Consider the following 143402-nt stretch of genomic DNA (forward strand, 5'->3'; position numbering starts at 1 on the left):
AACTTCTAAAATATTGTCTGTGAGAATAGATGATAGAAATAAAAATAGAACTTGAAGTGCCTCTATTGGTGATGTTTCTTGGGTAATTCCATGTGTGGAGGTGTGACAGCTGCAGTTGTGGCTAATTAGCATGAGAAACAACTGCAGTTTTGTGTTTTGTTCTTGTAGGTTCCCTGAAATGCTGAAACTCTTGTTGCACTCACTTTTCTCACCTCCCCACAAAGAAAAAGATGGCCTAATAATTTCCTGAAAGTAAACTTCATTTAAATCTTGGCTTCTGAAACCTGTCATGAGATGGTTTCAAGAAAGATGCAGGCTCAGAATAATTCAACCAACTTGTGTAGCTGTGGCTGTGGGGTTTGACTGGGAGGTCACAGAAAAACATCAGAAACTGATAATGTCTGTAGCTGTAGGAAATAGTTCTAGTAAATATCTGGGTGGTTGTTGCTGTTAGACCTGAGCAAAAAGCTGTGGAACCAGAGCCAGAGAAGGAAGTACATGCCAGAAATGTCATCAGAAATGGTAATTACAAAAGTTATGTGAGATTTGTTCCTTTTTAATGAATGCTTACACACACACACTAAAAACCAAAACCAAACCAATTTGGGATAAATTGGTCTGGGTAATATTGTTTAGTGCTTCCTTTAATCTGAAAAGATAGTCAGCTGCTAGGTTGCAGGGAGTTCTTCAGTTCTTATTTTTGTCCCTTTCCACCCCCTGACATGGTTATTGCATTTAAGAATAAGCCGTGAGATTTCAGAAAGTACTTCTTTCTCTCTTCCCTGCCTTTTCCAAATCCACATCACTTCTAGTTCCCTGGAGAACTAAACATAATGACTGGAGGTTTCTGTCACAGCTGACCAAGGATTTTCAAAACACTTGACACCAAAGCTCTAAGTTCTCAACTGAATGGAAAAACTGGCACAAAGATTATGTGTATGCTGATCATCCTGACTCTCCTGTCTTATCTCTATTCTTTCCAGATACTTTGCAAGAGAGGGGAATTCGTAATGTCTTCAGAACATGGAGCTATCAAGCGACATCATAACCCAGTAGACAGTATATGCAGAAAGATCAAATCTATCCAAATGATGGACCAGGTCTCTAACCCTACTTTGCAGATACCAAAACTTCAGTCCCGGAACTTCGACAGCCCACAGTGCAATACCAAAAAAAATCTAGAAGAAATACTGAAGAAAAGAACTGTTAGAAGTCATTACAGTACTGGTCCACACTTGACCAGTCCCAGCAATGACAGTGGTTCTTCTGCAGACTTGCAGTTGCTGTCACCTTGTCTCGGGTGTAACTCTGAGTCCTGTTCTGCAAATGCTACCTATACAACTGTTAAAAGTGAAGAGAGATCCAGCAACTCATGGATGCCAGTATGCCCCATGGAGACCTGTTCTTCATCCTACTTCAGAACTGGAGAGGCTACTACCCAGAACAAGCTGTGTGCTGTATCAAATATTGAATCTAAAGATGTACCTCGTGAACAGAATTATCTTACGTCAAGTCCAAATTTGTATTTCTTCACATCTGACAAAAAGTCAGGAAGTGCTGTGATCCAGTCTCCTGTGCTAAAGAGATTGCCTTTGAGTGAAAGAGGTAAAAATCCTGGAAGAAACCCTCCCAGTCTAAACTCCTAGACATCTGAACATTCAGCCTACACAGATGACACTTATCCACTACTTAAACTGGAAACGATAGATTTTAGAATCACTCAAATCTAATAAGACTGTAAGAAGAGCTGAATAAAATGTAAAGTCTTATTTTTTTTTTTCTAAAAAATATTAATGTGAGTGTAAAAAGTAAGGAAATAATGAGTCAAGTCAAACTTTCAAATTTGTTAGTTCCTTTTTACAATTAGGAGATTTGTCTATTCATTTAGTCTGCCTTTAATACAGAAAGATATTTAAGTTCGGGTGTGTGGGGTTTTTGTTGTTGTTGTTTTTTGTGAGGGGTGTGTGTGTGTGGTTTTTGTTTGGTTTTGGGTGGGGGTTTTGTTTTGGTGGGTTTTTGTGTGTGTGTGTGTTGTGGGGTTTGGTGGTGGTTTGTTTGTTTGGGGGTGGGGGGGATTGTTTTCTTAACTTAATCTGCCCATGATGATTACTCTACAATATGGGGGTGCAGAGGGGTGAGAAAAGAAACAGCTGGCCTCTTAAAATGTTGTTTTGTGTACTTACTTCATGCAAAAGAATAGCCAGAGTTGCCAAACATACATGGGTAGAAATAGATGCATAAACCAGTTCCCAACTCAAAGGCTCCAGCTCTAATAGTTCTTGCTGTTATTTGGTGGTAAAAGCTCTGCTTTTATTTGGGTGGGGGGAAGGGAGGTTTGGTTAGGTTTAAGTTTTTTAATCACCTTTAAAAAAATATATCAATCAAGCTGGGGTATGCTATGTGTGCTTGTGCTATTACAAACATACTATTGCAGTTAGCTGTGGTGCATGAAAGTTACTATGAGCAAATAAAGATGGGCAAAAACATTCTTCCTAGGGTGGAAGCAGTCACTGGGCTGCAAAGTTGGCAACATGTATGATGGGAGCTTGATCCATGAAGAAGACTTACTGACCTCCATCTTCTTTGCATGTGATTTGGAGCGCACAGGTTTGCCAGTGGCTTTTCATTGCTCTGCTTTGTTCTCCTCTCAACACATTTTCTAGGCTGAGGTTGTGTTATGATTCCTGAAACATAGCAATCTGTGATGATGTGTGGACTGAATGACTACATTAGCTAGGTGGCTCTGTGTGGCAGACGCAAATAAATGTCTGTGCCTCTTGCATGGTGCCTGTTTCTTACCTTCCACCAGCTGTATTAGTGCAGACAAAGTAGAGGAGAAACATGCTTCTAGCAATCAGCCTTACTGGAAATGCCTGTTTATTTCTTTTAGGATTTTTTTCCCTGTTTAGAAAAGAGAACTTTGGGAAACTTCAGAGGAAGAGAGAATTCCTCTGAGTTCCACCTCAAATATGACTAAAAGTGGTAGAGAAAGGAGTTGTGTAGCAGAGTAAGGTAATGTCAGACAGAGGGTTTGGCTGACTTGATAAGAGACATGAAAGTAGTAGCATAGCAAATGTGTCAAGCTTGTTCTTTCTTAAACTGAAGTCTATGAAACTAGTAAACCAGACTTTGATGCTTCTGTATTAGAAAAGCCAAGCGAAAGCTCTAAACCCTTTCTTTCCAGGTCACACTAGAACTCCAGGATCAGTTACTTGTCTACAGCTCTCAAGGCCAATTAAATACAAACTAGTACAGATCAGTAGCCTGCCCCTCCACAGCTTTTTACAACAGCCTACTGGACTTTGGAGTCTGGTGCATGGAAACCTTTTATCTCTTTTAGGAAAAGTTGCAGTTTCCCAGATAGTTGATTATTTGAGACATACAACTAGTCGGGGATCAGAAGACAGTGGTCTTGAAGAACTGTGCAACATGCTTGACCCAGATCACAAAGACATCTCCATTGACCTGGAAACATATCATGCCATCATGAAAGAGTGGATTGAAGACTGTAAGAGAAAATGGTAATAGATTTTTATCAACTGATCTAGTAAAAGCTTCTGTGAAAATAGGAGAGTAGAAACTTCTTCTGTGACTCGTGCCTCCCATACTCTGGAACAGAGATAGTATCAGGACACCGTGAACACAGTGTGGGTTTTGGCTGAAAGATTTTAAACATAACCAAGTTGATAAGCAACACAATGTCAAACTGATTTTGTGACTCTTGATATTTCCTTGTTTCAGGGAAGATGGTGCCACCGAGGAACCAACAGCAAGCATGGAAGACCTGGAATTTAAAGTGCATAAAAACACCTCAGAAGGTGCATACAATTTTATTTTATTTTGATTCAAGAAAACTCCACTTCCTTGCTCTATAACCAAAATTTCCCACCTCTTTCAGCAAAAAAGATGCATTTCCGGATGAATGTTACATCAGGAAGCTTGGAAGCTTTTGGAGGCGATGTGTCTAAGGGAGACATGTAAGTCCATTTAAGCAATTCTTTCTTGAAATTTAGTACTACTGCTTTGAGTTACTTGAGAGCAGTTCTCAGAACCACTGTTTCAGAAAACTAGCTTGGCAGAGTTTCTAAGGCTGACCTCAGTCTGCACCAGCTCTTGATGCTATCGTGTTCTTTCTCACAGCTGCTGCTTAGACTTAAACACACTAATAATTTTTCCTACTGATATCTTGGTCCTTCTGTGTCAATTTGCCTTGTTAACTCCCTGTGGTCAGTTTTACCATGTGTTTCTCTTCCTATTTAAACTGGTTCCTTCCTTTCCCCCAAGTTTTCAGGTGTATTATGATAGAACATTAATGTTATCTCCTGAAAAATCTGGTCCTTGTGTTTTTTGGGTGGTGTGTTTGTGGTTTTGTGGTGTGGTGTGTTTGGTTTTCTTGTAGTCATGAGTCTGGTTTGGATTCTGTTAATAGCAAAGCACTTAACAACGCCGGAAATTTCAAAGATAATGTTTGTATTTTATGTACAGTCAAAAATCTTAAGATCTTCCTTCTGACGCTGCCCTATTGTTTCTCAAAATCTCAAAAGGGTGATTCTTGTTCAAAGTTTCAGTTGAAGGCATAAGTGGGGGATGGCTTGGGGAAAAGAAAGCATCTAGAAATCGTGGGGTTAATGCTAAAGTATTACTGGTGGCCGAAGAGGTGATTAAAAAAGGCTTAAGATACATTCATGGTGACATAGTTTAATTGCAGGGAGCATTAAAAAAAACAGTGTTTAAAGACAAAGCAGTTCACGGTGTCCGCAGAATTAGAGAACTGATGTGAAGATGATCTGATATATTTGTGCAGAGCAAATGACTGTACGCTTCAGTGCCTCAAGTGCTCTTTGGACTCTCTTCTTTCACCTCTCTTACCAGTGCAGCACAGCATTGGGATTTTCAAAAAGTCTGAGTTAGATCAAATCACCTTTCTCAATCTTTCCCGCTTTTCTCACTGGAACAGGGAGACTTCTGACTTGATAACCTGTGTTGCGGATCTGCAGTACAACAACCAGAAGCTTCAGGAAGAGAACAATAAGCTGAAGCTCACACTGGAAGCTGTGGATGAGACTAACAATAAGCTATTGGCAGATAATGAGGATTTGCAGCAACAAATAAAAAGGTCAGAGACCATGATGGCACAAGGTCTACAGTGTAATGGCCATGGGCAGATGTGTCTTCCGAGTGGTCCAGATTTCTTTATGCTTTTAGCTTCACTGGTGCTTCTTGATGGCAACTTTCTTAATGTAGTGATATTTAACCCTCCTACCTGATTGCTCTGCTTTGTACCTTCTGCTTCTTATAAAAATCAGTCATCCGTCTCATAACCTGGCTTTTGCAGTGTGAGATGCTGAATGTGCACACAGCCAAAATCTTGGAGTAAAGCACAAACAAAACAAATTTTTAAAAATAATAATTTTAAGAAAACTTAATAATAACAGCAGAACAGCCAGGCCCTGGAAGTCTTCCAGTCCCAGACCACGCACTTGTTCCCAAGCAGGACAGAAAAGAGCACATTGGGTTATTTTGCTAGTTATTTTGAGGAGCTAAAGAGGGTTGTCTTGCCAGCTTAACAGTGCTGCAGCTGGGGGACCCATCAATGCCAAGAGTATAAACCTAGTGAGTTCACGATGCTCATCTGACCCAATTGACTCCAATGTGATACAGTTATGCCAACTGTCAAACCATTCCTCATATCTTCTGGGGAGATTAAGGCAGGAGCCCTGGAGCACAGCTGGCATGAGATGTGTGTCCTCAGCTTGGACCATGTGCCCTGCAGCCTAGAGCTAGCCAAGAAAAGGGCCTTGGCCTGTTGGTTAAATATATGTTATTTGTGGTATCATATCAGGATAAGAAAATGATACAGAGCTTACCCTTGAAATTGTTTCTGTAACTTCTAACAATGAAGTATTGTAAAGATGAGTTTATCTGCTTAGATAACCTGATATATTTGACGGTAACAAGCTAGATTGTTAGGTGGATGGAAACAAACGCATGCTGCCTTAGGTGCTATGTCTGCCTGGGGTTTCATCCCTTATTGTGAGAGCAGGAGGGGGTGATAAATAGAGCATAAGTCCATGAGCCTTTACTTACTGGACAAAAATGATGGGCTTAAACTTCATTGTGGCTCTTCTGTTAAGTATCTGTGCCAAAGAATAAGTGGCTTCTAAAAATCCTATTCCTGGTATTTCAAGCTTATCTAATGACCAGCAGTAACTCACTAAAGTTTCTCTGGATTTACTTCCTCCCATGCAGCATCCAGCATTCTGTTCTGAAAGCCAAAGCACTGGAAGAAGAACTAGAAGAAGCAAAAAACAACTTGAACCTGTTAGAAGAGGCGAGGCAGCAGATTCTCTGCCAGAATAAACAGCTAGTAGGTGTCTTATTTCTTAGCTTATATTGTACAGTATCTTATACCCTACTGTAACAATGATGTGACAGCTAAGCCTGTAAAAATCAGCAGTATGATCTTCTCTGAGCTACTGAGGCTCTTTAGATACTTTTGAAATGTAATTTCTTAGTGCTACAAAAACACTAAAACACTGAAGTTTTTTGCATGGAGGTTTCTTTAAGCTGTTGTCAGTTACAACGAAGAAAACAATATAAAGGGCTAGTGTTGCATATAATTACACTTAAAGACAACAGCTCTCATGCTTACATCATTGAGCCCTGCATGTTTTGAAGTTAGTGATGTTTTGCCAGAAATTCACACAGCTTTTCTAGAAGCAGTGGGGACAGTAGACTGTTCAGATATTGACATGAGTTGTTTTCTAAAACACCCCTGGGTCGCTGTCAATGTCCACGTGGGCTGGCAGATATGACAAGGGCCTCTCAGAAACCTGTCCATTCTGGACTTCATAAGATGGGAGTAAATGGCCTCAAGTTACAGCAGGGAAGGTTTAGATTGGATATTAGGAAACATTTATTTACAGAAAGGGTTGTGAAACACTGGAACAGGCTGCTAAGGGAAGTGGTGGAGTCACCATCCCTGGAGGTATTAGAAGGCATCTAGATGAGATGCTTAGGGCCACGGTTTAGTGCTAGATTTAAGTTATGGTTCAACTTGATGATCTAAATGGTGTCTTTACACCAAAATAATTCTATGACTGACAGTTGGAAGCCAAGCTGTACACTTTGGTGTGCCTCAGAGGGCATGAGGTCCCTACATGACAGCATCTGAATGGCACCCCAGGTGTGTGAGTAGCGAAGCCTGCATGGCTGTTGTAAGAGGTGTTCAGCAGCCTGGTAATGATGCTGATGTGCCTGCAGCTTTAGCAGGTGTTACCAGACACCAGAGCGTAGGCTCTCTGGAGAACATATGTTTGTGTTGTTGCCATGTGTGTTGTTCACACTACGGTGACATCTCTGTGTCTTGCTGTGTGGGCATAGCTGTGAATTGGTGCTCCATAGCTGTGTGTGCTGCTGATGGTGGGTATTTAGAAATCAAAAAAAGTCTACTATGCACTTTTTTTTTTTTTTTTGGTGCTGTCCTGCTGCAGTATGTGTATGTTTTTGTTCTGCTTTAAGTTGAGATTCCATGCATAATTCACCTTGTGAAAAGGAGGTAGGGTGGAAGAGAGAAATATTACTGGAAGTTTTGTAGCAGTGCTTGTTCCTTAATTGCTGTTGCCTGTGCAGTGGATGCATTGAGTGAGGTACTAAACCTTTGTTCATGTCTGATAAGAAAATAGTGCAGTATGGCACCTAGGCTTCCCAGATTTATCTTAAGTATGAGAACAACTAGACTTGCTCACTCTAGCCTTGAATACCTCCTTCCTATTATCTAGTGGTCTGAGTTTTACACTGATTTGAAATACCTGTCTCAAACCCTCAGTGAGGCCTCATGAGGCACTGTTTTCTGAAGCAAGGGAATGGACCACAGCTTCATATTGTGCTCTGGATGTGTTTGTGATCTGTTGCTTTTTGGCTTAGTTTGGCTTTGAATGTTGAACTTGACATGATAAAAACAATTATTTTGGCTTTTTTCTCTCCCCACACGCCTTTCTTTTTGTTTTTTAATCTGCTCAGGAAAAAGAAAACCAGTCTCTCATCGTCAAAATCACTTCTCTTCAGGAAGAGGTAAAATAAATCATGACTCTGCAAGTGCGTGTTCTTGTCTAGCTGAAAGCTCATGATTAAGAAACAAAATGCTTGTCAGAGTTTGAAGCCTGACTTGCTAATTGGGTTATCGAAATATCTTGTATTTTGCAAGGATGACTTATCATAAAACTTTATATCTTGAAGCTGTACTGTGCTTCAGACTTTGTTTGCTGGGTAAGTCAGTCTATGAGGTTGGGGAAGTAGGAGCGACAGGGACAAACAGCTTTTCCCCCTCTTTTTCAGAGCCTTAGAGACAAATTACAAGTATTTCTGGTTAATACAGCTATAAATATACTAACTCTAGGTTGAAACAATCTCTAACGCTTTTTATTTCATATTCACTTCTCTTTCCCTCCTTCAAGATCCAAAGGATGAGGCCTGTATAGATCTGTAACTCAAAAAAAAAAATGCAGTAGCAGGGAGTTCCACTCACAGAGGAATCCACTGACTGCTAATCAAGCCATATCTCTAGGCTCACTTTTCTTTCTGTTTAGTTCAGAGGAGAGCTACCCGTTCTTATTTTATTTCATTAAAATAAATATTTTATAAACAAGTTTTTATCGGGTGATAAAACATTTTACTACTTGCTTACAGCCTGTATTTTAGACTATTTAGGATTAAATGGAGAAACGGGTTAAATCATAATGAAAAGGAGCACTTAATGATTCAGGAATATATTCTCTATTGTAACAACATGGTAGTCATTGTTCTTTGCATGTTAATCTTTCCTCAAGATTAGTCTTTCCAAAGAGGTTGTAAGTGCAAATAGCTATTAAACTGCATCTTCCCAAAAATACTTCCCATGCTGCAGGTCTGAAAGCTTTTCTCTAGCTTTCTGTGTCTGGTAGTCCTTATAAAACATGTTCTGAGTTTTTTATCTTTTGAGAGTGCTCTGGAAAAATGGGGGAAATTTAGTGGAAATAGTCTCAGTGGGGCAAGAAAATACAATATATGTGCACAAATACTGGTGGTGCTTCAGAGTAGGCAGTAGCTTGGGGGTGGAAATGTCATTTTGCCTAGTTTCTTCAAGGAGAAGCTGTCAATACATTCAGCTCTGCCTAAACACTTTGTCTTGTTTAGAATATTAGGAGTAGTGTGGACACCGACGAACTTCGAAAGAAGATTTTGGAGCTGTCTAAAAATGCAGCAGAGCTTCAAGTAAGGATTTAAGCTCTAGGAGGAACAAAACAACAGCCTGTAGTTTGCTGAGATCTAGTGGGGGGAATTTCTGCCTCTGAACCTGCCTCTATTAAAGAGCTGTGTTGCAATCATAGCTTGGACAGTACAACAGCTTTGACTAAGGAAGCTGCTGTCTGGAGGCCAAAAATGGGACTAATAGAAACAATCCATGATTTTATTCTTTCATCTCAGTTAAACTTCTAGGAATCCTTTCCCCTCTTTCAGCAAAGTATGCCTTTCTAATGTATTTTATCAATGTTGCTGAAACTATTAGCCTGAACAGACAAGTGGAAACAAAGGTGACTACAAAAGCTGAGAATGCTTTTGTGTTTAATTGGGTGCAAGATTTGAGCTTTGAAATACATCATACAAGGTATTCAAAGAAGAATTTGATTTTTTTGTAAGCACGGAATTTTGATACCGTTTTCCCCTTACAAGTAGAAGATAGGAACAGAGTCATATTACAGTGCATACTGATGATTGGAATTATTTTTGATCTTTTCACTCTTTAGATCCAAGCACATATCTATGAGAGCACTGTGGTGAATAAAGAGGCAAGCTTGATCCAGGTTGGTTGCTTTTACTTCATTATGTCTTTGACTGAAAACGCTGACTCTGGGATGATTTGTAAAAAAGCAAGGCAATAATCTTAACTGTGGCACTTTCATTTCTACTGTTCCCACACTACAGAATCTGATCCTATAAATGGCTCCAAAGTAGGCGAGATCTGCTGTAGGACCTGATTATGAGTCAGCATAATTAAAGGTTTTGGGATTTTGCTTTTATTAAAAATCTCAACCTATTAAAACAAAACAAACTTCAGAAAAATGTACAGAAGCTTCTAAAGGCCACTTCCTTCAACAGCTGTTAAAAGAACGTACCTGCAGAAGATCCTTCCCTTCGTGTCATTTACATAATTTTTGTGTCAAACTAGAAATAGTGATTCAGAGCCCAATGGAAAAGCAAATTTGTCCTTTCTTGTTACAGAGATGTGATTGTCTTGGTTTGGCTGAAGAGTGAACGTTTCTGATGTTGTCTTTAAACTTGTATTTTGTGTTAGAAAAAAAAGGCATAAGACTACATAAGGGCATTGGCATTCTCTGGATTAAGGAATGATGCAGATAGACTTCTAGGCTAATGGAGTTTTGTTTAGCAGAACATGTTCTAAATAAGCTGATGAAATATTTGACTATTAGGTGATCTGCAAAAGTGAGTGCAGCTGAAGTCAAATAGTGACTAGAGAGAACCTAGCTTCAATGTGATCCAGCTGATAATTTTGTAGCTGAATTTTTTTTTAATAGCTTTTTGTTTTCTTTTTCAAGAAGCAGCTTAAGAACGCAAGTGAATTAACTTTATTTTTAAAAATAGTTTTCACTTCGTCCTCCTTGAATGACTCTAAGTTTTTTGTGGCCTCTGTAGTATCCCTTCATTTTTAAAAGGCTTTTTTAGTCCAATGACTAAATGAAAGTTTTGAAAGCAGACTGCTAGATTGCATGTTCTTGTAGACAAAGGTGACTGGTTTGCTTAAGCTTGAAGAAGCCGGTGTGGAAAACTGATGCTGCTTGTTGGTATTAGGATCTGTGGGATAAGGTTGTCACTGTAAACTAAAAACAAACAAACAAAACAAACAAACAAAAAAGCCTGTCATAGCTCTTTGTCCAAAGGTAGATTGGATAGGATTGACAGTTACTGAAAGTTACTATGGTAACCTTTCTTTTCCAGACCTGTTTCCAACCTGCGAAGGTTGAAAACACGTTATTTTTTCTTTAATATTTTTTTTAACCTTCAGGACCGCATATCAGTTGTCTCTGCCAAGAGACCTTGCTCTATAACCTTTTCCTGTTTAGCTTACTGTGTTTTTCATGTCTGTCAAAAACCTCAACTATTTTTAAAGAGGAAGATTAGGAAGAAATCATTAAAGGGGTGAGAGGACCAGAACTCCTACTGGAAGTTCATTTATCCTCTAAGAAATGCTCCGCTTGTCTGTGTGGTGTCTTCTGTTGTAATACCAGAACATGACTGAGGCCCATTGCTTGTTTGTGACACTAAGAAAGCTACTACTTCTGCTAACTCTTCAGTCATACCATGAGGGTTGATACATTCCCTATCAGCCCTTCCATTAGGTGGTGTTTAATGTACAGAGCCCTACGCTCCATGCATTTAATCATGAAAACCGATGAGAGTAAACGTTACAACTTGTTTTAAGGCTCAGTTGGGATGAAAACTCATACCAGGTATAATATAGGCCAGGTTTTCAGCTAAAACTAGAGTGCTTCTGTCTAGTTAATATGCTACTGCTGGTACAGAAACCATGTAAAGTAATAAATTAAAACACAGCATCTGGAAATAAGTTTTTCTGTCTCCTTAATTTCAGGAGTTACATAGAAAAGGTTTTCAGACTGCTTTCTGTTAGCCAATATGCAAGGTATTCTTCTAAATTTGCACCTATTTCTATGTTATATAATTAGGCTGCTGCTCAAACCTAAATTGTATAGCTTACTGCTGTTATGTAGAATTGAGTAAAGTGTCATTTTGGTTACAAGCCATCATAGCTATAAGTATTACAAATGCACTTCAATGTCCTAGTCGTCAGGCTGTGTGCTTTAAAGGGTCTTTTATCCACAATCTCTACAGAAGGAGCAGAACATCAAAGAACTGAAGTTAACCATTGTGGAGTATTCCTCAATAATAGAGGTATGGGACTGACTTTTAGTTTTTGACTGTGTCAGGGGAAAACATGCAGATCCTATGCTTATTCTGCACGACAAACTAACATTCTAACCAGGTCTCATGTATGTTTCTAGACTTTGCGGGCAGAAAAAAGTAAGTTACTGGAGGACATGCAACACATGCAGCAAGACCTCATCTCGTGAGTATTGTGAACTCCTCCCAGGAAACACAGTTCATCAGAAGTTAAAAAGGGCTGAGACCTATTTTTTTTTTTTTTCCGGCTTCTTCTAGAAATGGCTTGAGTTTCCCATTGCTGTGTAAATTTAACAGCGATATTCCTGAAGGGATGAATTCACTGCACTGTGAACTGGAGCTTGCTCAGTCTTCTGAGGTATGAATCAAATCTTTATTGTGTCTCATCGCAGTTGTCTTGCATCAATAAAGGAAGAACAAAGCTCATTCCCTGTAGATTGTTAGATAACCTTGGAATTTTAAGCCATTAATCTTAGGACACAAGCACAGAATGTGAAGCTTATAGTATTGTCCCAAGTACATTGGAGAAAGTACAAAGAAAATGCTTGACATTCTAAAAAAATAAGACCTACAAAGTAAATCTGGAAGAGCTAGGGTCATTCTTTTAGTTGGCAGAAGAACAGACTGTTAAGAGAAGATAGAGTTTTCAAACAAATAAAAGCTATTATGCTGAAGAAAGTAGGTCTGTTTCTTCTTGTACTGCCTACACTAGACACAATGATTTCCAGTTGCAGAAGGTGAGACTTCTTTTTCCTTGAAGTCTAACGTAGTGAAAAATAAAAGCATTAGAGTAAGCATCTTAAAAAGGCTGTAAAGTCTTAATGTAACTTATTCTATAGAAACTCTGATAAGCACATGTCTGTAGGTACCATTTCCTTGCCCCTCAGCAGGTAAGATGGCGACTGACCTTTAGAAGTCCTGTCTGGCTCTTTTTTCTGAGGCCTTTGGGCAGTGATTTGGGGAAGAACAGGACAGGCATCCTTCTTATGAGTCTGGAACAGGCTGACAAAATCTTAGTACTGCAGTTGAGCCTGTCTGTTTGAAGTTGTAGTGTCTTCTGTATAAGACCCAGCAGGTGGCTTGGTGATTTTTTTGGGAACTACTGTTTAGATCAGACACACTTCACAAATACTGGAAGTTTGGTCTCTAATTTACTGTTAAAATAGCTTTCCAGCACTCCAGTGAAGAACTACCTGGCAGGGTGATGGGAGGGTGGAATATGGTTTTCGTTCAGATTTTTGTCTAAGCCTATTTCCCTAAAGATATTCCATGGAGTCCCATCCTTCCTCACAGTGCCGTCTTCCCTTCAGGTGCTATCTGTGTGGCAGATCTGATAAATCACTGCAAATAGTATATGCCTGTTTTCTTGTAAGATTTTGCTGTGCTGCTACTCACTTTTGTATGTGGCGCATTTGCAAAGAGTTAGCACTTGCAACAGAAAGTCTGCTAGTGGACTAAACCTGTAGGCCCAGAAATGAGAGGGATACTTGGCTGGGCATCCCAGCTTCAAAAGTAATGTATTGTCCCCATTTGCAGCTCCCCATGGCCACAGTGAATCACTATGTTCACCTCTCAAATGCTGTAATGAGACACACTTCCACCAACTCACCTGTAAAGCAAGTAAGGGCCCTGCTTATTCATCACTTGGTGAAGCCTCTTTTGAATAAAAATAACTAATTGTTGACTTCCTCTTGTGCCTACTCCTGATGTGAATATTTACATTGGATCACTCAGAAGCTTGACTGGCCTGCTGCTTGCTTTTTTTTTTTTTTTTTTTTTTTTAAATCCCCATGACGTGATGGTTTTGAAAAGCTTTTACAGGCTTCAAGTTTCGGTAGCTCTGACCTTCTGATAAATACAATGCAGGGATACTTCAGAAAACTCTAAATGTCACTGATGCTGGTTTGTAATAAGGAGATGTCAAAATAAGCTAGCTGGCTCTTCCATCTCTTCAAAGATTACCAAGACTGAATGGACATGCCTGGATGAAACGCTGGACCGTGAAGTGCTGTTTTTACTTCAGGGACCTGAATATGTGGGAGAAAAATTTAAGACTGTCATGCAAAACCTGGTCAGTTGCAGAGCTTAATGTGAATAAGGATGTGGTCTTCTATCAGCCTTTTAATTAGGATTTCTCCAAACACTGACAATCAGTATTTACTCCTATTGAAAAAATAAAAATAGCTTCTTTGGGGGTGAAGGTGGGTTCATGCTTGCTCTAACAATATCACTTGGCACCTACTATAACTTATAACCTGGGTAATTCTGCACAGTATTGAGTCGGAGTAGTACTAAAAAGGCCAAGGTGTGGTTTTTCTGATTGTTTTGTGTTTGTGTGGGGGGTATTTTTGTTTGTGTTTGTTTGTTTTTTTTTTTTTTAATGTTTTGTTTGTTGTGTGTTTTGTTTGGGGTTGCTGTTGTTTTTTTCCCAGCAAGAGGAAGCCTCTGAAGCAGAGGAGCTTGTCATGAATTCTTTACAATGGGTAAATGATCCTGAAGAGAACGTGCAACAGTCTTGGGAAAGAAAACTTGTAGTAAGTAACTTTCTTAGAAGATATTTTATGAAATAGTGGGGCTGTGTGAAAACTTAAGGTAGGTATCTTATTCCTGCATACTATATATATTAATGACTTGAGATTATAGCAGCCCATTTGGGGGTCAGAGATGGCTGTATAGAGAGAAATATCTTTTGTAACTTTTTTTTTTTTTGAGGACGAGGGGATCATTGTTTTTCACTTAAATGCTGTGCTTTTCCTTATATGTCTTGTGCAAGGTCTCATTTGTTAAAGGAAAGGGTAGATGAAGCAACTCTATTTGAAGATGAAAATGAGGTCAGATGACAACTCTGTCTGAGCTATGAAGCTTTTCTGCCCACTGTACATTTGTGTGCACTGAGCACCCATTTTCCCCTGTGCTCTGAATCTGACTATGGTAATGGATGGTTTCACCATCAAGAGGAGGAGGAAGAGGTGGCTTTATAACCAGGTTTCCAAATAAAAACTTTCATAGGGTTTGCTTTCTTTTGAAAGGCAAAGTGTTGTTGTTTTGCTGGATACAGTCCACAGAAAAAGTTTTTAGAAAAACATATTTTACAACTTAATCTTGCATAATGTGTTTTTACTACTCTTTGTACCTCTTGTGAGGCCTGAAATTAAAGACTTTTGTGCAAGGTAACTGGCTAAAATAACTTCCCCATGTGGCAGCAGCAGTCTGTGGACACAGCTCAACTCTCTTGCTCTTGTTCCCTCTTCCTTTCCCATGTAACAGTACGGTTTCTAAAATTTTCATCTTGCTGAGTATAGCTTTTTTGCTAACCTGCTCCTTCCCGCTAATCTGTTGTTAGGAGCATTGCTGCAGAAAACTCCACTGAACTGAATGCTAATGCTGTCTTTCTGCTCCTTAATAGATGCAAAAACCTCAATTTGTCCCACTTGAGTAGTAGCAGGTGACACCACAGTGCATGGTGATTTAAGCTGTTTGTTTTTAAGCAGAAAGCTACTGTTCTCCTCTAGTGTTGCAAAATGTTGTATCTGGTCCTCTTCACCTTTCCTGGGAGGATTGAGGCAATCCTTGGAGCCAACTAGTTCTGCGGCCAGCAGAACTTTCTTTTTTTATGTAAATCCTGAAAACTTTCCCTTGGAGAAGGTGCAAGTGTCTCAGTGTCTTGACCCCAGTGTGACTCTGGGTAGACTCTAGGAAACTGCTGGCTCATGCATGGCTGTAACTTCTTGATCTTGCCCAAAAACTTCCTTCTTCAAAGCTGCCACAGCCGAGAAATGCTTGTTGACTTACTATTCTTGTTGGGATCGTATTCATGTGAAGCTAAAAGCTTTTGGTGTGGGTGTTGAAGTCGATTGTGGTAAATAAGTCCAATGCTGGCTGCTAGAGAACAATACATTTTGGAAACAAAACTAACAGAGAATCAAGCAAGAATGAGATTTTTAAAATATGAAAGGTCCTGTCCTTCTGGGACCCAGGGGTTCAGGAAGTGACTTCATTGTCAAACATATTGTCTTCACCTAGCTAGAATAAGACAGGTGTGTAGGGAAAAAAGATTCCGGGTAGCTTCCTCCACCCTTAGAGAAAGCTTTTGTAGAAAAATGAATTAAATCTTGGATTATACACGACCACTTGAAGCCTGAACACTTCCCCACCATTTCCCGTGAAATATATGATGGATGTGTTTTGCCAGGTTTTAATATTTTAAAGTATGTTTTGTAAATATATTATACATAAAGTCAATTGTAAGTGTGCCTATGTTTTTGTGTATATATGCATGTTTTTACTGTCACCATCTATATATGTTTAAATATTATTTTCACCCCTCTGCTTCAAGATAAGACTGTGGCACGTGTGCCATGATAAGCCTGTATCACTTGCGTCAAACCCATACTGTTTCCAAGAGGAAATGCTGCCTGTTCCTTGGCTAAAAAAACTGATCTTCAGGATGTGGGTATTTGCCTGTGGTCACATCCCATGTCATCCCAGTAACCCTGTCTAGCAAAACTGCTCAGGCTCCTTTTATTATTTTGTTTTTTTAGCGTGATACTTGATGTGCTACACTTTTTTTGTTTGAAGCTCATGAACATTAGACTCTTACAGTGGGTAACGTGGCCCATATTTGTAGGATTGATGTTTTCCCTTTAGAACTGCTGTAAAACCCCAGAAATACGAACCTCATTCTCACCTGACCTCTGTTTGATTCTCATTAAGCTTTTTTTAAAAGCTAAGGACTTTTTTTGTTATGTTCATTTGAAAAAGGTCAGAGAAAAAGGACTGGATTCTTCTTTCTCAGTGCTTTATACTGCAAGTCACTGTGCAGAGAAATACAGAGGATATAATGTTAACATGTAATTCTTCCCTCTTCCCCTTATTCTTCCTACAAATCTGAGGTAAAATGGAAAGCCTTTCTACAAGAGTCATCCCTTGGATGTGTGTATGACAAACTGAAATACAGACTTATTAGTCCAGCTTTTTTTTTACATTTCTGTAATAACAAACTCAACCTGGTGCCAATGGACTTGGTCATACTTTGGGGAAAGCATCACAGAAGTCTAAGTTATCAATTTTAGGGCTTTGTAAATACATGGGGGTTTGTTGCTCTGTCTGGGCATTTTGTGATGAAGGCTTTCTGGGGTAAATTGTAAAGACTCCCTCATGTACCATGTAATCTATTGCCACACCATAAATGCTTGCTAACGTTATATTTGTTTTACAAGGAATGAAGAGGAAGAGGACTACCTGTATACCCTAGATCTGCCCACAAATAAAGGCTGAGAGTGGCTTTTGACTTTGAAGTAACCTTTTGAAATAGCTGGAGCCATCTGTCAAATTGTATTAGCATATGAAAGGCTTATGTTTTCTTGTACAAACTTATGTGTTGCTTCATCTTAAAGTACTAACACTTAGCCAGAGTGCAGCCTGTCTGTCTCCACATACTGTCAGATTCAGGAGTTAGAGGCACAGGTCTGAAGTTTAGGTAGCTTTGTTAACCTGCTAGACAACACAAAACACTGTTTTGTAGAGAGAAAAAACCACCCATTTATCCTTTATGATCTCTTCCTTATTAATTTATTTTTTTTTCTCTCTCTCCCCCTTCTTTCCCAACTAGATGTTGTATAAGTACATTACAGAATATTGTCAATCATCCATCTTCTTTATTACCGATAGTGTTGCATGTAGGTGATGATTTCCCTGCTCTATCATTTAGTATCAGTTCTCATCATGTATAATAAATCTGGGGCTGTCATTTATCCTCTGGCTCTGCTCTTCATTGAACAACATGGCAACTCAGTTTCAATCTGCCACAGGTTCTCAAGCAAGAACTAGAAGAAAAAAGACACCTTTGGATCCAGAAACTTTGTCTCTTAGAAAAATACAAGGAATCCATCGATAATGATTTTATTCAAATGGCGAGCAACCTGAGAAGAACCAAGACAGAGCAACTTCACTTAAGGAGAGAGCTCTCTGTCAGGTACCCCTTCAAACCATGTGTGACACTTTTTTCTTTTGTGGGTGGTGTTGTTGTTTGTGGTGGTTTTGTTTTGGTGTTGTGTTTTTATTGTGCTGTTTTTGCTTTAGGTGTTTGGTTTTTGTTTGGGTTTTTTTGATTGCTTAGCTGTTTGGTAGGGGGGTTGTTTTGGGTTGTGTTTTTTGTCTTGTGGAACAAAGTTTACTGAATTCTGAAGGCTTTTTTCACAGAGGAATTTATCTGCTGTTTTGGAGAGTGGAACTGGTTTTAGCATAACATCACACTATGTGGGAGTTAAAGTTAATGTATGAAGTAACATATGATCCTGGAGATGTCTTTGAAAACACCAGGAAGACCACAGACTGAGCAGTTAAAGCAAGAGGGCACTGCCTATATAGCAGGTGCAGCCATTTAATAAACTGCTAGTTTTGAGTGAAGCAGGTGATCTGTAAAATATATGCCTGTGGGTATATTATTGCTTTGGAAGACAATTTCTAGCCCCACACAATACAATGTTTTAATGTGTCAAGCGTCAATGAGTTATCTCATTAAATATGAAAACATAATATTAAATTATTGTTTATTGGCATTTTTTTCTCCTCTGCTAGAACAATTAATCTGAATTTGTTGTCTTTGTGGAACCCAGGCTTACTCACAGTGTCAGCCTTCCGCTATCATATACTAAACATAAATTTTGCATGCATGTCTTTGCTCACATTTGGGATATAAGCTGCTTTGCATCTCTGAGAGCTAATGTGGAGCAGTCATATTGCACTTTTGCCTGACTTATCTTCCACTTAACATTGTTAATGTAGACCTCCCACATGCTCTCTCTTCACTTGGAAAAGAGCCGATTAAAATACTGGTGCCTTAGTTTCTTAAAGCTGCCTCTCTGTATCAAAATTGTTTGTGATGGCAGCAACAAGGAAAAAAATGTACAAAGGTGAGTTAGAGAAGAAATAAGCAAAGGGTTCCTGCAGTGGGAAATAAGGCATTCCTTGAAAGCCATCATCTTTAGCACTGGTTCTGACGGCATCTGCTTGCTGCCAAGTGAAATACCCTCTAAAACACTGGAAAATTAACCTGATGAAGCTATGTATCTGCAGCAGTAGCTCCAGGGTATCTTTACTAGAATGATTGACTCTGTATCTGGTTACCATTTCTCCCACACTATGAAACAATGTGTTGTATTTTGTTTTTTAATCAAAATGCAGAATTTTGCCCTGCTAAGCTCTTGATCTTTGAGTTCTCTGGATGTTCTACAAGCTTCCACCATGGTACCTGGCTGGCTAGGGCTGGCACAGCTCTTGCTCTGTTCAGCTGGGGAGAAACCAGGGTAAAACCTCCATTTCTTTTCTAATTCTGGGGCTGCTATAGAAAATCCTTGTCTGCCTGCAGGGCTGAATTTTCCTTAGCAAGAATGAAGTCCCTGGTGCTGGATCCTGGGGAACTGCAGAATGTAACAGCTGAATGTGGTTCTTGATGCACATCTCAACAACCAGAGCATGTCATCTCCCAGGCATGCCCATTCTGAAATGTCATAACGGATTGTGGTTTGTGCTCTCTCGCCCCACAGGCAACGTGAGATAGAAACTGTCAAACAGTCACAAGAAGAAATGGCTGGCCGGGCAGAAGCCCTTGGTTTAGAGCTGCAAAAAGCCACAAAGCAGCTTGAGGATGCCAGCAAACAGGTAAGGGACAGTCGTAGCTCCTCCTTCTGTGCAGAAAACAAGTGAGCAGATGCAAAAGGCTGCATATGATGCATTGCTGCTCTTGGGAAAGGAAATCGCATGTTCAGCGTGGAGCGTCTCCATTGCAAAAGTGGAACTAGCAGAGGAAGTAAAAGTTGAGGGGGTGGTGACAACAGTTTGCTGATGAAAGAGGCAGCATTGCATATTTGTGGTGGCTTTAAAAAGAAAAAAAGAAAAGAGAAAAAAAAAAAAAAAAACCCACAAAAATAGCTCCCAAACACAGTCCACCCCAATGTAAAAATGCAGAAGTTCAGAGGGAGCTTTATCACTTCCTGAGAAAGAACAGATGCAGTTTGGTTTCACTTACATGAACCATAGAGGCTCCTTGTGTTAGCCCGGCTGCTTTATTTTTTTTCTTTTCCTCCTTTTTTCTTCAATACTGTTTTCTGCTTAGGCAGAGGATAAAGTTGAAGCCTTTCACTCTGCTTGTGAGGAAGCTGCATCCTTGAAATGCAAGCTGGAGGAAGCCATTTCTGAGCAGCAAAAACTCAAGGATGTGAATGCAGCTTTAACAAGCACTTGCCAGTTGCTTCAGGAGAAGGTGGAAGACCAGAAAAGTGAGTAACTACTGGTACTGTGCCAGCATTCGCTCTTGCATGGGCAAATCCTTTATGGCAAGGGGGAATAGGACTGATGTGCAGGTGATCCAGTAAAATGCTCTGTGGGGGCTTTTTCTTTCTTTCTATTTTTCCTTGTCCTTTAAGAGATCTGCAAACATGACATCTGGGCTGAGGGTCAGGTGGGATCCTGATGAGTGGGTGTTGAGCTGGACCAAACCTGCAGAACCCCCTAAAAAAATCTGCAGTCCTAGAAGGAAGGGCTAGTAACTCCATGGTTGGCATGGGCGCTTCTTTACCAGAGGTGATGTTCCTGTATCTGGATAGCCCACCTTATATCTAAGAAAGCCATCCTGTACCAACGAGACCTGTTCTTTATATTCTGCGTTCTACTAGCTGCTTGTATTTGCTTTGTGGGTGTTTTGTTTGTTTATTTAATAGCTGTGTGGTACTAGGCTGTTCTCTTTAGTAGAAAGTGATCGTGTCATTGCATTGTACACATGCAACTTTTGCTACAGAGCCATGGAAACTTTGTGCTAGCTCTTGCTCACTTGCTAATATCAAGACCTAAAAGCTTGGGCAATTAAAGAGTGAATTAGTTTGATTCCAGCATTCCATCACATGTGGCTTTTTCTTTCCAAATTCTGGAGTGTGAATCACTCTTACAGGAAAAAAGTATAAATTAAATTACCTAAGCCCACTGAACATTTGGCTTTAAGCATGCACTTCCTGGGGCAATGTGAATGATGGTCAACATATATGTGTGTTTTAAACAACTCTATCTGAAATTACAATTTTTTTTTTATTTTTTTTTTGGTAGGAAAAATTACATGAGACCCTATGTCTTAACTGTTAGGCACAATTGTTATGCACTGATATGTCAGACTGGGCTTGCTGACTTCTGATCACTATTTTGGCATTGCTCATGCATGTGCGCTCGTGTTGCTTTCATGCTTGCTACTTCCTTCAAACTTTGATGTTAAATTTTTACCAAGAGATGTAACGATGGAAATAGTTTGTCATTTTCCAGCTCTGAATAGACAAACCTCTTCTGCAAAGTGAACTAGAGTAAATGAAAAGAGAGAGAACCCCAGATATGTATGATTCCAGGTAGTTTGCAGAAACCTCTTTCTCTCTGTGGATAAATAGAAGTAAATGTCTCTTTGTAGCAACTGTTAACATGCTAAGATGGGAACTGCTTCAAAGGCGATTCTGTGAATTGCTGTGTCAGGTATGATGCTTGTGTGGTGGGAGAAGGAAAGGTAGGCTTGCACAGGAGGTGTTCTGGTGGAAGGACACCTACAGCTGAGATGAACTTGCAAGTAACCTGGCAGCATCTGATTTTTTTGTTTGTTTGTTTTTTCTAATATGTACCTAACTGTGGAGGCACTCAACTCTGTGTACTGATCTGTAGGTTATTTTCCTTCTTCAGCCTGCTTGGAAAAAGTAGGCTAGAACTTACAGGTGTGGTGATGGTCTTCACTGCAAACAACTATTGGTGATCAGCCCTCTCTTCTGCAGACAGTCTTGAAAACAAATGTTTAAAATCTTGTAATAAAATATTTCTCAGCATGCAGGCACTGGAATAGGCAGTGAAATATGTGGAAATATGTTAGAAATTATATAATTCTGGAGTACTTTGCCTTGAATAAAAATACTTTCTTCAAGTTTGGAAAGGGGTGGAGGGGGAGACAATTGTGGGAGGACGTTTTTCCTCAAGCAGCTCTAGGAAAGAATGCTATAGCTCAGCATCTGAACGGCCTGGATTTAACATAGAATAACACAGTATTTATGAAGTCATACAGAAGATCCTAAAATGTATCCCAGGCTGTACAAGGGGCATCAGAGGTGCAGAATCAAAGCTCTGGACTAGCTGCATGTGAATAAAACTTGTGTTTGTGAAGAAAGGTCTGCAGAATGAAGGGCTGAAAGTAGCAAGGGGAAACAACTGCACAGTTTTCTTGATAGCTGAAAATAGTTCGATTAGAGTTCCATTTTGTTCATAATCAGTAGTAGTGTTCCATCTCTTTTTTTTTTTTTTTTTGACTTTTAAAAAAATTCTTCTATGTCTGTTTACCTGTTTACCTTAAACTATTTCTCTATTGTAACAGTGCTGTGCAGAGTTAGAATCTGACTACAGCCTGCTGCCCACATCAGCTGAGCTGGTAGAAGGGAAGGTAAGTGTGTTTGCTATGACCATTGCTGAGCCTGTTAGAATGTCATGCTACTTTTGTCCCTTTTTTTTTTTTTTTTTTTTTTTCCCTTCATGAACTGAAGAAAGTAAATAACTTTCCTTGTGAGAAACTTTGCCACAATAAACATTTGATAAAAATAATTTGAGGTATACGTTTATGTGTATTTGTACACATACAAAAGTATCTTCAGAACCTGATTGCAAAACCAGTCTCCTATTGCTTCTGAACTGTTACTGTTTTCGATAAATTGAATTTTGAGAAGGATAAGAGACTGAACGTGAGGCTATATCTTCCTATTTCTTTTCAATTTTTTTGTCCTTTAAGCAACGTTAAGTCAAATGCAGCTGCGTAAGTGTTGCTTCAGATGTTTCCCCTACCCATCTTCAAATGGAACCTCTTCAGCAGTAACAGCAAGAAGAGGTGGTGGGTTTTTTTGTGGTTTTGTGAACTGTGGACAGTTCTCCTGTCCGGCTCATCTTGCCTGGTTTGGTAGTATCTAGTTCCAGGCCTAGCTTGCATCAACATGTCTGTTGTAAATGTATAGCTGAATTATTCTACCTCTTCATAGATCTTTTCTGCCCATTAAGGATGAGAGCTTTTCTAGGCAAAAAAAAAAAAGCAACAGATACGATGTATTAGTATAACTGTTAGTACTAAATTATGCAGATGCAACTGTATATATGTGGGAGGAGTTGGTAGCATTAATAGGGCTATGAAGTTGGTGAAGGGTTTAGAGGTGAAGCTGTATGAGACAGCTGAAGTCACTTGGTTTATTTATCCTGGAGGAGACTGAGGGGAGACCTCATGGTGGCTTTGCTAAGGAGCACCGTGTTTCATACATCTCTCTCTTAACAGATGCTCTGACCTTGGAAACCTCATGCCTAAATAACTTTCCTGTGGCAGCTTCCTCACAAGGGGAGGAGGAGGGGCAGGCGCTGATCTCTTCTCTCTTCTCTCTGGTGACCAGTGACAGAACGGAGGGAATGGCAGGAAGATGTGCCAGGGGAGGTTTAGGTTGGACATTAGGAAAAGGTTCTTCACGCAAAGGGTGTTGGAGCACTGGAACAGGCTACCCAGGGAGGGGTCACGGCCCCAAACCTGACAGTGCTCAAGAAGAGACTGGACAAGGCCCTCAGACACATGGTGTGAACTGTGGGGTTGTCCTGTGCAGGGACAGGAGCTGGACTCGATGATCCTTATGAGTCCCTTCCAACTTGGGTCATTCTAATACACATTCTATGTATTCAGCATGACTGAACAACAACAGTGCTTTCTGTTTTTCAATTAGCGGTTCCATTGCTCTAAACGACTGTGGAGTGAAGGACTGACCTTGTGCACTGAACTTCCCAGGACTTTGCCCTCGGATATTTTGTACTGGAATAGCACACCTCTGCTGGGTAAGAGCTGGTTGTGTTGCCTGGTTTTCTGTCTCTTTCCTGAAATATGGGAAGAGTTGATTAATGGTATTAACCATATTAATCAACCATATTAATGGTGTTAAACGTGTTGGTAGAGTGTGGAGAATCTATTGTTGGCTTTAGCCTATTTCTGCATGTAATTTAAGAGGCTGAACTATGTTTGCAATGAAAGGCCTGAAAAGGGAGCTGTCAGCCTAACAGGACTCTCCAAAACTATTGGTATACATCATAATTCCAAGTATATTCCTGACAAGATGCTTGCCAGTCTGGATCAAGAGGGGCTTTAGTTACGTTCTTCCCATTTGTCCTATTAACTGGCACACACTGAGACAGCAGAACAATGTCCTGCTACTTTGCTACTTGAGCTGAGGTTAGTCCTGGTTTGAAAGCTCGAACAAGTAAGATAGCTACTGAAAATCAGATAATTTTATTTGTTGATTTCTCCTGCATTCATAAGATGTATGTACTTCCCTGCGACTCTTAAGCCTCACAAGCATTAAAAGCAGCTACTGACACATATACATTGCAGGGCCACAGAACTGCAGGATGCATTTGGGATTTTATAGACAAAGCATTTCTTCCAGCAGTAAGCTGGTACAAGGCAGAGTCTCTTATACAAACTACCGAATGTTCAAATCTAATTCTACATCATACTGGGGGAAATGGAAGAAGATATTGCTTGACTGCACAATACTCCTTATAAGAGCACTCTGCTGCTCTGAAAGGGCTGTTTCAACAGGCTAACTCAGTGTTCTTGCAACTTGCTGTAATATCAAGATCCAGTCAAAAATAAGGCAGGTATTCTCAGCTTGCACCAAACAAGTATTGAGACAAAAAAGATGATCTATTTCCCAGCCCTCACTGCCACACAAAACAATTCACTACAACAAAACTGACTTATGTGGAAGCTTCTATAACCTGGCTGATGAAAGATACCCATCCCCAGGCGCCGCAAACTCTCCATCTACAAAGTATGTTAAGGCCACGTAACCAAACTCTTTCATACCAGGATGGAAGCTGCATTATTATAAATCTGTATTTGGTTGGTCTGCTGCTTTGTTATTTTAGACTTAAGTAAAATATTGATGTGTGACTAAATCCAACTTTGCTAAGGAGCACCATGTTTCATACATCTCTCTCTTAACAGATGCTCTGACCTTGGAAACCTCATGCCTAAATAACTTTCCTGTGCACAGCTGTCACTGGCACAGTAGACAGAGCTCCAACAGCTGCACATTTGAAAGCTGCAATCTGGGACATGCATCTGCTTCAGATGTGACATCAGTGGGGTACAAGTAAGATGGCAAAATAACCTCTCAGGGGTGAAGGGTGGAAAACTCCATGGCATCTAGCAGGTTCCAAGGGAAATCTGTATCCCCAGCACACGCAGAGTTCAATAGCAGAGTAACTCTCATAGGAAATACTGGACACTCAGTAGATAGTTAATGTTTTTATGGGGTAACACTTTGTTCACAAAAGCAGTATTAAAGGTTTTTACTGAAACTGTTGGTTGACAGTGGTGATGTTTCCATTTTGTGCTGGAGAACTGAAGCATCATGTAGGTGTTCTTGTGTGTATTTTCAGTATTTAACTCAGAACTAACATCATTTTGTCTCTGAGGAGTCACTTTTTATTTTGCAGAGTTTAGTGCATGAGTTCTGAGGTCTTTGCTTATTAAGCTGCCTCCCTAGATCTTTAAAATAGAGATTGAACTGCCTAAGATTATGGAAGCTAGCTAACTGTTGTCAGTGAATATTTTACAAGATAAGGATGTTCCTGAAGATGCAGAGGCAGGCAGTCTGCAGAAAAAGACTCAGCCACTCTCAAAGCTTTTGCCACTGGTTTTCTGCAGAGCTGTGCAGTGTGGAGGAGGTTGGGAGAAGGACTGGTGGTGGTTCTTGCTGTTCGGGGGAGGAGGGAGGGATTTATGTTGGTGATGAATTTGTCTTTCTCTGAGAGACCAGCTGTCTGACTATACAGATAGTGGTGACTTCAGTTGTTATGTGCTTAAGGAAAATGGGCAATGTATCTCACTGTTGTTTGGGCAACATGCAAATAAAATGTGTATTGCCAGATGGAAAATATGCTCTGCTGGTAGCTATACTGATGCAGACCTTCCTGTTTCCATTACAATGATGGACTCTTCACTTACTGAGGTGAGTGCTGTTTCTGATGCCTGAGATGTGGTTTTGAATGGGCTCAAGCATTTAGTGCCTTACTTAAAGCCAGATACAGACTGAGCAGCTATAAATCAGTGCTGCTGCAAGGTGGACAGAGCTGGCACCAGTCAGCAGGGCGCTGTGACATCTTGTTCTGTGTGGGGTAGTCCCTTCAATTTGGCTACACTTCTGGAATGCTTTAGTTATAGACCCAAATGTCTTGATGTTCACGTGCATCTGAGTCATGCTTTTAGCTAGGGAGCATTTTTAAATGTGGTTTTGAGGCTTGAGACGGTGCTGTTTCTGCAGTAATACTCAGTTCTGCCAGTGAGGTCAGAGCGATTTGGCTCTTTTTATCCACCTGCAAGAAGCCACATGATGCTTTAGTAGTGAATGCTGCCTTTCTCTGTGCTTTCTCCCATGGCTACCATGTAACAGCTGCAAAATGACATCTTCACTGTATGGAAACTTGCCTTCAGCTGATGTGCTCAGATGTGCCTCACTGCTGTATTGAATCCTGCATGTACAGCTTGAGCTGTCAGTCACCTTTCTCATGGTAACAGCAAGACAAGCTGCACTTAGCACACCTGCCTGTGCTCCAATAGTCACTATGAAATCTAGACCTCAGCCCTACCACACAGGGCTTCTTATTAGTTTTACTAATTGGTGTTGGTGGTGATGATGAGTGAATATTGGTCAGCAGTTTCTGTGAACCTGAATATAACCTTTGCAAGACTAATAAGCAGGCAACCTCAGACGTGTCCTGGCTGGTGTGTGGTACCTGCAAGTGCAGCAGGGATCCGCTTGTAGCGGCAAATAGGGGCAGAAAGTGCAGTGAGGCTAAAGAAAAGTAAGAGTGATGGGCACTGCCTGTGGTTTCAGCACGCTGCTTGCGGTAGCGCAGGTGAGGAACTCCCTGCTTGTGCTGCTACTACTTAAGCCACCTTCAAGAGGACAATCTCAAGGGGTCTTGCTTTATCCAGTCCTTCTGAAAAGTCACAGCCCTGCAAAGTCTTTTGAAATGCCCATGCTTTGTTGCTCTGGAGCTCTCTGTAAGTATAGCTGGGCTCAGAAATGCCATTTTCCACTTTTGCCTTTATAGATAAACATTCTGTGTGAATATTCTAGAAGAGTGAAATTAAAATGTCAAAGCTTGCCCCAGAGAAAAAGCAAATGGGCTGTGTCCAGTTCTGAAAACTATGATGTGCAGCAAAATTTGAATATCCTTGTTTAACAGAAAAGGTCTCCCTAGATGTGTGGAGTTGTTATTATTATTATTTATTATTAATTATTACACTGTGGTTGCAGATGTGTTTGAGCAGATTGAGACCTTCAGCATATAACTCACTCAAGTTATTTTGTCAAATCATTGTCACTGGAGGAGTTGAGAGGCTATTTAATGAAGAAACTCTTGTGAGAGCTGGATGAAACTTGGGCGTTTTATACCTGTTTCGATTTATAAATGTGAAAGTCTTATCATAGTCTAAAAACCAGATGATAGGCCCTCCACATATTAGTGCTTGTTTGGGAATTTATACAAGACTGTGTCCAGAACTTGTCTGCTGTGACAGAAACTTGGATGATTATGCTAATCAAAGGGATGAAGGGGAGAAAAAGTATGATTAGAGTAGTGCTACAGGATCTTCTTTAACACAATCCTTTTATTAGGAAGAATGATTCTCTAATGCCCTGTACAAATACATTGTGTTAAGAAATCTAGAATGTGGGGGTTTCTTGTTGTTGCTTTTTTTTCTAAGTGTACCCTGTGCAATCCATTTGAACTCATAATCCGAATAGTCAGTATGTGGTTTAAAAAACTGAATTGAGGGGTTTCCTTCATTGCAAACAGAAACCATTGACCCTGTGATTACCTGGGGAGGGAGAGCACATGTAGAATAATGAAATGCTTTATTCAGTTCCAGGTGATGCAAAGGTGGGTTGGTTGGTTTGGGTGGGGGGGGTGTGTGTGTATTTGTTTTGAAAGCTCTTTCAATTTCTTTTTTTTCCCCTTAAACATGCTGCTCATTTTCACCTTCTCCATCCCAAATACTCCTGTAGACCTGTGCAGTGCTGTACTTCCTTCAGCTTAATAGAGAATTCAAATAAGAACAAAAATAGCCTGGATTTGCATTAGGGGAAACATCCAGCTGGCTGGGGCCAGGCTCTGTGAATGCAGTAATGCAGCTGTGGTGGATAGAGGATGGAGAGGACAGAGAGGCACTTGCTGATGGTGGGACCAGTCAGTTGCTGTCACAAGTGACCGGGGCACTTTGGTCACCTGTTTTTCACCTTCACTGGGTTTTCTGGATCCTCTGAGAATGTTTGAATGGGAAGGGGAGACACCAGAACATAGATAATCACTTGCTGATATGGTTTTTCTGTTGCATGTCACCACCACCAGCCCCACCCTGCCCCCAGCCCTGACTTCAGTAGTGCTCTTGGACACTTGATATGTAAGGAGCTGCCCAAAGCTGGCTGGCCTCGCATCTTTTCTGCTTGGGGAGAGTTTTGGGGTTGTGTGTGTTTGTTTTTCTCCCTGTTCAGCACTTCTCTTCAGCGGTGGTGAAGTTCATCACAAGTCATTACTGCCCTAACTCCTTAAACCCTTGTTTCACCCTGGATTTTCACTCATAAATAGAGACCTATCTATAAATTGGATACGCAAGCTGGAGTTTTCCAGGGTGAAAGGAGGAAGAGGGTCATTTCCCATTCAGTATCTCCCTTACCATACTAGAAGGGTTAAGAGGATGTTGTTTTTGTGTGTGATGTTGATAAGACTTGGGTCCAGAACCGCATTATAGTGGTTAAAGGAACATGAGCAAAACTACGTAGTAGCCCTTAACTGCTCAATTCCTCTCTGCTGTTTGCATACAAAGGAGGAGGCCTGAAGCTTTCTGAGGCAGCTAGGCAATTGTTACATGTAATATTGAAAACTGACATCATTCAAAGCCAGACACTACAATATGCAACACTACAAGTTTTTTGCATTCTGAATCATCTGCTCGGTTGAGCTGTTAATAGTAACGTTTTTATTTACCGAAACGACTCTACCATCTATAGCTGGGTGAAGCTCTGTGCACCTCACTTGTGGGGTCTGAGGTCAAGACCTTGAAAATGGATATATTTTGATGCACAGCACTAAGATAGAACAGTGGTGTGGTAACATGTATGTTGGTCATTTGAAAACATGAGTTAGAAGCAAAACATGAAGTTGGGAACCAAAATAAATCTCTAAGTATGATATTCCTGAGAAGATTTCTGTGGAAACATAGTTATTGCTCCTTATGGTGATAATATACTGTATGTGGCTTTAAACTAGCAGATCAATCTGCATACTTACCATCTAGTTCTTCACTGCTGAAATAATTTAGGTACAGTTGGGTGAATTATTAAACTTTTGACATACAAATTTACTACTTGCATGGCAACCCTTTCTCTGCCACTAACTCTTCTCTCTTTCCATTAAGACTGTCTGCGCAGAGACAACACTACCAGCCAGTCTGATCCCATCCAGGTCAGGTTTTGTACAAGCTTTTAAAAGCCCTTATCAAAATAGTGTACTATGGATGAACGAGTATCTGAAAGAACTGTTGTTTTGGCAGTGATCACTTAACTTCACCCCAAGAAGGCCTTCCATCCTCTTTGGAAAGCACTGCGCCACTAACGGGTAAGCCTTTAATTTGGGGCACAGACAGGTGAATCTTTTTTGTGCTGATAAGCCTTGGGAATAGGTATGCTCTAGTCAGTGCATTTACTGAACAGTAAGAGCTCTGTCTTTTGTTGCCTGACATTATAGGCTGCCTTGCTATGGAGGAAAAATCACCCAAGTGCCCACGTGAAAAAGAGGAAGATGTGGCGACTTCTGTAACAATGGAGAAAAACAATGATAAGGATCCAGCTGCTCCTGTGTCAGGTACAGTAACCGCTGCAGCGCTCTGGCACTCACGCAAGTGAGGAAACGGCTTGTTTCCAGCACAGCTTTGAAGTGAGGAAGCTGAGTAAGAAAAATAACTTGTGAATTTATGTTTTTGCAAATATTTTCACCTGCAAGTGCTCACAGCCCTCCCTGAAGCTGGGAGCAGGAATAAGGCTTTACCTACTTACAGGTGGCCAGTGACTTACAGCACTCCAAGAAGTAAACATGAAGTGACTTAGTGAAATCTTGACACTTGCTCAGCTGGCAGAACATCGTGTGGGCACTAAATCCCAGGCAATTGTGGGAGGAGAGAGAATGTTTTCATGTTTTTAAAAAGTTTGGTGACACATGGTTAGACTAAATAACGCTTGCTTGTCTTTCAAAACTGATGGCTGGTACACAAGATGCTGGAATGGGTCAAAAAGAGAGATGAGGATAGAGGCCTTTGTGCATGGTTCTGTCTTTCACTATGGTCATTAACATCCAGAAGAATTATTCTTACCGGATCTGATGGTGTACTTTTGCTTAAAAAACTAAAAGCAAAACAAAACTGGAGTACCTGTGCCCAGTGTATTTAAGCTATTAAAAAAAAGTTATCTGAATAAGCAGCACAGGATGTGGTGCTTCTTTGTAACTGTTTTTAACCTTTACCTAAACATAAGACTTTGTCGTCACTTCTTGATTGGTTTTGTTTCTTTCTTTAGCACGATCTTCCTGACACCTAATTCAGTCCCCTCGCTTAAATATATTTTCTTTCTACTAATTTGCCTCTGCAGTTAGTTTTCATATGTGGTCTAGGTGCCTTTGGCAAGGAGGAAACAGACATGCAAAACAGATATGCAAAACAGATGAAGTCCAAACAGCTTTAAAATCTGAGATCCTACTGCCTGTTGTACATCTCTGAATAGAAAGTGTTTCTAGTATTGGAATGGAGACATTAATGAGTCTCCACTTCTGGTCTTTGCTAGTATCACACAATGGCCTCCAAGGGTGCTTGGGAGTCAGGTTAGATATGCAGCACCCCTGCAAAAATCAGCAGGGATGAAAGGGAGAGCTAAGCAGAAGTTGTTGTTAATGTGAAGGATGAAGAGAGAAGGCGCTTCAGTTCTGAAGCTCATTTTTCCGTTTCTTTGGTTTGCCTCTTTGTGGGGGTGTGTGACTGTATAAACAGCCAAAAAAAAAAAAGGTACCAGTTCTGAAAAGGTATAAATAGCTGCCATAACCATTGCTACACAAGAAACTAGTACGAGGGACTTTCTTCAGTTTCTTAAATATTTTCCTTTCTAAATCTTTTTAATAGCTGTCTTTCTGGAGGTTATTTTTGTCAGCTTTAAAGCATTTCTAAATTGCAGCATTTGAAAGTTTGCATGGCATTTGAGCTGGCATCATCAGTTCCTGATCTTACCAGTTCATTATCACTTATATTCTGGCAAAGAGAGTTCTTTTGTTGGCTCTAGCACACCCTGGTAGTTTATTTCTTGGGTGCAAAGGACAGTCCAAGTGTCAGACTATGATTGAAGCTTGTGGATACCTGAAATACCACAACCGTGTGCATTCCCACAACCTGGTTATGTCAAGCTCTTCTGTAAGAGCAGTTGAAGTAGCATCTATTCCTTCATCTTGTATTCTGTAACATGAAAGAAGATAATTATTTAATGCTCACATCATTTCACCTCTTTATGCCTGTTAGGTTTTTGGTTGGGTCGTTTTGTTGTTGTTTTTGGTTTTGTTTGTATTTAACATATTCCTATGCTTATAGAATTCCAAATAAAAAATAATTATAAACTGTCTCCTTAAACAGCAAACAACCAACCCCATGGTGGTAGTAAAATAATGAAATTCATGTATTGAAGGGAATATTACTGCAACTCTTTCAGCTTTAACTAGAGCAACTACAATCACGAGTAATAATCTTGCTTGTTGACATGTAACACTTACTGGCTTTTTTTTTTTCAAGCCAAATGTAATCATCATACCACTTTTTACATGTTTGTAGTGTTGTTTGCTTCTGCCTCTCCTTCTTAGTGCCTTCTCCTGGCATTTATTGCAATTTCTTTTAACCCTGTTGGTCCATGGCTAATACGCTGGGTGTCGGAGGCTTGCTCTGTTTTTATACTTATGTTTGTTTTCTGGAATGTTTCTCCCCAGAGGCAGATCCAGCTGAGAAGAAAGTCTGCCCTGGGATGGAAGAACACAAAACTGCATTTCAAAATGTTTTAAAGCAAGACCCGGTAAGAGTCTTAGTGACAGGGGAACAGAGTTGGTTTGGCTGAGAAGCTACAAAGAAAAACTGCAGGAGAGAGGGGACGGGCCCTTCCAGTGGTGTTGTGGCTGCTCCTTTGCTATGACTACTCTCTGATATGCCTTTAGCAGGTGGGCCAGGAAAAGAAACATAACGAAGGGCAGAGTGAGGAAGCACCAGCTGTTGTTCCCAGTAGGAAAGGTAAGAGGTTTTTGCTGAACACGTACATGTAACTCACTGGAGCCTTGGTCATTTGTGTAAGAACTGTGTGAAGAGGTGCAGAGCTGCCTGCCCCACATCAAATTCTGAGGGTGTCTTGTTTTTAAGGAATAGTAGCTCCATTTACAGATCAAAACGGATTAGCACTGGAGAGAGGGAAGATGTTACCAGGCAAAACCTGCTTCTCTGCTTTCTATAGATACTGAACTAACCAGCTCCACCTTCCTCTAGACAGGAGGTAAAATTTCTTGGGAGTTGCAAAGGAGCTGGTATATTTGAAACAAGTTCTGGCATGCCTGCCCACTCCAAAGATTTCTGAAGCAGCATCCTCTATGCTCGGGGCTTTGGGTAAATGTGATATGGATAAGCAGGGTGATGTTTCTACTGAACTGTGCTGAGCCGCCTCCGCTCTTCTAATCACCTCACCTTTTGCCTTTGGAGTTCACTAAAAGTTAATGATGGGTAGTAAATCATGTAACATCCTGAACCTACAGGCTAGGAAGTTAAACCAAAAGCTATAATTAACCGTTGTTACATTAATTAAATGCCACTTGAAGCCAACTAAACAACTGAATTTTGGGGCTTTGTACAAGTGACAGTGCTCTGCTATCTCACCAACACTAATACTCTGAGGCATACAAATTGTTCTTATTGGCAAAAGCTTAACACTGGAAAGCTTTAATCGTGGCTTCTGTTGGTGCTTCAAAGACTTCCACAAGCTGTTTTTGGGAGGCTGTTTTTCATTTTTGTTTGAGAACATTTTTCTCGCTTCACAGGGAGTTCACCCACTGCAGGTGGCATTAAAGGAGATAAATCAAAGCCAAATGAGCCGTAAGTGTGTTGACTTTCAATGATCACCTGCAGGTATGAATTTAAATCTGCAGTCTGTTACATGGTTGCTTCTTCTTATCCTACAGTGACTCTCCAAATGAGAAAGAAGTGGAGGTAAGCATTGACTGCTTGTGGTATCCTTAAGTATCTCAGACAACAGAAAGATCTTGTAGATAAGCCCTGATTGTTATCTAGTCCTATATAAAAGAATGATGCTGGGTTGCTCAAACTGGGTATATTTCTATAAGTTGGCTTCTGAAATCTGTCTTTCCTATCCCAGTGGAAATTTTTGAATGGATGGGATGGGGAAAGTTGGCGGTCTGTAAAACCAAACAGAAGACTTATCATTACTAAAACACTTGTTTGCAAGCATGAAAGAGCATAGCTGTGACCTCCTCCCAGGCAGAATGTGCTGCTTTAAGATGGTCTTGTCAAAAGGCACAGATGGCACACTGTGTGCTTCCAAGATAACACCTATTCTGGTTACAGATTATTTTCCTCATCGCTACAGATGGGAAAATTGGCTTTGAGGAAGTGGGCTGTGTTTGCTTTCTCTTCTGTATCTCGCATGTAACTGTGTTCATGGAGTATAGTCCCAAATGTCATGTTAGCATCTAAATCTTTAAAAACTTCTGCATCACTTGGGTTATTCTGAAATCTTTTCCTCTTCCACAACAGGCTGAATTTCTGAGGTTGTCTTTAGGTTTTAAATGTGACTTGTTCACCTTGGACAAGAGAGTGAGGCTTGAAGAAAGGTCTCGAGACTTGGCTGAAGAAAATCTGAAAAAGGAGATCACAAATGCTCTGAAGATGTTAGAGGTTAGTGCTGGCCAAGGCTGGTAGGGTGGATGGGATGAGCTGTTGTGAAAGCATCTCTCTTAATATGGATTTTCTTGGGTTTTGTGTAAGAGAAATACATTTTAACTAAATCTGAACAAAATGCTTACTTGAGGGACTTGGTATTTGAGGGATAGCCTTCATCTGGGTGTGTTGTGTGCTCAGACAATGAGTAGTTTTTCTGTTGCACAGGTGTTGGGCAAGAAGCCTTGTGTCCAGCTGCCTCTATGCTCAGTAAGCTGCAATCTCTACCCACTAGAGGTCTGCACGAAGTTATGCTGATCTAGGATGTTGGATGCTGATCTTGTGACTGTGTGGGCCTGGACACAAACTGCTCAGGGTCATCAGATGGGTTCACTCCTCTTTTGCCACTAACAGCTCACACTGTTTTTTCTTACCAATATGCCTCTTAGGCTTTAGTTCCTTTGTGTGAAGAAGATAACCAAGCGCAGGAGATCATTAAGAAGCTGCAGAAAAGCTTGCAGTTCCTTGGCCAGTATGCAGCCCGAGTTGCCAGTAGAGCAGAGATGTTGGGAGCTATTAATCAGGTAACAGTTTCCATATAAATGTGTTTTGTACCAAGTTGAAAGCTTCTAAATTTAAAAGGGATGTCCATGTCTCTTTGCTGGCCTTCTGATTTCAGAATTAGATTTGGGAATCTTCTGTATGTAATGCAGACTGACCAGTACAGCCTAGTCCTGGCTTTCTCTTCTCTGTTTGTGGTGTTATAAGAGATCCCAGGCACTGTGAGAGTAGCTATATTGCCCTAACATTGCAGAAAAACACAGAACATATTAAAAAAAGGGGACCAAAATAAAAAAAATGCATCAGAGGGACGTGTACAGTAGAGACCACAAGGATGTAATATGGTAACAATAGTCTTGATGCTTTAATGGTAATTATGTGCCTTATGGAAAGTGCTGCTAATAAGCTAAATCTATGGAAATATAAAAATACCCACTTAAATGTTATGCGTCATTGTGTATAATGACAGCATGAAAATATGACCTGGCAATACGAGCAAATGCCTGGTGGCAGCTGAGACTGTAGAGCAGAGGAGATGAGGACTCTGAAATGAAGGCTGTTTGAAGATAACCATCGGAGAAACGAGACCTGTGTAACTTGGCATGTGTTGGGAGATGGGTTGCACTGAAACTCTGAAAGGGTGGAGAAAAATGAGAGGATGTTGCATCACAGTGACACAAGATGAGAGTAGATGGTTAAGTCTTAAACTCTAAATAAACATGATGGGATTCCTCAAAGAGCTGCTGCTTTTCTCTTATGCTGTTGCACTTGCCCTGTTAGGAGAGTCGTGTCAGCAAGGCTGTGGAAGTAATGATTCAGCATGTGGAAAACCTGAAGCGCATGTATGCAAAAGAACATGCAGAACTTGAGGAGCTGAAACAGGTCCTGCTCCAAAATGAGAGATCTTTTAGTTCTCTTGGAGATCGAGGTAAAACTGCTTTGTCTGTCTTCTTTTTAGCACCTGTCAGATAAACTCTTATCGAATTGAAGCTTAACATATTAGGTAGAGAGGTTATATGACTGTCTTATCTACTTTCCTAAAAAAGAGGGGAAAATACCAATTTACTAACAATATTAGAAACAACTCTCTGAAACTAAATTTGTATGTAAATTGTGATGAATCAACAGAGGCTTCCTGCTCTTTTCTAAATATGAATTATAGACTCCTGAAGTGCAGGTGCTCTGAATTTCCCCCTCTAAGCAGATGGTACAGAGGTCAGGTTTTCAGACGATGCTGTGTACTTGTGGCTTTGCCAGAAAAGGATTAAATTCTGCTGAAAAAAATAGCGTATTTTAAAAACAGAAGGGGCAGTCTTGCACACTAGTAAAACCCTCACAGGAGCCTTCTGAATCACAGGCAGTTCCTTCCTGGCTGTAAAAGATTGTCCTGTAAGAGGACACTGCCTTGATAATAGAAGAGCACGTTTAGTGATAGCAATAGAAATTGATGCTTGTAGAGGGTGTATAATGCACAAATATTATGAACTTATCTAATGAAACTGAAAGCTTTTTTCCTGAAATATCTTCTCCTGAGGATACTCTGATATGCTCTTTGCTTAAACAGGTAGTGCAAAAAGTCAAATCTTTAGTTGCAAATGAAGCTCACTGCATTCCTGTAAGCATTTCTGATGTTTGATCTCTTTACAGATGAATCTATGAATAAAAAGCTATCAAATTCTTTTAACTTCAAGGTAATGGCATTCACAGCTTAACATTAAATTTCAAGTGTGTGTGTGTGTGTCTATTTTCTTTGCCTTGTCATGCACTGATGACCTGCTACATGCTTGGCTTGACTTTGGTGGTTTTCTGTCTCAAAGATGGGCCGATGTCATCAAACACAAGGATATATATTTCCAGTCACCCCCACCAACCCAAGGGAACTGCATGTGGTCTCACTCAAAAGATGAAACGTTCACAGAAGCTAAAATATCTCTGCTGTCATGCTGTGGTTAAGAAATATTGTTCATGTATGGTTCTGTCGTTGAGGCTACAGAACAAGGGTTTAGCACAGAGAGATGATAAAAATAGATGGGAACAATTCACATTGACTGTAGGAATTCCTGTGAACACCACTAGAATTTAGATGTCTTTGATTTTTGTTGTTGTTTTTTTTTCTTCTGGAAGTTGTGTAGCCAGCCTCATTTTAGATGCTTGGGTGGGAGGGAAGCAGTTAATATGGAAAGCTGTTGCCTGTAAGGACATGGTTTGGGCTGTGCTTATGGCTTGACTCTTCTTTGTGTGTCACTTCAGGTGAAGTATCATTTATTTATACAGTTTGTATAAAAACAGGTGGTATTTTATGCAATCAGTGAGTAGTCCAGTCATTCCTTGGTAGAGTCAGTAATGCCTTTTATTTGCATAGCCATCATCATCCCTTCGAAGAGTTAGCATTGCAACGCTGCCCAGGAGCACTGGAAATGCAGGCACTGGGTTGCCACTGGTAAGTGGGGGTTCCCAGGTGGTGAGGGCTTCACCTTCTCAAAACTGGCCTGGGATGAAGTGAGGAAAATGCTGGTGCATTAAGCATGTCAAACCATTTCTCTAGGCCCAGCTCCATGAACCTGATGGTGATGAACGCAGTGATAAATTCAACAGGAGATCAAGCAGTTGGTAAAGTTACTTGGGCTTGTCTTTGAATAGGGTCAAATATTTGGCAGCTCTAACTGTGCCTGCATTAAGCAGGTTGTGGAGCATCTTGAGGTCTAATAACGTCTAGGAAAAACCTTTCATATTAGTTTTACATGCTCCAATAGATAAACAAGCCTTCATGACTACTACTGCTCTTTTTTTAATTAAAGATTGAATGTTTTTAAAAAATTACCTCTGTTTTCTTGCTTTAGAACTAAAAGATGAAATTCAGGCAGCTGCCATTGATGGATCTGTGTTTTGTTTATTTTCTTTTGTTTTTTTTTAATAATCCTAATTTCAGGCAACTGATTTTGAAACTTGTCTGAGGCCTACCCAAATGAGTAGCCTGCTGCTGAATTTCTAGTTTCCTGTTATAAATCTGATGGGGAAATTAAGGCATGTCTTTACAACATGACAGGGGGCGACTGGGAGCAAAGCAAAATGAGAAGCGTCCTTCACTACAGCGGTTCGTTAGCACGTATGCCTGGGCAGACTATGAAGATAAACATGCTGAAGCAAAGTAAGTTCAACAGCAACCTCAGAATTCTGAGGTGTGTGTGCAGGATTGACTGGTTTGTTTTTTTAATGAACTTTTAATTGGGCACCACCTGATCAGGGCTATTAAGTCAAGCTACTGTGAGCTCTGTCAAACTGATGGAAAAGCTTTGGAACTCTTGATGCTTGCTTACAGAAATGAGCAGTCAGAATCACCTGCTGAAGTACAAGAAGAACCATCAAGGAAGGAAAGTATCTCTGAAAAAGGAAAATATTCATCAAAATGGAACCTAAAGTCAGCGTACGTTTTCTCATGTTGTTGTGGGGTAAAGCAACATTTAGGGGGGTGAACATGGGAAAAGCAAAGCTGTAGCTTTGGTTTGGTAGTTAATGCTGACTTCTTACACAAAGCAATTGGGAATGGATAATCTTGGGGGCTGAAGACTCATCCCACCAGGAATTCATTACTAATACTAAAAAAGTTATGTATGATCCCACCTCTACTGGTTAACCTGTGACAGCTGTTACAGCTGGGCTACTAGGTCATGCCAACCTTTGCCCCTGTAAACATGATCAAGGATTTGAGGCCTGTGCAAAACTTAGCAGCAGCTTTGGCACATGCTGAGATGTGTAGTTGTTGAGAGTAACTCCAGAGTATTTGAGCTAATTTCTCTGGATAACTCAAGCCAAGGAAAAGCGAGTGCTGTCATTTCCAAACATGTATCCCTTGGAAAGCTCTGTTGTGTCTCTGTAGAGAAACTGCTCATTCCAAATGGGTCTCCTACACTAAGCCTCCACCGTGAGCATTCCTGATCAAGGGGGAGACAAGACAGTTAAGCGAGTGTGTAAAACTAGGAAGACTGCAAGGAATAAAAGTTTATCTCTATAGTTTGATAAAGGATAGAGGTACCCAATGACATGAGAGGTCTAGGATTTTGATAGTGTGTGATGGTAAGACTTTTTCCTAACCTCGAGGAAGGCACCAAAGCCTTAGAAAACAAGAAAAACAAGGTCAGTACCTCTCAGTGCTTTCAGAAACAAGGTGGGGTCATGGGTCAGGTCACTCACCTAAACAGCTTATATGAGAACTTGCTTACTGAAGCTTGCATTTTAAACCCAGAACATAACTTACCACTCTACAGAGCTCCCAGTGCAGTAACAACCTTGTCACTTTTGATGGCTGAGAATCTAAGTTTGTGGTGTCTAGTTTGCTTTAGGGGTTTCAGGAGTTGGGGAGTGGGGTGAGAGGAGGGCTTCCAAGTTTTGAAGAAAAACTGAACTGATCCCATAATTCCTCTGTGCAGGTGCAATTTGATGTCATCGTGGGCATCCCATTTCAAGGCTTCCTTTTCCAACGCTAACAAAACTCTCTGGGTTTCTGTTTCCATCCTGGTCCTGCTTGCTGCTCTGACAAGCTTCCTCACTGGGCTATCTCTTCAGAGACCAGCAGATGCTGCACCTGTAGGAACTGGGGACTCCTGGACTTCACTACAGCAGCTGTTGTGGCCATATACAGGACTTCAACACAATGGGCCACCCCCAGTATAACAAAGGTTCTGACTCCTGTAGTTGTACTTCTGAGTTCTGGATGACAGTATGAGAAGCTGAGATAGTATATATTTAAGGTTACATGTCCGGGTTTGTTTTGTTGGGTTGTGGGTGTTTTTTGGGGGAGATGACTTTTTTCAAGCATGACTTGAAATTTAAAAATATTTTGTGTGGTGGTTTGTTTTTGTTTGTTTGGGTTTTTTATTTTTTTCCCATTCTGAGAAAAGTAATCTTTAAGTACATAAAAGAGTCCCAGTTCCATTCAGGTTTAACAAGAAAAGAGCAATTTTGAACATAGCTAATAGTAAATGTAACTTAAATGGTTTAGTCATGAGAGAATAAAGAGCTTACTTTGCTTTAACAGAAATAAAATGTTTCCCTTTTAGTCATTGAAGCTGTTCCCATTCAGCACTCAAAATGTAACTTTATTGAATGCCTTTGATAATAAAGTTTTAAAGGAAAGCATGCAGTGTTTAAGAGTATGTTAAAACCCTTGTAGCAAGTAGTAGCTGATACACAACATCAATAAACAAGAAGTTAGCTGTTTCCACTTTATCAATTGCTTCTTGGCTGGCAAAGTCCTTAAGCATATGGAGGAGTGTGGAATGAAATTCTGAATCTTCTTCTAGCTCTTCTGAAAAAGCTTCACTGGTTTCAGTGATCTTGAGCTTTTGTGCTTTTTGACCATTAAACAGGTAAAGAGACCAGTCATTGTCACTGACAGAATCTGCTTTAAGGTGCTCACTTACCTGTTGCAGAAAAAAATGGTGCTGTAAGATAAAGCTCATGATATTGACAGTGGATAAATTCTTAGTATGAAATTCTAAATTCTATGATAATCAGAAACAAAATGAAGGTCCTGTTTTGAACTCCCAACACAGCATTGGCTCTCTGTGCCTAAGAGACTGTGTACCAGGTACTGTACCAACATTAAAACCTTCCTTCTTCTTTGCCTCTGTAAAATGCAAGGTTTGACCACTCTAACTCTCTTGCTGCTCCTGATTCACAGGGAGAGAGTAGCTAACTGCAACAGGCATAATTTGTCCTGGGAATAAGTATGTCATGTGCAATTAACTCAAAAGGGTGGGAGAGCATCTCAAGACTTAAACATGTTCTGTATCTACAACCCTAACTTGGGAGTGTTTTTCTCTCCGTCTGGGAGCAGCTTTAGCCCTACGTGCTTTGGTTCACAGACAGAACCAAATCAATGCTGAAGTTGCTTGTTCCCTCCTTCATAGTAGGGAACAAATGAAATGACATATAGACAAGAAGAAATTCCCAATATTAATTCTGAAACTTGCAGGTCAGATTGCTAGTCAGAGGACCCCTACAGTAGGATACTTAAATAAAATTGGCATAATCCCAGCTTTGGCTAAAGGCTCAATAGCTGACCTGTCAGTTACCCATCCTTGCACATTAGTGTCCCATCACAGACCTCACAAATGCATGAGCAAAGAAGCTGGCTCTGAACTCTTACTGACACACACCAAACAATAAGTAGTCAACCCTAAATCTTAAAACTGCTGCGCTAAAAGCATAGGCAGGGGTTGAACACAATGTTCGAGATGACCCCAACTTATAGAAGTTAATTGTTTCTGTGTATTAACTGTGCCAGAACTGTGTTCGTGTAGAAGTTTAGTCTAAATCCACAAACCTTGAAGACTACTTGCTCTTGACCCGCTTCTAGATTCCATTTGCTCCAGGCAAAAGCAAAAGCAGATGCAACCAGTGCCATCTGTTGATAGGCCCTAACTTCTGCTAGGGGAGCCTGTAATGCAAATGTGCATGTTAAAAAAAAAAAAATAACATATATATATATATAAAAAATTCAGTCTAATTCCTTGTAATATACAAATGTAAGACAAAGTTTGCTTTAACCAACATCCTCTGGTTAAGTTGGCAGCACACTTGTATACATGCCACCTGATTCTGCACAACAGGTCTTCATACAAGAAAATTATACCCAAGTGAAAAACAGGTGGAGGAAGAAAAAAAACCAAACAAACCCACACACACAACAGGAAAAACATCCACTCACCTTCTGGCTCACAGAGACATACTTGTGAGAATACTCTCCTGGGAAAATATTCACACCAGCTTTTTTCAAAACTGCTCTTAGGTCAACTGGACTTATCCATTTTCCTGTGATGTGGGAAAGCACATTCTTCTTTTCCACCACTACTGAAGACAACATACACTGATTACCCTGTTGTACAAACCAGTGACAGCAACTTACTAGTCACGAAAGCTGTTTTCTGTTTTAGGCATCAAATATTAATATCTTTGCTCCTCTGGATATTGCATACATTATCCACAATGCTGGGCTGTAAACTTCCATTCACATATCCTTGAGCAAGACACTTTTCTGTAGGTTTTCAGAAATGACACTGCTCTACTGGCCCATGCTTATGCTTATACAAACTCTTCTAAAATCATGTCTGTTACTGATTTATCCAGCAATGACCACATGGATAACCATGTGTAATTTGAACCTTTAGAAGGAACAAGTAGCAGTAGTTGTAGGCTGCTTGAAATGCTTTTATTTCTCTTGGTATAGCTGGGAGGAGAGAGGAACAATTTGTGAGTCTCTAGCTGGTGCAAGTCTTGAATTCAGCATGGTAGTGTCAATATCAAAGCACTTACTGGAATTTGCATAACAATTATACAGATACTTTCTTCTGACCAGATCACAGAAAATAACTCTAATTAAATCACTAGTACTGTTCCCTACAATGTCTGGAAAGGAAGAGATCCTCCTTCATTTTCACTGGTGAAGAGTGAGACTCAAATTGCTCTTGTGGAAGCATCACAAGCTCTTAATAAAGGATACGGTAAAATTCTCTCTATATAATTATTTTCTTAAATCTGCAAATGTTGTTTTATTAAAAAAACAAAACAAAACAAAACAATATTTACAGTACCTTAATGTGTATCCGAATTGTCGCAAAGACTGCAGCAACTACAAGTATTGCTTCATCCACACCAGTAGGTCGCAGTTCCCATGCCTGATAGGGCATGTTGAGATGAGCATCCTGGAGAAGTGCTACTGTATAAAAGGCACTCATCGCAAAGGTGACGCTCCTTTCTTGGGTTTCATACGTTATATTGCTAATGCCATCAGTTCTCCACTGTTGGCCTTTACAAAAGGGATGCAAAAATACTACGATGTATATGTAAAGCTTCTGCTTGTGATATATGCTGGGGAAGAATTAGTTAGTGAAGACATCCTAGGTTAACCAATATTCACAGTTAAGATAAAATATTAGGCACAAAATAAAGATAATTCATTAAAAGCAAAAATTTTCTTCATTTTAATTAAGTACAAGATTGGGTTAATTTTGACAGAAAAGCTTCTCAATCTCAAAAAAAATATAAATACTAATGTAACTCATGTCTTACTTGCTACATAGCAGTCCACAAGCTCATTTTCAAGAGCAACTTCAAATATCGAACTGTTTTAACAGGTTCTATGCTCTTTGACGAAAGTAAAGTCAGAGGTATCTTGTAATTATCTAATTATAATATCCCATTTGGTTTCTAAGATTTAATTTTCATATTTTAACTTAATACTACTACATGCAGGTAGGCACTAATTTGGTTCAAAATGGACTTCACATGGCTTCACCCTAGCAAAATTTGATTTGTGTGATACAGGTGTACCTATTCAATGGCATGTATTGTTTTTCCATTCACAATAAAAAGCTACAGTAAAAAGCCTAAACAAGCAATTATCTACTCTTAGATATGATGCAGAAGCAAAATAGGAAAAAAAAAACAAAACAAAACCACAAAAACAACTAAACCAAACTGCTAAATCCTAAATCAGTTAACAATGAAGCCCCCAAATTATTTCTGGGCTCTGAATTGTGTCTTATCTTTACAGCTTGATTCTGGAAACAGTCAAACTCGGGTATAAATTCCATTATTCAAACTTAAAATAAATTTCTGTCCTAAATTCATACCTGCAGGATCCCACCGGGCTATCACAGGATCTTCGAAATACATCACACTGTCAGAAAGCCCAAGGGTTATCTTTATCAGTGGCTGTGCAGCATCTTCAGCCTCTTCTGGGGGATATGGGTATGCCTCTAATCCAACATCAAGTAACTTTGGCAAGATGGGACAAGTACAGATAACAGTTTTATTAGAAAATGTAGTAGCCTACTTTTTTTTTGTTGTTTTCAAGTCCTGTTTTCAATCACCTGCGGAGTTTGCTGACACTCTGTTTAAAATGTATTAGTGTTAATGGTTTGCTAGTACTACACATTTCCTTGAAGACAGCAGAAGGGTGGCTACCAACAGGCCTCTGAACCTTGCACGTGCTGTGGATGGCACCCTGAAGGCAGCACCACACAGCAGGCAGAGGCATTTTTTAATAGATCCACTTGTCTCCAAAACAACCAAGTGTACCTGAGAGCAAAAGCACTTTGTCCACACAGTGTCAAAGGGAGCGAAAGAAGTCACACACAACTGGTAACACAGGTTTTGGCTGGGAATGAAGATCCCATGCCTCTTGATTTGCCCACAGTCCCACTTCCGTTGTATGGGAATTCCACTTATTAAAGGTTTTCAGCTTCACAGCAAAAACTTTGATATAGGTTAGTGCTGCAGCGGTCTCCACTAGTGGTAAAACTAGAACTCATTGGCTATAGTCCTCAAATACCCTGCAGAGCCTGGAACTGAATTGGCGGTAATTCTGCTACCATCCTTCTTAAGTGTTCCTTTCACACATGAAAAACTAAGAACATCTCTCTTTGCTTTTCCTTTGACCAAGAGCATTTTCCAGCACAAAAATCTGTGCCAGCCACACCGAGGAGCACTGACGGAGCACACACCTCTCTACCTGCAGGCTGATCTCTTCCCTCTAGCTGCTCCAAAAGCTGGCCAGGCATAACTAAAGAACGATTAGAAAATTTGGTTTTCTAGTTTGCTGCTCAAGAAATCATGTCCACAGCTTCTGTACAGTGGTAACACACATCTCAGGAACAGCTCTTTAAGGATGAGAGGGAAGAGGACTACACGGGGTGGAAGCTGCTGCCTCACTTACCTCCACCATGCTCCAGTCATTGATTTGTTTGACCTGAGGTGGAAGCCGCAGCACATCAATGTGGTACACACCACCCACCGGTACGAACTGTTGCAAATCAACAATGTTTTCATCGGTTATTGTCTCTTCTTTTCCATTAGTCTCTTCTTTTTCATTCATCTCTTCTTTTTCATTCGTCTCTTCCTGTAGCAGTGGATCCTGAACTAAAAAAATATAAGCAAACAACCTGAGTTAACTTGGTGCTTAAATTAAGACACTGAGATTTCCCACTCTTGTTATTTTTCACTTTTGCACAAAAAGCCCATGTGCTTGAAGTGCTTCACACTCTGCAGCATTTCAGCACCATCTACTGGTGTTCTCCAAAAGTTTTAACAATCAATTGAAATGTGGGGAAAAAAGAGAGCTGCACAATGAAAAGCACTTCTTGTTTTGGTACTGAACTTTTTAACAGATTAATCTCTGCTCTAACTTTGTAGTCAATTCAAAATGCTTTATACAGGAAAAAGGTTTTACTGACAATATGAGTCACTTCACCAATCACAGAACAATTTCACAAGTACAAAATAGAGTAGATTCTTGACAGATTTAATAAGATTGTATTGGTATGAAAAGAAATGAGGCAAATAAAAAGATACGATGTTCTACAGGTCATGTGCTGAAGGTGAAAGACAGAAGATACTTACGAAGAGCAAGAGGGATTTAACATGAAACAATTTTCGGATAACAAAGATAATTCCTATTTTTCCACACATAGTTATGTATATATTGCATATATGTGTGCATTTAAGTTTTAATTAATTGGAAAATATTATTAGAAGGCACCAATAGCACAGACAAAAATGCCTAGAAATATTTTCTTAAAAAAAACCCAAAAAAACCAAAACACCACAAGACCACACAAAACATTGCACTGGATATTACAGAAGGAGAACAGAAGTTACCACTGGTGGAGATCAAGAAAAAGTGTTCAATACTGTTTAAACAGCCACCTTGTTATGATATTTGCTTTTAGAGAGTGAGATAATCTCAAAAAATGACAAATATCTATAAATTGTCTTCAATTTTTTTAAAAACAAGTGGAAAGAGTGTTAATTTTATAACGTCAGATTTAATTGCATTGTGCAGAAGTTTTATTCTACTGTATTCACACAACAACAACATGTCCTTTTGCAGTTATTCCAATCAGTACATTTACAGGAAGTAAATCTATTTTACTAACAGCCACAGTGGTATGTTGCACTTTAATTGGCTTTTTAAATATAATACAAAAATACTTAAGTATCTTCTAAGCCAAACTATCCATTCTCCCAAGCTAAATTAACTTCTTAAGGCTGGTACAATGAGGTTAAATTTAGAGAACTGCAGTAGTTCTTGCTCTTTTCCCTGTTGTTGCGTTCCTGATTTTTTCCTCTCGTTCACCTGGCTGCCTGTTTTTACTGCATTTGTGGTAACTGAGTATCCTTTCAAATTCTACTCTGAAGAGTGGTTGAATGGCTTTGCAAATCATTAGCATGCCCGCAAAAGTGTAGTTCCGTAAGCCTTCTCTCCTTATTAAAGCAGATAAGCTTGAAGACATTCAGGTATAATTAGTACACTTCTGTGAACACACATTTCACCTAATAATATGGCAGGGATTTTCAAAGTCTTACTGAAATAAAATAGCAAATTCCTCCAAATGAAGCCTAAGTTCTTTATATTCTCTTGAAAATCACCTTGTCTGGGCTGTCTTCAGGGTCTAGTCTGACAACTGCTTGCTTGGACTGTGCTCAGCAGACACTGTTGTGGGGTGGAGATTTTTGGGTTTAGTGGGTTGGGGTTTTGTTTGTTTGTTCATTTTTTGGTTTGTTTTTAGAACAAGGAAAAGGCTGTCCAGCTTAGCTAAACTATGTTGAATAGGGTGCAGTTGTTCTATTTAAGACAGTGCTACAAGAAAACTCACTCATTAAACCAAAGGGCACAAAAACAGAGAAGAAATTTGTAACTTATGTGGTACAGATGAGCAGTTTTCGTTCCTAGAATTAGGCCCTTTCTTAGCAAAGTGTATCTGCATGTATCTCATTTAAAGCACACGTTTAAGTAATACTCAGCAATATCTACACTACCCGAGTGCCTACTGTTACATGCATTTGAATCATTTTTACCTGGGGAAGTCAAGTCTCACCATACAGCCTGGAGGATTCATAAAGATTCTGTGTCTCACCCATAAACATACATAAACATATGCATAAAAATACACAAGTGTACATAAATGTAATAAACACCTACATTAATATAAACATAAATAACAAATTAATTGAAATAAGTGTGGGGACAAAATCTGTTTTCCTACCTGTCCTTTTTTTCTACCTGCATTTAACAATCATTGAAAGTAATGTCAACAAAACTCAAGTGTTATCAAAACATTAATATTTTTATAAACTTTGTTCCGTTCACAGAGATCTGTATCACAATGTTTCCATATTTAAAACAAAATATTTAGAAGAAGTACTTTTGTAATGCTGCACATAAAAACTAACCAAATACCTTGTGATGGTATGTCCAAGGTTTCTGATTTCCTCCTAATTTCCTCCTCTGTTGTCTCATTTACACCAGCTGGCCTATCGCCGTTTTCTTTGAATGAGATAGCAGACTATATAAAAAGCAAAAGACATTTTTCCATTAGTCAGAGACAGACACAGTAAAGAAGAGGGTAGCACCTCGAGAAGGAGTACAGTCCCATTCCTCCAACAACATCTGCACTGATCCTGCTAGAGAGTCAAGGTTTTAGGAAAAATCATTTCTACCTAGCTAGCAAACAGAGTTTTGGTTAAAGACACATAGAGATAAACATAAAATAATTACTTCTTTTCCACAGCAAATTCCATCTCAAGCTCTGCAAGTACCACACAAGCACTTCACTGTCTTAGCAGTGTATGCACTCAAAAATTATGTTTATGCTGACTTTACAGCTAGAAGTGTGACACAAAGAAAATATAAGCCGACGCTGAATCCAAAGCTGTACTGAAACTCTGCCAGAACCCCCACTTGCAGTGATAGCCTGTGCCTTGCCCATGGTATTTGTTCCCTTTCTCATAATCTTCTCTATTTCCAAAACACTACCCTTGATTTCCAGACAAATTTCCAACCCAGATACTAATTCCTCCAGGTCCCAGCAGACTGCACAGCACAGACAAACCGCAGCTCAGTGTATGAGTCATCCATGTGGAGACATCTCCTGTGCCCTGTGCTGTGCCTGCCAGTGCACAGGAAGAACATTTATCTCCTGAAACAGGACAGAAGGTGAAGCGAACAAAGTGTTTATGCACATAAATGTGGGAGAACTCAAGGCAGAGCCAAACAGGAGGAGAGAATGCAGCAGATGAAAGACGTGGACTCTTCAGAGGGAACAGGAAAATTCACAAAACTGGAGAGTAAGACCTAGGAAAGAAAAAAAGAAGGAATGAAGTGAGGAGCTTGAGGAAAGCCTGAAAAATGGAGGTGAAAACTGCCAAAAGATGAGATTTGTCATACACAAAAGGAAAAATGAAAAAAAAGGGGGGTGGAGGATTTCGGGCACTGATTCACTACAAAGGTGTCGGGGACTGAAAAGGAAAAAGGCAAAGATTTTTGCTTCAAATGTATTAAGAAGGCATAAAAATATGGTGTTTTACACAGGAATTGCAGATAGAGAACCTGAGCCCTTTATCTGCAGGTCACAGATGTTACCAGACTCTGAATCTGATTCTGCACACTGCTCATCTTCCTCATATCGGATTCCTGCAGTGATTCTACGGGGCTGCCAATTTCTCAGGAGCAGAATCCATTCGTCTGGACATCTGTCACAGATTTATGGGAATATCTTACAACAGCATCTGACATTCGTCATGGCTTGTTCCTTCTCTTAAACTGCCAATCAAATGCCAACTCATGCATGCCAGCTGCACAGCAATTATCATACCCTGGCCAAACTTCCCTTTCTACTTTCTGTACCACAATCTGTGGTCATCCATCTTTCCGTTCCCTTGAGAAGATCTATGACACGCTATTAACACAAGTTGCCTTCTTGTATAAAACATTTAAGAACTTGGCTCTCTCAGGACACGTTTAGAAGCTGTTACACTGCGAGTGAGCCCTGAGTAACAACAGCAATGTGGAACATCCTTTGGTGAGGTTTCTTAGCTACCTTTCTCCTATCAGAACACGTTTCTCCTTCAGCAGGCAGGTTGAGCTCTTCTTTGGCTTTCTTTTCCTCTTCTTCTGGTTCTTCGACATTGTCTTTTGAATGCTGAGTTAACTCTTGGCTATCTAAGACTTCCAATTTGGGCACACTCTGACACTGCAGCCAAAGTGGAGATACATGATCATAGTGAGTATGCAATATACGAACAGCAACACTGTTCACAGCCAGTGACTTTGAAAGATCAAATCCATGCTTTGCATCATAAAACATGTGATTTTTGAACCTGTAAACAACAGTTGAAAAAATAACATTCCTTAGTAAGACTTGCAGCACTTATTTTATATTTCTTCACAAGCATTCAAATCAAAAAGTCACCTAAATTCTCTTTTGTTGCATGGCACAGACTAGGAAACAGAGTGGGATATCAAAATATGCCTCCTGTCCTGTACTGACAGCTGTCTGTAAGCTCCTCCAGAAAAGCTGTAACTGCATTAAGGGGATCGGGAGTTACAAAAATAACAGTCCTGATAGGATGACAATGAGGCAGAACCAGACAGCAGCTCTTCTACACAGTACATTCCTGATAAACCAGACTAATTTAATGGGCAAATCCTACATATGTGAAGTCACCGGCTGCCTGTGTTACATCAGTCTCAGCATCTTCCACACGAAACCCAAAGTGATACACAGATGTGAAGGTAATTTTGATAAACAACGGTATTACACAGCCACTGATCCTTGTGACAGTGCAGGAAACAGGCTAAGAGCAGCACACCAACACGCATCAAATCAGGTATCTAACTTGTGAACTTGCATTCTCTTATCAGATACAGAAGTTTCTCGATCATTGCAATTCCTGCTCAGCCCAAACCAGAACAATTCATATAATACTTATTTCTGGATAAGATCAGCTGGCCACAAGTTCTAAAAATCTTCTAGGAAAACAGAATTTATTTTTTTTAATCTTGGTTGAAAACTTTAAGTGCATCTCTAAGCTGACCAAAAGGCTTTAACACTAACCCAAATGGCTCTTCCTGCAGGTCAGTCTGACACTGCTCAGGACCCAGCCTTCTACTGATCTTTGCAAAGCCCACAGCAACAGGTCCTTAGACAAGGCAAAGTCCTTTTACCTATTTATTCCTCATATTCATAAAACAGGAGAAGGAAGTCTGCTCATAAATCTTGTTTTGAAAATCAGTTAAATGGTAATCTAATTAAAAAACCCTTAGATTCAGAACCAACACTGGAGGATATTTCCATCTCAGGCTCTAGATTCTTCTCTGTAACAAAGAACTGAGCCCAAAGCATCATTCACCACTTTGCAAGCAACTCTAACAGCTTAGAAACTATTTAATGTGTATCAGCAAGAAATATTGCTTTCCTTTAAAAATTGCTCTCACAGTAACAGAGTTCTATAGTAGCATTTTAAGAAACAAATTATATATATATATTTATATGTATATACATATGTAAACCACTTCCATTTCTTTAACAAAACTCTGATGTAACTAGTACCTTCCTTAGAAACAGGGTGGTATGGTATGGTATCCATCACTTGGGAGTCTGTAGAACAAATGCTATTCAACATGAAAGAGATTACAAGAAACTGGTCCTTGGTGTTTACTTGACTTGGGTAGACAAGGCCAGGCCTCATGCCAAATTAAGAATTTCAGTATGCTGTACCTTACTTTCTTCTTCAGATTGGCCCAAATACATAAAGTAACATTTTTATCCTTTATGACTGCCTGCATATTTCCGGAGTCAGCATCTTCGTGCATATTACCTGACTACAAAGGAAAAAGCATAGATTATAGATTCAATCATGTTTTCTTGTTATTGATATAACTTTGATTTACTTACATTTACGCTTGAATAAATTAAAAAAATAGACATATGGGAATAAAAATGCAAGCTCAGATATGTAGTATTTATATACTAAAACATTACAGTCATAAACTCTAATCTCTTTGTTAAAATTTGAACTATGCTCTTTTTCTTCCTCTGACTTCATCAATTCTGTCAGTCAAATACTGACAGATATGGAACCTTACATTATCCCCTTCAGTGGTACTGCCTGTATCTCCTTTCATCATTGCCTTCAAAAATACTTCTCAGGACAAGCAAGAAAAAAAGAAAAGAAAAGAAAAGAAAAGAAAAGAAAAGAAAAGAAAAGAAAAGAAAAGAAAAGAAAAGAAAAGAAAAGAAAAGAAAAGAAAAGAAAAGAAAAGAAAAGAAAAGAGAAGAGAAGAGAAAAGAAGAGAAGAGAAGAGAAGAGAAGAGAAAGAGAAGAGAAGAGAAGAGAAAGAGAAGAGAAGAGAAGAGAAGAGAAGAGAAGAGAAGAGAAGAGAAGAGAAGAGAAGAGAAGAGAAGAGAAGAGAAGAGAAGAGAAGAGAAGAGAAGAGAAGAGAAGAGAAGAGAAGAGAAGAGAAGAGAAGAGAAGAGAAGAGAAGAGAAGAGAAGAGAAGAGAAGAGAAGAGAGAAGAGAAGAGAAGAGAAGAGAAGAGAAGAGAAGAGAAGAGAAGAGAAGAGAAGAGAAGAGAAGAGAAGAGAAGAGAGAGAGAAGAGAAGAGAAGAGAAGAGAAGAGAAGAGAAGAGAAGAGAAGAGAAGAGAAAGAAAAGAAAAGAAAAGAAAAGAAAAGAAAAGAAAAGAAAAGAAAAGAAAAGAAAAGAAAAGAAAAGAAAAGAAAAGATAAAAGAAACATTTAATAAGCAACAATGCACTCCTATCCCACAGTCACTGCACAAATTGTTTTATATTTTTGTCAATATAAAACTTGTGAAATTATAATTACATTAGGAGAGTTTAATCCTAAACTCAGTAAAGACAATAAAGAATTTAACTTTTCTTAATTTGCAGAGGGTTTTGATTATGAACATAAAACCAGTTCACAACCTGGACAGGCTGGAGGACTGGGCGGAGAAGAACCTAATGAAGTTCAACAAGGGCAAGTGTAGGGTCCTGTACCTGGGGAGGAATAACCCCAGGTACCAGTACATGTTAGGGGCTGACCTGCTGGAAAGCAGCTCTGCAGAGAAGAACCTGGGAGTCCTGGTGGACAACAGATTGACCATGAGCCAGCAATGTGCCCTTGTGGCCAAGAAAGCCAATGGTGTTCTGAGATGCATTAGGAAGAGTGTGACCAGCAGGTCAAGGGAGGTCATCGTCCCCCTCTACTCTGCCCTGGTGAGGCCCCATGTGAAGTACTGGGTCCAGTTCTGGGCTCCCCAGTTTAGGAAGGACAAGGAATTACTGAAGGGAGTCAGCGGCAGGCTATGAAGATGATTAGGGGTCTGGATCATCTTTCTTATGAGGAAAGCCTGAGAGAGGTGGGTCTGTTCAGTCTGGAGAAGAGAAGGCTGAGAGGAGACCTTACAAATATCTCAAGGGCAGATGTCAAGAGGATGGGACCAGACTCCTTTCAGGGGTGCCCAATGACAGGATGAGGGGCAATGGGCACAGACTGACGCACAGGAGGTTCTATCTGAATATGAGGAAAAACTTCTCTACTTTGAGGGTGCCAGAGCACTGGAACAGGCTGCCCAGAGAGGTTGTGGAGTCTCCTTCTCTGGAGACATTCAAAACCCACCTGGACACATTCCTGTGCCATCTGTTCTATGTGAACCTGCTTCAGCAGGTGGGTTGGACTGGATGACCTCCAGAGATCCCTTCCAACCCCAACCATTCTGTGATTTCCTTTACTCTTTTCCTTTTTTTTTCTCCTTCTTCTAGCAATATTGTTTTGGTACACATACTTCCTATATGATTAATATACCTAAAATAGCAAACAAGATCACTACCTATACATGCACCCCAGAAAATGGATTCCCAAGCACATTTTCATTTTTGTTTTTAAATACTTTTTACTCTTCCAAGATCTTAGTTTGAAAAATATTTTAGCCATTTGAACTTATATTAAAAAATGTGTACAAGCTAACCTTATTACCTGCTTTTCACATTTGCAACCTTTTGTACAGTCAAATAGCTTTAATTTAAATCACTAAGACAAAATAGGAAACAAATTTCATCCAGCGCCCCTTGTATTCAACATGTCCAAATCTCACAAAGTTTCACAATAATTTAATCTTAAATGACTTAATGATAGGAATTTCCACTGTAAAGCTAAGATTTTCAAGGACTTTGAAGAATTACAAGTCTGGTATCTATTATGCACATTATGTGGAAACTCAAATGCTAAATCTGGAAGCTCCAATACTAAACTGTGACAATTTAACAACAAACAAAAACAACCACCACAACAAGAAACTTGTAGTTAAGCTTATGTGCATTGTGCATATTACCATTTCAAAGCAGTAAATCTTACTTTAAGCAGGTGGTCTGTAGCTCCATTGTACTTCTGATGCAGCAGATTCTGCAATTCCAGAATAGATTCCTGGTACTGGAGTGTTTCTTTCTCTGTTATCTCATTTGGTGGTGTGTCCAATAAAAGAAACTGCAACTTCTCTATTAACTAGAAGACATTATATGTGGGAAAAGTATATCTGTTTTAATACCAGTCTTAATATGCTGTGTGTTCTATTATAAAAAATTAGGCCAACTTGCTTCCTTTGTACCTAAACATATCTTAGTTGTGAAAACAATATTTTTCATTATATCTGTAGAAATTGTGCTAAGATGGCATTATCAGATAAACAGTCAACCATGCAAAGTGCTGGAAATGCCAGGGCCAAGTCTGCCTTCCTTCATTCCTCTAGTCCAACTCCTTCATTCCGTAACTTGTGGGTTGTGAAATCTTAGCTTACAGAATACATAATTTATTGAACCAGACTGGTCATATGAGGAAACTTTTTGGTCAAAAATTAGTTTTAATGAAAAGTTTCGAGTTTCTTTTTGGAACCATATTTTCTATAGCAATAAACTCAACTATAAAACCTTTAAAAAAATAGAAAGACATACAGCAATTACATTTTAATTCTCAGAACAAACCTCAGCATGACGTTTGGAACTCTGTCATAACATTGTTGTCTTCCACTACCTGCTAATATCTTAACATCTAAATGCTTGTATAGAACTAAAAAAATTCCTAGCTGGCCAAAGTGACCTGTAACACTGAAACGAAGGGAGGATCAGATTATATTTATGCCTCCCTTCCAGACTTGCCAGACCCTTCTTCCTCTTAATCTTTTGGAATTGCAGTGCTACTGCTCATTAAAGATGCAGCAAAGCCACAGCAGAACCATCACTACGACTGTCTTATTTATGTTGCACCTTGAACACGGCCTGCCTTGACAGTCAACTCCAAACTGCTGAGCTACATGATCTCACCGTTCAGAGTGTTTCACAGTTTCCTCTAAAAACGTGTAGAACAGGAAAGAAACGTTCAAGTGTTTTAGTCCCAGAGAAGACAGACAATCTGTTTGGCATTACCTCGCATTTCCAGTAGGGGGGAAACAAAAATGCTTCTCTTCTAGTATTATGTAATACCCTTCTGAGAGTACAGTGCAAAGCAGTAGAAGTTTACAGGACCTGCAGGAGCTGTAACTGCATCAGCGTTGGATGGGAAACACAGCGGGGTGGAGGAAAAGATGTGACAGCGGGGAGAAGGGTGGCGAGAAGGAGCAGAAGTGGGCAACTGCCGGGCTTTTTGCTTGGGTCACAGCACAGAAGATCAAGGGAGGAGATATCTGTTAAAACTCTTGGTAAGGGCCAGCATGGCTCAGAAAAAGGCAGCTTGCAGAAAGGGAAAATTGCAGCACCCAGCAAGCGTTGCGAGATAGGAAATGTAACACTCAGAACCAAAGCAGCCCAATGACGTTTGTATTACACGTGTGACTTTCTCCCCCAGTTTCTGAAAGACCCCACTTAGCTTTCTGAAAAACACTATAAAGTTAGCATAAGTGAAAATAAAATTCTAAATTTACAGAGCAGCCACAAATTGCTTAAAATTGCTTAAAAAGCCATCAATAATTGGTAGATTGCATTTTGGGAACTCCTGCTCTTATATGACCCTTTACTGGCTGCAAGTGTTCCACCATAAGGCTGTTGTCCACTGGAGCATCTATATGTGACAAGAGCTCGTATGTTCTGGCTCAAGACTCTTTAAAATGTACGTATCAGGGACGATGGATGTTGGAATACTATTAATAGAGCTCAGTGTAGAATCATTACACATAAATCCCTTAAATGCACTGGATATTTAAAGTCAATAGTCATCTTCTTTAGAGTTAAAAATAAATCCCTAATTAAAAAAAAAAAAAAAAGTAAAAACTTAAGAAAAAACTTCTGTGTTTTCAAGGTTATGGACAATTTCAGTCACTTGGCCACAAAAAAAAAGGGGGGGTTGGGGGTCATTAAGGATACATTCTGGTAAGCTTAAATTGAAAAATACCATTTTAACACTTACATTTAGTACCTGTTCCCCCTTCTTCATCACAAGTTGAATGTCCTCATTTTGATCGTCACGCCATAAACTCATGAAAGTATTTATTTCCTGCAGTACAGTTGGGTCAGGATTTCCATCACAACTGAGGTAATGCTCCCACTACAGAAAATGTCCAAAGAAAAGCAGATACAGGTATATGGCACAAATGACCATCATTATTACAAGAAAAATGTGGATTTGGAAAGACAAATACATTGATACATTCACACCTACATCTAAACAGGACTGTAACACCACCTGGCTTATCATTATGCCTGAAAAAAAATGGTTTACTTTGATATTAATGTGTTAAGATACTTCTGCTCACCTAACACTTGCTGTTTATACGTATTCATTTATCAGAGGTTTCTGTTCTGCAAGGTAGAGCTTACATGTCTACAAAAGCAATGAATTCAGTACCTGCCACAAATGTAGAGCTGAAGGAGTAAATGACTGAGACCATAAATGAGGAAACAGTGCAGGTGGAAGAGGCAGATGGTTTTCAAACCAGATACTGCCAACAAAACTGAAAATTCCTACACTGGCAATAAAGCCGCCTAAGAGCCTTCTACTCCAACATGTTTATTTCTCCTTTCTCTGCCTCTGAAGGAGATTTCCTTCTCCTCACTGGCACAAATTCAACTGTTACAGGAACCTCTGGTGGGAATGTGAAATCTTATATATCTTTTTATTTAATAATTTCATTTTCATATAGGTTATTGGTCATTCCTATAGGTGGGGAAAGAAAAAAAATCACCAACAGGCTAAACACACTTAACTCTGCACTTGAGTCTAGCACTGGTTTATGGGATCAATTTATCATATAAAATGTTATTTTTTTCATCCCTCTAGTAGGATATCAAGGAAACGTTGCCTCCCTGTTTACTGTGAAGATTAATAACACAATGTTACTAAGGATTGCATTACAATGTAAACCAGATCTTTTAAAGCAAAAAAGCAAAAGTGCTTGTATAATTGCATTCCCAACCACTTCCATAACCATCTCCACTGATTTCAAAAAACGCAATAATAGGTGAGTGCTCAGGTCACTGGAAATTCCTGTATAAAAGATTGATCAATCTTCAATAGCTAACACATCTGTTTTCCTTTTTTAACATCTTTGCACTTAAAAGAGAGCTTCAGTTTCACCTTTCTTAAAAACAACAGCACCCGTTCTTTGAGAAAAAGGATCAATTTCAGGATAATTGGTAAATGTATATGTTAATCTGAACTGAATTTGTTCAGAAATGAACATGGAAACTCAGCATTTGGTATCATATATTTCTTTTGCCCTAAATCTTCCTAACAACAGACTAATACATGGTATTTCCCATAATGGTATGGGAATGGTATTTCCCATAATCTACCTGTATTTTATTTGAAAATTTATTTTAAAAATAATAGTTCTATTTTGCCATTAGTCTTGAAAACAAAAAAATATTCTGTTCCTCCTTCCAAGAAATACTCTTCTGAAACATCCATAAACAACAACTGTCCCCTTTCGAAATGAGCAAGAGATTCTCTTGTTCACACGATAATATAATAAAATCAGAGTTTGTCATCAACTGAAAAGGTAATAAATATCACCCAAGGGTGTCAAGATGCGACTGTGAAATAACCATGCTGCACCCTTGTGACAAGGGAGGCTAAGGGCACACTGGGCTGCATCAGGGAGACAGTGACCTGCCAGCCCAGGGCTGCTCCCTCTGTGGGGCTCCTGAGGCCACGTCTGAAGCACAGCACCTGGTTTTGTGCCCCTCAGCACAAGAGTGATGCATTGGAGGGTCCAGAGGCGGGATGTTAATATGGTTAGAATCACAGAATAATAGAATCATTTTGGTTGGAAGAGTCCAACCATAACCTAATCTAACTCTAGCACTAAACCATGTCCCCAAGAACCTCATCTAAACGTTTTTTAAACACCTCCAGGGATGGTGACTATACCACTTCCCTGGGCAGCCTGTTCCAGTGCTTCACAACCCTTTCCGTGAATAAATGTTTCCTAATATCCAATCTGAACCTCCCCTGGCACAACTTGAGGCCGTTTCCTCTCATCCTATCACTTGCTACTTGGGAGAAGAGACCAACACCCTCCATGCTACAACCTCCTTTCAGGGAGTTGTAGACAGTGATAAGGTCTCCCCTCAGCCTCCTGTTCTCCAGGGTACTGGGGAAAATGACACATGAGAAAAGGCTGAGCTTTGTTAGTCTGGAGAGGACTAACAAATGCAATCTACCAGTACTTAGAGAGGAGTTATAGAGAAAAAAAGAGGCAAATGTTCCTCAGAGGTGCACAAAGATGGTGTGTCATGGCAGTTAGGCAATGATCACAAGCTGTAACAAGGGAAATGCCAACTGCTTTTAAAGAAAAAATGTTAAAATGAGAGCAGTAAAGCACTCAAAAAGGTTGCTTGGAGATACTGTGGTATCCTCACCCTCAGAAATTTTCAAAACCCAACTGAGCACTTTGATCTAACTTCAGAGCTTGCCCTGCTTTGTGCACGAGGTTAAAGTACATAAATTTCAGAAGTCCCTTCCAATGTGATTTATCCTATGATTGTAAATTTGCTCTGCAGAGGCTTTATAAATGCTGAAGCAAGATAAACAAGATAAAGATAAACTCCTTGTGTCCTCAAGTCTCTTTCACCTTACCTGGAACCAAACTGACCCAATCTCATATCAGACTGTTGCTGAATGTTTCTGCAAGATGGATTCACGAGAGTGAAATGTTCTACTAGTGGACTTCCATACCTTACTATTTAAAATTTAACTTTACAGGTACATAGTACTATTGGGTGATGATTCAGCCACCATGTAGGTCACTTTGAACTGCATTTTTTATTTCTTGGTTGCATTTTCATACATCTCCAATCCCGGTATCTGACCTAGATTTGTGCCATGTCCTTCAAAGTTTTGGCCAGCATCTCTACAAATGATGACCTGTGATACCCAGGAACCACTGGAACAAATGTTGTCAATTGTCTCCAATTCTACAGAAATATTTTTAAGCCCTGGCAGAGCTTTTTTGTGGAATGTTAAGAAGTAGAATGAACAAAACAGGCTCTTCTTTGCCCATGTTTCTTTTCTGAGTACGCCAAAGTATAGAAGACAGAAGAGAGCGAGCATGGCCAGTCACTACCTTGAGATGGAACTTGAAATGCAGTCATAGCACACACCGAAATTCAACAAATGGAAACTTCTGGATCCTGTAATGGAGACATAGCCTAAACTCTGTCCATTGTCAAACCTCTATGACAGTGGGCAGATTTTTGAAAGAAAGCTTACCTTTGCGTATGCTCTGTAATCTCTTTTCCACTGCTGTGCAGACAAAAACTTCTGTTCCAGTGAATGCAGTTCTGCTAGTTCAGACTCCCTTCGTTCCTGATCCTATTAAAATTTATATATCAAACAGATGAGTTAAATATTTGGTGTACTTCTTACAATTATATTACATGAAAGAAAAAAAAAAAAGAATTGGGATATTTGAACAAGTTGTCGTTTAAACAAATCCAAACACTGATAATGTTGGGTTTTTATGAAACATTTAATTCAGAAGACTGCAGTAGTTTGCAGTATGCTATTGTCATCACATTAGCTGCTGAGTCATATGATAAACTTAACATGTCATATGATTGTTACCTCTCACTTGAACAGTTTCCATATCATAATCCTGGAATTAGCTCTAATGAGAGCTGCTAAAAAATGTAAGCATATGTTGGGAAAATGTTCGCAAGATTATTATTTTTTTTCCTTATAATTTCCGTATTTTAAATTCCTCTCCTCTCCTTGGGGTGGGGGAGGAGGGGGGGAAGGAGGAGAATACTCTGGGAAGAACAAGAGGCACAGGCAAGATTGATTTTTTGTGAAAACATCCAACCAAATTTTTTTTTGGTAGTAAATCTCCTTCTTTTTTTTTTCTTTTTCTTTTTTTTTTTTTTTGAAAACACACAAAAAATTAGATATTACCAATCAGTTTTTGTTCTGAATTCCAGTCTTCTCAGAAAAATAAATATATATATATTCTAATACACACACATATACACGCACACACACAAATCAATGTATCTGCCCTAACATGTAACCACTTAACAGAATCCATACCAAAATTTTCTTGCCACAGCTGTACCAAATGGAATTATGAGGGACACAAAAAATACGTCCAATCAAAAGTGTAGTAGAAATGGAAGAGGCATTTATTCAAACCAGAGTATGACATATTGCAAAAGTTAATGTATCTAACTGCAGCATCTTTATGTATCAAAACTATGCAAGACTATCTCATCTCAGGGAATTTTTCTGAATCAAAGCAACACTACACCAAACATTTGCTTAGTGAAATAATACTAAAGAAAAAGAAATCTGGACCATTTCCCTTGGCTTTACATGCATTATGCTTTATTATTAATCCAGCTCATGACCTTCTCAATTTGTGGGATCTTATATGAGTATCTTTCAGTAGCTTGGCTAGATTTTTCATTATTAATTTTAATCTAGTGATGACAGAAAATTTCCTCTACATTGTTCCCAACACCAAGGACACAAGTGAATTAATTTCTATTCTCACACTAAATTATTAACATTTTGCAGACCTTGTGACAAGTTTAGAAATACGATTAGATTTTTTCAGTGAGTACAAACTAACTTTTGCCTCAAGCTTTTTCATCAGCTCTTGTTCAATTCTCTCCTTTTCAAGTCTTGCTGCTTCTTCTTGTTGTGCTTGAATTTGGGCTTCCTCTGAAGATTGGGAAATATATCAAGAGCACAGTTATATTTTGCTTAATAAAACCAGACAAACCTTTTGTTTATTAGATGCAATGACAAAACAACCACAATAATGAACAACATGGATGTGTGTATTATATTGTGCAGAAATCTTCCCAATGAGCTGAATTAATTTGAATCATAGTACTAAAACACACTGCCTGTGGTGCTACCACATCAGTCTCTGACAACACAAGTGGAGACGAGGAGCAGAAAGCCCTCTTTTTCCCCTCAGAAATGGCAGCAGGAACACACTCTTATCTACAGCTTCAATGGACCCAGTTTCTTAATCCGGACTCAAGGGTAAAACTGTCTGAATGGTTCAGCTCAAAGTGACTCTTTTCCTTTCCTACAGCCTTTGGTTCCATACAACTTCAATCTTACAGCTATTTGTTGAAATCCTCTTCAGGATCAGTGACTTCTGATCCCAGTTTTAGTTTTTCTTTGCTGCCATAGGGACTAGAAAATTAGAGAGGGTGTGAAAACGAAAATAGATTCCAACCTCTAAGCCTAAACTAGTACAGCCTATGTATCAATCCTGATGTTCTCAAATAGTGGTGTGAATGTCACTGCCTATGTGCAAATCACTTCAAATTTATCTGTGTTGCATAGAGGCAGGAGCAACGGCAGCTCCCAAATCTGCCTGTACTCACCTGAGCCACGACTCCCCACCACTGAGATTACTAGTGACCAGCAGTTGCTTACTATAACTAGCAGTCATAGCAAACCCAAGCCCCCACCAGGCTGGATTAAGGGTAGAAAGGGAAGCAGGAGGGATGGATCTGTTGTTCAGACAGGGGTATGGATTGTGACACTAAAACTCCAAAGCAGACACGTTCAGATGGGGCGGACAGGTCAAATCACGCAACTGGGATTTCACTTTAAGGGCTACAGGGATCCACAATAGAAAGACCTTGAAGAAGTGAGTGGAGAATCAGTCAGTCAGTAGAGGCAGAAGACGTCATCCTCCTTCCCAAGTTACTAATCACAGTAGAAATAACCGGAGAAAAGAGTATGGTTCCGATAGGAAAGTGACTTCCAGTAACAAGTAACACAGGATTTGGCCCACACAAGAAAAGAAGGAGAAATCACCTGTGTTTGTGAGATAGAGATAGATATTGATCCACATACAGTTTAGGAAATTACTTTCTGTCCATTTAATTAAAATAAGTGATTTGTGCCATCGTAATCTCTATAAATGAAGTGCACAGTACCTTCCTCTTTCAGCCTCCTTTCTTCTTCTTCTTTCTGTAATCTCAGTTGTTCAGCTTTACTAACTTTATTTTTGCCACCGGACTTTATGTTTGCAATAAAAAGAAAATGAGTGTCAATATTATTTGAATACATTTTGGGAGGTATTTGTCCTCTATAACTTTGCCCTTCTAACGTGATCCCTGAATTAAAATGTTAGACACTGAAGCCTCCAGAACAGCAACCCACATCCTGGACTCAATTTTTTTTTTCTCATTTTCATGATGCAATATAGGCTCTCACAATTAATACATTATTCTGTGCTAGACATTCCTGAACACTGCCACAATAGGACAATATTAAAATGTCTTGTTTTAATGTAGAAATTGAATAAAAGGTGGACCTGATAAGTAAGTAGACGTTAGAACTTCAAACATTTTAGTAAATACTGGGAAATGTATTTTGGGATATAGGCAAGTCTGGCATTTAGAAGCACCTAATACGCAAGACAACTAACAGAGAGTTCTCTTTTTTGTTGTAAAATCCTAACTGCAACTCAAGACAATTAACTGTTCAACCTCTAGGCTAATTCTAGAATAACTGTATTTTAAATTTAGGTTTCTCAGAAATTATCTTCATTTTCAGTTCTCTGCCATCTGGATATATATTTAAAAAAAAAAAATAAATTAAAAATGAGGCCATTAAAATACAAAATCTACTGTCATATAACAGATCAACCAAAATAGAACACTGTATTTTGTCCTGTAACTCATAGCATTCATAGATTCCTCACTGATGAAACACATAGATATTTTATAATTGGATCTGTACACGAGGCCACATTGTTTTCAAGAGACTTGAACAGCATAATTCCTGTTGGATTTGATGATGTTTGCTAATGACCCCCTCACTTCTTTCCTCACCAGCAAAAAGAAAGTCTCTTGGATGGGTTTTTAGTTTTTATTACCATTTTGTTTGATTTTGTGTTTGTTTGCTTTCTGCATGGATCAGGGATGGTTTAATCAAATGTGTAGGATCAGCGCTATCACTACAAAATGGCATTTAAAATAAAGATGGAAAATCTGCTTGTTTCAATTACTTACAGTCACTTTTCAGTCAACTTGTTTTCACGTGCTTATGACTTAACATAGAAATGACAAAGCTGAGATGCACAGTTCTCCAAGGAATACATTTGAACGTGTTCTTTTCTGGGGGAGGGGTGGATAATTTCATTCTCACTGTATTAATAATAATCCATGGGCATAAATTTATGCAAGCCAGTTTCCTGTGGTCTTCTGCCTGTTGTGCTCCCTGCCCACCACGTTCTGTGCGCAGCCTGCAGCCCAAAGCCAAGGCACTGGCTCTGCGCCTGGGCACCCCCTGCCAAGCAAAACTCACAGCGGCTGCACCTGCCGCCTTCTCTTTGGCTGCTCCGCAGAAACACGACTCAACCTCCTTGCAAAAGGGACACAAGCTCAGTGTCCTGGAGACGCCTGTTCCTCTTTCAAATTTGATTCAGCCTGACCAGCTGGCTCAGAAGAGACAGAGATTAAAAAACAAAAAAAAATAAAACCCCTCCAACTTTTTCCTTTTAAAAAACACATTTGCATGCAATTATGGTGTCACAGCACCTTTGTTATGACAGAACCTCTTAAAAATAATGTTTTGTAGACATTAAGTCCAGAAGTAATTGATGCTTACTTTAATTTCAGTATGAAGTGCTTTGTAATTTTACTCATTTAATTTCCAAAATAACAGAATTGTGCTGGCACACTATATAAACGAACACTGCAAGGGCCAAAATGCTGTATGTGAACTAGAGCGTATTTCTGTCTACCTACCTTTTTTTTCTTTTTTGGACCCTAGAAGATCAGGGCAGGGAAAAAGAAGAAAGTGAGCATCAGAGAACAAGGTATTGAGCATTAAGGAATAATTAGAAAATATAACTACTCGGCAAAATTAGATGAGATTAACTGTTGAAAAAATAAGAATGACAATCACTTCAATACTGGAGAAAATTAGCCACTAACACATGACTCCAGACCATCATAATCTAACAGGTTAGACTACGCTTATGGTTATAGAAGTGGATCTACTTATTCCCACTAATAAAAACTTAATGTACAATAAATATATAATTTAGTCCAATATAAAGTTTACTCAAAAAACATTTTCTGAACTGATCAACTGATGCTGTGTGCTACTCCTGTTAACACTAAATTACATCACACGATGACCTAGGACGGCACAGAAACACCACCAGAGTCTTGTCTTATTTACGGGGAGGCTGCACACAAAGTGAAAAAGTGTAATTAGGGGAATTCTCCAAACAACTACAGGAAATAAAAACTGGTTCTAGGAAGCCAAACACCTACCAGTGAATCGGTTATTTGATTTACCAAACCATTTCCTTTTCTGTGCAATATCTAAATAGCGCCATGTGAGTTTAGAGAGCGTAACTGATGAGAGCATCCCTGCAGGGTGGGGAGGGAGAGAGGAGCAGACGGGCTGCGCCAGGGAACGCGGAGCCCTTTGTTACTGTGGGGCGATTCTGACAGCAGAGTTTTAGTTCCCTCAGAGCAGCTACAGCAACAAACCGCAGCACGAGAAACGAGACTGGGGGATTTCAGAAAAGCCAACGTGCCCTTCAGCCGCGAAGATGATGAAGGGAGTGGAGCATCTCCCTACTGAGGAAAGGCTGAGGGAGCTGGGGCTCTTTAGCTTGGAGGAGACTGAGGGGTGACCTCAATGTTTATAAATATATAAAGGATGAGTGTCACGAGGATGGAGCCAGGCTCTTCTCGGTGACAACCAATGATAGGACAAGGGGTAATGGGTTCCAGCTGGAACACAAGAGGTTCCATTTAAATATGAGAAGAAACTTCTTCTCAGTGAGGGTGCCAGAGCACTGGGACAGGCTGCCCAGGGAGGTTGTGGAGTCTCCTACTCTGGAGACATTCAAAACCCGCCTGGACACATTCCTGTGTAACCTCACCTAGGTGTTCCTGCTCCAGCAGGGGGATTGGACTGGATGATCTTTCGAGGTCCCCTCCAATCCCTAACATTCTGTGATTCTGTGATTTTTCGAAGCCTTAAATCCCCTTTTCCAAACACCAGTCCTTCAGCAGCCTGCGGGGAACACTTCAGCCCAGCCCTTACCACTGCCCCACTGAACCAGCGCCTCAAGGCGCCCGTTACCGCCACTCTTGCCGTCCTTTCTTCCCCGCAGCAGCTCAAAGCCCCGCGGCTACAGCGGCGCCAGGAACCCGCCCGGGCACAGCCCGCCGCCGCCGCCGTCGCCCGCCCGCAGCTGCTGAGGGCGCAGGGGCAACCCGCGGCCTGGCCCCAGCAGGCCACACCCGGAGCCCCGGCCCGCCGTGGTGCGGGCCCCGGGAACAAAGCGCCGTACAGAGGGGAGACCCCGACCCACTCCGGCCGCCCCCGGCCCGCTCTCACCATGGCGCCGCCGCGTTGCCTAGGCGACCAGCCCCTCCTCCCACGTGCACGCCGCTGGCCAATGGCGTACGTCCGTCGTTCCCCCGCCCCAGGCCGGGCGAGAGGAGGGCGGTGTCTCCTGTTACGGCTTTGCCGTAAAGCGGCGCCGGCGCGTAGCTGGTGAGCTATTGACCTTCTCCCTCTGCCCCGCCGGGGAGGGTTGGGCCGGGGGTTTGGGGGTCGTGTGCGGGTGAGCCCCCTGGGGACAGGGCAGGGCGGCAGGCACCGGTCCCCGCACGCAGAGCAGGGGGAGGCGGCAGCCCGGGGGGGACGGGCCGCGGCCCCGCCGGGCCTGTAGGAGGGCGGCCCGGCCCCCGGTGGTGCCGTCTGGGGAGGGCGGGCTGCAGCCCGGTGCCTTGTGTTTACGAAAATAAAAGTGGGTTGACGTCGGTACTAACGCGTGATATATTTTTCACGTTACGTTTTGCCAGTACTGGCAAATACTGCCAGCACTGGACTCAATTCGTAATGCACTTAAACAACTTAAAAATAAAAACCCAAACAAAATTTATGAACGCAAAAATTGCAGGAATACCTACAGTCTTGTTTTTTCGGGGCTTGGTTTATTTTTTTGTTGATTTTTCTTTGTTTTTGGGGGTTTTGTTTGTTTCGTAGTTGGTTTGTATATGTATATATTTATACACATATATATGTGTATATATATGTGTATATATATATAAAAATATATATAAATATATATATACCTTGTTTCCCCAAAAATAAGACTTATGCTGAAAATAAGCCCTAGCATGATTTTTCAGGATTTTTGAGGATGCTTGAAATATTATCCCTACTCCAAAAATGAGCCCTCTATACAGTACATTTAAAAAGCCAATTTAAATGGTGTCCAGGCAGCTATTAAGAGTAAGCATGTATGGAGCAAAAATTGTATAAGACCCTGTCTTATTTCTGGAGAAACAGGGTGTGTTACCACTGTAGATATATAGGTACACACATACGTATATAGATATAAGTGTTTGTGTAGCAGAGCACAGTGAGAAGCTGCCGGGCCAGCAGCTGGGGTGAAAGCAGCTGATGAACAGCACAGAGATAAAGGGGTGTTATGGTAGTTCAGGGGTTTTGGAGGTTTCTTGTGTTGAGGACAGGTGGAAGGGTAGACAAGAAACTAGACGATCAAAAATGAAAGAAGCCAAAAGCAGACGAGACACCGGGTAGAATGATAAAGTAACAGAGTTGGAGAGAACAGCGCTCGGTAGGATAAAGGAGTCTGGTTAGAAACTGTGCGGTTCCTGTGGAGGATGAGGCTGGGGTTTACTGACTCCCATGGAAGGCTAACGTCAAACTGATTGTTCTTCAGGTAAAAAAACAATAATAGCAGACAAGAATAAAAGAGTTCACTGCAATGTGAGAATGGCCAGTTCTTTAAGACGGGAAGTGTTGAATCTATACAAAAATGTAAGTGTCTGAAATGCCACGAGCACTTTCCTCAACCAGACAAAACCCTTTTACTGTACACTGGATCTATTAAAACAAAACAAAACAAAACTCTTTTTTTTTTTTCTTCAAGCTGCTGTACCTTGGAAGGGAATATCCCAAAGGAGCAGACTACTTTAGAAGCCGTTTGAAAGCAGCTTTTCTAAAAAACAAAGATGTGAAAGATCCCGAAAAAATTAAGCAACTAATTGCACGAGGAGAGTTTGTTATAAAAGAGTTGGAAGCTCTGTACTTTCTCAGAAAATACAGAGCTATGAAACAGCGCTACTACAGTGACGACAATCAATAACTGGTATTAGTGACCTGGCATGTAATGATATAAATCCATAAAAACAAACAATAAAAGAGCTGCAACCTGAGAAGAAATGAAATGTAAATCCTTCCAACCCATCTAAAGTATAAATTAAGACTTTGCGTCCCCTTATGTAGTCACTTGAAGGATTTCTATTATATGAGTATTAGGTTTTTCCTCAACTACTTTTGACCTCCTTGAACTAAAATTCTATGTATGAAAACGATTTTGCAGGAAGTAGTGGCAACATGACTTGTTTCCCCAAAAATAAGACTTAGGCTGAAACTCCAGACTCCGTTCTGTTTCACTTCGATATCGATGTTGAACAGCTGTGCTTTTGTTAGCTGATAGCTGCGTGTTTGAGTACTGATTCAAGGTGCTACACTTCTCCTGTAACTTAAGAGATTCCTCTGATTTTGAAAGTCTTCCACATTTAATGATTCATTTCCACTGTAAATGAGCACCTTCCAAAAAGTAAAGTAAATTATTAAAGACTTTAACTACATCTGCTTACTGTGCAAGAGCCACATTGGCAGGCTAGCAGGACTGCTGTCTTACTCTGTCAGAAAGAAGACTACGGTGTCAGGAAAGGTGAATATGAACAATATTGGTCTAAGCACCAAAGACAATTCCTGCTGCTGCTGATTTCTGATGTTGTGTAATCACCGTAGCAGGAAAACAGAACTTGACCCTTTTCTCCTGGAATAAAAGTTTTACTGTGGCTGTTTGCTCCATGGCAAAGTCTGTGGACAAGACAAACTTGTGCCAGAACTGATACTCTGCACATACTATGGTTTGGGGATTTTCTTTTTCCCCCCACATAACTGATACTGGAGATAGGACAAGAATAATCTTTGAAATATATAGAGGTACTCACTGCAGAAGAACTGTTGGCAATAGCAACCGTCTTTACACATGTAAATTCCAGAACAGAATAAAAAAAAGTGGTGGCAAATTAAGACAGCGTGCTACCTTGTGGTGAATTGTATGTGCTTCAGTTTCTAGCACATTTATGTGAAAAATGGTCTTTCCACTTCAGCTTAACTCCTCTACAATATGTTGCACTGAAACCTATTCTGAACTAATACTTCTATATACAAAATTTAACCTACCCTCCTCAGATAAAAGATTATCCAGACATGGTAACAAAGGGTCAAAGCGTAGACATGGTAACAAAGGGTCAAAGTTTATAGAACAGTAACAGTTTCATGTTTCCCCCCCGCGTTGGACGCCATCATTACTAAAAAATGCCTTTCGTATTTTCTGTAAGTCTATGGAAGGCATTTGATAGAAGAAAACAAACGTGCACCTGGGAATTATGACGGAATAGCAATTCAGAGTCTTTTAAACTTGTGGACTAATTTACATCAAGTCTGCTGTGAGACTGATGAGAACGAGGTCTCTTGGGCACGGCTGGAGATGGTGCAGCCAAGCAGTGAGCACCAGTGAGTGAGGCTCTGCCCGGCGCAGAACACTAAACCCGCACGGACCAGAGGGGATGGATCAGGACAATAAAGTGTTTTGTCAAAGCGCGGCAGCCCCCCTCTCACGGGAAGGGAACACCAGTGGGCAAAGACAACCGCTTTGTGACAGGCAACGAGAAGTACAAGAAATAAACGGAGAATAACTGCCAAACTCGTGCAATTCACAGGATATTCCATTACAGAGATGAGACGCTGAAATTCTTGGAGACAAAGCAAACTGGGAGAGAAACTCACAATAGCTATTTTTTATTACATTACAATAAATAGGAGCAGTACAGTTTGACAAAAAAAATTTCAAATTCCAGATCACCTCACAGCACATACTCCTAAAAACATTAAAAACTTTAAAACAAACAGTGGTCTTTTTTTTTTTTTTCTTTTTTTAACTTAATGTCTGGTATGACCAACATTCCTAGGTCACGCAACCAAATGATGGAAAAAAACTGGATCACACTGCATATATGTTCCACATCAAATAAAGCACACTGTACAAAATGTGCATGTTTCAGTTTACACTATACAAAAATAGTTAAAATACATTCCAGGTAAACATATTACATTAAGAAGTCATTCTAGTAAGAAGTTGGCACTCAAGAGGAAAAAGCAGAAGTATTTTCAACATGAAAACACAAGACAGTGGAATAAAGAAATGTTAGGAAAGATTTACCATCTATGTAGCTTTATGTAAACTTCAGACAAAGGGATTTCTTTACAGTTTGACGGTCTTTGAACGTAATAATTGTATTGCTTCATAGTACAGACAAGAGCAGAAGACTGTGTCAGTATTTACCCATTACAGAGATCCTGCTACTGTAACAAAATCTATACAGTGAAACTTTATGTTCGCAAAAATTCCAGGGCAGTGAGACTTGTCAAAAGAGTTAAATTTCAGTTTTGCAAAAACCAATTATGAAGTTGTTTACCAGAGTTACATAAAGCTACTGTAAGAAGGTGTTACTCCCTGACACATGGCAATTTAATGTATTAATGTGGTAAGAGATTCACATGTTCATTTAGTAGTTGCTATCAGAACAGACAGCATCCAGGGATGTTCTTTGAAAGCATTTCAAATAGGGAAAGACAGAATAATTACAAGATCAACTTGTGCAAGCTGCAATCCAACATGCTTCACCAAATCTCAACAAATATTAAGACAAAACGGCACAACAGTGACAAGGATGTGTATTTAAAAAAAAAAAAAGGTAAATAAGGGCTAATCTAAATGAACTTTATACTCAATTAGATTGGTAGCTACAGATCACATTGACCAAAAAAAAACAACCCAAATTTATATATAGCTTTATATTGGAGCTATAGAAATCCGCATTTCATGATTAAAACATTTCAGCTAAAATTTCTCCTAACACTTTTTAGTTAAATTAACATCAGAATTTTAGACCAGCCCTAATTTTACATGCAGTGTGACTCAGTTACCAAAAATCTTCAGGTAATCTTAGGATTACTTCCATTTGCTCAAGGTATACTCGCCACTTTTGCTACATTCTTCATATATAATCAAGACTGTCTACGATGTGCAAATAAGTGTCTCCAACATGTTTTAACCTTGGAAGCTATAAAATGTTTTGCAACATTAAGAAATCTGTTCTTATTCCTTATTGGTCCTTACGAGATAATGTTAGGTTCCCCTATTACTGTTTTTCAGAATATTTCATCATCTAAAGTATATTTCACATCGAAGCTGAAAGGAGGGCAGGGCATTATTTCTCGCAGCCACATTGAAATTAAAGACCACCCAGCAATGCAGACAGTATCGGGCCCTTGCCAGCTTTGCACCTCTCCACCTATGAGAGTCACTGTGGGGTTTTTTTGTAAAAGCAAAAGAATGCTTTTCTCATGCAGTTGCACCTTTGACATCATATAAATGGTCCAGGTTGGGTATGGAAAATTTCTACATCCTCGTTTAGGTATACCTTAGGTTAGAGCAAAGCTGCTAATCCCTGTCCCAAACTTTCCAGTGTCCTGAACTATCCTACTTCAATGTCTAGTGTTTTATTTTTTCAGGTACACCAGAGTCACATTTTCAAGTTTTACTCTGCAGCCAAGTTCGGTACTATGAAGAAGTGTACCTTCAGGGACCCAGGCCCTAACGAAAATCAAACAACGCAACATTTACAGTAAGACAACAGGAACTGGCAACACTGGAGTTACTGGCTCTTACTTTAGTGCAGAATAGCTAGACTACTGCAGTACCAAAAATGAAAGCTTCTGCAAAAATTCTGCATTAATGCCAATCAGAAAAGGAGCGGGGGAGGAAAAAAAATAATCGCAAGAGAACTTAATCACAAAGAAAGACAACATTAAAATCTTGGTCTAGTTTCATGACAGTCTAGACACTAGATTGCCACTCACCATCCATTTAGTTTGTGCAACAAAACTAGCACTTCACGAACATCACACAAAAAACACTGACTCTGGAAACCATGTTATATGCTGATGGTTTGTGCAAATTCCACACTACTTTTGTGGCACGGTCGATTTCCAAATTATTTGCATGAAGCAGCTAAATTCAACTCATTCATTCACTCATTTGATGTCCCTAGAATTTAAAATTCCTCCCCTATTTTGCACAAAACGGGCATCTAGAAATATTTAATGCCACTCTTGGGGAAAAGAGAATGGTTTTACTTCACTATGTAGTAGTTTAGGATTCATTCCAATTTAATTCTTATGGTAAATTCTGGTTCCATGTATGAATTAACCTAAGAACTTGAATCAACTTATCTGTTAAGGCTTTCTAGCATTTCCTAGAGACACTGAGGGCAAAATCCTGTACCTACCGAACAAGGCTACTGAAAGATTTGCCACTGGGGGTCAGGAGAGCTAGGATTTCACCTTGGTCTTCAGATACAAAACGTTAGTGAAAGTCTTAAAGCAATGCATTAACAATAGCAAATTAACCTAATTAGAGCTCTTACTTTTCCCATTGCCAGATGTGCATTATTGTCTTTTTTTAATTTTTCTTTTTTTATAGAAAAAATAGAATATTTAAAGAGTGACCGAGACAAATTGCAGCGAAAAATTTTTTGTGAAAGCTTAATCTTTACATTCATTAAAGTTGATCTGAAATGCTACAAGACTAGATGCCTAGAAGCAAAATCAACAGGAAGACTATAAAGGCTTCTGGTCTCTCTGTATTGCAGTCAGTCTAAAAAGAAAAGAAAGGCTGAAATGAAAGTCTCTTTTGCTAACTAGTCCTTTTTCCCAACCAGATTTAAAAACTGAAAGACTGAAGGGCATGTTAGAATCTATAGAACATCATTTCATTGTTTGCATTGCACACAGAACAATCAGTAAGAAAAACAGGAAGTTAGCAACTGTGCATGCACCAAAGAGTCCTAAGACAGCTCTCAGGTTTTTGTGTGTGTGTGTTGGGTTTTTTTAATTTTTTTTCTTTTTTCTTCTCTCACAGGCATTGCTAGTTCAAGAACCAACAGTCAAAGAATACTGGCACTTTAAGAGGAATGAAGTTTCCACTGTCATTTAAAACAAGCATTCAGGTAAAGCTAACAGGATCATGAAGCAGAAAGTAAAGTAATGCTAAAACAAATGCTAATAATTTAGTGTAATGTACAAAAATTACTTAAGTACTTCTTAAGAATAAGGATAGATTGTATTTACATAATTATACACTTTGTCTTTGTCTTCTTTTTCTTCTTTTTACCATCTTTGCTCATCTTCTCTTTGTGTTTTCTGATTTCTCGAACTAATGTATAGAAGGCATCATCAACACCCTGAAAAGAGACATACATGCACACATTTAGATCACACTAAAAGACTTACACGCTAGCTTAGGTACAGCCGGTTTTCATCTGCCCTTGTTCTCAGCTGCTCCCCAGCCTGGGTTTCCAGCAGCCTGCAAGTGACGGCTCAGGGGTTCACCACAGGCACCCCACAGATCCAATTCCATCACTAATGTACTAAGGAAAGTTAATGTAGTGTGCTGCCCTCTTCTCCAACAGGGCACGTTGTCCCATCTCGAGCTGGAAAAGTACAGGTACCACACACTTAGATTCTAAATATGTATAAAGTTCTGAAGCATTAATTTTGTTTATGCCTTAATCTATATGTAGCTTTAAAAAGTAAATACAAATATTTGTAGCAAAAATTTTATATCAAAGAGATAGTTATGATTATTCCATATCTTCAGGTCATTTCTCAGGCACACTGATGCAGTAATCACACCACAGTTTTATAATTATTTACAAATGCAGATCAATAAATCCCATATTCCAATGATAAATTATTATCTGATAAATCATTTTATTTGAATTACATAGTTAAAGACGCGTGGAACACATTATCTCTGATGCTGTATCATGACCAGTAATTTACAATTCCCACAGCTCCAACAGGAACAGACACAAAAGCTAATGTTTCTTCACATGGAGTAGTTTTTAATTTTGGGAGGGTAATTATAGCTGACAAAAATTAACTCTGGTAAAGAGAATAGCATATCTAAAAGCCTGATACGAAGACTATCAAGTACAAAGTTATACAGTATGCTTTGTAACAACCTGTTTATGCGAAACAGTTTATTCTATTGCCTGGCTTTCGGGTGTCTCCAAATTCTAATCAAGTACCCATGTTCTCAGTCAGCCTTTACATTTAACAGTTTGAGTACTGGCAGTTATAAAATCATTAAGACGAAAAATGATCTTGATTCTTCACTGCCTTACTCTGTATATGTTATCTTTTAGATAATCACAAATACTTGTATAATATTAATGTATCACAGCAGCCAACTGTGCCACTACAGAACTAGGTCTAGAAATTTAGCCCTGTGACTAGCAGGTAGCTTCCTACCTCTTGGCAGCTCCTGAGTTTGCCTTCAAGCTGCCAATAAAAATTAACCATCTGTTTACTCCTGGATGCCTATTTCAGTAAAACAATTGAACCTGAACTCTGAAAAACGCACGAGAACAAAAAGCCAAAAATCATCTAATTCATTACTGTTTCAGTCAAACAACAAATGGTGATGAAACTTAATATGGCAAGCCCAAGCAATACCGAGGTGTTAAATACCTTCACTTCTATGCTCCCAGTATAACCTAAATTTATTTAAAACCTTCACGTTCAAGTTAATAAAACGTTTACAAACAACTGATTTTCGATCAAAGCCTGCCTCCCAATACTAATAGCACACTTTTGCAAGGTCATGTAACAAAATACACTTGCAAATAACTTATTAACATTCTAAAATATTATTGATCAACAAAATGGATGTAGCATGCCTAAGGGAAGAGTAGCCTTGGTTCTGGAAAAGGTCATGTCCCCCATGAATCTTCTGAGAATTAGAAATGCTTGGTATTTTATAGGAAGCTAATGTATTTTCATTGTAACTTCAGTATTAATGTACAAAGTGAACATTTAGCAACATTCATGTAGGGTAACAACCTAGAAGCAGTGATGTGTCAAAGTGTATCTACTGCAGTTCTCACCTCAGACACCCAGCTGGGAGGAAGGGATGAAGAATCAATCACAAGAGAGAGAGGAATGGTTTCATTCTTAGAACACAGGAATGGTACAAGAAAAACCTCTGCACAATATTCTTCTACAAGCAGCCCTCCCTCATTAAACTGCTTTTAAAGTAAATACAGAGAAAATACCTTGTATAAAGTAATATCCAAAGGCTATTATGGGCCTTTAAACACATGACTTCACAATAAAAGTTGATATCTTTATTCTACCTAGGAAGTTGATGATCTTTTAAATATAGTGCATGTTGCAAAATACTACAGAATTGACTTAGCTTTTGTCCTTGAATTTACACCTTTGTAGATCAAGCCTTCAAAATTACTATTTATGTAGTAGGTCATGCCACAATTCCTCTTGACTTCAGGTAGTGAATGCAATATAACATACAAAACTACAGTTGCAATATTTGTGAATTAGAACTACAGAACTTAAGATAAACTGAGGTCTTCTGCTTTTCAGTGGATTAAATTTTAAATGCAAGTAGTGGATACTCTGTTTACAGGAAAGTCCCTAAAGGCATCAGCGCTGTAAGATCAAAGGCGATCAACCTTTCTCGTTACTTCTCTCAGTGAGAAGGGCCTGCACACAGCTGACCTTCCTCCAACAACGGAGTTATTGTGTGCGGGCTTTTTGGAAAGCGTCAGATGTACTGAATGAGTGCTTTAAACCCAGTCTCAGGATTCAAAACTCCAAATTCACTGTGCATGCACAGAACTACACCACACTGCCTCAAGAAAGGTGCACTGACAGAGCTCGCTCCTGGCACCTGATTTTCTAAAGGGCAACTATGAAAGGCAAAGGGAATGGAAAAGTCAGAATTGTTCCCCCAGAGGGAACCTGCTCCTTCACTGTAACTTTTATTTGGAGCACCACCCACAACCATACACAAGTCTGGCGACATGGTTACAAGCATGCACAAGACTGAGCAACTAACCTGCCTATCAATAAGAAGCCTTAAATTAATCAGAAACTGGGAATTCCTTATTTCCCCAGCCCCAAAAATAGACCCTTAAACAAGTTTTAAATTATAGAAAAAAGTCTTTTTATATTTTTTAAAATACATAATATATATATGCATACACACATGTATCAGTTATGAGGAAGATAAACTATTTGTACACCTATGTACTACTATGTAAAAATCATTAAATTCGTTTTAATCTGGAATCTAGAATTCCTAAAATTCAAATCTAGAACATTTTACTATTAACCTCACTCAATCTGAACTGCATTATCTAGATGTCTAATTTATGCCCCAGAGAAACCTTCTGTTATAGTATGCTTTTTATGTAAAAACTTTAATGCTTTCCAGAAAGAGATCTTTTGAAGATTTCACACGGAGTTTTACAAATTCCTTCTTGCTAGTTGGAAACCACAGACAAAGCATAAGATGTTATGTACTTTATGCCTTACTGCATAACAGCCAAAGGAATGAACCTCTTGGAAAGCATCAGCAGTTAATGGTGATCTGGGTAGTCAAAGTTGCCAGTTACCTTGTAGATGATTAATGTAACTAAGAAGGCATTCCGCAAGCAGCAAGAAGATATGCTGAATATTCCAAGAGGTAGCAAACCACACTGAACTATCACATTCGATTATCCACAGACAAAACCCAGAAAATAAATACTGCCTATCTGTGTAAACTGTGTTATCATAAATATTCTTGAAGTCTCAAATCACAGCTGAAAGACTCACATCATTCGGTGGTGCTCTCCTTAGCTGTCTACTATGCATCAGACTGAAATAATATGTATCTTCTTGCTCAATGGAAAGCAATAAAAGCAAGACTGCTTTAAATGCCAGATTTCTTATTCTACTAGAATCACAATAATTTTGGAATACTCTTTCTCCAGCTTAGCCTCCTAAATTAAAGGTTTTGAAATGACTATCAATACTATGTAGAATTTCCTGAAGTACAAAGACAAATGTTTCCTTCCCTGAGCAGATATTCTTGAAGTTCTGGAGGTTTCTATCCAAGACTGTTTGCTAAGTAGGGAATAAAAATAAAATAAAATACAAAACACACAAAAGACAGAAAGAAAATAGGAAGCTGGTAGAAAGGAAGCATATGTTTGGTGAGCTATAAAAAGAACCTTAAAATCTGAAAAGATGCTTCCATTGAAAAAATAATGAGAACCACAATTCCCAACGCCATGTTCTCCTTCTCCCAAGGAAGTCCATGGAAAGGAGAAGAAGACAGAATTCAGGATCTTTGAAGTCCCAGTATACAAAAAAGAACTACTTTGAGCTATGGCAGCAAGAAACAGCAATGTTGGTTTTCAGAAGGCTAAAGGAAGGAGGCTTAAGCAATTTTGCTGTCATCAAAAGTACTCTTGCTGAGCTGCTGTTTGTTAGTTTTGATAACTAGGAAAGAAGAAAACAAGGTGTCTTGATGGTATCAATTTTATTAAGATCTTTGGATGCAAGACTGGGGAGCTTCATAACTGATGTTTCTGGTTTCCTGCAAGGAAACCTTTGATACCAATGGTATTTTTTTTAAGCAAACATCTGAAGAATTGTCTCAGAGCACTCATTCATTGCTTAAAAGCTGAGAATATAGTAAGCCTAAGCAGGTCTAGTTAAAACTGATATGAAAGAAATTTCCTCCTCCCTCCCCCTGGCAAAAGGAATAAAACTCCCTTATTGAAGGGAATATTCCTACAGTTGTGACAGTCTCTTTAGGATTCAAGTCAAATTCCACTACCTCTCCGCAAGATGTTCTCAAGCGTGAAAAAAGCTCTTTGAAAAGCAAACAGTTTTTCTTTTACACAAACGGGCAATTCCAGGTCATCCTCCTGTTGAGCAAGCATTTAAGGAGTAACAGCCCACTCTCTGCAATGGTGCAGTAAGTGGTAAAGAATTAATGGAATAACACTATACGCAAGGAGCTATTCTGATAGCTCATTCAAAAAGCTAGTTTAGACTAGCACTTTTCTGTATCACAGGTGCTTCTTCCCTTTCCTCCTGCCTTTTTTTCCTTAAAGTGGAGTATGTGGATAAAAAATTACTTTATGAGAATTTGGGTATTGGGTTTTTGGTGTGGGTTTTTTTTTTTTTTTGATCATGGTTTTTGGGTTTTATCCACCATCCTCCTCCAGTTTTACTTCACTGTTGCTTCCCCACCCCTGACACTTGTCAAGGCTCTCAAAAAAGTGAAACACTTCTATTTTGTCCAAATCTGGATCGCTCACTAGTGTGTTTCTAGAAAGAATTTTTTAAGCTGAGGGAGAACAAGAAGAAAATGGCACGGCGTAAGGACGGGCCTGCGAATTAAGAAATTCTGTGCATCAGCCACTAGCCAGCTATTGTTTTGCTCGATTAGGAACCTCCCGTTTCTGCATCTGAGAAGGACTCTAAGTATTATGATCCCCTCCCCTCGGTTCATCAGCTTGAAGATCCAATCAATATTCACTTCAACAGTATCTGCAATATATCTGTAATAAAACTTTTTCCTCTTGACTTCTTCGCACGCAAAACCAGGTCTCCGTTTCACAGATAGAGAACTTGATATGCAGTGAAGACTCATTGTTAATCTATTTATCAAAAACCCCGAAACAAAGCAAATCCATAATACTTGAGTGTTTGCTAGGAATATTATTCAGAACTACTATACTGAAATCTGATTGGTTTTCCATATTAAATTATGTCATCAATTAACCATAAAATGTCTGATTTGCAAGACACTGTCAATCATTTTCATTTGGCAAGTGATTTGTAGAACTTACCCTGTTATATTACAAAACTTACCCTGTTACATTACAAGGCATTTTTTTATTTTCACGCACCCTGGAGTCTTTTCTTCTTTGCTGATTTTTTTCTCTCTGTACTGTCGAATCTCTCGCACCAATGTATAAAAAGCATCCTCCACTCTCTGCATTGTAAAACACAACTCCTTAAGAAACTGCTTTATTAATAATTGTGACATATTGGGACACCCATGGCAGGGGGAAAAGAAAACCAACCAAACAAAAAAACCCCACAACAAAACCACTGAAATTATGAGCTTTACTTGAGAGAAGTATATGGATCTCTGCTTATATATTTAAAATGCTGGGCTTGCACATTTGCTGCTTGATAAATAGTTTTTAATACAAACAAGAGATGCTCAATTTATTGATTAACAATTATTGTGGATATTCTATACTTCGAGCTCTCCTTTTTTATTATGCAAGATAACACTTGGACAAAAAAGAATAAGGATGGTTTTCTTCCGTTGCATACTGTGTTGAAAATAATACCAGTTGCGTTATTGAAACTTTTCATACATTTTTGTGGGCATGGATGTATTTAGCAGGCACAAAACCTTATTAGATTCTTAACTGGGGGTTACTTATAGACAGATACAGTTAACCACCTATTTTTACTTCTTAACCAAAGTTAGAAACTGTAACTGTTTGGGCAGAAAAAGAAAAGTAAGCTCATTTATGTTATTTATGTGGAACACACTAACAAAGTATAGATGAAGTCTAAACTGGTAATTTCCTAAGGGGTTAGAAAGCAAAAAAATCTCCCAAAAATACTAAATTTGGGGCAATATTTTAAAGCTACTCACTTTACAGAGCAAGCTACTAGATTTAGGAAAAGGAATATTTCAGTCACAGCAAAGTACTTCTACGAAGCACCCTCACTGTATTTATTATATTTCAGAGTAACTTTCAAAAGTGCAAATACAAGATAAGGAGGTGCAGCACCAGCTTTAAGTTGTATCTGTTATTTTAAACTGATTATAGTTGTGTATAAACTTAAAAATGTAGATAAATCTGTGAGGATGTTCTTGTTATAACAAGATGCAAAATGTTTTGCTGCACCTTTTAAAGGGGAGAGCATGTATCTCCTTTGCCTTACTGTCAATCTCATTACTTGTCTACTTGGTCAGATCAACAGGGTTAATTTAATAAAAATTAATTATTTGAAAATAAAACCAGAACAGACTGACAATCATGGAAAAGAGAACAACCATTTAAGCCCCGAAATTTTATTACTACCTAAACGCACAATCTGGACTTTTACTTGGCAGGTTTTCCATAAATTGTCTCTCCAATCCGTCTTCATATTATGCACCTAATAATAAAATACCTAACATTTACTGCCACAGTTACTGGCTCATTTTGCAAGAACTGTTCCATAGGTTATCACATTTAAGACTCATTCTTAAAACACTGCTGCTTATCTGAGGGTTCCTCTGAACTACAGCCACTTGCATTTAAAGATTAAACAAACTTTCTTTCTTTCTTGGATTGTATTTCTCTGGTACATACAATATGTCCTGTTAGCATACAGTGAAGTATTGGCGAGGTGTCAAGTCTCACTCTCCAGGTCAGAGTTTGCAAAATGTAAAGGAAGCCATTAGAACCCAGCAAAAACCAAGTAAAGCTCATATTTTCATGTTTTCCTGGAAGGAATAGAAGTTTATTCCTGAAGAGGAAGCAGTAAACATTGATCAGCTGATATGTGCCAAAGCACAGGCTGTACAGGAATCAACATTTTTGCAAATCTACTGTTTTGCAGTAGAAATACAGAATTTGATTATGGAGCTTTCACATGAATAATTAGATAACAAATTCTTCAGTCAACATTTATTGCCAACTTTCCCATCACCAACAGGAGCTGTAATTTGCTTTAGCAATGCAGAGAGAGGGAGAGACACAGACAGAGTGAAAAAAGAAATTACTACTACTACCATCACCAAGAACAGTCTAATGAATCCTGTTGAAAGAAATTATTCTGAAAGAAAATATGCACAGAGACATTTGCTAATTTCATTAGCACAAGGTGACATTTTAAAGAGCCAGGTGCCAGCCCTATCAGCTTACAAAGTCTTTTTAATACCAATTTCTTTTTAAGATTCTTCAGTATTTTTTCCTTAAATGAAGACGGACCATATATCTAAAATACGATTAACCAGTTTTTTTAGCTGTCAGAACAGAAAGCAAAAATATCCTTTGGTAGATATTAAAATCTTTGAAGTCTAAACTGCTATTTAGTCCAAAGAAGCCATGACTCTGAGGCAATGTTTTCAAGATGCTTTTGACTCCTCGGAGACAGACAAACATTCAATTTAAAATACAACTATGTGAAAAGAAAAACTATTTCAAATACAGATCAAAGTACAAATCGAAATTTTCACAGGTTCTGCATCAACAGCACTTAAAGGGAACTAATGACAATTAGCCTTGACCTCTCAAAAATGTCCTGCGTCCACCCTTATACATTTTATCAGAGTTGATCTCCTAAAACCAACTGTTAGACAAATAAAGTCAAAACTATTCATGAGGACACCAGCAAAAAGAATGCTACTCACTTGCATAAAAGCACTTTCAACATAAAACTTTGTAGCAGTAAGGTCAGTTGAGTCAATACTGGAAAACACACAAACCTGCAAAATATCTACTAGTTTGTGTAACATTTAACGTAGAGGTTAAGGCTAATTTTTTGCTGTCTCTCAGACATAATACTTCAAAAGACTGCTTGGAAACAGTTACTACAACTCAGCCACATGCAGAACCTCCACTAGTTTAGGGACAGAAGGGCTGTTAAGCTCATCACATTATATTATGATGGTTAAATACCACACACACATCAGTAAATACTGCACAAGATCACAACTAAAGCCACAAAGTTAATCACTCCAAAGTTATGAAGTGCCAGAATTACAGCTCTCCGTCCCACCTGAATTTCACCCATTATGCACATCCTTCTTTTTTTATTTCTGCTCCTATTTATCTTTATATTAGGTACATAACAAACCTGTTCCTCAGCATCCTGGCATCATTCAGCACACAAGCTGGATGCTAAAATACATTTCAAAATCATCAAACTTTTTTTTTCCTCTTGGAACCTTATTCTTGGGAAGGGCTAAACTTTTTTGGCAAAGTTTTACCTTACAACAAACAAGTGACATGAAAAACTCAGCCCACATTGTGAAGTCTGAAAAGTTACAAGTGATTGAAAAACAAGTTTTAAAATTAAACGTGTACACGTGAACTACATTAAAAATGGTGTGGAGTGAAACACATACAATAATGTTAAATAGTTATGACAAAGCCCTAAAAGAATGGCAGGTTGATTAAAACAAATTGTCTAAATTATCAGTTATTCATTAATCTTAATTGAGATGAAGGAATGAAGTTCTGTAAATACTGTATAAACTACTTCATTGGACCAGGCACCGGTTCTCAACATATTTTCTTCACAAGTTCAGGACCTAAACCTGTTGTACATCAGACAGCTAAAATAACTATAGCACCTTTTTAACAGCATCCTTGTGATTTAGGTCCCCTTCTTCATTAAACACTTCAGAAGTGTGTTTAAGTACATATTCTCAAAGATAAGACCTGACGCTTTGGTGAATCCTCTACTATTCTTACAATAATGCTCATACAGCAGCTTTTCCGTTGAATTCAACACTAGCAGGACTGCTGAAATGCTCCAAGGAAAACAAAATCCTACAGTAAAACCATATTTGGGATACAGCCTGACAACTTTTCCTTGTGTAACTCACAGGCAAATGGAATCTCAGTAAAGAACACAGGATGCAGCCTTGGTGGGGATAAGTCAAGTTTGCTTCTCATCAATACTATTGATAATACTGGGTGCTATACACTCATGCGGGTGGATAGGGAAAAATTTGAATTTAAAGCTTATGTCAGACAGAAAAAAGCAGAAACAGCTACCAAAATAAAGCTAAGAAATTTACACCCTTCTGCATAAGGATTGTGAAAGGATGAGTAAAAGTGATGCAACCTGCCTTATGCAACTGACAGTATTTTCACATGTTTACATTTAAAAATAGGATTATTTTCATAAATTATATTATATTCATTTCAGTCAGCAGTCTGATTAAAAAAAAACAAACAAACAAACCTGTAGCCTTATACCCAAGTTGTAGGGCCCAATAACCTAATGTTTCATGATGAACTCAAGGATTTGTTTGAAAATCCACACCCACATTTGGCTTAAAACACAACCTTTTTTGAAGTTACAGTTTACATCTTTATTGCCCGTCAGAACCAAATGAACCCAAATGTACTAACTTTTAGAACCACTTACTTCTGCACTTTATTTCAGCATTTTCTCTCTTTCCTCTTTTTGACCTTTTCTATTAATTTTAGAAAAATCTCAAAAATTTGGACCTGAGGTATCATTTTGCATGAGCACGCAATGCCATCATTTAAAAAGAGTGCCTTGGCAATCAAAACAGACTGCATGGCCAAGCCCCTTCCACTGCCATCTCCCCTGCTGCCTTTCCCAGGGATCCTTCTGACTCCCTGAGCTCCAGCAGAAGCGGGACATGGGGAAGGAAGCAGGACGATGGGGAGAGCCCCTTCCACAGGGCCTTAGTGCTGACATTTCTGTGTGGTGGTGGGGCACATAAGGGGAAGGGGAAGGTTCTTGCTTCTAAATATTCATGTCAGACTTTCTACAGACTCCAGAAGTTACCAGAGCACCAGCTACATCTGTTGATACTTGGGCATGTAACCATGGAGGACCAGATTTTTTTATTTATTTCTTTTTAGCCGAGGAATGAATTCTGCCCAATAAAAGTACAGTCGATGGGCCACATGCAGCTTGGAAAATGGTTTGGATCCCCCAATTCAAAAAGTTACTTTGAAAGAACGTGTGTGTATATATATATACATATATTTTCTATATATGAAAGTGACTGAAAAATCGTAATAATGTATAAGTATACATACATATACATACACAAATGTTTAAATGATCTTGCTGTAATCAAATATCAGGTTCTTCCTCCAGTTCCCTTTCGTCTTCTCAAAAATATTTTATTAATACAGCAACTTATGAAGCAGTTTCATAACACAACACATTAGGAACAGCACTGTGAAAGAACCACCAACGGCACCTAGAGGTTCCAACTTTTAGAAGCCAGTATATTGGGTATCTGTATTTTAAAGTTCACGAGACACCTTTAGGGACTCCTTATCTGTAGAGGGTGTAAAGCTCAGCTTTGAAAAACAACAGCCAACAGTCAGATCCCTTCTGTAACATTTCAGTTGGCACCTTCAGAAATAAAAGTCATAGATAAAAGCAGTCAAATTATAGAATGACAGTTCATATATGACTGATCTATTGTTCTCTGAAACAAGTACAAACCTCTGGCAGACTTCTTAGAAGTCTGAAAGATAAAAAAAGCAGATACTACTTTGTGTAAACAAGGATTATAAAACTGAACAGGAGTGGTGATTTTTGTGCATGTATTGGCTAGGCATGGTGGGGCTGCTTGTAGGAGTAAACTGCAGGTGGGAATGGAGAAGAAATCTTTGAAAATACATCATTGTATCCACATACTTTTATTAAAAGTAGCTACGTAAAATAAGTATTTCCTCAAAGCCTGATGCTCTATAAAAACGGCTAAACAACGTAAAATGTAGATGTTATTGAAGAACAGCTATTATTCTAAACTTCAAATGTATTTTCAGAGTTCTTCCTTTTTTATCCTAACATCTCAATGACAGCCACTGATACAGGACCTTCCAAACAGGAACACTTAATTTTCCAGTTCATTTGTGTGCCACATTCTTCAGAACACTTTTCTGGCCTAATTTATTCTCAGCCATTAAAGTTGTGCAGTTCTGTTTTTTTTATCCTACCTAACAGAGACTTTGTCTATTGCCAAAAGTTAACAGTCCTTTGATTCCTGTGTAAAGTTTCACTAATTAGTCCAGGTTTCAACTTGTCAGAAACATAGGTGGGTGTAACAAATTTGCACTTATAAAATATTTATTTCTTCTATCCAAAAATAACTTATGTACTGTCTATGAGGAAATTCTGCCAACTGATGCAGCTGAATCTATTTAGCAGTTAAATTGAGCAGTTACTCAAGTTGCAGTACTCTGCTCTTATTTGCCCCCGTCTGCTACACCTCACTCCCAATTCATAAGTTGCATGTGATTATGCAGAGAGTATGAGTTACTTGGCCACTCGGGCCTGATCTAATTTGTACTGATAGTAAGTATTTACTCTAAAAAGAAAGACCACAAATCAGCATTTTTCAAAAGGAATGTTTTCTTCAAGTACAGACGCAGTTTTGTCTGTATCTGCATAGCTTATCTTCTGAATAGGCAGTTGTAGGACTACGTGCACCTTTATCCTTGGAAACCCTGAGAGAAGCACTAAAAAGACACCAGTGGCTGCCTCTTTCACGTGTACCAGTGGGGTACAATAAAACAACAGTGAGCTCTAAAGTCTTAGAGGAGTATCAGTTTACACAAGGAATTAATCCGGTAATTTCAAAAAAGAGTTATGGTCAATTGCTTAGCTATAAAAAGGTCTATCAAGCATGTCCCACTAACTCTGAATCAATGCTTCAAAGAAAATTGTTATTAATGAAAATACAGAATGAGCTAATTAGCTGTTTGTCTGCTTCATCCTGTTGCTGAGGATAAAAGCATTTTCTAAGTAAAAGTGCTTTTTATTTTATTAAAACCTATCGCAACCTTCAGAAGGCTAAAATTGTCTGCAGTGGAGAGTACTAACAGGCCAGGTCTCATTGTTTTGAGTTTGTGCAACTGAAGCAAATCACTCATTAATAAACAATTACCAGTTGTCGGTGAGTTGACAGAGACACTGCTAGACTTTCTACTCTGGAGAAACCTATCTATTGATATGACCAAGCAGCTGCCAATGCCTTGAATAACTAACATTATGAGAATTCACATAAGAGTTCTACAATTATACCTGTAAGTTTTGAGCTTTACCTGTCTTGTTTTTGCTGATGTTTCTATGAAAGGAATTCCATAACTTCTTGCTAAATCCTGAGCTTGTTTTGTATCTACTGTTCTGGAAGGCAAATCACATTTGTTTCCTACTAGCACCATTGGGACATCTTCAGAGTCCTTAACTCTCTTTATTTGTTCCCTAAAAAGACAAAAAAAAAAAAAAAAGCATTTTATTTAACAGGTATTGATAGTTTATACAGTAAATTTTAAAACAATGAAAGAAAATTAAATTATCAGATTCCAACATCATTCTTTATGTTAATTTACTACACATACACTATTAAAAGCCATGAAAAATAAATGGACTAATCCTGTCACCATCAGGTTTCTCACCTTATTTAAAGAAAAAAAAGTTGTATTTTCCCAATTACTATAGATTCTGATGTCATTACAGAATGTTTACAGAACAAGCCTAAGAAGCTCTGATATAAATCTTACTACTTATCTCTCATACTCAGCACTCGTAATACTCAATTAATTTGCTAAGATAAAATACTGTCTTGATTTTGGTTTGGTGGGGTTGGGATTTTTTTTTTTTTTTTAATTAAAAACAGCATTATAGACCCTGCATTTAGACAGGGGTTTTTAAACTTTGAAGACCACTGGTCTGGTTCTCTACAAAGATAAATTTGTTAAAGGAGTCCTTTGAAACACTAATTAGAAAGCATCTTAAAATACTAGTTAGATGTACTAGTCAAGAATCCCAAGTAACAATCATTAATTTCACTACTTTTGCCTTCCCCAATAATCCAGCAGTATGTTCCTTAGTTAATATAGTCGCTGTTTTCAGTTATTTATCTATGAGCCTTCAGCTTCAGTCTGCAAGGCCATTCACAGGTGTGTGAATGCACAGTAAAAACTCCAGCACTCAACTCACAACATTCTTTGCCAAACTGAGAAGGCCTTCCTCTGCAACTCTCTCTTTAAAAACACAGATTCCACATAAAAACTGCCGTGGTCCTTCTTCCCCTTACACTGACATTTATCTTACCTTTGTCCCCTTTTCCTCTACAACCAGAGGAAACCCATTCATAATGATCTGGTTAGATAATGAAGAGAAGTTCAAGTTTTTCTTGGCCCCCAATTTGCAGCAGTACTCCTCTGACCCCATAGCTGCTGCAGGGAGATATATCATAAGCAGGAAACTATTTCTGTAGTGAGGCATCTACCCGTTTAGCTACTCACACAAGCACACAACACAATTAAATGAAAAATGAAAAAAACGAAACTCTGTGATCAGGGCGGTTGCACCTCCTGACTTCAACTACATTGAACTGCCACAGTTTCCCACCTTAAATGAAGAACTGTAACTTGCTGTTCACAACAAAAATGATGCAACTTCAGCTTATAAGTGCATGTTGGGTTTGTGGGTAATACTGATACCAAAACACTCCTCCGCCCTACAGCAACAGTGATATGACAGCATTATAAATGCCTAAGTATGAAGAGCTTAACATTATGTGTTTGGAACTAATCTTTAACTGATGCTGCTACATTCAGTGATCTTTGGTGGGATTTGCATTGCTTTCTAACAGAATACCCCAGGAGAATTCAGTATAAAAATAAGCTAAGTTAGAAATGATTTGGTATGGTAATCACCAGAGACTGCTTCTATTTCTGTATTTGTGTAGCTGACAAAGAAAGTAAGTTGAAACTTTTAACTAATTATTTTAAAAGAGAGAATAGGAAGAAACTAAGATGTTGGTTTTTAGCAGTCATCTGGAGCTCCGATTTTGTCTGTCTGCCCTTCTTAGGTGTCAGGATTCACACATGCTACACTTCCAGTAACACTTCACAGGTATTTCCACCCCTAGAACAAAAACTAATAACGGACATTATTGTCTCTACAATTTCAATTGCATAAGTTTTTCCGTCTTAGCGCAAAATTTTATCTATGGAACGGGAAGAGGTGACCTTTAGATAAGTCTTTTCTATGAATAGGCAGAAATACTAAGTGACATTAGTTTATACCAGAAGAGCTTTCAGATATTTTGTCTGCCTAATGTGTGAACAAGGCAGATTTTCAGATTACCCAAAATTCAAGACCTACAGGTGCACAAATAAGTTGTAATATTGCTAATTTGCAAATTTCCCCTTAGATGGTATTTCAGAAGAAAACATTTTATTACCTAGTGGAAGAGCAAGCAATCTATCCACCTAATAAAAGAGTTAGTCAATTTTCTTTCAAGGTACAAACCTATAATGGTGAATATCTTCAAAAGACTTTGTATTGTTTATAGCAAATACACACAGGAAGCCTTCCCCTGTTCTCATATATTGGTCCCTCATTGCACTGTACTCTTCTTGACCTGCTGTATCAAGAATATCCAAGAGACAGGTTTCTCCATCAATTACTACTTGCTTCCTGTAGGAATCCTAAGAAAAGGAAAAAAAACACCAAATCTTGGTTAAACACAAACAAGTAAGATTTCAAGTACCTATAACTCAGGAGATAACGTTTTTTTACTAGCAATCGAGCATGACTGAAAAAACTTAAGAGTTAAAATCCAGCTTTACAGATTGACAAATGACAGTAGGGAAAGTGTCCTGTATTACGTGTATACAGCAATCCAGAATTGGAAAGAGCACTGAAAGGACAGGTTATTATCCGTATTCTGAATCTTCAGTGAGTAACAGTACCTGTGCACACACACAGCCAGAAAAAGACTGTTCTTATTTTGCACAAGAGGACAAAAAGTACAAATTTGATTCAGATCAAAACCATCTCCCCTTTGTATCTGTTAACAGAAGAACTAAACAAACTTGTAATCCTCGTTTTAGAAGGTTTGACGTTTTTTAAGATCACTCAATTTACCTTCTTTTTTTAAGTAAGATTTGACCTTCATTCTATGGATGTTTACAAAAGTGTTGTGCCACAACAATATACAAAATAATGACACAGAAAGAGTTCACAAGTATGACAACTCCAAAAAAAAAAATCTAAGCCACTGAAAAGGAAATTAAGTAAAACAAATCTTCAGTGTTTGGGACATAAAAATCTATTTTGTATGCCTAAGCAGGTGCAGATGATATTTGTTATCGAAATTGAGTTATTTGAAGTTTGAGCTTTTTAGCCACAACAGACCAACAAAAAGTCACATAAAAGCCGTGACAAGTTGGTTCATAGAGTTGTTGGAACAAATTATTTCAACACTATCAATTCAAAGTTTACAGGTCACTGATTCAAGTGGCTAAAATCTGTACAAAGTCCCAAGCAACAAGATATTAATGTTTCTTTACAACTCTTTTTGGTGCTAGGCTTTTATGAGTATACAGTTTTAGTGGTAAGAACATATGCATTACTTTCCCAATAACTATTTTCTATAAACATCTGTATATTCAAAATAAAACCGTATCAATAAGCTTTAAAAATAGGTCATTGAGCAGTGCCATGAAGCTATCCTCAGTAAACAGTACTTGTAACGAAAAAAAAGTATAAACACAAACCCCTGGTATTACCTTTCAGATCCTTTAGCTAGAGATTAACACAATATTGCTATTGTTCTTTTTTAACACTATACAGAAGTGAACCTAAGGTCCTAGGAAGGGAATTAAAGAATTAAAGTTGCAATTCTATCCAACTTCAAGATTAATTCAGAATGACCTTCGTTCCTTTGTACCCATTTTAAGGCACAGTATACCTACTCCTGTGCACTCTCTATCTCTTCCTACTTTTACAAAAGGCTCGCTTCTTTCCCGTTGCTCAAGCTAAAAAACAAGAAGTAGATAGCTGTATGGAATCAGTATCTTAAACTAACCAAACCCTGCAATCTCACATTTATCTTGAACATGGATGAATTTAACAGTATTAGGTAAAACAATATTGACTGTTTACATTAAAGATAAAAGTTTACTTCCAACATGATTTTGGAAATATTCATTTCACAGAAGTGCCAATTCCATGTTCAAATAAGAAGTGGGTGACTTCATAAATATATAAGCCATGTTTAAATATTGATACAGCTGAGACAAATACACAAGCTCCAGTGTGTTTTAAAATAATGTTAATATTCCATTTCATTGCTTAAGAAAAAAAAAAAAACAAAAAAAAACAACGCACACCCCCCCCTCCAAATCTTCATTCCAATTCATTTCAATTCAATAGCAGGACCCCCATGTCCTATGATACCTTTATCACAGTTCACAGTGAAGTACTAGTAGAACTTCTAGCATTATACTAGGCATATTTACAAGCTTTCATTTTTTTTCTTCTTGCAATTTGACTCCTACTATAAAAATATAAAAAACAGTTCTTGAAAAGCCTGTGTTATTCCTTTACAACTTAGCACTTCAAAGGAAAAGAAATTCCCCTCTACTGAGCTCTGAACAAAAGCTTTAAGTAATTTTCATTAAAGAAAATAATTTTTAAGAGGCAAAAACCCCATCACTTTCAAGAACTGCTGGCTTTAGCATGCCTACCATATTAGCAGTAGTAGCAAAGATGCAACAGCGTAAAGCACAGCACAGGTACAAGAAGGAATGCTTTGAGATATCTGTTTTGCCCACTTCTAGAAAGAAGTAACCAGAAAGGAGATTTGAAGCAGAAGGAAAAGAAAGAGGTAGAAAAGAAAATACAAGATTATGATTTCCTTCCAAGCTACTGAAATAATAAACACTTTGCTTTTATGCCTCCCCCTGCCCCAAAAATATCAAACCTGCAATCACATTTGTCACTGTAGGAAAGAAAACTGAAGAACCACGTTAAAAGCTCAGGCTCCTGGGACCCTCCTGCCATCATGGTAAAACGCAGTGTAAACATACCCAAGATAATACTTCCTTATTTACGTGTTACCATACTGCAAAAATTATCAAGTCCTGCAAAACAGAATGTAGGATCTACCAAAAATAAAAGTTATGCCGCTATTGTACTTGGGGCACTTCTGCTTCAAAATACAGTTGCAGAACCCAAATAGCCAGGGTCCCCTTCAACAAGGAAAAATAACAACCTTCTAATCTATAAATGTAATAATTTATAAAAATCCACTAGCTTTACTGCACATTGGAAGATTTGCAGTAATTAACGCAATGAAGAAACAATGAAGAAATTTCCAGTGTAACACTATTAAGTACAAACCAAATGCAAACTAGAATTCAATTTGGAAGTAGTACCCAACTCCAAATATGAATTTGCAATTTTTCCCCAGTATACAGACTCAGCATATCCATATAAATTTTTTTTTTTATTTCATTAATCACTTAACCTGCTTTTATGGCCTTTCACAGGCCATAAAAATCAGCATTATGCTAAAGCAGTAATAATTCCATCTGTTCACAAGCACTGATAAGAAAATGTGGTAGGAAATCTGAGCTATACACTATATATGAAATTTATCTTAAAAAAAAAAAAAAACAACAAAACCACTGCTTAATAAATCCTAACTAAGCAAGTAAGTATTATTTTGTAATAATCCAGTATACCAGTGATTTAATAAAAAAATATCACAGCTACTAGGACTATGCTATTGCTAAATAGTGCTGGAAGTTTCACAGGTGTGTAGGCCATTTCAGAACACAGACTTAAATATCAGTATTCCTAAATCAGTCAAGGGATTTTGCTAATCCAATTAAAAAACCTCTGACGGGCAACAAAGGTGGCTGCTCTTTCTCTAAGACATTTAAAAGATGACATATATTTAGCACTAGGGCATGCTGAAGCTTAAAATATAAAATAAAATTTAAAAAATAGGTTCTCACACAAGGTATTGTAAATAAAGACTTAACAAACCTCGACCAGTAGAGGGCACTAGTCCAACTGTTCTGTGTATTGGGCCAGATTTACAAGGGTTACTGTACATACAGTTAAAACACAAAACTTAAAAATGCTTGGCTATAAATCTATGCTTGGACATCTACTTCAAATAAGATACGAAATCGTGAAACACATAGGAAATATGCATATTTGAATAACAGCAGCCGCCCAAACATGCACTCATTTTAATTCCTCCCATCGCCCCTTGTCATCTGCTGTGCTCAGATATAAGTAAATAAAATACTCAAGCAGGCCATGAAATCTGACATTTTCCAAACAAGTTATCTGTTGAACCATTAAGTCTATTCCACTGAAAAGTGCAACAAGATTAACGTTGTAAATGTATCTGTGATTTTTTCCCCCTCTTCAACTGCATCATGTCCTCGCAACAGGAGAATTTTAGAAGTGTTGAGTTTAATTTTGTTAATCACAGGAAAGATATAAAACTATTCAATAATGGTGTAGTTATGGAATCCACTACAGAAAACAAACACTGAACTCTTTTCCCTGTCTACCACAAAATATTTAGCCTGATTATTTATCTGCAAAGGAAAATTAGTATTTTGGCAACAGCCATATGGCAACCAAAGAAACAGTAGTAAGTGAGAAACAATAGCAGTGACACTACTGAACCACCATTATTTACCAGTCAAAGCAACTTTATCCTTATTTGCTCATACTGCACAAAAACCACTCTGCAGCTATTGTTCTTTGATCAGCCCCCACCACCACAACTGCATCTCTCAGGAAGCACAGTCTAGCAACCCCTCTCAACCCAATGGGATTTCGCCCAGGCAAAGACTGAAGCATTTAAAACCAGTTTCAAGCCCATTCGCTGGAATGTTTGCCACCCCAAATCGCAGACCATCCCTATTATAACTGAATTATTTCTTCCCTACAAGCTTACCTACACAATTATTCCACAGCACGGTGTGCACACAAGGTGATTCACCACACAGTAGGAAGGTACAGTCTCCATCCTCAAGGTCTCAGAATTTACAAGACAAAAAATGGTAACTAGTGCTCAGACAAGAACTTGTAGGAGTTGCAGAAGATTAAATTTGTTATATGCAACAAGTTGTTGATGCTGGTAAAGCCCACTAGGTTAAAGGCTTCTTTCTTTTGGGAAAGCATTGATTCTGGACCACACCACAATGCCACAGTAACCCTGCACATTACCAAGTAAAAGCCAGAGTTCTGGGATTTTAGGTTCTTCTATAAGGGGCTGTATTTTCAATTTATTATTTTACATTAAAATATATTTAGTATTCCTCAAAATGCACGGGTTGTTGATCAGCAAAATGCCCCAAGTGATTTAGGAATACAGGCATTCATGTTTTTGTGTTCCTAAATTGCTTACACAGTTCTGGCTTTGTATGACAACTTTAACACAGAAACTCCACAGCACTTTTTGTAACACATAAACATAACTCTAATCTAAGAGAAACACAAATGATTATGAACAAGCGCTACAAAGGCCAACACCCCCCTAGGTTCCTTTTGCAGGAAAAATTAAGATCCCATGTTGCTTGTCCCCCTCAACCAGTCCTGTGCATTTCCTGTTTTTTAAGCATGTTTTGGGTTGCTGTTGTTTTAAGATTTCACGTTGTAATAGACCTGCTCTCCTAGTGCAAATCAAAACACTCTTCCTTTCTCCATAGGTCCATTCACAAAATCTCCTACAAGCATACATGAGGGTACTTAGCCAAGCAATGGAGAGACAGGGGACACCACAGGCGAAGGAAGGTGAACTGAAGCCGACCCATCTCTCTCTGGGGCACGGTAACTCAGGCCCGAGCTTCAATGAAGTGAGGCACCTTCCTACCACCTCAGAGCGCGCTGGCTTGTGCCCCTTTGGTCTACCTAAAAATGACTACACAGCTCTTTTCCAAGTCAACATTTTAAGCCTAAACACTTGTGATTCCTTCAAGTAAGCTTGGAATATAAACATATAAATGAAATCAGAAGATACAGAGGTTCAATGCTGGGAACGTAAAAATCTTGGGTAAACTATAGTGTCAGTTCTCTTTTTATACAGTCTGAGGTTATTAAATCCAAAGATGCACATGAGACTTCAGACAACACTGGTATTTTTCTTGTATTTTAAAAGTAGAGCTTGCTTGCTCATTAAAAACCTTTAAAATATCACAACTTTTATAGCTTAAATACAATTTCAAATTTTGAGGAACTGTGCCTTGTGTTTCAAAGAATCCACTACAGCAGCTCTCTCATAACATTTTTTTTTCTAGATACAGAAACAGGCACTGGCCTATTTAAAAAGAAATAAAAATAAATCAGGCTCCAAATTTTTGCATTCTGCACCATAACATTCCAGAACACATTTCTCACCATGTGAAACAGATCCAAATGATAGGAGCTGAGAAAGCTTGACACGTACATTTCAGAACTACAAATTTCCCTTCTTGATATCAAAAGGGAAAGTCGCATTTAAGAGATTGCATGCAAAGCCATGGAGGGCTGTGCCAAACATTCTGAAGTGAGTTTGGCAAATACTTTGTCACCAAGATCCCAAAAACATGCATCCAAAACGTCCAATGAAACACGGCAAATAACACTACACTTCAACTGATCAAAATTGTTAATTTTTTACAGTAACTGTTGTTCCACAGCCAGATGAAGACGCACAGCAATTTTCTCTCCAATGCTGACCATTACCTTTACATTCTTTTTAATATGAAGCATTGTTCTACGTTTTTTGTGATAACTGTCCAGAAGCAAACAACTACTATTTTTACTGATCATCTCTAATCACAAGAAGTATAAGATGAAATTGTTTACCTCTATTGTAGGGTCATATTCATCCACAAAGTGATTCTGAATTAACTGTATTGTCAAGGCGCTCTTGCCTACACCACCAGCTCCAACGACAACAAGTTTATATTCTGTCATTTTTTAGCAGACCTGATGACAAAGAAACCAACATTAAGCAGAAAGAGTCAGGTTCCAACTAACGAGGATGCTGCTGGTGCATTTTCACTCAGTATCACGTTCCTTTACTATTACCGGAAAGGAACTCCCTCCCTGAAAGACAAGACAAAAATGCTATGAGGGAATGCTATTTCTCTAATAAAATTATACATAGGGAATGTAGCTTGGGCACTAAGCTGAAAGGTTCCCATTACAAAGAGATAAAAAAGCAACTATACGTTAAATTCTGGAAAAGGTCAAAGAGTATTTCTTGCAGAGCGAAGATTTTCCTCTCCGCTGCTTTTTGGCTCCGGGAGACAGCCCGGATTACTCTCTGGGAAACCGGCACCGAACCGAGCGCCCCCCGGCTTCCAACACACACGCGTCTGCTGCAAACGCCCGCGACGGGACAGGCGCGGCTGCGCCCGCCGCTTCACCCGACGGGTTCGCCGACACAATTTATAATTGGTTTTAGTTTTTTTTTTTTGTTTTGTTTTGTTGGGTTTTTTTGCCAGGCAGGGCGAGCTCAACGCGACCGCCCCCCAGACCCCTCACCCACCTCCCCCGAGGCGCCGCTGCCCGCCCCCCCCGCCCCGGCTCCCCTCAGCCTAGAGGCAGCGGCGCGGCCGGGCCGCCCAAACTTTCCAGCCCCGCGCACGACGGTTGTAACCGTTTTGGAAGAAAAAAAAAATACATTAAAAATATACATATATTAAGAAAAAAAAGGGGGGGGGGCGCGTGTGATTCGGCAGACGCTGCCGGGCTCCCGGAGGGCGTTGGCCACCTGTCCCACCGCCCCCTCCCGAGGCCGCCGAGCCACCGCCCGCGCCGCGGGGAAGGACGGCGGCGGGGCCGGCGGAGGCTGCTCCGGGGGATGCCGGCGCAGGGCGCAGCCCCGCGGGCGGCAGCGGGACACAGACCGGGGCGGCCCACCCTTCCCGCCCAACCGCCGGTGTTTCTTCCACCCTCCGCGGTGGAGGAGGAACGGGGGTGCCCGGCTCCGCTTTACCCCTGCCCCACCTCGAAGGGAAAGGCAGGGAGGGAAGAAAGCAAGCGCGGCGGTTCGCTCCGGTTGAGCGGGGGTAGGGAGAGGCGGGTACCTGCCAGGCGCTGCAGCGGGCCGCGGGAGCACGCCGGCGCCTCCCTTGCCCGCCCCGCCGCGGCGGCCGCTCCGCGTCCCTTTCCGTCCCGGTCTGAAATGGCGGGGGACGGGAAGGGCTGGAGCTGCCGAGGGAGCCGAGCGCCGAGAGGGCGGATGGATGGATGGACGGACGGACGGCGGTGATCGATGCGCTCCGCGCTCCCCTTTGCGGCAGCCCCGGCCCCGCCCTTCTCCGCCTCCTCCCCCTCCTCCCGCCGCGACGCCTCAACCGCCCGCGGCCGCGGGCGGTTGAGGCGTCGCGGCGGGAGGAGGGGGAGGGCCGCCCGTTGCGGGCACCGGGGGCTCGGTGGCGGCGTGAGGGGACGCCTGGCCGAGGAGCGGCGTGCCCGAGGGGTGGCGAAGGGAAACAAGCGTAATTCCAGCGCTTCATCGCCATTCCCCCCTCCCCGTAGCCGCCGCGGCTCCGCGGAGCGGGGTGTGAGGGAAACGCGCTGAGCGGCCGCCGTGGGGGACGCGTTACGTGCTAAACGTAAAAAAACATTAAGAAAAACAACAAAACCCCCAAACAAAAACAAAACAACGCGAAATAAACATAAAACCCCAACGTTTTTATCTGTAGCTGGTCACAAAGGTGTCAGCAGAGGCCTTGTGGAATTGCTGGGAAACTTCGGGCGCGCCTTAAAGTTTCGCTCGTTTCAAAATGAAGCGCAAGGTTTTGTTGTTATTATAACTACTGGGATGCTCTGTTAATAAACAAGGGTGTTGGTTTTTTTTAGGAAGCAAGTTAACAATTGCATAGCAAAGCCTTTTTCCTTACTAAAAGGTCAAAAACGTAATTCCCTGTAAACAAAAGACTCCAATGTGTCAATGAATGTATGATAATGTCGTGTGCCTGTGTTACATCCCGAGCAGTCTCTTTGAAACACGTCGCCAGGTCTCGGCCAAAGGGAGTGAACCTTATTCCTAATGAAGATTATTCCCAGGGTAACTCCAGTGGTGTCGAGCGGCCCATGCGAGGGATTAATTTGGCCAGCTTTGTTTTCCCTCTTTCAATTGGACGGTCAGAAATAAATATGTCGTGTCTATGCATCTGGTGTGCAAGAATCTTAATTTAAAGAGGCTGGAGCTTTGTTCTATGCAACTGCCTGTGACAACTTCCAGCTCCTTGCCTTTCAGTGCGCATCTAAGGGGCTCTGTTTTTGGGCGGTACTCAGCAGATCATCGAAAGCATTAACCCTCCGGGACTACGCTGTCTCATTTAGGAAGTGTGTTCCCGTGTTTAATTCACATAAATAAGCCCAAGCCGCTGTGGTGGTGTTCAGCGCTACACCCTTGTGATAACGTGTTAAGACTTGGGTGGGCAACAAACACCTCTTAGAGCTGTTGTGTGAAAAATGTTGCATGTTCAGGCAGAGACTGCAAAAGATCAGAATTCTTGTATTCTTGAAATTAGTAGTTTCTGTCACTGAAATCAGTGACAAAAGTCCCGTGGACTCCTGTGGGTGCTTCTGTAAGGATACTTATATACAGTGGGAGGGTATATACCACCATAAACTACAGAGAAAATTAAATCAGGAAACTCTTTGTGACCCCCACTTCTCCCAGGGATTTAGTTGTTACTAACCTGGTCATTTTTGTGAAAGATGTTATTAGGTTATTTCCCAACAGCCTCAATAAAAAGAGACTCACAAAAATACGTGTGATGGTGTAACATGAAATCATCTCGCAAATTAGAGTTAAAACTGAGTGATTCAGTTTGCTTATCAAGTAAGCTGCCTCACATGAGCAGATGTAAAAACCAAAAGAAAGACCTGCTTTCAAAGAACAAGTAGCCTGGTGGTAAAACCACAAGCCTGGGATGTGGGAAACCCACATTCCCATCTGTGGTGTGAAAGAGGCAAAGAAAGGATTTGAATGCAGATGTTCGGTAACTGAGGTAAACGCCCTGATCAGCAATTTTAGGATAGCTGGATCTCACTTTTGTGTTTTGCTCCCCCTAGGAAAACTATTTGAGTGTTGTGGTTCTTCCTAATGCAGTGGGAAAATGCCTGCGTAACAGGAAAATTTGCCCAGTTCTGCACATAGTGCTGGTGTCCCACAAACAGCTTGGATGGTTTGTTCTCATCTGCAGGGCTTTATATGGGGAGAAGCTGTTCATCTTTAAACCCACACAGTCACAGCTGGGATCAGAAGAATATCCGGAGAGCTGCTGCCTTGGGTAGAACCTTCTCCGAAAACTTCAGGTCCTGATGACAGCTTGAATCGTCCCATCTCCATATGATCTCAATGAAATATGCAAACCACCATTTTGCATATCGCTGGGAGGGAAAATGAATTGTTAGGATTCTGGAAAAAGCAGAATGCAAAACTTGATTTTTTGTTTTTATTTTTTGTGTGAAGAGATTTGTTTATAAATGTCTATTTTGGAATTGTTGTTTCCTTTAATTAGACTGTGTTTAGAAATGCCTTTTCAGGTTCATGTGTGAAATGGTTTGAAAATAAGCTGAAATAAATGAGTTGATCAAAAATATTAAGTGCCAGCCCATACACTGCATTGATATGAAAGCTGTTGAAAAGTTGGGACAAGCAATGCAAAACCTCCTAGATTTTGTGGAAATGGTGGTCTATGAGTTATTGACTTAATTTCAGTTATTTTTTCTTCAGTGCAATTTGCAAAGGGAATTCTGAACGCAGGCAAAACAGATGCAGATTCTCAAATCCCAAAACACCTCAGTGTGCTAGAGCTAAATATTTTTCTTAAGTTAAAGCACATTCATCAATTCAAAGGCTTCTGCACATTTGCATTAAAATATTCCAGTCCTGGATCCTCAGTGGATATAGATCTTTGAGGGCAAATCACCAGTCACAGCTCCTAACTCTGACAAGATGCTTCCCTTACGATAACAAGTACTACGGCAAGTATAATCCCATCAGCCACGTATTTACACTACTCAGATTTGCCCAGTCCTAAGTATTATACATTTTAACTTCGAGAATACGTGAGCTTTCACCACCCATCAACAGTTGTGAGGGGGGCGCAGGGAGGAAATGTAAAATACAGCTCCAGCCTCAAGATAAATAGTAAGTTTTCCCTGTAACAGAGAGTGTCAGACAAGCTGAGACAAGAGTTAATTTTCCCGTGGCTTTTCCTGGCATTGAACTCTATGCAAAGCAGATGCAAAGCCAATGCAGAGTTGCTACAGGAAGATAAGTGGGTTTGTGCAACTTCCGAGTTTGCCTGACGTGTATTAGGAATATTAGTAAAGAGAACTTTTCTATCGCACATAGATAGGCCCAGGGTCCCTGGCCAGTATGGCCAGCAGTGATTAATATGTTGTGAGATAACCCGCAATATACATTCAGTCCTGGCCATGCATAAGCACATGGTTATACTTCAGCTGGTTTAGCCAGGGGCCACGATACTGGCGTTAATGGTGGTTTCATGTTTTTAGGCCACCATTTTGGCACTTTGCACAAGAACAGACGCTACCTGATCAGCCTGCACATGTGAAGTGTTTACATGACAGGGTTTTAGAAGACATTTGACCTGGCTGCATGGTCATGGTTATATGAGCTGTGTGTTTTGTTTTATGCAGGTACGGTATTTTGCTCTGGTGTGAGATTCCACGTGCCACCCAGGAGCAGCATTTGAGACATTTCTGTCATTTAGCCTTCAGTTTTTACCTTCTCCCCTTCTCCTCTCGGGAAAATTAAGACCTTTAAGGAAGTCCTGCCAACTTCTTATGCTGCCCTGCCATTGTTAAGACCACCTACAGAAGATTTTTCTTTTTAACTTTTATGTAGAGCAGTATGAATGTCCTTACCAATTTTTGTCTGCTGACACAGCAGGAGACAATTATATTCCCCAAGACTTTTAACTCACTAACTCAAGACAGGATCTACAAGACATATGGGATAGCATTCAGCAAACTTAAATATATAAATATTTACATCCATAGATAATTATCTATATATATGCAATTTTAAATATATGAGTTTATATTAAAATAAAGGCTATAGTTCTCATGGGCTGTTCATTTCTGTGCCTTATCGAATTTCCCATAGTGGTTGGAACTCCTAGTAATTTTATGTGTATACTTAGAAGTTTAACGTAGATGAACTCACACGGTATATGAACACAGCATATATGTACTCCCACTGAATATGAACATGTTTTGCCTTGTCACTGCAAATCAGTTTCGAATTATCTGAGGGTCCCCAAGAAATCCACAAACCCTAAACAAAAAATTATCTTTCAAATGCTCAGCTTTATAAAGCACAATTTTAGGTTCTGTTACTTTGGCTTCAGTGGTAGCTAGCTTGTCCAGAAGAACAGCACAAGGTTGTGCAAACTTTTATTCTTTTTTATAGGTAGGCACTAAGGAAACGTGGTTAATGTATTTTTCTGCAATAACAGTAGATTTGGCTTGAAAGTAACGTGCTAGGATACACCACATTACTAGTATTTATAAATGGTTTGACTTTTGGTTTAATTCAGCTGTCTCTGACTTTTTGAACATAGTTCTCTGCTGAAAATGGATGGGGAGAGAGAAACAGTTCAACTGTGAACAATTCTTCAGAAAACTGGATGCTTTTGCCATCCCACTAATGTGATCTGGCATTAAATAACATAGCACCTCTCTAATTATATTGTCAGCATACAGCCACTAAATTAAAATACAAAGAGAATAGTTAAAGTTTCCCAATTTAACTTCGTTATTTCTTTTAAAGCATAATTTTGCAAGTTTTGTGTATGTAGGAAATAATCCAAAGCCTACTGAAGTTAATAGGCTTCATTCCGATTAGGCCCAGAAATGTTTGGAAAAATCAGTGGGGTGTCCAAATCACCTCTCTAAAGCAAGCGATTCAATGCCTCTTTTCTATTTTTGGCACCCACAGCTCAGCACCCAAAACGAACTGAGTGTGCAACACTACATATCTAATGGGTGTCTCAAGGGACCGAAGCCTACCTCATGGGGAGAAAAAGAGAGCATTAGGTATGGTGGAAGTTCACCATCCTGCTGCACCCATGCCTTTAGGGTGCCAAAAAGAATCACTAGGAAGAAGGACGTAAGTAAGTAGATCTCTCCTACAAGGCAGCATGGCAGAGCAGTGGAAGGGGCTCCACACCACACACTTGCAGTTCAGCTGGGTCGGTTGCAGCACGACGTAGTCCTGAGAAACGCCAGGCCATCTGCTCCTCCAGTGGAACCTGCAGGAGGTGAACAGAGGATGCCAGCCCTGGCATGATCCATTCCTCCCAAGCAGCTCCCACCTGTCTCTGGCATGTTTTTCTCTTCTTGTCCTCCTGAGTTGGCTCTAAGTTGGTGGTAGAGAGCACGCAGCTGAGGAAACATGGCAGTGCTTCATGGCAGCATACCTTGCTACATCCCATGCTTCTAGCGTTGAGCGAGGTTCAGCTGCTCCCTGACGCTCTCCTAATGAATTTTGTGTCTTTCTTTCTTCAGCTGAGAAGAACTGCGGGGAATAACTAGTGCCTTTGCAGAGCTTGTGCTCTCAGTGCAGAACTGAGAGGCCTTGAACAAAACCTTTCATTCCAGCTAAGTCCATCCTGCTTAAAATACACCCTGTCCATGGGCGAGAGGAACCTGCATGTGTGGCTGAGCCAGTCTGGGAGTGATGCCAAAATGAAACGTTGGGTTAACTTTGCCTTTTGGCATGACCTAGAGTCCAGTCCTGCTCTCAGCGAATGGCAGCACTGCCACTTGAGTTTATGCGTTAGCCTTGTCTGCCCTTCAGCATCACTAGCCTCCACTCATATCCCTTGGTACTATTAAAATCTTTGATATATAGCTGATTTCTAGCTCACCAAGGGTTTTATTTCTCTGGAGTCTGGTAAAACTATACATCTCTCTGGAATGATCAAAAACACATGGAAAAATATTGAAATGGTGCATAAAGAGAAAAAGAATAAAATATTTTCTTTCCAAGACAGCTACTCTTTTGCTGCAGACTTTTTACTTCAGGAAAAAAAAAAATATCAAAGTGTTGTCAGCACTTTGGAAACTACATCCCTTTTTCCACCCAACAGTCTTTTGCCTATTTTGCCTAGACTTGTAAGCCAAGCATGTTGCTACAGCTCAGGATAATGCATGAAGACCTAAAATTTTTCAAAGAAGTAAAAAGCATTCCAGCAGCAGTAGCAGCTTGCATTTTTCTTGGACAGGATGTGTTTTCCTGCCTTCCTTGGGAAACTGGAAGCAGAATCCCAGGGCAGCCCTCCTCACAAACCACTGTGCTTGGGAGTCAGCTATTTTGGGGTTACCAGCCAGCCCAGGAAACCCAGCCACTGGAGACATTGGACAACTTGCAGATTTAGGGAAGGCTGGAAGCCCCTGTCAATGACTTTCATTCACTGCTGTCATAAAGGCTAATATATGTCCCATTGAATGGTATTTTTGGTCTACCCAAATGATGCAGGACTGGTCTCCCTGTGTCCTGTTACTTCTGCTTTCATGCACACCAATGCCAAAATCTGTGTGTGCAAGGTGCATTTACAAGACCACTAAATGAAAGTGGTGTGATTTTACGCAAGGAGAAGGGCAAGCAGGCACCCACATTCTCAGTCAGGAGGCACTTAAAACACATCTGCTCTCTGTTACTTTGTAAACCAAAACCCAAGCTTGAACATACCAGATACTGTGCTCACCCCTCTTGGTTACATAATACATTAAGTTAGATGGTAAATAGTCTAGGACAGCTCCTGTGGCCAGACCCTACACCAGCAGAAAGGAATACCATGTGTGCAGAGTGATATACCCTGTTGCAGCCAGTTCTGGGCTGTTCAAGGCTATAGGTGAAAATGAGTTTTGCAACTCAAAACGATATAGGGGCCAGAGGCAGAGAGGCCCTCGACACTTCTGCAGTAGGAGACAAGGATATGTAACTAGGACAAAACCTCTGACAGATGAACTGTCCGTCCCCGTTGCTGCCAAGGCACAAGGACGCACAAGGCACAAGGAAGTGGTTGCTGCTGCTGGGTATGGCCAACCCCAACCATATCAGTCATCTTCATCTTCAGTGTCACACGTGTGGGCAAAAAAGACAGTGGGGCCACACTGTTCCTGCCCCTTCCCTTACTGTCCTGGTCTGCTGTCCTTGTTCTACATCTACAGTGAGGTCAAATATGTTATTTATGTTACTACATGTATTTTATAGCAGCCTACGAAACAATTCTTTGATCTCAGTTTAGGCCTTTGGGTGTTACTACCATACGAGCGATAACAAATAAATAAACACAGGAAGAAGTAATATGTATCTGCAGCAGCAGCAGTTTGGTTACCTGCTTCCTTGCACATATACACGCTCCAGTGCTAGAATTTCATTTTAAGAAAAGGTCACTGTACTCGAGATCACACGTCCTACTTTTGTGTGCTGTAATTCAGTTTTCACTCCATTTCATTTCAGGAGATTCCACTGTACGTTTATCCACTTACACACTCAGAACTATTTGGGAATGATTGGATTTACTCCAGACTTGAATTAGAACAAGTTATAGCAAAATTTGTCTAATAGTGATTAGTAAGTCCAGTAGCAGTGTGCAGCCCTAGAAAACGGACCTAGAAGCACTGTGAGAATGTGAATATGGTGGACAGTATTGCTGCAGTGTAACCCGTACACTCAGATAGGGTTCTAAAATAAAAGAAACTTCTGTTTAATCACAACAGTGGGATTTTTAGGATCGCTTGCTCTTGCAGAGGCAGTTAAATAGATCCTGACACAGAGTACCAAGGAAGGAAATGTACATGTTTATTTTGGAGTGTTTGTATCTCTGGATAGAAAGCTTATAGGAAAATGGAAAACATGTAGCAGTAATTTATTTCTAAAGGGAAGGGGGAGAAAAGTCAAGGAAATTCCCTCACAGTCTGCTTGGAGCCAGGTTTTCAGTTGGTATAGATCTGCAGGCTAGGTTAAAATTATTGGAAACAGCTCATGTTCTGTACCAATAGAAAACAATACAGCAATGTTGATTTACGTTAGCTGGTGATTTGAGGCCCTAAGGAGAGTCAGCATTATCAGACTCCTGCATCAGGGTAAGACCAGGGCTTTGGCCTAGGATCAGATCCAGCTCTCATCTGCAGTGGAGCTGTGCAGCCAGGTAGCAGCCCCTGTCCCTTGTTATGTGTCCATAAACGTCGGCCTCTTCCTCTCTTTCCCCCACCCTATTAAGTCCTTTCCTGACCACGTGAAAATGAAATTATAAGCTTTGCAACAATTCCCGTTTGCTTGTCCTTAGGTCCCAACTCTCAACAGCTCTGCAGACCTCAAGTGTATTCTTCACGACCTCCTCAATATGTTTGCATTATCAGCTGTTACATTTTTTATTACACATCATTGAATTTGATGCATCAAGACTTTATGCAGCTTGCCTCTGCTCTCTAGGAATTTCACAAATAAATCATTGACCTGCCCTGCAAACTGTCAAAGAGCTGCTGATATACTCTACAGTAGAAAGGCATTGGATAACCTTCTGCACTAGAATGCTTTAATAAAGAGCACTATTGGTTTTGAAAATACATGTCTACAGTGAGAGGAGTTAATGGTTTGCACATGATGTTTCACACCCATGATAAAATTCTTTACAGTAAAGCTAAAAGTCCCAAGCAGTACCCACGCACACAAAATTGTTAAGGATACTCAGTGGGTTGAAGATCTCATCTTTGTCTGAACATTTAGGCCTTTCTGAGTGTCCTTTGTACAGCAGAGCACAGATACAAAAGCCAGGCTTAGTGATCCAGCCGCTTTTCCACACCACGGGGTCAGAGCTTTGGGGAAAGATTTCCTTCATTCAAAGGTAGGAACAGAGGAGAGAAAGAGGTACTGGATCTGTCTAAACAGCTGCCTCTAGTTTTTGTGAGCACCCTGAAAAGAAAAGATACCACAGCCTCTGTTTCTTGGGACAAGGCCTGGTGTTCCTGCAAATAGGAATTAACTGTCTGCTGTTTATAACCACCCTTGTGGCAATCAGCAAGTGTCCATACATTCTTTAAATAGACACATTACCCTGAGGAAATACCCAAGTCAGCACCTCTGTATCCTGCTCTTAAAAAGGAAACCTGACCTACAAGGCAACAAAATTTGCTGCAACTTGGTGAAGGGGCAGAAATATTTTAGCTAAGGCCTGACTGCTGATTTCTTTTCTTGAAGAGGTAGCTCCATCATGCTTGTTTCAGCTCTCACATGTCAGTTTTACTCTGGGGTGACTCCAGTTACTTAGTGGAGTTGCTCCATAATTACACAAGTGGCAATGAGAAAAGAACCAAGTCTCAAGAAACTGCTTCATAAGTAAAGCAAGAAGGGTATGACCAAGTAATCGATTAGTTTATAGAGTCCTCATTTATTCTCACTAATTGCTGTTAAATACGGAAGTGTATATTTTCAAGTATTTTTCCTAGGAAATAACTGCTCTTTTATCTGATACTCAAGTCTTATGGTATGAATAATTTAGAACTAGGAAAGACAAAGCACCAGTGAGTGTGTTAAGAAAAATTATAATAGAGTTGCAGTTGATCAGAAGAACAGACAAGCCAGTCTTCCTTCTTCCTCGATACCTACAGAAGAAAGGTCTGTACTGTAGTTTCTTAAACTGACACAGTGCTTGGGACAGTAATTCTAAAGAGAGCTTCACTGAAATACTTATCTCTAAAGAGGTCTTCATAACCAGGTGGTGTCTGGGAAAACGTGACTTCCAAAATATTATATATGTACACATTTAGTATAGAGAAGGAAAGAAAAAGCCACTGAAAAGGCATCACAAACCGTAGCATTACACACATCCATTAAACTGTATTTTGCTATCTCAGTCCAATCAGGAACTTTGCAATTATAAACAAGAAACAGAAGACAGAGATTACATGCTAGATTTTTTACACAGTATTTTGCATCAGAATCTGGTTGTATAACCTGCAGTGAGGATATTGAAGTCAATGAAGCCACTTGGTATTGTCCCTCCTATAAGTGAGAACAGAACTAACTGTAATATATATGTTAAAACTTAACATCAGAATGAGTGGGGGAAGTTAATTTTTTCTAGTATGTTTCCTTCACTACTTGTCAGATTTTGATCAGACTTTCCTGAAAAACCTCCCATTCATAGAAATACATACAGGGTGTTTCAAAAAGATGGACCAAACTTGAAATCACTGTATCTTTGCAACCATAAACCACCTGAATGAAACTCTTACCACTTGAAAGGGTGCGGCATAGAGTTTCAAATGATTACCACTTGATAACTCATGAAATTCTTTGTAAATTTTTGTGTAATTGTAACATGTTGCCATTGTGAAATATGCTGCTTTGAAACCAGGTCCATCTTTTTGCAACACCCAGTATTTTGGAGGAAGTGCAATAAATAAGCCAAGTTAGTTTTGCAGGAGATATACCGAGGATGCACATACAGTTAAAGTTTTAATAAGACTTAACCACTAACAATTCTTTATACTGTTCTCCTGCCATAATTCAAATTTGCTCTTTGAATTGTTGATTCACATTTTTACTTTTCAAAGACATCTAAATAACTCCACGTGAACAGCTGACATCCCAATTTGTGTCAGAGGGAACTTCTGTATCTAGAACAGCTACTTGTCAGTGGGCCTTCCCTGAAGAGGTAGAAAGATGAGAAGTATTGTGGTTAAGGAAGAAACATGAGTCAATGGGTTTGTCACCCTGCCAACTCTTAAATTGCGGCGTTCACACTCACGTTCGGCTTGAGATTAAGCATGACCAAGATGTGGCCAAGCCATACTTCTGGTCATGTCTGAAGTCTGTCCAGATGGCAGGCATCCCTGCTTCTCACAGAACTTCAGTGACAGGCCAGGGCTTCTGACTCACGCAGCTCCCGCCGAGCACAGCAGCCATGGGGAGGTACAGCCAGTCGTGGAGATACCAGCATGTTCCAGGAACAGGAGCAGTGGCAGTCAGGGGACAATACCTGATGAAGTAAGCTACTTCAGTCTGTACCTTGCCCCTCCAGGAAGGCTGAACTGAGACCTTGCAGGGAGTGGGGAGAAGCAGGGCACTGTCCTGCAGGAGCTTAGAACCAGCACTGGTGCTGATGGGTGACTGGAGTCCTGGCTGTGACCAAAGGGGCAGATACAGGCCGGCTGTGTCTCAGATGTGGGGAGATAAGACAGGCTCACAGGTGTGCTTAGGGAATGCCACTTACATGCAGTTTGGAGCTTTCTTCCATTTGGATGCAAACTATGTTGAAACAACCTGGAGAACTTAGAGTCAGGCTAAACTGTCTGTGTAGACACAGAACATGTGCTTCTGATGGGGACTTCACTGTGTGAGCTCCTTTTTTGCTTGGCCTGTTTGGAAAATGCAGTCTCTGGTTACTGATGTTAGCTGGTGTTTAAGGGGCAGAGACTACATAGTTCTATAGAAGACACAGCCTAAGAGTTAATTAAAACCTCAGATATTTTTCTTATTGGAAGCACCTCACTCTTGATTGGGATAAGCTACATATCATAGGCACTGTGTGTTTGGAAGCCTTGCTCATGACAGCCACAAGGGCAGATGAAGATGAGTGCTCCTGCGCACACTGGCAGCACAGGACTCTGAGGCTCTGTACAGCCTCCTTTAAGTTTCCACATCTATTTAGCAGGGCAAGACCATTTCTATGGCACCCTGCACATGTGAGTCAGCCTGAAGGGACAACCATAATTCATTTACATTCTCTGTTCCCAGTAGGTCCTGTGGGGGGGTGGTTAGCGGCCCTCTGTAATCAGTAATCCTGTAAGCCATCAACAGACATGAGCATTACGACCATCATGGTTTGAACTCTCCGCATTCGCAGTCGGTGGCCAGTCTGACCCCTCACACAACACAGAACAAAGCTCACCCAGGCATTTCTGCAACAAGCTCTGAGCTCGTCCATGAGTTTTTACATGCCTCTAAATGAGTCACCTACTAGTGCTAGTAAATCTTTCTTCATGCCATAGACAGATTTAAGCTTTGTGGTAGAAAGGGTTAAAGCTACTGAGGCGAATACATCTCTGTAGGAGCCATATTTCTTACATTCTTTCCCCCAGTTAGGGAGGGTTCATTCACCTGGCACCACTGCTGCCAATGAGGAGAGCAGTCTCCTTCACCAGGGAGCATGGATGGGGCCAGGCGAAGAGTGAAAGCCTGTTGATGTGAAAGGCAAGGACAGCAATAGATCAGTAGAAGCATATGAGCTGACGGGTATATTTTCTATCAAAAAACCCAAAGAAACACAGAAGCATAGCTCAGCTTTCTGTGAAGAACAATTCTTCATATACTTCAGTCACTTACTGACTTTTGAAGAATTCCTCTAAAGTTCCTGTCAAACATCACAGCTGGTAAAGCTTATAAATCTATTTGAGACCCAGAAAAGGAAGATGATACAGGACTGCAGTATGTCATTGTACAAATAGTGTAGTTCACCAAAAATAAGAACCTGAAGATTTGCCCCTGTCCTCACCCTACAATTATGGGGAGGGAGTGACTGTGGAGCATGGCGCTTAGGACACCATGGAACAAATTTGGCCTCCAGGCAGTTCTTGGAGCACCTTGACATACATAATTAGTAAGGATGCTGGTGTTTATTCAGGGCTTGTGGTTGTGAAAAATAGAACAAAGAGATTTTTTTGGGGGTGGGCAATAATCAAGGCAGTAAAATAATTTCTCTCACCTCCTTGCTTTTTCTCTCAGATTTTCTATCATAGAAGCAAAGCGAACCTCACCCCTATCCATTTGGTTCACTTAACTCTTGCTTTCTTGACAGCTAACACATGCTATGTGAGATTACTTTCCTCCATTCGCTTTTGCCTTCTACCCTTCTATTTCATGCTTGCTGTATCATCTTGTAGCTAGAAGATCTTACTATTTCAAATAGTTTTTGAGAACCTATAGTCAGACTGACAGAAGGCAGCAGGGAATGAGCTTAGCTTGCTGTTTTTCTCAATAGCTCTCTTTGAGATGAAAATTCCTCCTTGCCACATGGAGTCCTAAATGAAAGAGCAATTTCTTACTTGCTTTCACAAACCTTTTGCTTTTCTTCTTCTTTAATCTGCACATGTCTCACAGATATTTCTCTAGCCCCTGCTCCTTAGGGACCAGTATCATAGTGCATCACTCTTACAATTTTATCAAAGCTTTCCATTTAACAGAGTGATGCTCCTTAGAAAAAGTCCAAATCTCAGTTTCCCTGAGCATTGTGAGAGCAATTAGCTCAAGTCAATGTTCTTCTGGCATACTTTTTCTCTGAAAATTTGGAATAAAACTTTGTTGGTTAAAAGTAACGTTACTTTTTGAAAAATATAAACTCATATTAGCACCTGAACTTTGTAGCTTATGCCCATCAATTCCTTTAAATGTTCATTAGTAAAACACTTGTTTCCTGAAGGCAGAAAAGTAGTTACTATCATCTGACATTACAATCAGCAATAAAGTTTGTTTATACATATGTGATCAAACAGTACAATCAGAGTGCATTACAGAACTCTAATTCAATGGACTTTATTTTAGCCTATTCTGCTCCACAGTTCCTTTGTTTCAAGGAGAAACAAGATAAAGGCTGGCTAGGTGAGTAATAAACTTATATCACATATGTTAATATAGAGTAATCAGATGTTAAATTTTATTCAAAAGCCCTATTGTGCAAGACACTGTTCAAACAAAGACAAACATAGTTCCTGCCTGACAAGTCAGTAAAGGCAAAAGGGATAACGAATCCATTTTAATAGAAGTAGATCCTGACATGAAGCGTAGTAAAGTCAGTGCTGGTCTTTCCATTGACTTCCCTTAATTTTAGATCATATGTGTCCATATGCACATGTGTGCACAGAAATGCATAGAAACTCGTTCCATGTATGTTTATACATACACACATTTTACTTAGATGCAAGTCTTGGAGTGACGCTACATATGCACAGCAGTGTATGTGATCATACTGAAAAATGAATCCAGGCTTCACTTGGCAATGGAATCAATAGCTAATTCGTTTAATTGCTGCCACTCTCCTGAAACACATTATGTCTTAACAGTTGTACTATGACAGAAGCAGGTGGTCAGGGAAGATCTATATTGAACAGAAGTAGAGGATTAGATTGTAGAAATAAGATATTTTTGTTGAGAATAACAAACATGTATTTTCATTCAAACAAGCTTTCCTATGAAAAGGAGAAGGAACTTCACTATTTGAATTTTCTGGGTTTTAGTGTGAGCTGAGGTACTCAAATACTTCAATGAATGCATGAGCTACAAAGCAGAGTTTTAGCAATGTGGGGGCAGGGTAAGAATGTATCTTTTCTTTAGCAGCATTTCAAGAACTAGTTCTCACAAATTTTTGAAATACTTTGTGTGGCATTTAATGAAGTCACGTCAAGACTCCCTCCTCAGCCCTTAAGAGATGCTATTGTGTTTTTCAAACATTGTTTTTCAAAGCATACTCCTTCACTGGTAAACTGGTTGTGATAAAAACAAGCATGAAACAGAGAGAAAATTTAAGATAAATTAAACATTCCATTTTTGTGGCAAACAAGTAGCTCCGAAACTTCAGGAAAGAAGCCAGTGTTACAAAGTCTAATGCATGCAGGACAGTTTTCAAACTGAGGCTCAACAAAGTTGGGTGTCCTACCCTATACACAAAGATTGACCAAAACCAGTGTGAAGTGCTTGTGTCAATGCAAACTTCCAGATACAGACTTTTATGCTTAGATTTAGCTTTTGTTTGTGAACGCTTACTCCCCATTTGCCCTTTAGCCCATTATGTAGGAGGGCTGGCTCCTACGTAAAAATCGCTGTATCTTTTATCTAAATCCTGCTTCCTAGCCTATCCCTAGCCTTTCCTAGCCTAGCGGGAGTAATGTTAGTCTCAAAATCATGTCCAAACTTCAGCAAATAAATGCACTCTGCCTACCTAGCTTTCCTACGTAGTTTCAGTCAGAAAAAAAACTATGCTGCAGGTTCTATGTTGTAGTGTTTTACAAAGTTTGGACAACACAAATGTACCGAGTGTTTGTCAAAATGTGCTCTACTTCAGACACTGCCACAAATGTGGGTGAAAAAATTGCTCAGCGTATAGTGTACATGCATGGCTCTGAAATATCTTTGTGCGAAGGAACTTCTACAAATGATGTATAAATCTATTTTTGTTCATTTAAAGGCATTTCTTTTTGTGGTATATTGTCTCAGGCTAATGTAAACAGTTATGCCACTTGTGCATTTGCAAATTGCAGTATGAATAAATAACAATTAAATTGTTTATACTGTCATTTTCAAATTTTACATTCTGCTGGCACTGAGAATTTATAACTTGAAGGCTGAATTCACAACTGAGGAGCTACTATAAAGGAAGGATGCACATGGCTAAGTACTGGTTTTATAACATCTTGCTTGCAGATATTTTCTTTTGCAAACTCTAATGGGAGACAAGGGAAGATCCATGCTTTGGTTTATCTGAACCACCAAAGTTTACAGAGAGGGAAAAGAGTGGGTGGTAGAAGAGGAAAAGGGAGAGGATGCTGGGGGGGTAGGGGGGGGAAAGTTTCAGCTGTTGTCTATGTTCTAAATACAGGATTCTCTGATCTACTGATATGTAATTCATACCAGCAATTTGACACCTTGAAAATATTTTGCGCGGACCTGATGATGCTATGTATATTTTTCCTCCACCTCCTTTAATAAACAGTGCCATCGGATGATTTTCCTCTCTTAGCCTGAGTCATTTCCTCTTCCGTCGCTTCAAGCTCTTTTAGCCTACAACTGACACTAACCACCTCTCCATCACGGGAGTCCTTCATGTGTGTCCTCTCAGCTGTGGTTATTAGCTTGCAAGTTAATAGCTTGCAAGAATTAGGCATTACTGTTTAGGGAAGCTATTGTGACACCTGCCAGGGTGTAAATTTAGTGAATTTATGTGTGGTTTAAGTGCCCACGTGGACACTCTTATCCTGTACTAAAAGGGCCCTTTTTTGTGGTTTAATTTGACACATTTCCAAAGTAGCCTATTCTAAAGCTGTGTGGACACATCTACATGGAAAAAATAGCTTGTAATAGCTTGTATTCCTCACTGGAGATGGTTATTTCCATCCTAATTACATGTTGGAATTGGTTACTTAAATCTTGCATAGTTTTACATAAAAATCTATTTTGTCTCTATTATTTCTTTTATGTTACCAACTGACAGCAACTTTACCCAGCTGTATAAAATGCGATCTTCCCTGATTTCCCTTTTTCACAAGCATTTCAAAATACCTTCAATGAGTGATATTTCACAGACTTTACAGTAATACCACAGATAAAACACAGCTTATTAGCAAAATTCATGCTGATGAGATGTTGCTATAGAAATACTTAAAATGTAAACAGTTTAATCTGCAACCATTGTGATGGGAGGGGGGAAAATGACAAATACTTACAGCTTTTATGAGTCTGAAAAGCTGCTCCAAACCACCAAATAAGAAGGGAGCCACCACAGATCCCGTTTTTTCCTCTGATGTGCCCTTTTTTTTTCTCCCATCTGGGCACACTTGTAGGAAGTGCAAACTGAGCCAAGGCTTCTGCAGTTCCCACAAGAGCAGGTTCGTGGTTTTGGCATTTATTGCTTAGCTTGTCAGGCAGTAGTGTGACAGCAGCAGGTATGAGGCAAGGAGAGCCAACACATGAGGCGACAGTGTTTCAGCAGAGCCAAGACAGAGGTGATGCATCATTAGTGAGAGGCTGGAGCTTCTGGGGCATGTTCAGAGGAAGGGGTTTGGGCTGAAGAAGAAGTGGAGCATACCGGAGGGTAAAAGGTTTTGGAGGAAGGACAATCCTGGCAGGAGAGAGGGGGAAGAGGGGAAAAGGAAGGGCTGAAGGGCTGTGCAGTGGAAGGGGAGGAGCAGACCTCTTTGTGCCAGGCAATGTTGGGCAACTGAAGAAAAGTACTCGTGGATGGAAGCTCTGGCTGGGAAGTGCAGGAGGGTTCCTGAGACAAGATGGGTGGATGGCTGGATTCCCCAGGGCACAGACAAAGCTGGATCTGCCTGGGACATACTCCTTCACAGGCATTCCCAGTTACACCTGGGGTCTAACGCGGTGTGACTAAGTTTACTTAATGCTACTTACCCTATCAAGTGCCTTTCCTTCCTCCTCCTCATTTTTACTGTTAGAAAAACAGTAGCTCAGTTCAGAACTCTGTGCTTACTGCTGGTGGAGCCTTTTTGAACTTTGGGGACCTCAGCAACAGACTTGAAAGGACTTGCAGGCTCTCTGGAGTGGTTGCAGGGGTGCTGTGAGCTGCGTGAGCTGCGTATCCATGCACAAAGCTACTTGTTAATGACTTTGTTTGCTTTTGAATTCAGGGTTGACCAGGAGCTAGACTGGGACACAGAGAATATCAGGTACAGTAAAAATAGCTTAAAGTGCTGGAAAACCACTGTAACACAAGGGGTTTCAGACTGCGATACACAGCCAGGACCCTGCTCTCCCCACTTTCCCCAAGAGCGATGTAGATTTTCTTCACCAGGAGTCCCACAGACCTAGAGAATGAAATCTTTGTCCCACAGGGCTGTAATTTCATTTACAGAAATGCAACTAAATGGACTCCTGAGCAACAAATTAAATACTGCTGCTGCTGTGATTGCTCAGGAGTTCACTTACCATCGTGTTTGGCAACATCACGAGTTAGTTTTCATTATTTCATTTAGGGCATGGAAGACTTTCGGAGAAAGAAGGGAACGATAAGTTGTTTTGAGTTGTTTTTATGTTAGAGAGCTTGATCTTTTAACAACCTGAGTTTTAGAAAGCATTTCTCTCTTCATCTCTTCTACAACCAGCTTTGCTAGATAGCCTTTGCAAGAGTTGGGAGGGAAAAGGGAGAACAACAGACATTTCTTCCTGAAACATGAAGGAATCATGCGGACCTTGGCTTAGGGATGTTCAAATTAATTTCTACTCAGGTGATAAATCTATTTTTCATGGATTTCTAACTTGGCTATAAAAGCATAGTGGAATACTTGAATCTTGGCAGTCAAAGCTTTCAGGTCAGGAGAATATTTTTAGCAATGTTTTATTAAAAAAAACAAACAAAAAAAGGAAAACATAGAAGGTTGTTTTTAAGTTTAGAAAGTTAAAGGGAGATTTTTAAAAAACATGGCTTGAGTCACATTTTGACACTCACTTTGTTGTTGTTGTTGTTGTTTTTGTTGTTGTTTTACCCCTTAAAGAAGAGCAACAAACCCCCCAGGTTGACAGATAATAAAAGATACTTCAGATTTATCCTTTTAAAATTGCCCACAGGCCTCTTTCATATTCAAGAGTAAATAATCCATCTCAGCTAATAATCCTTAAGAACTGAAATCAAGGCACTGTTATTAATTTTAATTATTATATTCAGCTCATACAAGTCATTGTAATTCCAGGAATGGCAACAGAACTACATCAGCTAGCACTTGCTGAAGATGTGGATAATACACATACACTACATTACCTCCCTCAAAACACGTGACTAATTCAGTAATACTGAGGCAGTAAAGTAATTAAAGTAACTAATACGTTAGAAGAAATGAAGAACCAATGGGAGGACGCCAATCAGCTCAGCATGCCACGTACAAAAAAGCATTAGGACAATTTTGGTCAAGCACACTGGGGCAAACACTTTGCCACAAAATCTTTGGTTTTACAATTTTGTTCAACCTCAAAATTACAGAGGGGCTGAGTCAATGCTGCCAGGTTTTGAGTTAGTGGTTCCAGGGAGACTCAGAATTCAGCCACTGGTATAGCTAAGCAGGGAGGCAGAAAAGGTGTGGAGCAGGCAGAGCAAACAGGAAGGTCCATTTCTGCTCTTTACCTTACACCCTCTTGTTTGCTTCTGCTGCACAATCTCCCTTCTGTGATTTAGACTCCTTTTAACATCATGGGCCAAATTCAGCTCTGGCTACTAGTGCTAACCTCTTTGTCTTGGATCAGCAAGGCGAAGGCCTATCCTAAAAGAGTAGCTGGTGTTTTCTTGATACTAAGAGAAATCCAGATTTGGTATAAAGGTGGTTTATGCCACCTGCTCCAAACTCAGACCCAGGAGACTCTTTAGGATGCTGATTGTGCCATACAACTAAGGCACTCCCTAAAACAGGATGACCCATATGAAACCATTTTAAAGAAGGTATGGGGTTAAATAGCCTGGAGCCAAATTGATCTCAGGCCTGCAAAGATTTAAGGGAACAGAAAGATGACTTTGACAGGTTTAACGCTCACCACAGGTTCTGCACTGGGTTCAGTTCATTTGGGCCTGAAGATCTAGCTCTTCTAAGATGATCAAATAATCATTTAAGAGCAATGATCACCCCCTTAGACACCCCAAAGAAGGTCTTTGATGTTATCTTCAGGTGTTTTACATCCAGCAGCGACTTTTGTGGGCCAAATTACTGTCTTGGTCTCTGTCCCTCCACCCTCATCCTCCCTTCCTCTTCCCTCCCAGGCTCCTTCCTCCTGTGGCTGGGTTCCCCACTCTGTGCTGTACACGCCCTACTCATGATTTCTGCACATCAGCCCTTCCAAGCACACATCCTTCGTACAGCGTGTCACATAATGCACCTCCCATTCAGAACAACAGGCCTTTTCTTCAAGCTTCTGTCCAACCAAACAGCTTGGTCTGTATACCTATCCACAGCCCAAAATAGAATAAGGAGGGGGATGACTGGGCAAGGTTTGGGCTATGTTTTAATAGGCTGGGTTTCATGTATAATGAAGCTGAGGGACAGCAGTTAGGGCATTTGCAGCCTGTTTGCAATTAGTAAGGTAGCTACACTCAAGGAGGCTGATGTGTGTGTTCACTTAAAGGAGAAGGTACGGTTCTGCTAACATCATTTAGATGAAGAATCTCACCACTCAGCTATTCCAGTGAGCCTTTGAGCTGCTGTTGGAGTTCTTTCAGCTTGAGCCTAGGTATTATTATACAGTCCCCATAGCTGTAGTGTTGGAGCACCTCCCAAGTGTTTAAAAATAGAAGTCACAGTAACAATCTCCCTTTCTTACTTGGCAGCTAGAAGGAGAAATACTTGGCGTAACTTAAACATTTGTTTGCATATTCGTGGGTGGGATCAAGTTATTTGTTGATGTGTGTATGGGAAGAATTAAATTTCTTTCAGTAAGTTGAAAATATTTTAGCACAAAAAAACTATGACCTCAGTGGCAGTTTTCCACGTATGCATCCTGCAGCTCAATGAGCTGCCTTGTGTCCCTTTGGATTCCCTGGGTTTTGCCCAGAGGGTGAAGGTGTGGTCAAGGCCCCATCTGGAGTGCGTCGTTCTTGTTAATTAGCTACTGGGTTCTCCACAACATGAAGAACTTTCTGTCCTCTCGTTTCTGCTTCTGGGCAAAGCACACCACTGCTTCTGAAACACTTCTAAGTTCTGGAAAGCCTTTAAAAATACCCGAGCAGCCCACCCATGTGGCACAAACACCAATTGTTTATTTGTAGAGGTCTCTCTCTAATAGGATGTTCTTCACCCCACACCCTTTGTCAAGCAGAGTGGCTGACTGTTGTGGGATGTGGTTTCTATCAAGAGTTCAATGCATGGATCCCAGATGTGACTGTGCATGAGGTACGGTCATCACTTCATACATCTATACATTTAGGGAGGACACACCTCAGACTGAGGTCAGCACATTGCTGAGAAGGGCAGAGAGCAGTTTAAATCTTCATGGGTTACCAGTTTATCAGGGATAAAGCCCAGAAGGTGACTGAGCCTGGCTAATCAATAGGCAATTATGAAATTGCTATCTGGTCAACATTTGGAGAGGAGGAAAAGGGTAGAAATGGAAAAATTCAGTTCAGTTGCCTGCCTTAGATATAAACTGGCGGTAAATATAGGGTACACAAACAAATATGGGGAGAAATGGGAAAGCTAGAATATCTTCCCAGACTGAGATTTTCCTATCTGAATATAATCTAAAGACACAGGATGTACCCTAGGACTGAATGTCTGAATGTATTTATTAGAAAGTTTCTACAGCTTGTAGGGAAGGCAGAAAGAGCAAGGGGCTTTTGCTTTCATGACATGTTCTTGAAGAGAGTAGATAACCTTAAATTTCTTCCATTTTTGTCCCCTGTTTAAGCAAAATGCATTGTTTCTTACTGCTCTCTTGTTATTAACTAATTTCTTAGCATAGGTATGAAATTTAACATATACTTCCACGATACTTGTATCCTTTTGCTTCTTGAAGCTTCAGATTTTCTGGTCAAGTGTCCCTGCAACAATGCAAAACTTTGGCAAAAGGATCTTCTGTAAGTAATAGTCATTATGGACTTAGAGGCTTGAAAACAGCCAACCCTCCTCCTTCTCACTGTGAGAATTAATGCAGGTAACATGGAGCCATCACTCAGCCTTCTGAAAGATGTAAGATATCACCATGACAAGAGTCTTCCTTGTAACACAGTCCCCTACAGACAGATGATGAAACAGATGAGCTTCTCCTGAGATGCTGAATGCTAATTTGCTTCTGTTGCAATGTGTCCTACTTGGCCTGTCTGGCTCCTTGTCCCTGTTCCCGCCGTTCCACTTACCTCCCCAAACCTCACTTCTGAGGCTTCCTGGTGGGTATCTGCTTTTCCCACACCTGACTAAGAATAGCTTAAGCCTTCCAAGTTGATTGCTTTGATTTCAGTCCCTTCTGTCATACAACCAGACAGGTAAGCTAAAGATGCTTTTGTCTATCCCAAATCATGGCTGACCAACCAGGCGTAAACCTGACCCAACAGCCTCTATGTGGTCACATGCAATTAGCAACACTCTGAGTCCATTATAGCTTTTCCTCACACCACCAATGTCTCCCTGAAGAGCTTTCAAAATTTGTCAGAATCTGGTTTAGTGACTCTACATGTATTCCAACATGGTACATCATCATTTGTCTAGCTGGTCTCACAGGAAGCTAATCACTTCTCCAGGTGGAGATCATCTAGCAGAGTCACCTAGAGCAGATTGCTCAGAACCATGCCCAATTGCATTTTGAATATCTCCATGGACAAAGACTCCACAACCTTTCTGGGTAAACTCTTCCAGTGTTTGATTACCCTTAAAGTAAAAAAGCTTTTTCTCATGTTTAAGGTGGATTTTCCCGTAATTCAGCTTGCCCTGTTGCCTCTTGTCCCATCACTGGCCACCACTGGGAGAAGCCTGGCTCCATTTTCATTACATCCTCTTGTCTATACACATTGATAAAATGCACCAAGCCTCCTAAGCCCAACACCCTCAGTCTCTCCTTGCATGACAGATACTCCAATCCTTTAATCATCTTAATGGCCCTTTGCTGGACTCACTCTAGTAGTTCCATGTCTCGCCTATGCTGGGGATCCCAGAACTGGATCCAGCACTTCAAATGTCTCTCATCAGTGCTGAACAGAGAGGAAGGATCACCTCCTTCAACCTCCTGGTAACGCTCTTCTTAATGTATGCAGGGAGGCTCTTGCCTTCTTGTCCCTAGGACACATTGCTGGCTAATAGTTAACATGTCCACCAGCCCCAAGTCCTTTTTTGCAAAGCTACTTTCCGGTTGGTTGGCTCCCAACCTGTACCTGCACGGGGTTGCTTCTCCCCAGTTACAATACTCTTGCTGACACATGGGAGGTGCAAGATGATATCTTCTGTTCCCTGAGAAACCCAAACAAGCACATCTTAGGATAAGCAGAAGCATACCTTTCTCTCCCAAAGGTCTCCTCTGTCATTCTGCCCTACCTTCCTGGAAGAACGCTTCTTGAAACTGTATTTTCTGCAAGTAAAGGAAACAGGAAAAACAAAACCACTGTAATTTTCCCTTTATGTCTACTGGAACACTACGTCTGTCACTGGACTTATCAGGAATAGACTGTGATTCATGCTAACTGGCAAACAAACACAGGTCCTACGCAATTCTACCACAATCATGAAATCCCTTCCATAGCTCTGGGCTTCTGGCATTGTTCTGACTGTCATAATTAATGTCAGCTACCAGAAAACATTTGTAGGTGGACTCCTCAATTATGAGATATAAACAGGCCCATGTGGATCACTGGATATATACCAGAGAGATTTCAGATATCCTGCAGAAAGGTTTTAAGCTGCTGGGCACAGTGACGGTATTCTAGTATCCTGATTTTAAGACTGTCATTCATACAGGTAGGGTATATCTTGATGGTAGACCGTTACCTTGCATTTGCCTTTAACGTAAGTTACAGTAAGGTAAAAGCAAATAAGAGCATTTATGTACAAAATCCAAAATCCATAACAAGTTGTAAAGTTTTATAAAGGTAGAGATGACAAAGAATATAGAAAGAAAACCATTTATCCCATTATTAAATCCTTAAATCATTATCCTCTCCCCCTCCCCCATAAGATGATAAGCTGTAGATCCACTCTTAACCCACATGGTCAGGTCTAGATTCTTGTGCCTCAGGCAGTAGAACCAAACCAGCTCTGTAGTTTGACCTTTGTTTGGAGTTTGTCAGGGGACTTGCTTGCATTCACATGTCACACTTCTCCCATCTTGGCCCTGCTTCCAATCATTATAGGCCTCTTCTTAAAGAACTGGTTTCAAGCGTTACTTCCTGAAACTGTGCCTTTTGTGGAAATACAAAACCTTTTGCCAGGCCTGATATGTCACAACTGTCCCTGAGGAGGTGTAAAATGCCTCTTCTCACTTGACAGAACCAAGTGAAATACTTAGTGAGGAGCATTTCCCTACACTTAAACTTATTTTTCACATGAATATGCACATGAGCAACCACATTTAAGACAGATACCTATGCAGGCCTATTTCATGCAGTGCTGGTTCCTGACCAAGATTTCACACAACAGTAACTAATTACTTTAGGCAATAAAGTACATGGGAAAGCTGACCAACCAATTCTGGGTCTGGGTCTGCTATTTTCTGGTGTACATCATAAATTCACCAGGGTAGACTAAAACCAGCATTATGTACCTAAATTTAACACTTGGTACCTCCTTGTGTACAAGCATAAATTAAATGGTGCCTTGATTTCCTCCCCCTTCACATGTCTGCAATTGTGTGACTGCAAGATGCAGAACAGTCTCTTCTCTTGAGTAATTTTTTCCCTTGATAATATTCATATTGAACACTTAAATAGCACTTTTTATCCACAAGGTGCCTCACTAGTGTTAATACAATTAGCTAACTTAATTCTTCCTTCTCCTTCCCCCTGAATGTACATAGAACAGGCAAAATGAGATACCAAAGGAAGTGTTAGAGTCACTGGCATCCAGTCCTAGGGCCACTCCCTCTATGAAGCAAGTGATATAAGACACCCCCTACAAAGCCCCACTATTACAGCTGCAGTTTTGTAAGCACCTTTTTATAGCAGCTTTTGTTCTTTATCATCCAATGCATTGAGCAAATAGCTTCTGGGAAGGAACATACTCATGTTTACCTTTGCTCTGTGTGCCACTATCAAGGCTATCCAAAACCCAGACAGACATGAAACAGATGCCAGCGTTGCATATTTGAGTCACCATCGGTAAAGGCTGACTCATAATTACAGTGAACATATAGTCTGTTTTCAGGTCTTTGAGTAGAGATGTAAAAACTGAATGTCACATTAAAGAGAGGCTGTCAGCCCTCTAGGTCTCTAAGGAAACAAAGTTTGACAGCAAAAATGGGTAACGATATTATTTCTGAAACATTTTTTAGCGTTTATAACTCCTAGACTTCACACAAATCAATTAAGCTTCTCTCTGTACCCCCTACAGAAATATATCTGAAAAAATACAGGTTTATGGAAGAAGTCTCTCAGTCATCCCCAGGAAAAAATCTTCCATTTAAGTGAATGGAAGTTAAATTGGGACAAAGACCACCCATTTTACCCTAGGCTGAAGTCAGAGCTGATCCAAGGCTATACCAGGCATAGGTGAGTCTTCAGTATGGGAAAATTCATATTCAGGCACCACTTCTGCACAATTTGTGTTTTGTTTGCTCCCATTACAGAGGATGGTCTCAATCTTTGCCAGGATACCTTCGAGTTCAGAAAGGGCTCTTCTTTCTCAAAAGAGCAAGGGGGAAAATTAAATACAATGGGCTTCTCAAAAGGCAAGCGAGCATAGAGACTTTCAATTTCTGCAATGCAGAGCCTTTCCTACTTTTGGACTAACAGCACTTCTCTCCACCACCTCCCCTTCTTTGCAGCTGGCATTGAGGAGCAGCAGCTGGCCTCTAGCTGCAAAGGTCATCACTACGTTAAGCCTCTGTTGAACTGGTTTCCTACTCTTCAGACTAAGAGGAACCTGGACCAGAGATGTGTGACTGTACCTTGGTGAAGGAGGACCAGATGACTTGGCCTATCCAAAATATAGTGAGGAGTATATGCCTTATCACAAGGGAGCTATACAGGTTAATGTGCATGCAAAGTACTTTTAACTGCCATAGCACATTGTCCAAGGATTACAGAACACTATTTTTAAATAAAGGAAATACTATTGTCCCTATTGTATAGGAATATAAGGCACAGGATGTTGTATGTTAACTTCTTAAATGGACATAAAAATCAGTATATGAGCTGCAAACAGAACCCAAGTCATCTGCTTTAACCTCCCACCACCTCCTGTGCTCCCTGGTTATCTCTGCTAGGTATATTACTTCAGATATTTCAGAGGTTAGATTTTCTAAAAGTTCAAGGAGAATGCACTGATTACTCAAAAGACAAGAGCAAAACCAGACTCATATTTCATCTTCATTTCTTCATTCCCTTATCAAATATGTACTTGAGAGTGTAAGAGCTACTCAACACCTAGTTACACACTAGCTAACTTCCATTAGTGTAACCCTTGAACACTGATCAAAGAGTCCCGCCAATGAGCAGACCCACAGCAGAACAATTCTGTTTCAGTGAAGCAAGAGCCACTTCCATTCACTATGATTATTACACCAAATCTGTTCCCTGGGAGATAATCTAATCAAGTGATCAGTTTGATCAATGAAGTTTCTATTAAAGTTTTATATGCTCCTGTCCAGAAAGCATACTATATTGCCAGCCAAGTTCTGGCATGTTTGGAAGATTGAGAAATAACAGATTCCAGGACCAGCAATCCAGAAGAATTTTTGCCAGCTAAGACCCAGATCCGGCAATCAAAACTATGCGAGCAAGCTCCTACACCTACAAGCCATCAGTGACTAAACTGGAATTTTGTCCTGACTACAGTTCTTGCCCATGTGTTCCCAGTTATTATGCTGGAGCCGAAGACTGCACCACCTGGCCAGGAGCAGATTCACAAGCAAACAGAAAGGCTACAGGGACAGCATTCATCCCATTCACATGTATTACAGCTGTCATAGAGCCTCACGTAAACCAAGTTTACTCTTGGCAAAACAGAAGGCAGCCTTCTCGTATCTCCTAATGAGGTATTTTTCAAGAATGACTCTTCCTTTTTCCTGCATTTACTTCTGTTTCCACAGTAAAGCTAAATATTTGGAGACTACCACAAAAGTCTCCCGCCCTACAGCACCATCCTCAGCTTCATTAATGCCATTTTTCATATGAAACAAGAGTATTTCTCTCATCCTGGAATATCACACAGACAAAGAATCTGGTATTTCATCCCCTATGTTTAAACATATTGTCCCATTTTGTTCTCTACTCTTCCACCAGGAAGTTGAAATCTAGAACTGTAGCTGAGCTCATCTCTATAAAGCAACAATAACAACAGCATCCAGCAAGAACTGAAAAACAATATGCCTTAACAGACATATCCAACATTGCCGACATCCAAAGAACTGGCATGAGTTTGCCTCAGAGTCAAGGTTCTGGAGCTCACCTATGTCAGTGTGATGGCATAACCTTTGCCGTTTTAGCAACTCCTCTCTAGGACAGGAGAATAAACACAGACCAAAGTATCCCTGAGCTTTATAACCATCCACTCCAACTGCACCAGGCTACCTGGGAAACATTAGCAGCTGCAGTGCTAACTTTCTGAGGGTTTAGGCACAGCCTGTTGAAGTCCAGGGAAGAGGCTCAGACTCTCATTCCAAAGAAAGAGGGAGAACAAAATTTACCCTATTGAATGGGTTTTAAGAAGCATATGCTTATTTACATTCTCAACCTGTACATGCAATTACACAGGCAATTACACATATAAACTAGGCATAAAATAGAACTTTGCGTGAGTCAAAGTTAGCCCTTATATCATGTCTACTTACAACTGCTGACTGCAAAAGTGCTAATTCTTTGTTCTGCTCTGCAATTAAAAAAGAAGCCAGTATAGTTACAGAAGAACAGGAGTTTCTGTGTGGATATATGGGAACAAACCACTTTCCAGCACAGCTCTCCCTGGAAATGCCACTTTCTGCCCTGTCACCAAAGTTGAGCCCACCACCTGTCTACATTAGTGCTTCCAAGTTACATAATATAAGCTGTTTGACTACAAACTGGTTCTGCATTAACTGGAAAATTTAGCTCTATGATACATCTATCCTGACAATTCAATTTGGGAAGGTAAAGACTCTTTATGTCCACTGTGGCACTGGAAACATGCGCACTCAATACTCAGTTCTAATGGTTCTACAATGATTCCAACTAAGTAATGCGAGGTCAGTGCTCCCTGAATCAATTTTGCATGGTCTATAATCTTTGCTGTAGACAGCGTGCTCTGCAACTGAGAAACCAGAAAGGGGTTTAATGCCATCAGTTTCACCCTTAATACCTTCATGGTAAGCTCAAAGGATTTCATATGATTTGTTCCAGGCTTGTATCAGACTCTACATCAAGGCACCTCCCTTTTTCTAGACCACCATGGTGGCTTCTAGTGTTTGGCTCTTTCCAGGACCAGCCCTGTGTTCAGCATAAATTAAAACAGCTGGAGGATTATATCTAAAGGAGTAGGCAAACACTCTCAGTCTAACCTCTGCCCCATTCACCCTGTCTCCACGCTTGGCATGTACCCATGTTGGGAGCAAGACAGAGGGACCACAGGCAGTTGATGGTTGCTTTACTTTCTCTTGCAGCATGGAACTCCAAAGAAAGGCAGTTCTGCCATGTGATGTCCCCTTTGAACAGCTTCACAGGCATTAAAGGGTCACAGTGTTGGGGAGGGGGGGTGTGAACTGGTCTCTTTGTTTCTCATTTACACCCTGGAGTCAAACATCCATTCTCTTTTTAGTGATCAAAACTATAACAAAATCTCCAAAGGCATTTTCCCAATGTTCACCCCCAAATAAACCACAAGAGAGAATGCCACAGGGTGCTAGAAAGACTTTGAAGCCCCCGTGAGAGAACTTTTCTGTGATGTTCTCTTCCTTATCATGCCTAAACTATGCTTTTGAAAAGACAACAACAAAAGAAAGATAGGCCGTACCCTCCATTAGCTACTGTCTCCATTTAAAACTGAAACACATGAAAAGCTGTAGATAAGGTCTGGCATAAATAAAAGTAGAGACTAGGCTATCTATAAAATCACAAGATAATATGATAAGCAAAAGAGTATTTAATAGAAGGGAAATAATCCCTGCAATTCTCCAAAACCTCAGCAGGTTTTTCACAACTTGGTCAAAGCAGTGGTTTTATTCAGTATTCTAGTAGATACTCTGAAATAATGACTGCACAAATAATAGCAACTAATCAAAACCACCTTCTGCTGATATTTCTCAAAGCCAGAGTGGTAATACATCCTGGCGCAGGCCACATCAAAGTGTGTTATATTGCCTTCTGATACACCCACTCCAAGCTGACTGACCGCCTGCATCATAACAGACAGAATCGCTGAGAGAAGTAGCACTGTCACCATGTGATAGAGATTCAGGGGAAATTTTCTACTGACAGGATGGGCCCCCTGGTTTTTTTACCTCTATAGCATCTCTTTGGAAGGAAGAGACAGCCTAAGTGGTCTCTATAGCTACTAAAAAAGAATTAGACAACAAAGGACAAAAGATGGAAGAACAGAGAGCCAAATGTTAAAAATAATTCTCAATTTCTGACATTTCACATCATTCTGCTTTATTTTTTAGAAGCTGCAGTGCGGATATTTGGATTTCAGAAGTCCTTAAAAGCATTCAGTGTTTGGATCTCAGGTTCTGGTTTGAATTAGGTCTTATTCTCAGACTCTGTTTTCCCTTACCATAAGTACATTTTTATTTTATAATGCCTTACAATGATTAGCATGCCTTTATGTTTTTTCCATTTGTCTTCTGTATGGATATGGAAAAAACCCCAATGCTTTCAATTTAGTTCAAAGAAACTTTAAAAAAAAAGTGCAAAAAGGAAAGGTTTTTCCTTCTGGAGTCCTAGATCTTGCTGCTGCTTTATTTTGGTAATTCCCAAAACAAAAACAAAACAAAAAGTTTCAAAATCAACTGAAACATTTAGCTTTTCCAACACTTTTTACATGTGTTGAATGAAAATGTCCAATGAACTCAGAAACAGCTCCCAAATGAAGGAAGGAAGGAAAGAAGGAAGGGTCAGCTCCATTTATCCTGTGATACAAACTGAACCAAGTAGAAGACGCACTAGAAGCATGCTGTGTCTTCTACTGCAGATTTGAGAGCCTTTGTGCCAATGAATTAGCTGTTAATGGACATAACAGTACAGACAGTGTGGCAGCAGACATGTTTTCAGCAGTACCTCACATACCACACTCTACATTTTAGAGTGACAATGGGTATGGACCAGGACCTTGGGCTCATGTCTAGACTCAAAGAAATTAAGCTGATTTTTCATTATGATCTTTTTAGAAACAATCTGTGGAACAACATTTTGCAATCTTACAGGCGGGCTGTTTCAACAAAGACTCTCAGGTTGCTTTTGCAAGCTGCCTCCCAAGAACAATTCACCCCTGTGCTGTGGGTGTTGCCTCCATTTTGCAGCAGGGGAAGCTGAAGCACTACAGGTTCAAACCACTTGCCCAAGATGACACAGTAAACCTGCAACAGCCCAGCAATAAAGCCTAAGAGGTATGAGATAATGATAGGAACTGTCGGCATATCATTTTTGCATGACTTCACAGTTTGATGAGGGATAACACGTTACAGAATAGCAGCTGTCCATGTGAAACTGTTAGTCTTAACTTTTTGTGTGAACCCTTTACTGAAGCAACCAGTAACTCCTGTAGTTTTGCTTCTGTATTCTTTACCTGTGCATTTTTAATGCAAATGCCAGGTACAACATGCAGTTATAGTTGGGGGTGAGGGGAAAATACAAATATTGTAATACATTAGGTTTATTCAGTTATTCTTTTTGTCAGTCTTCACAGCTCTTTTGTGGTAGCTTTCTGCAAGCACTTGAGTTGCCTGGACAAAAAAGTTCATTCAGTGCACTTCCTCAGTGGTACATGCATTTGCAGAAAATTAATTCCAGGTTTGACTGTGCAAGAATTCATGCTCCAAATGCATGCACACAACCCAGCCGGGCAAGTGAAGAGTGCTCAGGGTATGCAAGTCAATCTCACAAGTTAGTCACTGTTATAGATGTAACTATTTCCTACTCTCTAAAACATGCTCTTCTTTCTCAGTGTGCCACTGCATGCAGGTAACTTAATGCAGTTTTTGTCTTCTTTGCAGAAGTACCTTTCCCTTGACTATTAAAACCAGCTCTCCAGACTAAACTGGTGTTTGTACTGGTGGTGTTTTGCTGTCAGTTTTGAGGTTTAGTAGGAACACTTGGCCAAATTAATTCCTGGCAAAATTCTAAGTTGCTTTATGAAGAAATAATCATCCCCCTCCAAAACCTATCACAAGTAGCATTTGTGACATCTGTTTAAAAATCCCCATTTTTACCACTTACAGCCAAAATCAATCCTGTGGTTCCTCTCTGGGTCTCTCCAGGAACTATGGGCCAGTAGTGTATTCGGGGCTGTACCAAGGGTGTGGGAGAAAGCAATCCAGCTCTGGATGTTCCTCCAACAGAAGCACAAAATGTAAAAAAGAACAAAAGACAGCATCTCCTTGTGAATTTGGAGATCAGTGGGAGACCCTGAAGGGAGCCTCCATGGAGCAGGGGGCAAGCAGGTGAGTGCTGAATTATTATCTTGCCCCAGACAGTAGCATACCTTGCTGCAGTCCTGAATATCCTGTGCCCTGAACACAGGCTACCGAAAGTTCTTGCTTAGTTGATCAATAGGGAAATAAGATTTGCCTTATCTGATGAACTGGGAACCTGACTGAGTAACCCCACAAGCAAGCTATCAGATTCAGGCTTCAGAGCAGCAGGTTTCTACAGATCAACAGTGATTCAACTTCAGGGTATCAAATGAGAACGCACAGAGCCGGGTCCAATGAAAGTCTCACATGCCTCATCTTCAGGGGCCTGTTCCCTGGAATGGGATAAGAAATGCCAAGCTCAACAGCTAAGCTGCTTACCTGTCTGCAAAACAATCATTAGGAAACTTGAAGTAAAAAAGTCAAACTCACAGAGCCTTCAGAAGAGGCAAAAAAGAGAGCCCTTACTCAGAATATCTGATATTACAGTGGTAAGATCACATTCCTGGGAGGGGTAGATATGGTTTTGAACCTCCTTTGGCAGAGAGGGCATCACACCTCATTATGTCCCATCTCTATACATGTGCTCTAACCACTGGGTATTACATCCCCTCTGCAGAGTTGACGGAGGTGAATAAAACACCCTGACCCTCTAAACAAGGTGGGCTGAGGCTACCTTTTGAGCAGCCCCAGTGCCAGCCAGGAGAAGGGCCACCTGGTGTGGACACCCTGCTCAGCCGTGCCCCATTGGGGCAGGTGCAGGACAGCTGGGACTGGGACAGCCCTGCCAGTGCCCGAGGCAGAACCCCCAGCACCCAAAACCACACAGTCCAACAGGGCAGTGCAACATTGAGCACAGACACCTATGGAGTTCAGTGGCAGCTAAGCAATGGACTTTTAGGTGACAGTCTTAAGTTGGTGCCCTTTCATTTTCACTTAAACACTACTTTGCTCCCTAAACCATCTATCAGCTGTAACCCTCAATCTCACATAGAAAATGAACTCTCTGTTTTTCTTCCTGTGCTTTGTGTAGCTCCCAGTCACCAGCACAACGGAGTAATGCAGCACCGCTCCCTTCATGCAATGGGTACAACCAGGGTGCCACTTGATGCTGCAGAAAATCTGCTTGACCCAGAAATGCGAAAATGCATTTTTGTACTAACCAAGGTGGTTCCTCATCCTGGAGAAATTAAAAACTTCTGCTTTATTACAGGTAACACATGTGAAGGTAAATGCTGAGACCACTGGCAAAGGAGTGTAAATTACTGTAGTTTGAAGTGTGGCAACCTGCACCCTAACCTGCCCAACAGGTTTCATTTAACTGTAAAATAAAGGAGCCCTAGCTTTAAAAATGCATTAACAAAAAACTTATTAAAACCTCCTATTCTTACCTGAGTAAACATCGCAACATCATCACAGCAAAAAGTGATCTCTAAATGCCATCACTAATGCTTATTGCCCAAGATCCAGATCCTGCTGCAGTGGTGCATGCTGAGAGATCCTTTAGTCCTTGAGCAGAATTAGTGAGATTTCCAAAGGGTCAGGTTAATGACCTCTATTACCAAATAAGATACCTCATCTCAGAAGAAACAAGAAAGAAGGACAATACAAAGATGTTTGTAAATAACACATATCAATTGACCTGAGCAAATTTCACACTAGATTTCATGGAAATTTCATACCAAACATTATTATTAACTTTATCAATGCGGGATCACTCACTAAGGGTCCATAAATTGGGCTGTATTACTCATGCAGGAGAGGACACAGAATGAACTATCTACTTGTCCTTTGAACTATACATTCTGGTCTGCTGCAAATTAATCAGATAACTTTGGGTCAGCTTTATAAAGCCATCTGTAACTCTGAGGGTTGCAATTTTGGGGAAACCCAAGTGTTAAAACAGCTGCTTTCCTTGCTAAGTAATGAAAAATGTGAACTGCCAGCTTGAGGCCACTTTCAGCCAAACTTCTCCTCAGTTTTCCCGTCTATAAAACAGGCAGAGAACTACCTTGCATCAGGTTTTATCCTACAGTCCCTTATTCAGGGTACAAAAATGAAATTATGCTAGGAGGACTATTTAAAATCTATTCACAAGAGAAACAGTCTGCACGACAGAGCTTAGTGATTACTACATGGCACATCCTATAGACAGAGACGTAATGTTGGAGAAAACTATATATGAGGTCTTTAGTCTCAAGGCGTGTTTATACAAATGCATTCTATTTCAAAACCGCCTCTAAATTATTTCAAGCAAGCAGAGAACGCTCACTCCCCAAAGTGTTAAATTATGCACAGAAATTGCAATTCAGTTCCAGTAAAATACTCAGTCTGATGCTAGATTTATTTTTCCCTCCTGATTAATTGCATGTGCTGAAAAGACCACAAAGTCCTCAACAACCTGAGGCCATTTTAATGAATGCTGCAGAGGTCATTTAAGAAAGCAGCATAATGGATAAGCAAGGTAGTTCTCGTAACACACCACAAGGCCTGCATGACACACCTTCTGTACACTCTGCCACCTGGGTTTCTTTTCAGAGTACAGTAGTTTATGAAGGAGCAATTTTAGTCCACAGACTATTAATGCAAGACAAGTTGCCCAGGTTGGAAACATGGGTGGAGTCACTCATAAGAATGTAGCTCTCAACACACCAGATTAATAATTAACAAGACAGACAGAAGGACAGAAAAAAGAAGAAAGATCGCATTGAGAACCACACTTTGGGCTATCTCCAGAAGTCCAAAATCCATTCTTACAATGTTCCTTTGGAGTATATTTCATTCAGCTAAAAATCAACTCTGTTTTGGTTTCTAGTGTAAGCGAAACATGCAACTACCTTCTTCAGCAACTCCACTGGGTTTGTTTCCTTTGGGATCCCACTCAGCATGCCCTTACTCCTGCTTTTCTTGATGCTCTCAGACAGATGGCAAGACAAACTCCACAACTCAAAGTCCAATTTTTGTACTCTGACTCCTCTTCAAGTGCTCAAATGCCCTCAGAACCACTACTAATATACAAGATTCAAGTTGGTATAAGCATCCGAAGACTAGTGCAACTTACAGTCAGAAAAATTCAACAAAAGTACATTAAAGCAGTCTGAGTGCTACTCTAAAAAAGGCTTGAATACTGCTTTTTGTAAGGGTATGATGTATTTTGGATCTAGAGGTGATTTTTTCTTTTTGGCTGTGAACTTATGTCATCTTCTGAATCTGGCTGTGCCAGCAAAATCTGTTACCACCCTGAGCCCCTCTGCTGGATGTTGGCCTCAGCCAACTGCCTATGGAGCAGTTCCAGCGAGCTCTCCTCCTTTCACTTCAGATGAGCTCAGACTGACTAGTGCAACTGTTCAAACCACCCTGCCTGATTTTTGCCTGAAAAGAATTAGGATGTGCTCACACAGACCAGCAGCTTGATGGGAACAGCAGTCTTCAGCCAGAAGACAAACAGCCAAAAAGCTGCATATGAAAAATGACATCTTCCTACAGCTTTGCTGAAATAACCATACTGGGAAAGCAAATGTGGCAATTCTGGTACAAAAATGTCTTAGTTCTGCTGCACAGCTTCATTGCGGACCTAGCTAGTGGCTTGTGGCGTCCAAAACAGGCAGTGTATCCCTTTGTGCCTCTCCAGGCTGCCCTGTCTGGCCTCTTGCACTGCTTCTATTGCTCATCAAAACACGTGGGAAATAATTTAGCTCATTAATTTAACAGAGAACTAGTGACTTTTTTTTCTGTGATTAGCCTTAGTACTAGTAGTCTTCTGCTGCATGAGTGAATGTGTCCAGCTCTACCTGCCAGCAGACAAGCATCAGAGACAGTGAATATATGGGACAGACCAGTATCACCCACCCTGGAGCCTTGTAGGGAAGGGTGGGAGCGGGTCACCTCCCTTCTGCCGCCAGCAAGCCATTAGATCTGCACAGCCCCTGCCACGTAGCTACAAAGTCCAAATACTTGCGTTTATTTTGTTCTGTATCCAGAACAGTATCCCTGTCACAGCCCACATAGTGCTTTAATTCTACCAATACATTTCAAACCAAACAAATTCCACATTTAGAGAATTCCAAACTTAAACCTTTGTGAAACATTTGCAAAGAAGCAAAATCAGATTTTTCCCTTATATATATATATATGTATACACACACATACCTCTATATGTATGTAATACACATCTCTCTATACACCTATATATAGGTATAGCTACATTGATTAGTATTCAGTATCTTTAACTAAAGACCTTTATTGGCACAAGTCTCAGTGTGGACACAATTAGGGTACAAGAGTATGTGCCCTTCCCAAGGCTATTAGGGACTTTGTACCAGTGGAGCTGCATGCCTGCTCATAAGACACTGACAGCCTGAGACATTCACTAGACTACTCAGTTTTCAGGGGTAGTGATTCAAAAAACAACTGTATCAGAGCTTATAACTCGAATGAGTCATTAGTAGAACACCAGGTAGGCAAACACACTCGGGTGAGAACCTGGGGAGAGATAGAGGGATTTTAGCATCAGTCCCCAATTCAGGTGGCTAACCAACAAGTATGAGTCGCTGCCAGAACACACTGGGGGCTGTTAAATTTCAGCACGAGACTTTCAGAAAGTCAGTTACTGTCACAGGCTGTCCTGTCACAGATGGAGCTTGCTTTCCTCTCCTCTGCCAGCCCAGGGCCTGCCTCTCCACCTGATCTTGCCCTGCAGAACAAAAGCCTTCTGCTCAGCAGCCACGGGGGACTGGCATGCATGTCTGTTCCTTGCTGCCCACCTCCATTTCATTTAACCTGAAATGTGCAGAAGCCTCTTTCCTTTCATTCCTCCCGCTGTTATCTGGTAATTTTAAATTTGAAAGCAGTTCATTTCTTTGTACATACCAAGTAAAGGGGTAGGGAATTGGGAATCCTTTATGTTACTGACCAATATGACTATGCAGATGGTATTTGCCAGTGACCCTTTACAACCAGATTAACTCCACTCCTTTTGGATCTGGTTGGTTTGTGCTTTTATTTATCATGAAATAGAATTCAGAGCATGAGGAAAGTGCAGAATTACCAGGCTAGTCAACTTCATACACTAAAGCAGTCAAGCATTTTGTTATGTATATTCACTTAATTAAACTGCAGGGGGGTATTCAAACCTACAGCTTTAAAACTGAATGTAAACATTGCAGTCCTTTTTCAAGTAGATGCCAACAAAAACACAGTTAGAAAAAACTAGAGAAAAAACCCAACCAAACAAAACCAGCTCACTTGAAGTACATTCCATCTATGAAAAATGGTTTTTTCCTCTCTCCCACTGTGGCAGTGATGAGATCCTTAACAAGAAAATTGGGCACCTTAAGCATATCAAAAAGCCCTTATAAAATGCACTTATGACAATATTTTAGCACACAGGTTCTTCAAGAGCCTGACCCAAGTTCTATTAAAATTACTGTTCTAGTAAGTCACTGCACTTATTGAATGAACATTGGTTAGGTTATAGTTTTAAACACACACGACGAATGAGCAATCTGTTGTCTTTGTTACTGATTTACTCAATGTCTCTCCCTTTCGGAGATCCATTTAGGTTTTATGTTGGAAAATACTATCATAGAATCACAGAGTGTCCTGAGTTGGAAGGGAGGATCATCGAGTCCAACTGCTGTCCCTGCACAGGACAACCCCACAGTTCACACCATGTGTCTGATGGCCTTGTCCAGTCTCTTCTTGAACACTGTCAGGCTTGGGGCCGTGCAACTCCCTGGGGAGCCTGTTCCAATGTTCCACCACCCTCTGGGGGAAGAACCTTTTCCCAATGTCCAACCTAAACCTCCCCTGGCACATCTTCTTGCCATTCCCTCAGTTCTGTCACTGGTCACCAGAGAGAAGAGGTCAGTGCCTGCCCCTCCTTCTCCCCTTGTGAGGAAGCTGTAGCTGCCATGAGGTCTCCCCACAGTCTCCTCCAGGCTGAACCAATCAAGTGACTTTAGCTGCTCCTCATACAGCTTCCCCTCCAAACCCTTCACCAACTTGGTGTCCCTCTTCTGGACACTCTCCAGTAGCTTTATATCCTTTTTATCCAGTGGCGCCCAGAGCTGCACCCAGTGCTCCAGGTGAGGCTGCACCAGTGTGGAGCAGAGCGGGACAATCACCTCCCTGGCCCGGCTGGCAATGCTGTGCTGGATGCACCCAGGACACGGGTGGCCCTCTTGTCTGCTGGGGACACTGTTGGATCATGTTCAACTTGCTGTTGACCAGAACCCCCAGATCCCTCTCCACAGAGTTGCTTTCCAGCCTATTATCCCCCAGTCTGTATGTACAGCCAGGGTTGCTGTGTCCCAGGTGCAAAATCCAGCACTTGCTCTTGTTGAACTTCATGCAGTTGGTGATTGCCCAGTTCTCCAATTTGTCCAGACCCATCTGCAGGGACGCTCTGCCCTCAAGAGTGTCGACAACTCCTCCCGATTGTGTCATCAGCATGCTCTAATAAAACAGGGGTCAAGGCAATCTGTGCATTTAGAGTTGCATCTATGTAAAGCACTTGCTAGAAAGGAGCAGTAGCTATTGGAGGCTATTCAAAGCCCTGCAGGCAGTCAACTCTCAACACAGGAGTAGGGTTTGAGGTCATTGTGGGATTTTTTTTAAGCTTGGGATTTTTTTATTATTTTCCTAGTTTGAGGCAAATCCTAAAAAAAAAAAAAAAAAAAAAAAGCCAGAGGGAAACCTACCAATCTGGCTCTGGTGGGCCAAGCAGTAACAACTGAAGCAGTTGCTGTCCCCATCTCCATCCTCTCAGTTACATATCAGCAAAGTAACCAGGCTGTCTTGCCAACAGCTTGTCATGGAGGTCTTCTTTAAAACAGGAGTAAAGGCATTTGCAATTCTTATTACAGTCAGTGCTCAACGGTACTGTGGGAAGGAGAGAGAGAGGAGTGCAGATACCAACTGGATGAAAGGATTTGTATGAATAGACATACACCAGAAGGCTCAGTCTCCAAGTGAAGGGGAAAATGCTATTGATTTCAGTAGGATGGCCAGCTGTATACCAAATGCTGCATAAGAGGAAAAAAAAAAAAAACCAACACAACAACAAAAACACAATAAAAAGTCCAAATACAACAACAACCTATGGAGATGTAACTCACAAAACCACTGTTCTTCTCATGCCCAAGGTCTGACAGAAAATTCTTTGGGTCCCAATTGCTCAGAGATGACTTGTGTAAGAGTGAGCTTGCGAGATCGGGCTCAAATCACCACTGCCATTCGCTTACCTTAACCATTTATTTCAGTGCAGAATGATTACAAAATGCAGCAGCTCGTTTAACGCCTTGTAGCCAGGAACTGACACAGATGCCGGGAAACCTCCCATCAGCCCTAAAGTGTTATGTCTCCTTTCCAACTCTCACCGCACAAAAAGATCCAATAAAGAGACTATTTTTTTTTCTTTTTTTTTTTTTTATAATGGGGAGAAAGGGAAACAGCAAAGAGGATTTGCACTTCTCCAAGTTCCTGGCCAGAAAGGATAATCTGAAAGGAAAAAGAACCGCTTGGAAAATCGGTGGCTCTTGACTGAAAACTACCTTTTGACGAGCCCCGGATTTTAACCTTAAGCTCCGCACACACAGAGAGGGCAAATCCCGAAATCCACCCGGCTGAAAGCGAGCGGGGGCCCTTCCCCGGGGCGCAGCGGCCGTGCGGCCGACTGCTGCGGGCGGCTGCCGCGCCCGGGCTCCCCGCCGGCCACCAGCAGACCCTCCCGGACGCCGGAGCTCAGGTGGCGGTTGGGCTCGCGCTCCAACGGCCGGCCCCTCCTCCCTCCCTCCCTCCCGCCCGCCCGCCCGCCCGCCCGCCCGCCCCGGGCGCACGTGCCCCCGCCGCAGCCCGCGGGCCCCGCCACCACCCGCCACCCAAGCGCCGCGCGGAGGCTCCCAGGGGCTCTTTAAATAGCGTCTATAAATACAACGGCCGAGGGCGCCTCGCTATTGGCCGCCGCCGCCCGGCTTGATTTGCATGCGGGGGCGCGGCTCTCGGGTCACGTGGGGGCGGGGAGGGTTGTGCAAGCGCGCCGTGACCCGATTGCTGGCGGGGAGGCAGCGCCCGGTAGCGGCCGTGGGGCACTGGGGACTGAGTCTCCCACCTCGGGAAGCGGCCAGATCGCGGGTTTGCCGTGCCGTGCCGTGCCGTGCCGTGCCGTTCCCTGCCCTGCAGTGCTTTACCTTGCGCCGCGGAGATCGGTTCTGCATTGCATTGCACTGCTTTGCATTGCATTGCTCTGCTGTGCACTTGCATTGCGTTTTCACGCCGCCTGCAAACCCTCGGGTGGTGTCCGTGCGCCTGAGACTCGCTTAGGAAGGGGCCTGCGGTTTGACTGCAAGAGGAGGCCAGAAGCCATCCCCCCCTGCCTCTAAAAGGGTTCAGATCCGGGCCGTAAAGCATTATGTTTCACGCTCCCGCTGATGTATTTCTGGGATTAGGTGGGGTGGGAAAGACAAACAAGGCCCTTGAAGCTGTGGACGTCAATAGTGTGTCACACCAGGGTCAACAGATGACAATGCAAACCGCAGCCGGGCTGTGGAGGCGGGGAGGGCAGAGGGAGCTGGAAGCTGCTGCCTGCTTGAGGCTGGACCAGCAGCTGGGCCGGGGCTGGGGGAAGCCCAGAGGATAAATGCAGGATGCCTTGAGCACCTGCTTCCTGCAGCATTTGCAAAATGAAGTGATATGTGTTTACCGGAGTAGCCCAAAAGTTTCCAAGAACACTGTTCCCCTCTGAAATAGTTGCCAGGCAAAAAACGACAGCAAAAAGAAAGGTGCTTTGCAGCAGCAGAGTTTCGCTTTTTTATATTGCAAGAGTCCATTCAAGCAGCTAGTTTAGGTCTGTTATAATTTCTGCTAGTCAAACTTTTATTTAAATACGAGGCCAAATTAACAATGAGGACTGCCGCTGACTTTTTGCTGATTCACTCTGAAATAATTATAGAAAAAGCTGAGATTTCTTGGCATGAAAACCTGGAATTTCAACAGCTCCTGGAATTTACACTGTTGCCCTGATTCCTTAGCCAAGCACAGGCCCTCCCTCCTTTGCCAACAGAAGGGGAGATCCCTGGGGCCCCTAGGAGAGCGATCCCCCATGCCCTGCAGCACTCACAGGACATTTACCTCTATCCCAGCTCATGCCAAACCCCATCCACACAAAATCCTCATCCTTCCCCAACCCTTTGGTCTGTAGCGCCTCCATATTGCCAATATTTCCTTAGGCACAGTCTAGACCTTGAGGCTGGCACTTGGAAGACAGGAGGCCGGAGTATTTCTTAGGAAACAAAATACCTTTTTTCTTTTTTTTTTTTTTTTTTTAAACTTTTTGGTATGTAACAGCTTAGCAATGCAACTTGGAGATGCCAATATATGGGGATTTATCTCAAGGCTCAGATATCGGGTGTTTTTCTTCTACCTATGGTACTCTGAGTCATGTGATTATAACAGAATCTCAGCTTTAATCAAGAAAAGGAAAACGTTTCTGGATCTCGTGACCATGCAGGAAGATGCATTGTGGTAGCTATAAACGAGACACAAGCAGGGAGAGTAAAAGAGGCCAAATCAAAATGCAAAACAAGCTAGAAGTTTTATGATGAATGATAATTCAAGATTTCTGAATTCTTGACGTCATCTGTGCTGCATCACAATACCAAAGACAGGGGTTGTGGGTGTGGGTATTGCAGCACTTGTAGGAGTAAGCCCGCTTGGACTGAACAGGTAAAACTGATTTCTTTCCCACACGCTGTGTTTCCCAGTAATTTTATTTGAGCTGTGCTGACCTAGATCTGCCTAGGGATTTAATATATTTTTGAGTGCAAGCATAAATACAATCTGTGTATTTAATTTTGAACAGCTCTAATTAAACCTAGCTTTATTTAAACACATCCAGAGCTCCCTTGCTATTTGGTCTTCAGTGTGAAGACTCCTTGCCATTCACAAGAGGAGCTGTGCCATAAATGAACTGAGGAAGGGTGACTGCTGCTCCTCCATCCCTCTGTCTTTTGCTGTTCTTCATTCTTTTGGGGGAGTGGCTCTCTGAAAACAAGTTTTGATCTGGAAGTTCGAATCAAGAGTCCTGCTTCTGTGACAAACATGGGTTTGATCTGCAAAGGGGATGCTGTGTCAGGACCGAGTTTTATTAACAGCAACAATAATTTCATTTTTTAGATCACAAAAAGTGCTGAGAGCTTAAAAACTGCCCGTGTTCAATATTTTGTCTGCTTAGTCTGAAAATATGCCTACCAGCTTTCCTATTACTCTTCTCCAGGGACATATTCAGAGACAAGGCATTGCTGGGCTCCAGCGGGCTGACCCAAAGCAGCCATGCAATGGAGCCTCAACCTGCAGTAAGTGAAGGTGCTACCCACGAATCCTGTGCAGGCACCATCGGGCTGAAGTGGGGAGACATGGTACAAAGGGGGGGTCAGGGGGATGGACAAGCAGAGTTTCTGCACATGGCTTGATGTGATCTTGTGTAATAGGTAAATAGTTGCCACCATTGTAACCTGAAAGCAACTGCTTTTGCTGCAGCCCTGCTGACTTGTCTGAGCCTGACAGGCTGTCAGAGGGCTTGTATGACGAAGGTGAGAGAAGGAAATGCAGAATAAAAAGGAAAAGGAAACAAAAAATAGCTGAGAACCACCGGCCACAGGTGTCAGTTGTCACGTTAACTGATGTTTCATGGCTCCATTGCATTTGCATGCCAGAGAAAAACAGAAAATGTGTTCACAACCCAGCACACAACTTGGTTCTTGTATTGGAAGGTAACAGTTAAAATCTGCAGTTCATACTTCATCCCCTCTCCTGGTTTCACCATTTCAGGTGACAGAGAGAAGACTCCAGACCTTTATTTTCTTTTTTTTTTTTCACTTTCTGCAAGAATGAGCCTTTTTTGCCTTTGCCTCCCCGAGAAATGGTATAGGTTCATAACAGGCTCAAGCTGACCTACCTGTAGGCTGGATCTTGTAAAGGGCCACAGGTCAGACCTTGCCCTGTTTTGGCAATGTTAGATAACCTCTGTAAGACCCAGCCTCACACCCTGTGGGGTGTCGGTGGGAGTGGTGGGGCTGCACTGAGTCAGCCCAGGGAATTGTGGAATCACAGAATAGTTTGGGTTGGAAGGGACCTTCAAAGCTCATCTAGTCCAACCCTGTGCAATGAGCAGGGACATCTTCAACTAGATCAGGTTGCTCAGAGCCCCGTCCAGCCTGGCCTGGAATGTCTCCAGGGATGGAGCATCTACCACCTCTCTGGGCAACCTGGACTAGTGTTTTAACACCCTCAGTGTAAAAAATTTCTTCCTCATGCCTAGCCTGGATCTTCCCTCCTTTAGTTTAAAACCATTACTCCTTTTCCTTTCGTAACAGGCCCTGCTAAAAAGTCTGTCCCCATCAGGCAGGGGGAATGGTGGTGGCCAAGCACCTTCTGCTCTCCTGGTGCAGGCTCACTACCCTCTGCCTGGCTTCCTGCCATACGTCACCTCCTCCCATAACCCTGCCCTTCTGGCCACCCTCAAAACACCAACACTGGCAGGAGATCCTTACAGAGCTAAAGATGGGGTAGGTACCTGGAAAACTGCCAGAGGCATGGCTCTCAGGCAGGGGCAGATGGTGAAGGCCTCTCCACACATGGACCTTCCCATCTCACTGCCCCTCAAGGGCCCATGGCAGGCTAGCCGGCTTCCTCAGCTGTCCCTCAAGTCTCCTCATCCTTCTGCCCCTCCCCTGAGACATCTGACATGTGTAATGGTGGCAGTGCCTTGGCCAGAGGTAGGTGCGAACCCCTGCACCCATGTGCTCAAACTCACTGTATGTGACCACGAGGCGCTAATGCATTGTTGTGTGTTGCACACAGACCCTCTATCCCAGCAGTAAAACACAGTCTGGTTTAATGGAGCAGGTTAAAAAGTGGGAGGTGCTCTCGCATTCTTGCCCTTTTTCCCCTTTGCTTCCTGCTAATGTCAAAATTTCGAAAGTTGGAGCCTTTTGGAGTCGCTCTACCAGAAAGCAAGCCCCGTCTCACCAGCTCAAACCTACTCAGACCGTGGGTCTGTTTGCTCTTTCTACCACAACAGTTGGTTTGTGTAATGAAATACTTTTTGCACCAGGGCTGCATTTTAATCAAAACCTCCTTCTGTGATGCAATTGCCAAGGCAAATTTATCGCTTTACCTGTGTGTACAGGCATATCCAGAGATTGCCAATATTCCTCCAAAAGGCAAATATAACTGCAACTTGATTGTGAAAAATACAAACATTAAGGTAGGAAGATCTTGTTACATTAGCAGATTTAAAGTACCAAATGATAGCATGCCTTACAGTCATTTATTCCAGTGCAAAGTTGCACTTCTAAGGCTGACTGCTAACACTTATTCCCATTTTATGCTTTAATAAATGACCACACAAGGTGCAGTGCCATAAAGATTCAGGTCTGTGATCTGTAAGTAGTCACACTGTGCAGGCAGCCAAGTCCTTTCAAATCCTACATTGCTTTTGGCATTTCTATACTGTTCGATGCTCTTGTGCATGCCAGGTTATCCTGAACTGTATTATATGTGGCTTTGAACATTTCATCAAATCCTGCTCTTGCTGAAACAATAAATAACCAGATGCAACTCCAACAAATTAAAATTGCACTGACATGGAAAATTAGCCCATGCTAGTAAGACTTCAGCAGCTGGACCAGTGGGACTGGGCAGAACAGCCAGGGAAACTCTGAAGCTGCTGGTGGGAAGGATTTAGCTGCTGAAGCAGAGGTGTCTAGTGCTATTTTAGGCACATGTGTGTATCCCACTCAGCCCTTCCCTGCCAGTCCAGAAGGGTGTGGGACTCTCATGGGCTGTGTCAGACATGCCAGACCCGTACGGGTGTTTTGGGTATTGTAGGATGTTCAGAACAACCATTTAGAGGCTGGGAAGGGTAAACGAATGTGCTTAAAATAGCACTACATGACTACACTTAGGCAAATGAATACAGCATTGGCATGCCTGAAACCCTGCCCTGTTATGTCATTTTGATACCTGCTCCATGGCGGGAGGGAGACTTGGTCTACTGGACTACACAGATGCAGTGCTTAGAAAAAACTAAGGTGAGGAATTAATGTTACTGCCTCTAGAGGTCAGTGGTAACTGAACAGGTAAGGTCTTTTGGGGGGGGTCACAACTCTGGACTTGACAGTTTTGGTTCCCTCTCAGTCATGCCGTAGGTATCTACATGCATGGTACGATCTTGCCCACAGCCTGACTCCTGCAGCCATTGCTCTGCTTCAGGCACATACTGCAAATTGGAAAGTGCAGAGGGACGTTCGTGGCTCACTTCTACCTCCATGGATTGCAAACCATCCAACTGGATCCTGCAAAGAAGAAAAGAGAGGCCTCATCAGAGCTGAGGGGACTCGTTGCGAGTTCAGAGCAAAGAGGCTCCTCCCTGCTGGAGGTGTCTGCCATAGACAAGGAGGGGAAAAAAAAATCATCTTTGTATACAATCTTTATAAATAAGTAGGTTGTACCAAGCTTGTAACTGACTCATGCCTCTGTCATCCAAGGGAAGCAGCTTGGCCAGGCTCTGAACTCTGGCTGCCCGCACAGCCAGCAGGATTACACGGGGATGCAGCTCAACTGGAAGGCTTGGATTCAGCCACACCATGCAACACAAACACCAGTGCAGTGGGGAGGCCACAGCAAGCTCATCCACACATAGCACAGAATTGTAAAATTGCCATCTTTCTCAGGATCTGAAAGATGAGCTTTTCTGTGCCTGATGTCTCTGCCACATTTCCCACCTATTTGTGAGCAGCCAGGGCGGAGGAGAGACCACACAGCCATGTAGCTCAGGAAAGCTCTCCCCAGCCAGCCTGTACAAGCAGGTACTTTGCTAGGGTAAGGGACAATAATTTAAGTTTTGCCTCATTTACAAATGCGCAGAGCATCGCTTCCACCAGCTCCTCTTATTTCCAGTGATGATACCTACACCAGTAAACTGAGGAAGGTTGGGTCATGGCCTCAAGCAGCAACACACAGCCCTCTGTGCTTTTTAACTGTTAGCATGTTTCCTGCCAGTTTTGGCCTGTGACACCCTGGGCTTTCCCAGTTGGCAGCCTGGGGCTAGTCTTGACTGCAGAAGAGGTGAGCTTACCCTGTCCTGGGGAGAAAATGAGGTCAGCCCCGAGGACCTGCGCTGGGCTCTGCATATGCTTGCTTGACCTAGGGGCCAGAGAACAGGCCCTGGCCAATGCACTCACTACTACATGCTCTGCCAACATCAATGATTTCTTGTCCTTTTCTGCTAGGGAAGGCAGAACGGTGCTGCACGCTGCAAGAGCTAGTTGTCTGATGCCATCCTTTCTACTGCTGAGGTGATCTCGGGGGCTGTCTGTCAATTTGCAGGCTTTCTGCAGAAAGCAGAGCAACATGACCTCTGCTTTGGCAAATGCTTTGTGCAGAACATGGCTGCATCCTTTGAAAAATCCTCATTTCACCAAGCTGGTGTGTGAAGTTGCTTCTGAAGGCAAGTTACAGAGCTGCAGATATGCAGATGAGAGAGACTGAGCTTGTGCTGGGCCCGAGGAGCTGCAGTACGTGAACCTCTCCTGCAGCCCTTCCCTACTAAAGTGCTAATGCAGATCAAAAAAAGGCTTTCAAGCAGTGCCCCTGGCTGCTCAGCACTGTCAGCTCTCTCCAGCCCAATGGCATTTTCCCAAAACTGCTAAGGAACCACAGCCTGCCCCAGAAAAAGTCCTCAGAAACTTTTCTGAAGTTTAGCTTGATGCTTTATGTTGCAAATTCCAGCTGGCTGATGCTGCTGGTGGAGCAACACCTCTACCTATTTCCCTGTGGTCTCAGTCCAAACAGCAGTTAAATAACACATCTTACCCTGCTGCAGGCTCTTAATTCAGCCCAGGTTCGAGGCCATGTATCATGGGATGGAGGTCTCGGGCTAGCTAGCAGGTAGCCATTCCTTGGCACTGTACGTAGACTAAGCAGGTCCAGTCCTTTCCTGTACCTCACTCGAGGTCTAGGCTTCACTCTTGTCCTATATAAGTCTACTTTGAGGCCTAGAGAATTACACAGACCTTGTATGACCCAGACACGTCTGTGGGCTGAAAACATCCCTCCCCCAGCCAGCCACTTTTGGAAGTGGGACCTGTGGCCCTGGCTGCATCCAAGCGGTGTTTACTGCCCCCAGCTGCTCATCACCAGAGAGCACCCGACTGCAACCCAGGCGTATGGTTTTGCATCCAATTGCAACCTGAGCAAGGTGTTGGTGTGTTTTTTTGTTTGATTTGTTTCTTTTGCTTGGTTGGTTGGTTTGGTTTTTGTTTGGTTGGTTTGTTTGCTGTTGTTTTTGTTTGTTTGTTTTGTACCATTGCAAGTGTCCTTTTCCCCCAGCCACAGTGGACCTTTGCTTCAGGCCATTTTGGGGCTTTTGGAAGACAGCATGTCTGAGATGCAAACACACAACTACCCAGAGCTTTGAACTAAGTGAGAGATCACAGGATGGATTTGCAAGGTGTTCAATTTGCAGCTGTACAAAACAAAAGCGGTAGTCTAAGCAGGTTTATTTAGGGCTCAAGAAGCAACCTGACATTTGAAGTCTGTCATGTACTTTCAGAAGTTCATTTCTATCAACGTCACCACCACCATGGAGTGGCTGCATGTCGATACTTATGTTCTATGTTGTCATTTTTTCCCCAGCACAACCACTGCATATTGGTGGGAATGTCACGAAATGCCTTCTTCAAGCTGTCAGGAAAGTGAAAATGGGTGGGGAGTCCGGGAAAGCCTGATACAGTGCTCCTGTGGTTTTTGAATAGTAAAGCTATTGTCCAAACAACCACCCAAGGCCAGGTCATTGGTACCTCACCCGTTCTCCAAGCATCTAGTTAAAAATGAGCCCAGCTACACCCCTGAGAAACTGGAATTAGGTGTGGAGTAAACAGAGAGAAGATGTCCTGAGATTTCCAAGACACTACAGAAGTCTCACCTATTTTCACTGAATTCCAATTATTTGTATTATAACACACTAGCAATAATTTTTGCGTCTCACCTAACGGGTGGTCTATTAAGGATTTTGAGTGCAGTTGCAGGAATAATACTTATAGGCTTTACAAGCAGCATTCATCATGACCAGCAAGGTAATTTATGTGTGTCTTAAATACTTTGAGTGCCTCAAAGCTAGTACAGTGAGGAACAGAACAGATTTCAGTAACACACAGATGAATAATTCAGAGTGTATTCCTTAAAAAAGAGCATTTGTTTTTCTCTCTGTTCCCATTGTCACTTTGAGTTCCTTGATCTAAAATCTGGAACTGATCTCCCCGGGGTTTGCAGGTCACATAGCTGCCACCCCCACCAGGAAGTCAGGAAGTTCAGAGAAAACCGAAGCATTTAACAGGGGGGAAAAAAGTTCTGTAATGTCAGCTTCTCTATTCTGGATACGCCAGCTCCCAGCTGCTGCCTCTCCAATAGGTACTCCACCCAGCCCTCAGATAATAATCACAAGCTATTTCGCCAGCTCTGTTTCCTTCTACATTTTTGCTGTTAACTCCATCAGCTGAATCTATAGCATTTAGCTCCAGAGCATGGTGGCTTACAAAGCAAAAAAACCTGTTATTTGGGCTCCAGGCTATTAAAATTTTGACCCTTGTTCTGCAAAATACACAAGCACACACTGAGCTTCATTTCAAGGAGGTTGCTTGTAAGAGTAGAGTTAAGCAGGAGTCTTGAATAAACAGGGCCAAAAATGTACGGAGTATGTTGCCAGGGTGAACCTATTTGCCAAATAGAGGTGGACATTCACAATGTCACGTTCTTAGGAGAATCGCTGCTGTACTGCACCGTTCAGGATCTCTCTTGGGGAGGAACAACTCTGCTGTCAAAGGGCCCAATGCTTCTGTTTCCACTCAGGCAAAAATTCCACTGAGAGTAAGAGTTGATATGGCTGAGTGGAAACTGCAAAACTGGATTCAGATTGGCATGTGGTCAAAAGCCAGAAATCCTCAGTGATTTTTTTTTTCTTTTTTCCAATCCATGCATCAGTTTCTGAAGCAGATTTTACTTTTCAGAAGTGTTATTTCCTCCCTCAGTTGCTCATAGTTTCCCTCTTACACAGGATTATTTTAGCAGCTCAAGATATGTATCTGCATCTGCAAACTTCAGCAGCACATTAAAGAGATGCTGCCCAAAACACTTTAGTCCTCATGAAGTGAAATGCATTGTGTCTGACATGGAAAGTTTGTATTAGTTTAAGCTTGAATAATTCAATCCATCTGTCACAGAAACTTGGTAGAGTTCCTTTTGCTGGACTAGTTTTCTCTAAGGCTTCCCTTCATCCGAGCAGGTCTCCGGGGTTGCTCTTCCTGGCTTCCCCTGCCACACTTGCTGCACACAAGCAGCCTCCACAGGCAGGACCTGGCATTTCCGGGCAAAAGCACCCTCATGAACCCCAGGAGGGTTTTCCTCCCCCACTTACTCACGGATGTGGCTTCAGAACATCATCTCTGAGGGCATCTCAGCACACAACCCACCTCTGCAGGGACCTGTGAAGTTGGAGAGATGCATACATTTTTCCAAGGGATCAAAAAGTACTTCAGCTAGCACACAGAATGTAAGGGACAGGAAGGGACCTTGAAAGATCGTCTAGTCCTATCCTCATGCTGGAGCAGGGACACCCAGATGAGGTTACACAGGAATGTGTCCAGGCAGGTTTTGAATCTCTACAGAGAAGGAGACTCCACAACCTCCCTGGGCAGCCTGTTCCAGTGCTCTGGCACCCTCACTGAGAAGAAGTTTCTTCTCATGTTTAAGTGGAACCTCCTGTGTTCCAGTTTATACCGATTGCCCCTTGTCTTATCATTGGTTGTCACTGAGAAAAGCCTGGTTCCATCCTTGTGACACTCATCCTTTACATATTTATAAACACAATGAGGTCACCCCTCAGTCTCCTCCAGGCTAAAGAGACCCAGCTCCCTCAGCCTTTCCTCATAAGGGAGATGCTCCACTCCCTTAATCATCTTTGTGGCTCACAAAAAAGGCTTAGAGAGAATAATAGTGCATATATAATAGCACAGGCATCTCCTCACTATTCTGAGGGCTTCCCTCAAAGTCCACTAAAGAGCTTAGTGTACTCCATGGCTCACAAGGTTTTCTTTGGGGTCTAAATTGCCCAGATAGGGGAGAAGCCCTAAGTACCCTGGGATAAGCACTCTGGCCAGCCAGCAAAGCTTGCCCTGTAGTAGGGACTCTTCATTTTAAAAGCACCAGCGCTGTCCACTACCTGATCCACATTCCCCATTTGGTGACCACTTCATCCCTTCCCTGGTGTTCAGTCCTCAGAAGGCTAATTCAGCCTGAGAGCATCTATCTCCCCATCCAAGGGCTCTCCAACTGAATGGAAAGTCATCCAAGCTCAAGAGCTTTCCATCGGTGATACCATGCCAAGTGAAGGTGCTTTCCCCCTCATCTCTGGAGAGCTCCATCTGGATGCGGCAGGGAAAGAGGGATGAGAAGGTGAACCAGCCCTCAAGATGGGGCTGTCCTTCTGCCACAGGTGTGCTGATAGAGGGCCTGGTTTCAAGCAGATTTCACAAGGGCACAGTTACCCATGCGGCCAAAATCCTCCCATCAATACCCAGCATATTAAAGCATGCTGTGGACATGATTCACCTCTTTGAAAACACATGCTTAATGTGGCAGAATTAGAAGCAGAATTTCAAATTCACCTTTTATATATGGCATTTAAACCTACAAATGGTATTTTAGTGACATGAATGGGTTCCAGGTGTGACAGCAGTTGGGACCCAGGAAAAGGGGAGCGCTGAGCTGGGTGCAGCTGCTGCAGATGATCAGTGGCCTTAATTTTCAGCAATGCAAACACAGGGAAGCTGTCCTAGGTTTCTACCCAGAGTAACAGAGGAGTGCCCTGAGCTACATTCTGCCAC

General features: G+C 40.8%; 4 protein-coding genes and 1 long non-coding RNA gene across 25 annotated transcripts; 2 read left to right on the forward strand and 3 right to left on the reverse strand.

The window, feature by feature from the left end:
• The first annotated feature begins 985 nt into the window (after nt 1–985).
• On the forward strand, nt 986–39730 carry IRAG2 (inositol 1,4,5-triphosphate receptor associated 2). Of its 3 annotated transcripts, XM_065032310.1 has the most exons (39): nt 986–1605; nt 2497–2607; nt 3341–3521; nt 3742–3818; nt 3899–3977; nt 4958–5116; nt 6250–6367; nt 8023–8073; nt 9175–9252; nt 9786–9842; nt 11908–11967; nt 12078–12142; nt 12235–12334; nt 13934–14047; nt 14409–14510; nt 17787–17950; nt 19524–19638; nt 20093–20255; nt 21425–21486; nt 22367–22432; nt 23739–23847; nt 25016–25163; nt 25943–26024; nt 29495–29541; nt 29630–29694; nt 29824–29940; nt 32092–32174; nt 32314–32386; nt 33181–33235; nt 33322–33349; nt 33914–34054; nt 34486–34620; nt 35378–35525; nt 36245–36288; nt 36960–37037; nt 37143–37207; nt 37644–37745; nt 37917–38021; nt 39025–39730. In XM_065032310.1, exons 1-39 carry the CDS (start codon nt 1011–1013, stop codon nt 39266–39268), a joined length of 4386 nt encoding a protein of 1461 aa, XP_064888382.1. In that variant the 5' UTR covers nt 986–1010; the 3' UTR covers nt 39269–39730. The 3 variants fall into 3 exon arrangements, with proteins under 3 accessions (XP_064888382.1, XP_064888369.1, XP_064888376.1); XM_065032297.1 differs by lacking the exons at nt 986–1605; nt 2497–2607; nt 3341–3521; ... (17 more) ...; nt 23739–23847; nt 25016–25163 and having other exon boundaries at nt 25796–26024; nt 32317–32386; XM_065032304.1 differs by lacking the exons at nt 986–1605; nt 2497–2607; nt 3341–3521; ... (18 more) ...; nt 25016–25163; nt 36960–37037 and having other exon boundaries at nt 25796–26024.
• On the reverse strand, nt 39673–64850 carry DNAI7 (dynein axonemal intermediate chain 7). Of its 13 annotated transcripts, XM_065032229.1 has the most exons (17): nt 64263–64278; nt 62648–62668; nt 60830–60911; nt 60529–60707; nt 59497–59588; nt 58140–58241; nt 54837–54974; nt 52797–52943; nt 50158–50261; nt 48478–48757; nt 46839–46944; nt 44316–44518; nt 43231–43375; nt 42190–42404; nt 41307–41474; nt 40923–41036; nt 39673–40017 (listed from the first exon to the last, which is right to left on the reverse strand). In XM_065032229.1, exons 5-17 carry the CDS (start codon nt 59515–59517, stop codon nt 39742–39744), a joined length of 2019 nt encoding a protein of 672 aa, XP_064888301.1. In that variant the 5' UTR covers nt 59518–59588; nt 60529–60707; nt 60830–60911; nt 62648–62668; nt 64263–64278; the 3' UTR covers nt 39673–39741. The 13 variants fall into 13 exon arrangements, with proteins under 13 accessions (XP_064888301.1, XP_064888268.1, XP_064888320.1 ...); XM_065032196.1 differs by lacking the exon at nt 60529–60707 and having other exon boundaries at nt 64263–64850; XM_065032248.1 differs by lacking the exon at nt 60529–60707 and having other exon boundaries at nt 59497–60074; nt 64263–64282.
• ETFRF1 (electron transfer flavoprotein regulatory factor 1) lies at nt 64363–67886 on the forward strand. The gene is made up of 3 exons (XM_005507066.3): nt 64363–64421; nt 65620–65717; nt 65830–67886. The coding sequence occupies exons 2-3, from the start codon at nt 65673–65675 to the stop codon at nt 66043–66045; spliced, it is 261 nt and encodes an 86-aa protein (XP_005507123.1). The 5' UTR covers nt 64363–64421; nt 65620–65672; the 3' UTR covers nt 66046–67886.
• On the reverse strand, nt 67763–93772 carry KRAS (KRAS proto-oncogene, GTPase). 7 transcript variants are annotated; one of them, XM_065032363.1, is made up of 7 exons: nt 93545–93772; nt 92316–92438; nt 85965–86143; nt 83747–83906; nt 76784–76899; nt 74036; nt 67763–71284 (listed from the first exon to the last, which is right to left on the reverse strand). In XM_065032363.1, exons 2-7 carry the CDS (start codon nt 92424–92426, stop codon nt 71168–71170), a joined length of 684 nt encoding a protein of 227 aa, XP_064888435.1. In that variant the 5' UTR covers nt 92427–92438; nt 93545–93772; the 3' UTR covers nt 67763–71167. The 7 variants fall into 7 exon arrangements, with proteins under 7 accessions (XP_064888435.1, XP_064888404.1, XP_064888422.1 ...); XM_065032332.1 differs by lacking the exon at nt 74036 and adding an exon at nt 92541–92558 and having other exon boundaries at nt 76776–76899; XM_065032350.1 differs by lacking the exon at nt 74036 and having other exon boundaries at nt 76814–76899; nt 93545–93769.
• A 361-nt stretch (nt 93773–94133) lies between these two features.
• Nucleotides 94134–110376, reverse strand: LOC135575580 (uncharacterized). Its single transcript, XR_010466587.1, has 2 exons — nt 109953–110376; nt 94134–95864 (listed from the first exon to the last, which is right to left on the reverse strand). It is a non-coding gene; the product is annotated as an uncharacterized LOC135575580 (long non-coding RNA).
• Nucleotides 110377–143402: the final 33026 nt, after the last annotated feature.

This window comes from Columba livia, chromosome 1 (genome assembly GCF_036013475.1).
Source record: "Columba livia isolate bColLiv1 breed racing homer chromosome 1, bColLiv1.pat.W.v2, whole genome shotgun sequence".
Lineage (NCBI taxonomy): Eukaryota > Metazoa > Chordata > Aves > Columbiformes > Columbidae > Columba > Columba livia.

Excerpts from the sequence above, each read along its gene's own strand:
- IRAG2 (XM_065032310.1), top strand. The coding sequence starts at position 1,011 with ATGTCTTCAGAACATGGAGCTATCAAGCGACATCATAACCCAGTAGAC. Across the intron at positions 12,143-12,234 it reads ATGCAGCAAGACCTCATCTC|AAATGGCTTGAGTTTCCCAT; the intron begins GTGAGTATTGTG and ends GGCTTCTTCTAG. Across the intron at positions 37,038-37,142 it reads CAGGCACTGGGTTGCCACTG|GCCCAGCTCCATGAACCTGA; the intron begins GTAAGTGGGGGT and ends CCATTTCTCTAG.
- DNAI7 (XM_065032191.1), bottom strand. The coding sequence starts at position 60,962 with ATGTATTCAAATAATATTGACACTCATTTTCTTTTTATTGCAAACATA. Across the intron at positions 41,475-42,189 it reads CAATTCGGATACACATTAAG|GGTAATCAGTGTATGTTGTC; the intron begins GTACTGTAAATA and ends TTTGTACAACAG. Across the intron at positions 40,018-40,922 it reads AAGAGCAAGTAGTCTTCAAG|GTAAGTGAGCACCTTAAAGC; the intron begins GTTTGTGGATTT and ends TTTCTGCAACAG.
- ETFRF1 (XM_005507066.3), top strand. The coding sequence starts at position 65,673 with ATGGCCAGTTCTTTAAGACGGGAAGTGTTGAATCTATACAAAAAT. Across the intron at positions 65,718-65,829 it reads TGTTGAATCTATACAAAAAT|CTGCTGTACCTTGGAAGGGA; the intron begins GTAAGTGTCTGA and ends TTTTTCTTCAAG.
- KRAS (XM_065032363.1), bottom strand. The coding sequence starts at position 92,426 with ATGACAGAATATAAACTTGTTGTCGTTGGAGCTGGTGGTGTAGGCAAG. Across the intron at positions 86,144-92,315 it reads AATATGACCCTACAATAGAG|GATTCCTACAGGAAGCAAGT; the intron begins GTAAACAATTTC and ends TCCTTTTCTTAG. Across the intron at positions 76,900-83,746 it reads CATCAGCAAAAACAAGACAG|AGAGTGGAGGATGCTTTTTA; the intron begins GTAAAGCTCAAA and ends TTTACAATGCAG.